Raw genomic sequence first — 136683 nt, forward strand, 5'->3', positions numbered from 1 at the left:
AAGCCTGGTCTGACTGGGGGAGTGTGAGGGGTGTGGGGAGTCCATGGGGTCGCTGGTGCCACTGCTGGGAAGGACCTCAGTCCCAGCCCCGGCAGTGCTAGTGGGACTGCCAGGCTGGAGACAAGGAATTGCCTAGTCAGACAAGGAATTTTCCTTTACATCTCACAGGAGGGATGGTGACCCCCCCTGCCCTTGGACAGGGACACTGTCCATCCTCGAGGACACACGTCCTTGTGGGCAGGGGGCACAATGCTGCTCCCATGGCTCAGTCCCCTGGCAGGCAAAGTTGCCTTCACATTACCTGTCATGTCCATTATAAGTGCAGTTCCCAAGGCTTGCACGTGTCAGGTAAGCAGTCCACTGTCACCTCCAGCTGGGATTTGTGGTGTTTCAGTGCAGTCTCTGGAGCCTCCAGAAAACCCAGGGTATCCTGCTCACCAAGGTCAATGTACATTCAGCAGTGTACAAGATATCCAGGCAACCAGGGCAATAATTATCCATTAGTTATCTGACCAAGCAGCAGGTCTCTGTCTTGAGAAGATGCAGATTTCTTTTCTCTCAGGCTCTTGGTATTGCCAGTGTTACTTCTTGGTCCTGTTCAGGCTGCAGATCTTCCCCCTGAATCCCAGAATAAATCCAGAGCTGTGCAAACCACTGATGGCCTTTGCTAAAATGTAGCTGTAGAAACAGGGTCATTAAACTCCAGCAACACGAACAGAAGAAAGAGCTTATTGCATTCCTATTTCCCATCCTGGCAAAAGGCAACATCCTCCCCTTCCTCATTTGACACTTCTGACATTCCTGCAAGCTTCTTCAGCTTTGTTTTCATATAAATCATAGAATCCCAGAATCCCAGCCTGGTTTGGGTTGGAAGGGACCTTAAAGGTCATCTCATTCCACCCCATCCCATGGGCAGGTACACTTTCCACTAGACCAGATTGCTCCAAGCCCCATTTAACCTGGCCTTGAATAACAGAGACACATTTAAATCCCAGGTGTGAACCATCATGTCAGTAATGATTAAGGACTTAATTTGGGTACAACTTCAAACATACAAAGTTTCCTCTTCACCTGCCAATGGTGTATTTTTCCTATGTTTCAGACTGTGGATTTATTTACAAACTGAGAGCCAATAGCCTGGGCAAGCCAATCTGTCCTTGTCCAGGGCACAAGTTTACAGAAACTGTATCCAGTGCATCTTCTGCTCCAATAGATGAAGGGCAGAGCTTATGAAGGGATGAGTGAGCAAGATGAAACAGATAAAAGTGAGAAGTAATAGGTTATAGCACAGAAATTGTAGGGCAAGTAGAGGAGGAAAACTTCCCAGCAGCACAGGGGTGGTATTTAATAAAGCCAGATTGTCCAGCTTTAAAAATAGAAAGGCTGCAACACTAAAAGAGAACTTTAACCTTTTATGGATGAGTGACAGCAACAGCAAGAGATGTTCAGGAGGTGGCACTGATGTGTTCAGGGGGGTCTCTCTCAAGCTGTGTGATGCCAGGATGACATTATCACCTCTTTTGGAAGCTCTCCTTTAAAGACTCAACACCCAAGGCTCTGAAGCCTCCTTGGTGCATCTCCCCACCTGGCATGGTGTTACACAGCCATGGCAGGTGCTCCAGGTGGGCCCAAGAGGCTGGGGAGACACTAGTGAGAACTGGCTGCTTGGTGGATCCTTCCAGTGCCCCTCAAGCAGTAGGCACAGTGCCCAGGGCTGGAAAGCCATGGAGAGGCATCTGTGACTTCCCAGCACAGGGGTAGGACCCACCACACACACCAGGACAAGCACTGCACATCTATCCACAGAAAATGCTCCTCTTGCAAGGCCTAAATGGGACTCCAGTCCTGAGCAGCAGCTAGAACACTTCTTCCATAAGAACAACAATCCCTCCCCAGGGGCTGCAGCTTTATTTCCCTTCCCATGGACCAAACTCCCTGAATAAAATCTTCAGCTCCCCCTCATGAACCAAACTTCTTCCTGTCCCATCCTTTAGTAAACCTTTCTTCCATCCTGTCCATTCTCTTCCAGACTGTGAGCCCATGCCTAGGCAGGAAAGTGGGACATGGCTTCTCTGGAGAACTAGAAGACAGAATGCAGGAGGATGGTTTCTCCATTTTCCATATTTCTTCCTGCTCTGGAATCAGTTCCCATCTTATCTGGAAATATGGGATGCAGCAGAAGCAGTTGTCAGGCCCTGGAAAGCCACTGGGAGAACACATGGCTTCAAACACTCCAGAGATTTATTTAAGCAAAGAGAGTGGAAGAAGCTTTAGATCCCACTGCAGTTTTCATCATACCCCACAGCTGGGAGATAGGGCACTCATTCACTGCCATGGACAATTTTTCCTGGACTGCAGCTTAAATTCTTAAGAGGCCAAATATGTGAATAGAAGAAAAAAGGATCACAGGCTTGATTCAATGCTTAACCCTGTGAGGGAATGTCTGTATGCACAGAGCTTGCAGGGGTTCCCTGGTATTCCAAGGCTCTTCTGGATCATCCTGTGCCCTCACATTGCAACCAGTGGCATGTTTATGGTGAGAGCAGTGTCTTTAACATTGCATCGAGTGATGGGAGGGAACAGTGAAGCAAGGAATCACAAAATAATTTAGGTTGGAAAAGCTCTTAAAGACCATTGAATCCAATCATTCCCCTAGCACTGCCAAGGCCACCACTAACCCATGTCCCCAAGTGCCACCTCTCCATGTTTTTGAGCAGTTCCAGGGATGGTGATTCCACTGCCCTGGGCAACTTGTTCTAGTGCCTGGCCACCCTTTCAGTGAAGGAGTTTTTCCCTAATACCCAACCTAACCCTTCCCTGGCACAGCTTGAGGCCATTCCCTCTCCTCAGGAATGGTGAGAGCTGTGTGCTGGGTCCAGCAAAGCAGTTGCTTGTGCAGGGCTGTCACTGTTTTCTGCAGCTTGGAAGGTTAAAGGGTGAAAATGAGAGTCTGAACATTTCCTTGATTTAGAAGCTCTGCCTCATGACACACCTTGTGGTTTTCTCTATTGCATAATACTGCAAAGTGCCATTTGTTACAGGAGAAGAGCTGTCAGCTCTCTGTTCAACTCAGACTTTTCTGTAAACACATCTTGTTCTTTTAACCAGGCAAGATTGTTTTGTCTGTAAATATGACAAGAAATGTAGATGAAAATAGTTATTGACTGCCAACGACGCAGGATTAGATAAGGAAAAATGTCAACAAGATGAAAGGTTCAGAGGACTATTGGGGCAACTGTGACCAGTGCAATGAAAGTGTGAGTCCAGCCAGGTTGCAAAAACAGTTGGGGGATGTGGTATCCTCCAGTCTCCTCCAGACACTTCTGTTGGAGCTCTCACACCTTTCAACATCCTTAACACCCTCAGACCTCTTTTTTTCAGGTCTAGTCCCCTCCAACCTCCTCTGTTAGGGTGCCACTGCTCTCCAGGTCCCTCTGCTCCCACTCTGGTTCTCTCCAGGTCCTTCCACTGTGGTCTGGACCCTCCCATCCATCTGATATCATGGTGGGCCACTCTAGACCCCATTTTGCTGATAAATCCAGACCCCTCTGATAAATGGGAGAGGCATGGAGTGCCAGTGATATAAGGAAGCTCTTGGACACAACTCCAGGAACTCAGGGAGAGCTTTGGATGTCTCAGGATGAGTCCCCAAAGCCAGCTCCCACCCAAATCAAGGGTAGTGCTTCTGGGACTGCCCTCCAAATTGGATTTATGCTCCAAAGGAGTGACCAAGTCACAACCAGACCTTGCTCAGCAAGGATTTCCTCTCGACAGCCACCTTTTCATTCTTTCCCCAAATCCCCTGCCACAAAAGCCCAAATGCAGGCAGCAGCCTGTGAGAACCACACAAGCCTAGAACATCTCCTCCCAGCTGCAGGACAGAACCTGCCAGGTCCATGGCTCAGGCTGCCCCCAAAAGCCATGTCTGGATGTGCTGTCACAGAGGCAAAAATAGGGATATTGTGGGAAGAGGGGGTGGAGAAGCCTGGGATATTTCCAGGCTAGAAAAGGAGATGGAGACAGTTGTGTTGGGACAAGTTTCCTGTTGGATACAAGGAGACAAGACAAACACAGACTCCCCACCATGTCCATCCCCCCATGTCCATCACCAGTGTTGTTGTGGCAGGTGCCCAGCTCCTGCTCCCAGCACTGCTGGGATGTTTTGTGCAGGGCAGGTGGCAGCTATCCCCAAGCTGGGTGTGAAGCAGGGATGGCAGAATCCATGTCCAGAATGGGACCAGGTCCTGCTGTGTCCCTGGGCAGGGTTAGAGTCAGGGGCTCCTGCAAACACAAACTGGACAGGCTGTTGTGGTGGCCAAGTGGTGAAGGTGTTGAACTTGAAATGGGGTTTCCCTACACGGGTTCAAGTCTTGTTCACAGATGAACTCCTACTGTCAGACCCTGTCCCCCTGGGAGGGAGGGACAGATAGACACAGGGCAGTCACACTGCTACATGGACCCTGTGATCCCATCCTGGCCCTGGCCCTGATCTCCAGGGACTCTTTAGGAGATGGTCAGGAGGATGTTCAGGGGAGCAGCCCAGCAACATTTCATATCACAGGAAGAAATCCTGCAGGAGCATGTCCCCACCATAAAGAGAGGTCACCCTGCTCCCTACAGCTCAGAGACACTGTTCCCTGCAGATGTGTCACCCTGCTTTCTACACCCTGTCACCCTGCCCACTACAGAGGTGTCACACTGCCCCAAGAACTGTCAGCTTTTTATAAATGTGTCCCCCTGCCTTCTGCAGCCCATCACCCTGTTCCTTACAGCCCATCACCCGGTTCCTTACAGCCCATCACCTGCTCCTTACAACCCTTCACCTGCTCCTTACAGCCCATCACCTGCTCCCTACAGCCCATCACCTGCTCCTTACAGCCCCTCACACTGCTCCTTACAGCCCATCACCTGCTCCTTACAGCCCCTCACCAGCTCCTTACAGCCCTTCACACAGCTCCTTACAGCCCATCACCAGCTCCTTACAGCCCATCACCTGCTCCTTACAGCCCCTCACCTGCTCCCTACAGCCCATCACCTGCTCCTTACAGCCCCTCACCTGCTCCTTACAGCCCATCACCTGCTCCTTACAGCCCATCACCTGCTCCCTACAGCCCATCACCTGCTCCTTACAGCCCATCACCTGCTCCTTACAGCCCTTCACCTGCTCCTTACAGCCCATCACCTGCTCCTTACAGCCCTTCACCTGCTCCTTACAGCCCCTCACCTGCTCCTTACAGCCCATCACCTGCTCCTTACAGCCCTTCACCTGCTCCTTACAACCCCTCACCTGCTCCTTACAACCCTTCACCTGCTCCTTACAGCCCATCACCTGCTCCTTACAGCCCCTCACCTGCTCCTTACAGCCCCTCTCCTGCTCCTTACAGCCCATCACACAGCTCCTTACAGCCCTTCACCTGCTCCTTACAGCTCCTCACCTACTCCTTACAGCCCATCACCAGCTCCTTACAGCCCATCACCTGCTCCTTACAGCCCTTCACCTGCTCCTTACAGCCCATCACCTGCTCCTTACAGCCCTTCACCAGCTCCTTACAGCCCTTCACACAGCTCCTTACAGCCCTTCACCTGCTCCTTACAGCCCATCACCTGCTCCTTACAGCCCTTCACCTGCTCCTTACAGCCCCTCACCTGCTCCTTACAGCCCCTCACCTGCTCCTTACAGCCCTTCACCTGCTCCTTACAGCCCCTCACCTGCTCCTTACAGCCCATCACCTGCTCCTTACAGCCCATCACCTGCTCCTTACAGCCCTTCACACAGCTCCTTACAACCCTTCACCTGCTCCTTACAGCCCCTCACCTGCTCCTTACAGCCCATCACCTGCTCCTTACAGCCCTTCACCTGCTCCTTACAGCCCCTCACCTGCTCCTTACAACCCTTCACCTGATCCTTACAGCCCTTCACCTGCTCCTTACAGCCCCTCACCTGCTCCTTACAGCCACTCACCTGCTCCTTACAGCCCTTCACCTGCTCCTTACAGCCATTCACCTGCTCCTTACAGCCCATCACCAGCTCCTTACAGCCCTTCACACAACTCCTTACAGCCCTTCACACAGCTCCTTACAGCCCCTCCCCTGCTCCTTACAGCCCATCACCTGCTCCTTACAGCCCTTCACCTGCTCCTTACAACCCCTCACCTGCTCCGTACAGCCCTTCACACAGCTCCTTACAGCCCTTCACCTGCTCCTTACAGCCCATCACCAGCTCCTTACAGCCCTTCACACAACTCCTTACAGCCCTTCACCTGCTCCTTACAGCCCTTCACACAGCTCCTTACAGCCCCTCACCTGCTCCTTACAGCCCTTCACCTGCTCCTTACAACCCCTCACCTGCTCCGTACAGCCCTTCACACAGCTCCTTACAGCCCTTCACCTGCTCCTTACAGCCCATCACCAGCTCCTTACAGCCCTTCACACAACTCCTTACAGCCCTTCACCTGCTCCTTACAGCCCTTCACACAGCTCCTTACAGCCCCTCCCCTGCTCCTTACAGCCCATCACCTGCTCCTTACAGCCATTCACCTGCTCCTTACAGCCCTTCACACAGCTCCTTACAGCCCTTCACCTGCTCCTTACAGCCCTTCACCTGCTCCTTACAGCCCCTCACCTGCTCCTTACAGCCCTTCACACAGCTCCTTGCAGCTATTGCTCTGCACTTATACACTTAACTTCGTTTAAACAAACTGGGAGACCTCTGTGATTTACTGTGTCCCTGATAGCCAGAGATCAATGCCTGAAATATTTTAAAGGAACAAGGGCAAAAGCTGATTAGAGGCAGATCCTGCGGGGGTGGGATAATTTTTTTTTATCATGCCAATTCCCTCCCTTCCAACGACTCCCAGCTGGCACAACAAAGCATTTGCATTTGGGGAAATGGAGCCAAACCTTGGTCATGGCATTAGAAGGGGACAGAAAATGTCACCACAGGCAGTGTTGCATCATGCAGTGTAAACCCCTCCCTGGGGGAGGTATCAGCCATTGGCATGTGAGCCCTTAGATCCCTGTCATACATTGCTCCCTACACCCACCACAGGGGCTTTACCCCACTGGCAGCTGCAGGCCTTTGGCAGGACAGAAGACATCCCCCAAATTCATTTTTTTACACCCCCCAAAATTCATCCCACCCTGACCCAGCCCGACCCAGCCCCACACACACTGGGAGCTTCTGAACCCTGAACTGCACCCCAAGAGCTGCTCCAGGACAGCACAGCCACCCAGGAAAAGACTGCAACATGTGGTGGCTGAAGGAACCTGGCTCAATTCCCTGGCTGGGAATTGAACCCAGGCCACGGTAGTGAGAGTGCCAAATCCTGACCACTAGAGCACCAGGGAGGAGTAGTGACCACCAGGGAGGAGTGGTGACCACCAGGGATGAGTAGTGACCACCAGGGAGGAGTGGTGACCACCAGTGGAGAGTGGCCACCACTGGAATGACCTGCTGCTGGTATCAACCAAACCCTGTAGGGAAAGGGATACTTGCTTCCCACAGTTCAAGGAGAGGCCCAGAGGGGATGGAGGCCTCAGCCTTTCTGGGGGAATGGGCAGGGGTGCCTGTGGCATTGGGAAGCCCCTCTGTGCAAGGGGAACCACCTGTGTAGGTCAGGGAAGCAGGACATGGTGATGCCATGACTCTGATCAGCACCAAAGGCAGGTTTGGGGAAGGCAGTGAAAGCAAATGGTTCAGGAAAAGGTGTATCATCTTCTGGGGGTTCACTAGGGAGCTTTTCCTGCTGCTGCTGGATCATGGTCCCTTTGGGGCTGCTGTGTGCTGCCAGGCTCATGTGACACACACCACACTGGGCACAGTGTCATGGACACCACAATACTGACCCCCAGTGCACAGCCAGAGCTTCCCCAGTCACCTGGCGACAAGAACAAAAGTGCAGGTGCAGCCTGAGTGTCAGCAGAGCCTTTCCTGGGCAAGGGAAACTGATCTGAGCCCTGGTGCTGGGCAGGGAGTGTGTCTGGAGTCCCCATTCCTGCTAGTTTTACAGTAACCTAGTCATCTTGTTAGTCTAGGAGAAAATGGCTGGTTGGGGACAGCTTTTGGAGCTGTGAAGAGCAGGTAACCAGTAGGTGATTCTCTTTTACAGAGAGTCCTTAAGGGGTGCAGAGAATTCTGTATTTCTTGGTTTACCCCACAGAAGAGGAACAAAAAAGTGGCTTCCTGATGAACATGGAGATGGAGAGAGGCTGGAAATGGTTCCCCCACTCCCCAGGGATTTGTTACCAGCATGGGCAGCAAGGAAGGGCATTGCAGAGCCCTGGACCCCCCGCGGGACAGGAAGCACAAGGTAGAGCCCAGGGCTCAAGGGGACAGAGTGAGAGTCACCTGTGCCTGCAGCTCCCAGCAGGGCTCAGGGCCAAGGGGAAGGAGCCCTGACACAGGGAACGGAGCTCTGGGCTGCGTGCAGGGGGAGACCCCAGGGAGGGCGCCCTCAGCAGAGGGATCAGCCCCGGCTGAGGTGGGTGAGTGGACGGGCTCCCGAGAACGCTTCCCGTGGAGAACAGCAGAGGGCCCAGTGCTCCCAGTGCTCGCCTGTGCTGGGAGGGGAAGTAAAAGGACAGAGAAAACCTCTCGGTTTTCAGGGATCGATGCACACAGATTGCTGAAACCTCCCTGTGCTTTGCCTTGTCCCTTGAAGCTTCCAGGAAAATGGTCTGTGTAGCTCCTGTCTCCATCTGAGGCCAAATCCCATCACGGTCCCGCCGCTGCCCTTCCATGACCTGACCGGGGTCTCAGTGGGACTTGGGGCATTCCCCAGCCCCGGCTCCCCACACTCCCTCCCCGTGCCTGTGGTGCCACCATCTCTTTTCAGATTTCTCTGCAGTGCCTGGTGGATCCCGATGGAGCCACAATGAATGACCTGGCATCCTTCCAAACTGCTGGCATCTCTGCTGTGAGGGCCAGGGCTGCAGAGGGCACCTTCAGAAAACCCTGCACAGGGCACAGCCCCTGGGTGAGGGGCAAGGCTGGGCTGTGTGATGATCCTACAGGATATGCCAGCCCTTGGCCATGTCTGGAGCAGGGAGGGGGATGTTTCCTCACTGAGGAGAACCCAGAGCACTGTCAGAGCAATAATTAGATGTCATGGTTTCGGATGCCTTTACCAGCTGTGACAGAGCATGAGCTCTGGCTGCCTTGCGGTTGGAGGAACATCAGTATCTTTCTGTGGTTTCTTAGATCTTGATCTGGCCCTGTCACATATTATGTCACAGGCAGTAACAGTTTCTTCATCTGCCAGCAGATCTGGGCACATTAAACAGGTTCATTTGTGTGTCCCAAGGCAGGACAGTCTCCATCTCTGATGGAAGCTGAGTGCCTGCCACTCACCAAGGCAGGTGGGAGGTGACACAGCACGGGAACTGCTTTTTGGAGCCCTTGGTAGGGCCTTGTCGCAAAGGCAGGTGGGGGGACATAAAAATAGACTTTTTCTACAGGCACTGCTCCTTGGAAAAAGAAATCCCAGCCCCAGGATCAGCCTTGGGGCAGTGGGGATGAGGCTTAGCACAAAATGCAGTTGTTGTGCTGAGAAGGTGAGGATGAGACCCACTGCCTTACTTTGCACCCTACATGGATCTGGGGCATAAGCAATGCATACATCAATTAGCCAGACCAACAAACTAATTGCAATTCTGGAATGCAGTATGGCAGTAGCAATAAATAATCCATCTCCCTATCTCTCACAGGGAGTTGGCAAATTCCAGCTGAGGTTTTGTCCCTTGCAAAGCCTGAATACCTTCAGCACATTGCTATGCTGCCCCAAAATGCCACCACCATGTGTCTGTGACAGCCTCATGATGTCAGGCACTTGGTTCAACTCCAGCTCCTGCTCATGAAGAGCCCTCAGGGTCCTCAGGACACCATCTGGATGCCTCTTGGGAGGATGATTTGGAAAAGCCATGGGCTCTGCCCACTCCAGCAGGGTCCCTGGCACAGCCTGGAGACCCTCCTGCAGCCCTGGCCCCCATCCATGGGGACATCATGGTGGAGGGGACACTGGGGAGGTTTTGAGTGCCCCCACAGACCCAGGAGGCCAGTGGGGGAGAAGGAGAGTGGCAGCAGAGCAGCCCTTCTCTGCAGCCCTGTCGCAGCACTGGGGCCAAGGGTTAGTGAGGAAATCTGGGAAACACGAGCTCGTGGTGCCTTGTGAGCACAGCTGGGCTGGAAAACACCCAGAGGAACCCCAGGCTTGGGCTGGCAAAATGGGGGCCTGTCACAAAGAAGAGAGAGGTGGAAAAAGGGGAAATGCTGCCTGGCACACCCTGGGGAACCCATCATTGCAAGGGCAGTGCCAGGGGCCCTGTGCAGAGCATACCATGACCCCTGTGATGGTAGGTGGGCACCAGGGACTGGGATCTCTTGATCCCTCTCAGCTCCCTGGGCTGGGGAGCTCCTGCTCTCCTTTCTGTGTCCCACCTTGTACCACTGGCACTTGGAGAAGATGCTCTCTGTAGAGTCAGCCCATCCAGGCTGGTTCCAAGTCAAGCCCTGTCCTTAGTGGTGGTGTTGGGAGGGGTTTGGAGGGCACAGCCCACACTGGAAACACAGCACTGAGAATTGGATCTCCAGCCAGTCTTCAGACTGAGTGTTCCTGCTGCCTGTGCTGCCCTCACTGACCCCCTCTATCCACCCTGGACATTTCCCAGACTCACCACTGCAGAAGGGACCCCTTGGCTGGACCTGCACCTTCCATTTGAGGGTCTGAGCACCCATGACCCCCAGACCTGGTTCCTTGAAGATGAGACTGAGCTGGGTCCTCCCGGTGCTTTGGTAGGGGTGGTGAGGTGACTTTGATAAGCGGAGTTGTTTTGGATGATGTAAATGTGAACCTGCTGCTCAAGGATGGTTTCATATCCTGTCTTGGTCAGTGAGGACTGATTTGCTCACGCTTACCTCCCTTCACACAAAGGCTATTCTGCTACTTCTTCAACCAACTGTTTCCTTTTTTCTTTTTTTTTCCTCTTTTTTTTTTTTTTTCAGTATTTCTCAGGCAAAGGTGCACTGACATTAGCTCTATTATGTTTTGGAAATTCTCTGTTTGCCTTCAAATCTGACTGAGTGGCCACTGTCCCTATAAAAAGCAAGGACTGAGCCAGCACCTCACAAAAGGCACAGGAGGAAACTGCTCTGGTCCTGCCTCTGCCCTTGCAGCTTATCTCTGTGCAGGAGGAACATCCCCACACTCTGCCTCTCCATCATCCTGGTTGCAGCCCCTTTTTTCAGGCTCTTCTTGCTCCATGTGAATACAGCATCCCTATGCTCTCCTGGGATGGAATTTTGCTCTGTCTGCCTGCAATTTGGAGCAGAACTGGCAAAAGTCAGCTGCAAATGTTGGAAACCTGTTTGAATAACTTCTCCAGATTTATTTGGGCTGATCTTCCTTTCTAGCATCCTTTTATCTATAGGGATGAATTTTACTGGTATCAAAGTTTTCAGATTTCCTGTCCCCTGATTTTCTTGCTGGCTTTTAGGAGTGGACCCAGGGTAATGACAGGGATTTTTACCCTGGGATGTGAGTGTAAAACATTTAACAAACAATTCTAGCAATGTTGTTTATCAAGCTTCTATGATCACAGCAATTTCTTGCTGATTTTCAGAGAAAAGCAGTAGGAGAAAGCAGTCCAGCTGATTAAGGAGGTGGTTGCCTGTGCTCTCAGCTGGGAATGTATAATTTATTGAGTGATGGTTTCAGGCTGGATTTCCTGATCTCTTCCAGTGGGATCTGACACAACTTTGTGCTGCTTCAGCTACCTCACAAAAGCTGCCTCAGAGTCATGTGCAAGAGTATTTCCACACCAGCAGCAGTTCTCCCAGCCAGCAGTTGTGTAAGTACCAGCTCTGGGCCCTGAGGGGAGGCTTTGCCAGCCTTTGGGCTCCTGGCTTCACATCCAACTAGGATAATGTGAGGCATCATCCCTGGGGGAAGGGAGCAGTCACCCAGGTTCCATGTGCAGTGTGTGAGCCCTCACCCTCCTCAGCTGAGACATGTGTGGTCCCTTGGTCTCCTTGGACTGTGCTGGTGCTGGGAATAAGGCATGGGAAGGAGGGAAGGAGCCAGCAGGACCTTCCAGATTGAGCCCAATCCACACATTTCACACTGTGTCCAGGTTCACTCCTGTATTGGACAAAGAGCTGAATATCTGAGCATGGCAGGTTCTCTCAAGGGACCCTGATGTGCTCTGGGTCTTTGCAACTCCTGGGTGCTTGAGGGCTTGTGAGAGATGACCCAACCACACAACCAAAGTCCCTTATGTCCTGTTTCCCTCTGGGACTGTAACCCCTGAACTCATGACTTGCCAGGTTTGTGATCAGGAAAAAGCAGGAGGTTTGTGCTAACCCTGATGCCAGGTGGTTGAAGGAATATGTGAACAGGCTGGAGCTGCAGTGAGCACTGGAAGCTGAGAAGTCCTGCCAGACCACACATCAGAGCTTGGCACAGACCTAGAAACACTCCTGCCAAGAACCAAGATTGCTGAACCACCCTGGGACCCCTGAAGTTTGTTTTGTTTTGCAAAGGTGTCATTTAACACAATAGTCCAGCTACACTTAGGACAGCTGTGATGGTGAAGACCTCCTGGCCTTGCAGACCCATCTTGGGGTGCCCTGCTGTGTGATGTGGCTAAACTGAGCCCCACCTTGTGCCTCCACTTCTAGAATGGGAGGAGGATTTCATCCCAGAGCTATTTGTGGGTGCCAAAGAATAAAGTTGTTTTCTCTCTGTGTCATCTCTGGTTGTTCCCCTCCTGTTTGGAAAATGGGGACCCCACTACAACTATTTTTGGAGATGTAGGGAAAGAACCCAAAGTTCTCAGCTGGAAGTGCCCCAGCCTCCTTAAGTCTAAAAGCCTTCACTTCTGCTTGGCCTCCCTGATATCAGCAGCACAGCAGCACAGCAGCAGCAGGCCAAGCACCTCCCAGCCCCTGCACTGATGTGGAGCCAGAACTTCTTCCCAGCCCTTTTCCCCTATCCTATCATAGCCAAGGCTGGGAGCTGGAGGGGCTTTGCTACTGAAGATTTGGCAAAGGAATGCCTGGAAATCTCAGGGTGGGTTTCAGGAGAGTCCCTATGGTGAGATGGAAGGGAGGTGGCCAGGACTGCATCCCTGGCACAGGCTCCTCTGGCATGCAGCCTGAGCCAGGCTTAGCTCCTGGGATGCTCTGTTAGTGTTCATTGCAAGATAAGCACCAATTCACTGTTGTGCTTAGCACTGATCCATCCAGTCCCCACTTTCCACAGGGTAGCACCAGTGGTGACATGTATAAATGGGTGGATTTAGGAGAAAGGATTCTTGGATTAAGTGGCCAGTGCAAGTTGAAAAGACAGAAATTAAAGAGACTGAGATGTGGGGCCAAGTTCAAACCATCAGTTCTCCAGGACTGACAGTAAGAAGCTATGATAGGATGTTCACTATGGGGTTAAGAGAAGGGACCAGCAGGGAGACAATGTGGACACTGGGACTGAGGGTCTCCATGGCTCCTCTCTCCTCCCAGGGCTTCTCCAAGTGAAGCTGGGAGAGATGGAATAGCCACAAGGTTCATGCTCTTAAAAAGGCCAGAGACAACCAGGCTATCCAGTGTTTTGCCCATGGAACCATGAAAGTCTTCTGATCTCCTGATGCCTTCTGCCACTGCAGGCAGTGAAGGAAACATTCCCTAAGTCCAGCAACTGGAAACCGAAACCAGAAAGGCTTGAGAGGGAAATTCCCAGAAGTGCCTGGGCACACAGCCAGGGACTGTCTGGAGGGGAGGCAGCTGCAGCAGTGCATGACCCAGCCTCTCCAGCCTGTTCCTGCATCCTGGGCATGGGATAAACACCAGCACTCCCCTCACCTTCCCTTTCTCCAAAACATCCATGCTCCACCCCCTCTCAGCTCAGAGTCCCAGAGCAGGGACAGTTTGGGTCTCCTGCAGTTCCTCTGCAGCACCAGGCTTGGGTTGGGATGTCCTCAGGGGTAGGGGAGACATCCAGCACCCCATTCCAGGATCCTCACCTGCTCCTGCCCATCCACCAACCACTCTGCTCTAGGGTTTCACTGCACAGTGAGGCAGCCCCACTCAGGACACACCCCCTGCAGATTTTCATCTCTCCATTTATTACCCCAGCACCATCTCCTGGGATATGGAATGGTGCTGGGTTGGGCTGCCCTTTGCTGGGATGCTGCTCTTTGGGTGTTCATGACCCTCTTGACAGCAGCCAGCTTTCCTGCCCAGAAAACACAAGACTAGAGAGAAATCATAAGACAATACAGTGGTGCTTTCCCAACCTCAGAGTTGCCAAATCTGACCTATAGCTGCAGGGGGAAAGTAAACACCAAGAGAAAGCTTTTTTTTTCTTTTTTTTTTTTTTTGGCTTTAGGAAGAATGTGATGTGGGCAATGCTAGGCCAGGTCTGGAATATGCTGTGGGGACAGTTGAAGGGAGTCTGTAAGAAAGATGGGGGCAAAACTTCTAGCGGGGCTTGTTGCTGTAGGACAAAAAGGGGATGGTACTACACTGAAGGAGGTCAGTTTAGAATGGATGTTGGGAAGAAATTGTTCCCTGTGAGGGTGGGCAGGGCTGGCACAGGGTGCCCAGAGCAGCTGTGACTGCCACTGAATCCCTGGCAGTGTTCAGGGCCAGGTTGGACAGGGCTTGGAGCACGCAGGTCCAGTAGAAGGTGTCCCTGCCCATGGCAGGGGTGAAATGAGATGAGCTTTAAGGTCCTTTACAACTCAAATCCTTTTGGGATTTCTTCCCAGAGTGCAGATGTCAAGGAGCCCTGAGCATGATCTCCATGGACAAGCTGTGCCCACCACTGTGGTTTTACCCTTGGGACCTGCTGCTTCCCATTCATGTTCCCATTGAAAGCTGCATCCTGAGAACAGCTGCAGCAGGTTTTCTGCTGGTTGTTTTACCCCTACAGCAACAGCTGGACCTTTCCCCTTGTTTTACAGGTGGGAAAGTGAAGAACCACCATTGGGGTGGTCAGAATAAGACAGGGTCCCTGTCCCTCTCCAGGCACCACTGCTGGTGTCAGCATGACATTGCATGCCCAGGGATCAGTTTGAGTTGGGGTGTGTGGGGCTGGGAGCAGCAAGTGTGCAGGATGTGCCTGGGGAGTGTGGAGAGCACATTCATCGATGTAAAAGTCCCACATGTGGGTACAGACACTTCTAATTCTGTAGAGGATGTGGGGAGTGGGGGTGTGTGCTGTGGGGGAATGAGGTTTTGGAGGATGTTCCTGAGTCTGCAGTATGGAAACTTTATGGGTTTGCCTCAAACCAATTTCCATCTTCATGTGTCCTATAGAGGCTCAGATGGGACATTCTGTATGTGCTGGTGAACACCACACAGAGGCACTTAAAAGGGAAAAAAGCAAAGGTTTTCTCCAAATTGTTTATTCTCCAGAATCATGAGTTGACATGTATAAACCAGGGTCCCCATCATCCAACAATGGGCCATCTTCCTTGAAATATCCTCCCTGTCACCCCCCTATAAATAATATCATTATCCACAGGAAAAAAAGGACTGTCCCATATGATGATTTCTTAAATAACTTCAAACAATACAACAGCCAAGGTGTGGTCCCATGGGCCTGGGTTTGGGCAGAGGGATGAGGCTGAAGCCTGGTCCGTGCAAGCCAAGGATAAGCAGCAGCCCTGAACACAAGGTGCCCTTCCAGCAGTCCCTTGGGACAGCTGCAGATGCAGATGTGGCTCCTGTTGTCCCAAGGTCCTGCTCCACAGCTGGAGCTGACTTGTCTATGACAGTAGCTACTCTTGCCACACTGCTTGGCTCAGTTCTGCTCCAAGATTTGCAGGTAGCTTTTTACCCAGGTGTGTTTGGGATTGGCACAGACCTGGCGGCCTTCCTTTGTGACAAACCTGTGGAACAGGGATGGGACATGTTAGATCTCTGCTCACACCTGCTTTGCAGGAGCCTGGATCCCTGCTCCAAGCACTGCAAGAGGTTTTCCCTGTGCTGATGCTGAAAACAGCAGCTGGCTGTGATGCTCCCCACTCCCATCCCTTCTCCCATTTTGCCTCCTCCATTCCTGCAGGAGCATCCCTGGGAATCCCCACACAAGCATCCCCAGCAATCCCTGTTCGAGCCCTTTCTCCTTGGTATTCCCATCTCCCTGCTCTGTTCCTACAGCCCCCCTGGCTGTGCAGATCTGGTCACTCCCCCACCCCTCAGGCTGTCCCTGCCCTGTCCCATGTGCTGGCACTCACACGATGGCTGGCTGGGGACAACTGCTGCTGGTGGTGTAATGACGCCGGATGAGCTTCCATGGGATTTTGTGCTGCCTGTATGTGAAACAGCATATTGGGATGTCGAGTCCAGCTAGAATAGGCAAAGGAAGACAAGGTGAGCACTAGGAGCTGTGCTGGCAGGGAAGGTAGTGAGGAATTAGAGAACAATTAAGGTTGAAATGGACATTGGGGATCATCTGGTCCAATGCCACAAGCAGTATCAAGGTACTGTGAGCGATTCTCATCCTGCCATTGCTCAGAACTTCACTTCCCCAACTACTCCAGCCCCAGGACAGAGGCAGAAATCTCTCAACTCTAATCAAGAATAAGTACTCTGAGCCCAGGATGGATGGATGGATGGATGGATGGATGGATGGATGGATGGATGGATGGATGATTTTCTAATTCCAGGCTTCCTACATGAAGCTGATCTCTGGGCAGAATGGAGAGTGGCACAAATGCTGATAAATTCCCAGTTATCTCCCATGGGAGTTCAATGGAGAAATAACACAGAAGCGCAGAACTGTTCTCCCTTCACAAATGGAAAAGCAGGACTCACCTGGGCCAGAGAAAGTTTGGGAGAAGGAGGCTGAAATGAGGAGAAGAGCCAATCCAGCTGCAGAGACCCTCATCTTTCCACAGGTGAGGGCTGTCGGAGCAGGAGCAGAAGCTCTGGAAGATGCAGCTCAGTGTGCAGCAGTTGGATTCAGCTCCCTTTTAAAAGGGAGTCCTAGAGGGAGCTGGGAGGAGCCAAAATGGAAATTCCGAGATGATGACAGGAAATTCCAAAGGATGACATGAAAGTGAAAAAGCTGAAGGGAATTGGAGGGAATAGAAAGAAGTGAGGCAGAATGGAATATGGTTCACAATGCCAAGTGACTCAGCACTCATTTTTGCCTTATTCAAATCAAAAGGAAATTAAATGTGCCAAGTGACCTGGCCACAAAAATGAGAATGGTCCCTCTGGACTTAGGTAGGGGGGTTTCCCTGTGAGGCTGTTTAGGGAAAGACAATGTTTGCGTAAGATTATGCAGCTCTGGAAAAAACCCCGACAGGCAGCACAGAAGTGCTCTCGTGCTGCTGTGTGCCAGCTGTTTGCCAGAGACTGCTGAGCTGCTCCCCAGAGCTCAGGGGTGGCTGCACTTAGGGTTCTGTGCCACCCAAAACACTCAGCCTGCCCTCCCCACACCCACAGGGCTGGTGAGGAGCTGAGGCTGAAATTCATCCAGCCCAGTTCCTGGGGAAGCTGCCCAGGACCATGTCCTGGTGGACTGTGAGACTCTCCACAGCTTCTCTGGACAGCCTGTTTCAGAGTGCAATAAAGTTTTATCTGGTGTTTAAGTAGAATTTCTTGTTGCCTCTTGTCCTGTTAGTGGCCACCACAGAGGAGAGTTGGACTGCATTTACTTTGCTCCACAAACATTGGTAAGAATACTCTGAGCCTTCTCCAGCCTGAACTGTACCAGCATCTCCTCCCTGAAGAAATACTCCTGTCTCTAAATCATCTCTATGATGAGCCCTTTGCTGGACTCTCTCCAGTATATCTATGCATCTCTAATCCTGGAGAGCCCTGAACTGGACCCAGCACTTGAGGAACAGCCTCACCAATGCTGAAGAGAGGGGAAGGGTCCCCTCCTTCAACCTGCTGTCAATGCTCCTCCTCATGCAGCCCAGGAGCCTCTTGGAATTTTGGTGGCAAGGGCACATTGCTGCTCGTGTCCAGTGTGGTGTCCACCAGGAATCCCAGGTCCTTTTGTGCCAAACTGCTTTCCAGCTGGTCAGCACTGCCAGGAACTACTGGTTCCTGGGGATGTTACTTCCCAGGGTCAGGACTTTGCACTTCTTTTTGAGCTTCATGAGGTTCTCCAGCCTGATGAGATCTCCATGGATTTCACACAGGCCAAAAGTGATAGGACAAGAGGGAACAGCTTTAAATTTAAAATAAAAAAAAAAAAAGAAAAAAATAAAAAATAGGAGATTCAAATTAAATATCAGCAGGAAATTCTTCTCTGAGAGGGTGATGAGGCCCTGGCACAGGGTGCCCAGAGCAGCTGTGGCTGCCCCAGCCCTGGCAGTGCCCAAGGCCAGGCTGGACAGGGCTTGGAGCAGCTGGGACAGTGGGAGGTGTCCCTGCCATGGCAGGGGAGGCAGACCTGGATGGGCTTTAAGGTCTCTTTGATCCAAATAATTCCATGATTCTATGATGGCAGCATGTCCCTCTAGTGTAAGAAGCCATCCTCCCAACTTTGTGTCACCTGTCAGCTCGCTAAGGGTGGCCTTTGTCCCATCAGCCAGGACATAAACATGTTAAGGACTGCCCAGTATCGATCCCTGAGATTCCCTGCTGCTGGCTGGCCTCCAGCTGGACTTTGTGCCATAGATCCCAGCCCTCCAGCACAGTGTCCAGTCCATTCTCAGCCTCTCTCACTGCTGTTTCACTAATTCATGCTTCATCAGTTTGCCCTTAGCAGTCACAGGCATCCCAAAGGGCAGGATCTCACTGGGAGCAGGGAGTTCACTAGCAGCAGGGGTTTGCCACACATGAGACATTTTGCCAGCCTCAGCCTCTCCCTCCAAGAGATGCCTTGGGTAGAAGATGGATTTTCTGGCTAAAGAGGTGAGACAAAAGTGGGGGACAACCTGCCTGACAGGGGAGAGACCTTCAAGTCTCAGCAGGTCAACAACTTGGGGCAGCTTCTTGGGGAGCAGGGAGAGGGATGACCTGTTCCTGAGCCGGGATTTTCTCTCCCAGAACTCTAAACCCCCTGTTTGGCTGCCTGGAGCTGAACATGAGAGCAATGGAGGCACTGTCCTTCACCACCTGGCTTGTCCCTGGCTGAAAGGAGAAGTTTGGAGGCTCCTTAGACTGATCTGCTCTTTCCTATGCTTATCCCATGGGAAGGATTTGTTTTGCATTTCCCCTTTCCCTCATGGTCTTGTCCTGCATTACATCCCTGGTGCTGCCAGCTGTGGCTCATCCTCATCTGGGCAGAGACCTCAGCAGAGTGGCCAAGAGTGTGCTTTTACAAGGACCAAGGTCTCTCTGAGTCCTGACGAGGATATCAGGGAAGGTGGTGGATTTTGCCAGAAGCAAACTCTGGCAGGATCAGCTCTTTGTTCCCTTGGTAAGTCTGATCAACTCGGTGCAGAATGAGAAGTGGCTTCAGATTGTGGCTGAATTGCTGCTGGAAAAAAAAAAAAAAAAAAACCCAAAGTATGGCTTTTTGCCACAGAAATAATTCATTCAGAAACCAACAGTGGGAGTTTTATGTTCCTCTGTTCTTGCAACTCACATGCAAGCGTGACAAAGGCCAGCACGGAGCAGTGACAGCGGCTGTGGCTGCAGGAAGTCACACTGTGGCTGCAGCAGCAGGTGACAGCTTTGCTCACGGGAACTTCACACCTTGTGCTCAGCAGCTGCTGCCTGCAAGGACAAGCCACGAGGCTGATGATGTGCACGGGGCACAGGGGATGTGGGAAGGTGTGGTGGCTGTGACCTGCAGCTCTGTCTTTCACCTGGAAGCTCTGAGATGGTCAGTGTGAGAAAAGAAAGCATAGCACTGTGAGGAGCTGAAGGAGGAGGAGGAGAAGGAGAAGGAGGAAGAGGAGGAGGAGGAGGAGATGCTGCAAAGAGCTGCTGCAGCTGCAGCCCCTTGCTTGTGTCACCAGTGGGTGCCCACAGAGCTCCTTTGTCAGCAGAGCTGTTGTTCCCCCAGAATGGCAGGAAAGGGGGGGCAGGTCCTGCTGCCACAGACACCCCCCCTCCCTGCAGGGCTCCAGCTCTGAGTCACCACCTGCCCCCCTGGAGCTCTGATCCCCAGCGAGTCGCCCTCGCCAGCCTCTGCACCCAGTTTCTGGTTTCAGTTTTCTGCTTCTGTCCACTGGTTTTCACTTCTCTGGCAAATCCCAGAGCCCTCTGCTATTGCAGTTCCTGCAGTTTAAATGTTTGCAGGCTGACCTCTCTCAAGCTTCCTTTATTATTCCTGGAAACAAGCCATTCTTGGCTGACTGGGGTATGAGGTTTGTTTTGGTGCCGGCACGGTAGAAATAGGAAGCTAAAATTATTCAAAGGAGAAGAGTGTAGGAAAGGATGTTATGGGACTGCTGAGTCTTCACCCCTGGAATATGACCAGTGACAAAGATTAGCCCAGAAGCTTCCAAACTCCTTCAAGCTTCCCTGAAATCCTGCCCTCACCTAGAGACATAGGTCACAAAGCCAAGGACCCAGGGCAGGGGAATGGGGGTACTTTGCCCTTGGGTGATAGTGGGGGCTGTCCCCAGGCTGGTGGGGGACTTTGTCAGCCTCCCCCTGGGGCACAGCTCACCTGTGGGGGCTGCACTATCTCAGCCCTGGCACTGAGACACCTTGGAGCACAGGAAGGAATATTATTCCATCCCTGTTACTTCCTGCAGCCTTTTCTCCTCTTTCCACAAGTGGATGCAAGCTCTGGGGAGTGGAATGATCCATTTGGAACATGCTGGTGGCTTCACCTGGGGCAGAGGTGAGGTGCTCTGGTGGTCATAGCACTGTCCCTCAGCTGATCCCTGACTGATGCCAGGTCCCTCTACTCCCACTCACAAACTGACCCCACCAAGTCCCAACATGTGGCTGTGCATCCCTGCTTGGTCCCCAAAGGATGCAGGAACGCTGGGGCTGTGGAGGGATGGGGATGCTGTGGCTGTGAGGTGGTGAGAGGATGCAGGAGAGGTGTGGGAGCTGTGGAAGGATACAGGAGCCCACAGGGGGAGGCTGCAGGGCCATGAAGGGATGCAGGAGACCGTGGAGCTGTGCCAAAGCTGCCCCTGCCCTCCCCTTTCTCCCCGGGAACGTGGGTGCCAGGCACAGCCCGTGCTAGCTGGGGCAGCCAGACAATGTCCCCTTTGAAGGCCACAAACCCATCTGAGGTGGCAAAACCCTTCACATTACAGGGGACAGGACCTGCACTTCAGAGAAACGCTGCTGAGCACCCCAACCTCCAAACAGCCCCTTACATGGGAAGTGGTTTTACAGCTTTGAATAAGCCACAAGGCCAGTAAACATCAGCTGTTTACTGGCAGCTGCAGAGCTCACACCTCGCTGTGGGACTGGGGTTCACACCTCCTGTGGGGCTCCAACTCTCCACAGAGACACAGCCCTGCCAGGACCCCCAAAAAGGGGCCAGCACTGGGCAAGGGAGTCCGGGGTCCATCAGCCCCCCATCGCTGGAGGGGTTTAACAGATGTGTGCATGTGGCACTTGGGGACCTGGGTTAGTGGTGGCCTTGGTAATGCTTGGAGGATTGTTGGACTCAGTGACCTCAGAGGGCTTTTCCAGCCTAAAAGATTCCATGATTCTGTAAATAGGGAAGTCCTCCAGCTGTGGCAATGGCCCTGACACAAGTTTAAGGGTTGTCTCTGCTCTCAGGGGAGGCTGTGGTTCTAACCTGTGGGGATCAGCCAGACATTCCATGCTCCCTGGGGCCACCTCTGCCTATCCCACCCAAAAAAGCCTAAAAAGCTGCACAGCAGGAGCACCAATGAAAATGAAAACTGTTTGTATCATACTTATTTTTATTTTTCCTTTATTATAATGAGCAGGCAAGGCCCACTGTGTTCATTAAAAGTGGGTTTGGTATTCACAGAATCAAAGAGTGGTTTGAGTTGGAAGGGACCTTAAAGACCACCTTGTTCCACCCCGCCCTGCCATGTGCAGGGACTCCTTCCACCATCCCAGGCTGCTCCAAGCCCTGTCCAAACTCTCCTTGGGCACTTCCAGGGATCCAGGGGCAGCCACAGCTTCTCTGGCACCCTGTGCCAGGGCTGCCCACCCTCACAGGGAACAATTCCTTTCTCATATCTGTTCTAACTCTACCCTCTTCTAGTTTTCATCCCAGCAGAGCTCTGAATTTTCAGCCTGGTCCTCCTTGTTCTCTCTGGGGGACTCAAAAATTATCTGAACGAGGTGGGCTGAGGATGCAGCCCCAGCAGAGACACTTTGTCTCATCCTCATGGACATTTGGGGTTTGAGGGATGCTGAAGGGGGTGGGTTGGGTATGTCTCAGCTCCTGAAGCCAGCAGTCAGGGTGAACCAGGGGCACAGCCCCACAGTCACCTCCCTAAGGCTTAAAAATTGCGAAAAATCAGGTTTTCCCTGTTTCTTTCTTTTCCTTTCATGCCACGAATGGAGAGGGGTGTGGGGCAAAGAAGCTTTTTTATTTCACTTTAATTTGCCTTGAAATACTGTAGACTTCATTCTCTTTGGTTTGCTGTGCTTCAAAAGAAAAGCCAGGAAAAATCTGCAGCTTCAGCCATTAGAAAGAAGGGCATTGCCTGTAATATTTTATTTTGTAAAATGCCTTTGCTGGAGAAGGATGGGACCTTTAGCAAGATACACATTTCTTATCAGCTATGACCAGCTTCCTGAGGTGACTGGCCATGCTCTCCCCTGGACCCCAGTCACTCTCACAGGCACAGCTTCTTACTGGAGTCAGTTCCAGGATGTGACATCATCTAAAAAATTCCAACATTTCTCCAGCGTCAAGAATGGTGGGGGTGAAATTTCTGGACACTTCTGGAATGTCACCAGTGCTGGAGGTGGAACAGGGCAGGATGGAGCTGCTGCAGGGACTGTGGATTTTGATGTAGGGGCAATTTCTGAACTCAGGGCATCTTTAATTACTTAATTTTCTGAGTGAATCCCAATTCCTCAGCATCAAACCCTGCTATAAATAGCAACATAGATCAGCCAGCCTCACCAGTTTTTTCCAGGTTCCCCTTTCATTCAAGACAGAGAATTTCCCTATTTCTGCTGTCACTGAACTTATTTTGGGCATTTGCTTTACACAGCACTTTCTCCTGGGATTTTTTGGGGGACTTGTAGAAAACCTCAATCATATCCCTCTATCTAAAACAGGGCAACATCAGTGAGACTCCTTCAATGACAAATCCCACTGATTCCAAGCACTGCCTGCTGGGTCAGGAATTCTGATGGGAAAACTTCCTTCCTACACCACCACTTTGCTGCATAATTATATTAATCACCCCAGAGATGCTCTAGCCCACTTTTCCCTCTCTTCCATGGTCATCTTCATGTCTCAAGGCTCCTCTCAGAGAAGATGGTTCCTTATCTGTGACACACTCAACCTCCCTTTCTGAAAGGGGCAAGAGCTGGAAGAGATTACATTCTTTTCGTCATCACTGGAATGTGGGGAGTGGGTAAGAAAACATTTTTAGGAGCATGTTACAACATCCCAGGGCATCACTGGCATGACTGTAACCTCCTGCCTCCAGCAGCTGGCCACGAGCTGGCAGAGTGGGATCTTTTGTCAGATTTCTGAGGAAGAATTAGATTCCAAGAAACCAAGCAACTTGGCTTTGGGGTTGGTTTTGGCTCTCAGCAGCAGAAAAGTTTCGGCCCTTACCAGTCCCCTGAAACACACATTACCTAAACTAAACTGATCCTAAACTGACTCAGAAAATTTTTGCTTTTATTAATTTCAAAATAGTGAGAATCCAAAATAATTTGGCATGTGCTTCCTGACAAAGGGATTAAGGCACAAAGGTGTCCAGCTGGCTGAAAGGAAAAGCTCTCATTGAAAACATTTGGATAATCAAAGCAGATCCTAGACAAATTCTTCTGTTTTCATGAAACTCGCCTTTTAGCAAAACACTTCTCCACATTTGGCACTGTGTGCCTCAGGAGCAGCACGGGAGCACTTGGCTGTAGATGCTGGCTCTCCAAGTGTAATCCAGAGATGCTTGAAGGCACAGTCAGAGGGGACAGCTCAGAGGCAAACCACACTCCTACATCCATGTCCAAGCTGTATTCCCTGAGCAGCCAGACAGGATCCAAGGGGGATGATGCTCACTCCCTCCCAGCCCAGCTGGCGTTCCCACCTCCTGCCTGGCTGGGTGCCCTGCATGTGGAGGCAGGCTCTCTCCTCATCTTCTCAGGATATTTGGAGACAAGCAAGAGAACAGTGAGGCAATGGGATCTGGACTGATGAGTGAGCCTGAAAGATGCCTCTCTGCAAGGGGCAAGATGGAAATGGGCCAGATCACCCATGGAAGGGGATGCTCAGCTTGGCAAGACCCCATTTGCTCCAGGGGTAGATCTGCCCTCCCCAGTCTGGGTGGGAGACCCACCACAGCTCCCACAGGACCGTCCGTGAGGGTGGGACAAGTCCGGGGCTCCTCCTGTGCCTTGTCCTCTGGAGCCCCCGCTGGCCACCTGGAGCATGGAGCAACGGGGCTGCTGGAGGGGGAGGGATTTTGGGAAAACACCAGGTTATTTACAGAAGGCTCCTGGGGCAGTAGCTGGAAACCTCTAATAGGAACAGGATGAGTCAGTAGCCTGTACTGCCAGGGGGAGTGCAGAGGTGCTGGGGTGAGGTTGGGTTGCTCCACTGTACATTATAAGCCTTCCTCTGGTATTCAGGAAGTCTCTATCACCATTCCATGATGTCTTGCAAATAACGAAATGGAGACATTCCCCCAGGAATGTCTGCGTTCCTGTAAAGAACAAATATCCTTCTAGGAACATCTCACTACAGCTGGACAGCCCTCAGCTCTTCCCAGAGCACTCCTCACCTCCCTGTCTGGCCTTTCCTCTCCTCCTCAGGGAGTCTGTCAGACCTCCATGGCTCTCTGTGTGGAGGTTGGTGGCTTCTTCCCAGTGACCCATCCCTGTCTCAGCCCTTGCCCAGCCTTCACAGAGCTCTTACTCTCTCCTATTCATTGTACTGCTTCCCCAGTCTGTGGTCATTTTCTCTCATCAGCTGAGACAGGATACTCTTTTCTTCCCAACATCCCAGTTTCTGTCCATGCTCTCACCCCACAATTAATCCGCTCATCATTTTCAGAATCACTGTTTCCTTCCTACCCTGCTCCTGGAACTCCTTCTGCCTCATCTTCAGGATTACAAGTCTCCACATGTCTTTCTCTGTATCCTCATGCCCAGACTGCCAGTAGCCCTTGAAATGTAATGTATAATCTGTATTTAAAAAGGTATAATTAAATTATAGGACCTTATAGGACCTGGAGTGCATCAGACAGTTCCAGGAGATAGCAAGTAGCCCAGTAGCAAGTAGCTCAGCTCTTCTTTCTCTTAAATTGAGGAGAAAACTTGAGTGTTTCAGTTTCTCAGACTCTTCTTTCATGCCCACCACTACCTATGCCAGTGCCTGCAGTGCTGTCACAGCAGGACATGCCCTGAGGTGCCTCCAGCCATGGGGAACACCTGCAGGACACTGGTGACAGCTCCCACCTCCTGCTCCTGGGGCAGAAAGGGCTTTGCAGATATGGGAGGGGAGAAGTCCATGGTAAAGGACACTTCAGTCTCTTTTTCCCTAACCAGCCTCTTTTCACTCATGCTCCTGGGCCCTTCCAGCACAGCTCTTGAATGGATACACTCTCCTCTCCAAGCTGCTGGGAAGGTTGGGTAATAGGGGACTTAACAAATGCAGGAACCCCCAGAGGAACTTCTTACTAAGGGACAGGCATGAGAGAAGCAGAAATAGCCACAGTGACTGTTTCATATCCTGTGTCACTGGGGAGGCACTGAATCAAGCAGGGAGCTTCACTCTTCCGGGGCTGGGGCTGCTCTGTTCCATCACGAGACTGCACCACAAGTGGACCCTGGTGGAAATTCCACCATGCCTACGCAAGCCACTGCATGGACCTCTCACCCCATAAATTGAGGGGCTGCTGATGGTCTCAGCATCAGACAGCGAAGAGGCTTCCAAGATACCTTTGCCTGCTCCAGCTCCAGCCAGCACTTCTCCCCCAACATGAAGGTGTCTGTGGTTGCTCTCGCCATTGTCATCACTGCCTTCTGCTACCAGACCTCTGCTGCTCCACGTAAGTCCAGGCTCTCCTCACCCTCCCTAAGGGGGACAGGAGAAATGTCTCTGCTGGGACAGCTCCTTCTGACAGCATTTCCAATCCAGGTCCCTCCCTCTATCCCACCATGTTTTGGCAGGTGCTCCAGGGCTGTGGGACAGGCACAGCACAAAGACCATTAGCATAAAAACTAAAGGTTTTTTAACCTTTTTAGGGTAAAAGTACAACCATGCCCCCTACTCCTGCTACAGGGGTCAAATGTGGGCACCCTGAGGCAGGCTAGGGCTGGCCATATTTGGGCTGGGAGATATTGCCTGGTGGCATGAGCTGTGTCAATGCCAGTTCAGGGTGAATCCAACAGGGGTGGAGGAAGAAGAAGGAACTGAAGGAAGAAGAAAAGACCCCATCTTTACCTCCTCCACCTCATCACTGCTCCCTAGACCCAGGGATGGGTGATCCCAGCTCCATGCCCAGTTCCCCATCCCTTGCCAGTGCTCATGACTGTCTTTGCCTTCACAGTTGGCTCTGACCCACCAACCTCCTGCTGCTTCTCCTACATCTCCCGGCAGCTGCCCCGCAGCTTTGTGAAGGATTACTATGAAACCAACAGCCAGTGCTCCCAGCCTGCTGTCGTGTAAGTCCCTCCTCCGGGGCAGGGGCGGTTTTGGGCTGGGGAGCTGGGGGGGAAAGGCCTTTTTCCAAAGACAGGGAAGGAAGGCTGGGGTAGACAAGAAGTACAAGGTGATGCTTGGAGCACAGAGGGCACACCCTGCTCCTACTCTACCCCTTTGCAGATAAAACTGGTGTCTGCTGGATTGGGTGGGCAAGGCATGAAGCTACTCATCCTTGGGAGAGGCTGGGCTTGGGCAAGGCCAGGCTGAATGGGGCTTGAAACAATCTGGTCTAGTGGAAGGTGTCCCTGCTCATGGCAGGGGGTGGAACAGGATAAGCTTTAAGGTGCCTTCCAACACAAACCATTCTGTAATTCCATGATCCTGTGATTCTCCATCCAGTGTTCTCCCACCAAAAACTGACTCCCTTGCACCCCACAGGTTCATCACCAGGAAGGGCCGGGAAGTCTGTGCCAACCCGATGGAGGACTGGGTCCAGCAGTACGTGAATGAGCTGGAGCTGGACTGAGGTCCTGGACAGATCCAGCTGCTCCATGTCCCCAACTGCTGGGATGGACGAGCGTGACCAACTGGGATCCACTGGAAGTGCTTCAATGTCATTTAGAGTTAGCTGAGAAACTGAAAACATTCCAAAATCCAACTAAATGTTCTGCTATTTAATTTTTATAGGAGAGGGATCAGGTGCAATAACTCTGAGATAAAAAATTTTATTTAATATATACATATATTTTATTTTTTTTAACAGTAGACTCAGGTTATATTTTATGTGTTTAAGTAATCCTATTTTTGACACAAAATTAAATTCCAATGTCAATAAATAAATATTTTTGTAAGAACCTGCTGTGTTTGCCTCTCTTACCATCCTTTGGGATGACAAGCTGAAATTATAGTAGTGACAAGAAGTTCTTTATTTCCTTTTCCACACTGTCAAAACTCTTACAAGCTTTCTGTGTCTGAACATCCTGTTTTGCAAAATAATAACAAGAAAGGCCATGAAGGAAGAGTTGTGAGAAGGGCAGGGATTACATTCAGGTAATTTGTCTCAAGCTTTTTGTAAGGTATTTAATTTCCATTCATTATGACAATTGGAAGCTCATTAAATTCTGTTGCTGGCCCTATTATAATCAATCAAAATATTACCTTTAGGGGCTGAAATTTAACATAATGGGTGTTTTAGGGAAAGCTTTCTGAGAGCTACAGCTAAAACGGATCAGCTATTTCTAGGGCTGGGAGTGGGAAAAGTATGTTTCACTGCAAGAATTTTAGAATTATTTCATTAAGCTCTCATTTAGCTGGGACATGAAGCTTGGCAGATATTCCTGCTCAGTAATACCTTGACTCCAAAACCCTGCTCATCTCTGGAGATGCCTGTCCAAAAATGACCATGCTCCCAGCCCTGGGCAGGACCTGCCCCTGCAAGAAAGCATCTCTCCTGGTTCCCCCTGGAGGTGAAGGAGATGGAGCCCACCTTAGTGGAGGCATTTCCCACATCCCTGATGGCATTTCCCACACCATTGATGGTATTCAGAATGTTCTGACCAGCTCTGGACAGGCTCTGTTGGATCAGTAAGGTGGATTTGGGTTCCTCCTGACTGGATCTCTGGTGCAGTCCATGGAAAAATGCTCGAAGTCACCCCAGAGCATTTCCATACTGGATTTGGGATTTCAAACATAAACACCAGTGGGGCACAGGGGAGCAGAGCAGGAGGCAGCCCTGGGGAGGGGTGACCTTGACCAGAGGGGGAATGGTGAGCAGGGACAGGAGGCTCAGGTGGGGCTGGGAGGGATTGGGGGACACAGGTATGTCTAGGGGAGAAAAGAACACATCACTTGGGGAACTGCAGCCCCCAGCTCCTCAGCCCATGGGGCCCTGTGGATCCCATCAGTCATCCTACCCAGTGCTGACTGCATCCACCTTAAAATAGCATCCTGGCAGGAGGGGAGTGAGGTAGAGAGCAGGACCAGAGCCCCCTTCCCTGAGACGCTGCTGGGAGGGGAGGGAGCCCATGGCTGGGAGTTTCAGATGGACATTGCCAGCTGCATGTGAAGGTGAAAGCCTGAACTCCACCAGACCCTGCACACTCCAGGGCCAGCTCCAGAAGGAGGGCTCATCAGGGCCAGGAAAACATCTTGGCCACTGTGTACCAGCCACCCTGGGTGCTCCCTGGGTGCGCCCTGGGCAGATTCACCCTGAGGACTGAGACTGGCACAAAGCCTAGTGCCCAGAGCTGACCTCTCTCCAGGGACAGCTGGAGCAGGAGACAGGAGGGGGAAGATCTGTGATGGGATTATCCCAAAATCACTTGAGCCTCCACAGTCCTTCTTGGATACAAGCCTGCCTGGCCCTGTGGCACTGGGAGCAGTCCCACAGCCCCAGGGTTTCTTCTGGAAGGGCACAGGCTCATCCCGGGAGCACCATCCATCCCGGCACTGCTGAGCCTGCAGACAGAGCCCCTGATGGTGTCCAAAGCAGCTGGGCTGCACTGCAGCCTCCCCGAGGTGCTTCAGCTGCCTCCTGCCGCTATGCCGGGAGCTGCTGGAGCCGCAGTCACTCACGGCTGTCCTGATCCTGCACCACCTACGTGTGACGTGCACCTCCTACACGGCTCAGAGGAGCCAGCGAGGAGCTGTGACTGCACACCCTGCAGAGAGGCGAGAACTGAGCACGTCCTGCAGAGGATGAGGAGGGCCCCACGGCAGGCAGGGGCTGCAGTACCCATGGCACCATCAGCTCAAACCCTCATCCAGGGATCACCCTGCCTCAAGCACTGGATATATTTGTGTTTGGTGTTGCTGGTTGAGGCTGATTTTGCTGCTAGAGCTGAGAGGAGACCCTCACCACTGTGCAATCCTTGGGTCACAGAATTATGGAATCATAAAATCATGGAATAGTTTTGGTTCAAAGGGATCTTAAAGCTCATCTCATTCCACCCCCTGCCATGGGCAAGGACACCTTCCACTGTCCCAGGCTGCTCCAAGCCCTGTCCAGCCTGGCCTTGGGCACTTCCAGGGATCCAGGGGCAGCCACAGCTGCTCTGGGCACCCTGTGCCAGGGCCTCACCACCCTCATAGTGAAGAGATTTTTCTCCTTAGGAAGCTCATGCCTGGGGCTCAGGGCTAACTGTGATATTCATCCCTCCCCTAAGTAACCTCATGGAGTGCTCAAGCAGATGGACACCAGAATGACAGAATATGTTGAACTGGAATGGATCCTTAAGCTCAAGGCAACAGATAAAGAGAAAAGTGGGGCTAGGACCAGGAGAGTGGTTTTCTGGGGAATTTTCTCTGGATTCAGATCAAAACAAGAACAGTGCTGTCAAGGTTTTGGAATTTATAAACTACTCATCCTGAAACCAGAGCGTGGTATTTACTGACTGTTATGCATAATGCATATAAAAACAATACTTTTTTTTTTGTTTTTGGGGATTGGTTTGTTTGGTTTTGTTCATTTTGTTTTAATTTTGACAAAAGTTCTGGCCAAGCCTAGTTGTGAACAAAAATTCAATCATTATTATGATAAGAATAGAATTATTATTATAATTATTATTATAAATATATGTGCACATGTCTCCATATTTACTGTTTACATCACTGCAGTGTGTCTGTAGGCATTTTGAGGCCAGAGGAGTTGGAGGCTGGAGTCCACCATCTCACAGAAGGAGCTGGGTTGTGTTGACAGGGAGATGGATTGAAGCCAGTCAAGTTTCCTAAGCTGAGCTTTTACATCTCCACTTTTCAGGGAGGAATTAGACACACTGAAGGCAAAATGTTTGTGCACCCAAAATGCCAATTCCATGTCTTCCTCCCCATCCCAGGGCCCTGGTTTGCCACAGGGAGGGGAGGCTCAGTCCTGCATTCAGAGCAGTTCTTCCCAGAGACACCATGAGCAGGGGTTGTGTCACTTCTGAGGGGCCAGAATCCAAAATTACAATGTAAAAGGGGATAGGTTTGTATGCTGCACACAAAAGTAGTGTTTTCCTAAAGTGAAAAGATGTCCCAGACTTCCAGGGCTAGGGAAGACACAGAAGTACTACAAAAGAAATTGTGCCTGGCTATCACCTTCCCTGTGACAGCCATCAAAAAGCATGAGTGGCCATGAGGACTCAAAAGAACATTTCTGCTGAGTTCTTAGAAAGACACAGACAATGACTCACATCCCCCTGAGATGATGAAGCATTTTCTTCTAGAAGAGAAAGATGCCACATTTCTGAGAAAGCACATTTCTAAAGCTGCAGGTCTGTTTAATGTGCTGAATCTTAACAGAGGACACTTGTACCAATGGCTCAGAAAAACAGTAACACCCAATCCATGGTCCCTCTGCCAGATGTGGCATCTCAAGGGATTCCTGCCTGCAGCCAAACCACACCCCTTGAGCAGAACCTTGGCTGGGGTAATAGCTGGATTCAATGACCTTAGAGGTGTTTTCCAACCTGAAAAATTCCATGATTCTACAATTCTCTGCTGTGCTGTGCAGCCATTCCCTCTGGATGAGGCTAAGCAGGATCTGGTCCTTGCAGGACAGGCAGGCTGTAACCAGACATCAATGCATTGCCACTGAGGACAGGGCCAAACTCAACTTGCCATGGCTTAGAGAGAAATCCTGCTTGCAAATCACCCCAGGATGAGTTCAGGGCAGCAGGGAGCTCCCAAAGCCAGATCTCAGTGCTCCCAGCTGCTCTCCAGCTGCCCATTGCCAACCAGTCTGGAATCAGAGGGCAGACTGGTATCTGCCTCAAGCAGTTCCTTAGTAGCAGATGATGCAAAGTCCACCAGACAGAAAATCTGGGAGCCGACTCAGAGATATATCATACCTTTGACCTCCACTGTCCTTGCCAGGGGAGGCAGATTCACGATTTCTAGAAACACTTTGGATGCTGCATTGGAGTGAGTTCACATCCTTTCTGCTCATTCATTTTTTCCCCTACTTGCAAGATCTCTGAATTGTTGCACTTCCTTCTGCTTCTTCTGGAAACACTTCACCCCCTCAGCACTGCAACAAGTGCCACTCGTCTGTCACTTGCCAGGATCAGATTGCTCTGGACAGTTTCTATTCCATCACCTCCTCCCACCCTGTTTCAGTGACATTTAACCTGGATCCTTCCCTGCACAACAGGTTTCCGTGGCTGTCCTCACCACTCCCTTAACCAACTGCCTCTGCTTTCAGCAGAGGCCTCAAAGTTCATGTCCTTTCTTATCTCCTCAGGCTCCATAAACTCCCTCTCTACTGAGTGGATGTAAGATCACAATCTCCATTTAGTATCTCCAGGGTGTCAGTGCACTGCAGGGTCCACTGAGATCTATCCCCCTTCTCCTTCCTGTGATGTGGCAAAGCTGTGATTGTGTTTGTATCACTAGTCTGTTGTCTCTCTTGTGCAGCCTCTAAAAGAAAGATCCTGAAGGACTGTGGGACTCTCCAAAACACAGCAAAACTCAGCCAAAAAAACCTGCTCTCCAAGTCCAGCTGATTTTTCACTAGAAGACTCCTAAAGCATTATCCAGGATATCCCCAGAGAATTGGAGAGAGACAATTTTCAAGGGATGGAGGGACAGGACTCAGGGAATGGCTTCCTACTGCCAGAGGGCTGGGTTAGATGGGATATTGGGAAGAAATCCTTCCCTGTGAGGGTAAGCAGGCCCTGGCACAGGGTGCCCAGAGAAGCTGGGGCTGCCCCTGGATCCCTGGAAGTGTCCAAGGCCAGGCTGGACAGGGCTTAGAGTAGCCTGGGACAGTAGAAGGTGTCCCTGCCCATGTCAGGAATGAGATGAGCTTTAAGGTCCCTTCCAACTCAAACCAGTCTGGTACTCTATAATAAATTGTGCTGATCACTTCAGACTGTATTACCCAATCTCAATTTATTTGCATTGAATCAGCCTTCCCATTGAGCAGCTTCTTGATTTCTGTCTGAAGGACAGGATGCACAGCTACCCCAGATGGTAGTCCAGGGCTGGTGGCACTGCTTGCAGCCCATGTACCATAGGGCTGTGTTTTGTGCACCCAGGGCAGTGTCTCCTGCCTCCTGGCCCTGTGCAAAGAGACCATGGCCCCATTCAGGTTCAGATGAGCTTTTCCTCTGGTCACATGCTGGCAGCCCATTCAAGGCAGCAAGACAGTCTGGAGGAGAAGGGATGTCCCAGGGGATGGACAGACCAAAGGTGAACATTGGAAACAAAGTTTGGGCTATTTTTCTTTCTCTGAGTCTTGCAGCCCTGAAGTATCCCTGTCCTGAGGTGGACAGCTTCCCACACTTGGAGGTTTCCCACCCATGGGGTTTTGAGGAGGGTTGGAGGGGCTGGAGCTGATAGACCTGGAGGGGATCATCTGACCAGGGGACCAGAGACAGCAACCCAGGGACCACCCACACAGATGTCCTCTCTCTTCACTCAATGCCCCCACACCACAAGGCTGGAGAGAAGCCACCACAGAGGCAGCTGCCACTTGCAAATCTCTGCCTGGAGAGTGCTGCTGTGTCCCACAGATGCCTCAGTGGGATCTCTCAAGGACCCTCTCTGGGCTGAAGAGGACTAGGTTCAGCAGCACCTTTTGCCTTCTGAGATATTTTGGAGTAGCAGCACTACAAACCCACACTATTAGCCACACAAGGCTCCCCAAATCAAGCCTTTATTGCCTTATTCCAGTACAATTCACACTAAAGTCGGCACTACATGGCAGGCTGGGCACATAACCTGTTCAGCAGCCTGTGAGGTGAGAATCAGGGCATCAGTGACCAGGGTACTCCCCTGTCCCCACCAGTGGCACATCCCTGCTTCAAAGTGCCTTCCCAACACATGGCACACAGGGGGTGTCACACACAGCAGGTCACCCCACCAGCCAGAACCATGTGAGAATCCTGCCAGGACACTCACCAGAGCACTGAGGTTTTTCCCTAGTGCTGCCCCACTCACAGGGAGAAGCTGGTTGGGCTCCCAGGTCTCTGCCCACCAGTGACAAACCAGGGCAGCCACTCTCACAGGATGATGCATCCAGTCCCCTGTGGGTCCCTGACCCAGGAGATCACCAAGGGTTCTGCATTTCTGCCCCCCAAAAAGGCGCCCAGGAAAAAGAGAGGCCGGAGGTTGCCTGAGAACTTGTCAGTGAAGGTGTAGATGTGGGAGCGGTCGCTGACGTTGTAGAAGGAGATCTCTCCCGCCTCGTAGTCCAGGAAGATCCCGACGCGCCGGGGCCTCACGCTCAGGGTCAGGGGCGAGCTGGGTACGCTCAGGGCCTCGTAGGTGCCCCCGTTCCGCAGCCGCAGCACCCAGTAACCATTGTTGGGGGAGAAGAGGACAGAGCCTTTCCTGCCAGCAGCCTCCCGGCACAGCCCCAGGCCCCATTCGGGCTTGTCTCCCACCTGCACCTCCCAGTAGTGGCGGCCCGAGAAGAAGGCTGGAGTGCCCAGCACCACCGGGGCGCTGCTGAACCTCTTAGAGTTGTCAAAGAGGGACAAAAGCAGCTTCTTGCTCCCACGTCGGACGCTCTTGCGGTCCTCGGACACAGTGAGGTCTGGGTGTGCCGTCTCTGGGTCCAGAATCACATCCACTGGAGAGAGAGAGGGATGGATGGATGCACAAGGCTTCAGGCATCTGCAGGCACAGACACAAGCAGGTGCCTGTGGCCTGGATGCTGAGCTCTCCCAAACTGTCCCACATCCCACTATTATTTGCTCATGGTTTTGCACAGCTCCCAGCACTGCCTGCCAGTGGGGAAGTGCAATATAGAAAATCAGCCACATAAAAATATTTGGTGTCAGGCTGCAGAGCCAGGGAAGAATGAGGGGAGTTCCACAGCTTCAGAAAGAGCAAGAAAGCAAGAGGTCATGGGCAACATGGCCCTTGAAACCTCCAAGGGACGTTTTGGGCTTCAGGGTCGCCTCACAATCCATCCAAGACAGCAACAAAGGTCTTCCCACCATGAAACCAACCTGAACTCATCAGTGCACACACTGGGAGCAGCTAGACAAAGCTTGTTGGAAAAACCTCCCTATGCCCCAACCAGAGCCCAATTGTGCCAGGAGCTGCCCCTTCACCTTTGAACTTCTTCAGCATGTCCCTCATGCCCAGGCAGCGCTCAGGAATGCTGTAGTTTTCCTTCAGGGTCACAGACACAGCCTTGAGGGATTGGAACTTTACCCCTTCACACCTGAAGAAGAGAGGGATACCCAAGGGCTGTATCCAGAGCCAGTGCCATGGCCACTCTGGCCAGGAGGGGTGTTAATGCCCTTTTGTAGGCACCATAAAACCACTGCCTCCCTGGAGCTCTATCTGAGAAGAACACCAGGGATTATTACTTGCATATTGGCAATCCAAATAAGATCAGAGTTAAATACAGGGAGCAGCAGTGCCAGGCCTGGGGAGGGAAGGAACAAAGCCACTGGGCAGCACATCCCTTAGGAGGGGACACAACTCACATGTCACAAGCCAGGCAAGACCTTGGCTCTGAGCCTCTGGAGAGATTGTCTTAGTCCCTCCTGTGTCTACCCCAGGAGGACCAAAGCAGATGCTGGGCAGGAGGATGGGGTGGCTGTTGTGGAACAGATACAAACATCTGCCTCAAAGCCTGGAGGAGCCAGGACAGTAAGAGGAACAAGGAATAACCATGGGTACCTGCCAGGAATCATCATAGGTACCTACCAGGAATAATCATGGCACCTACCAGGATTAATCATGGCACCTACCAGGAAAAATCACCCACCTGCTCAGGATGCTTTTCATGTCCTAGAAGAAGACAAAAACGACTCTGAGTTTGACTGGGCCAAGTCACCCACTCAGGTGACAAAGGCACCAGGGCTGAGTTAGTGGTGCGGGTGGCAAAGCCTGACCTTGAGCAGCCCATCAGCTGGCTGCTGGCTCTTCTCCTTTATCTCCAGGATCAGCTCCTCCAACAAGCACTTCTCCTCCACCAGCCTGGCCAGGTTTTCATTGATCAGCAGCAGAATCTGCTTCTCTTCCTCCTCCAGTTTCTGGAGCAGTAGCTTCTCCTCATCAGCCAGCAGCCGATGCAGCTTCCCAAACTCACTCACAATCCTCTCCCGTGTTTTCTTTACTGTCTCCTTGGGATAAGAAGATTCATGGGGTGAACGTTATCCAGGCAGCCGGGACAGAGCCAGATGCTCCGGCATCCATGCCTGGCATCAGGCCCTGGGAAAACACCACATTTTTGTGGTAAGTGCATGAATTTAAAAACCAGATGGAAGCAAACTTGTGCTTCCACCTCACTGGAGTTCCAACTCCACATCTTTAGTTTACCAGCAGAAGGACTTTGCCTGGGGCACTTCTGCTCAGCTGGATGTTGGGCTGCAAGGAGGTGCCCTCAGGTGTTGGGGTAAGTTTTTATTACAACTCATACCTCCAGCCAAATCCAGTCTAATAAACTGCTTATGCAGGTGGACAATGCTGGGAAAATTCCCAGTAAAGGGCAAGAGGTAGAAAAATCATAGAATCATGGAATGGTTTCAGTTGAAGGGATCTTAAAGATCATTTGCTTCCACCCCCTGCCATGGGCAGGGACACCGTCCGCTAGACCAGGTTGCTCCAAGCCCAATCCTGGAGCAAGGATGGTGGCCTTGGAACATCCATCCAGGGATGAGGCAGCCAAGCATCTTTGGGCAGCCTGTGCCAGGGCCTCAGCACCCTCACAGGGAGAAATTTCTTCCTTGTATCTAATCTAAATCTCCCCTCTTTTAGTTGAAGATAGTTCCCTCATGTCCTGTCGCTATCTGCCATGTAAAGAAGCCCTGGGGCTGTGGAGGGATGGAAAAGCAGAGACCAGGAGGCTCCCCAGGTGAGGAGGTGAAGAGCCAGTGACTGGCAGGGTCTGCCAGTGCTTTAGGGTTTTTCATCTCATCCCTAAAAACTGGCTGGAAACCTGAAGCTGTGGAAAGACACTCTGCAGTGAGCCTGGGCCAGGAAACCTCAGACTGAAGAAGATAAAGGAAAGGAAACTGAACTCCATTTTTTTTCCCATCCAAGTACAGCATTCCTTGTACCTGAGTCATAAGCCAGGACAGCCTCTTCCCCTCACCATTCACATAGGACTTTTTGCTCTTTTTGCTATAAAAGCACAACCAGAGGAAGCTGGAGGCAGCTGAGCCACAGCCCTGAGCCTTGACTCAGGAAGATGGGAGGACAGTGACACAGCTCTCTCAATCTCTGTCCCTCTGCCCCAACGGGTACAGAGGGCTCACAGGGACATCCTCAAAATCCACCACCACTTGTCTGGACTGCCACAGGCAAGGAAGCTGAGCAACAAACTAGGGGAGTTCAGAGAAAAACCTGTTTTTCCTGCCAGAGCTGATTAACCATCGACTCAAATTCAGGGCTGGATAACTCATCCAGCAGTTTCATTTCCTTTTCTGTAGTTACTTTTACTTTCCAGCTTTCACCCCAAGGGACTTGAAATGCAGCTGTTTGCTGGTGTCTGCTCTTCCCAGAACTGTCTGGAGTCAGGCAGAGGTGCAGTAATTCAGCTTTTTTTTTCTTACGAAAACATTTCTGGCCCCTGTTGCTGTAGAGTAGAGCTCACTTAGCTTGGGACTCAGGCATATGTTGTAAAACAAAAGGCAATAAAAAATAGCACATGTCTATTTATTTAACCAGCATAAAGTCCTCATGATTCCAGGGATGTGGCATTCTGCTCCTTGCAAACCTTTTTATGGAGCCACACACACACTGAGCCTGGCTTCCAGCATTGTTCCTACATGTGACAGTGGGACATAGGAACACAACCTGGAGACAATGATAAATCTGTGTCCCCAGACAAGACCATTCAGGGTGGCTTTTTTTAAAAATCCTGATATCTCTGAAGCTCATTCTTTAAGAATTAAGACAGGCACCTGCCTTGCACTCTTGGGTTTTCATCCTTTCTGCTGACTCACGCTTCTTCACCTCCTCCACTTCCTTCAAAAGATTCTCCAGGGATTTCTGAAGTTTGACCTGGAAAGAGGAAAAATGGGCTCAGCTCACCCCAAGAAGCACCCGCTGAGCACTGCAGGTTGGCTGGGTCCCCTCTGCCTGGGGGAGGACACTGACCCGGTGCCAGGCAGTGCCAGCACTGGCACCCGAACCAAGCAGCTGTGCTCTTCACTCCGCTCGCAGTGTTAACCCTCCCCATGCTCCTCAGGCTTCCCCTACGTTTTTCCTTACTATTAAGGTTCTGGAGACCAAAGTGACAGCCCTTTTTCAATGCTAGGGTGAAGGCTGAATGGTGGCACTGCCAGGATCATAGCTGGGATGTGGAGTTTGGGTGCCAGCTTTCCTCCACCGAGGCAAAATGTCCTCAGGGACCCATGGGCTCAGCGTCTGCAGGGGGTGTGAATGGGCAGGGAGCCAGGCTGCCTCCCTGAGCTGGATGGACGGGGTGAGCCTGGGCTCCAAACCAACGATTTGGAAGATAGGTGGGTCCAGCCTTATCCCTGCAGCGAGGGCGGCTGGAGGGCAGCTGAGGGGCGGCTGTGGGGGGAGGGAGGGGAGGGGATCGTCACCGTCTGCGCCACCCCTTCTTTTCCTGTCCCAACGGTGCCACTGGGCGTGCTGGGGTCCCGGCGGCCGCACACCCCGTGCCAGAGCGCCTCGGGGCAGGACGGGCCCGGTGCCTCAGCCGGCCCTACCTTGTAGACGTGCGCCGCCTCCTCGATGGGGTAGACGGTGTGCGGGCGGTGGAGCAGGGACTCCCGGCACACCACGCAGATGAGCTCCTCGTCCTCCTCGCAGAACAGCTTCAGGCGCTCGTCGTGCTGGGGGCACAGAGGGGTGCCCAGCTCCAGCTCGGGCCCCGGGGCGCCCCGCAGCCCCAGCTGGCGGATGCTCTCCACGATGTTGGCCAGCTGCCGGTTGGGTCGGAAGCCGCTGCGGTGGCAGGAGGCCCGGCACTGCGGGCAGGAGAAGGGCCCGTCGGCCCACAGCCCCTTGTCCTGGCAGTGCTTGGCGATGCAGCCCCGGCAGAAGTTGTGGCCGCAGTCGATGCTGACCGGCTCGCTCATGTACTCCAGGCAGATGGGGCAGATGGCCTCCTCCTGCAGCCGCTCCAGGGCACCTGCCAGCGCCATGGGGCCCGCTGGTCGCGACGGGCCCTGCGCTCGCCCCTCGGCAGCCGGCACAGGCGGGCCCGCGGGAAGGCACGGCCCACGGCGAGCAAGGACCGCCAGTGCCAGGAAAGTCTGCAGGGCGAGCCGGCCTTGCTGCCGGCTAGCGCGGGCCACTGAGCCTCCGGGCTGCCGGGGGAGGAGCTGGCAGCGGCCGGGACAGCTGCGGCCGGCCCCAAGGCTGGCACTGCCTCGGCCCGGCGGGCACGGCCCGGAAAGCCCCCGCGGGGACAGCGGCACACGGCAGGACGCGCCAGAAATAACCCGGGCCAGCGACAGCCCCGGGCCGGCACGGTGCCGGAGATGGGGTCGGGCCTGCTGTTGGCTGAACTCAGCAGCCCGTGGATCCCCTGTGGCACCTGCCCGCTGCCCAAAGATGTTTGCCGAGCTCAGGGACCCCTCTCCACGCCAACAGTTGTGCCAGAACATCCCCCGTGACACACACCCAATGCAGAGAGCCGAGAGTTTGGGAATGTGCTGGGGCAGGAGGGACAGGGAGGGTGAGAAGTGCTCTCCCATGCATGCACAGAGGGGCTGGGGGACAACCAGGCGTCACCCCATCACCCACAGACCTTCGAGTGTCAGCCCTGGCTCCTTTCCAGCCACTGCTATGCACCCCAATCTCTGTGGAGCATCCCAAGAACCACTGGGAGAAGTTGCAAGTTTTGCTCCTTTTTATTATACAAAAATAACTTCAACACATTCAGTACAAATGAGAATGAAAAGTTTCACTGAAAATGCCAAATAAATTAAGACTGCCTTTGCACAACCTTAAATAAAAGAGCTAAACACTGAGTTAAATACACTGCCAAATTCCCAGGCAATGAGAAAATGGAATATGTCTCGGAGGTGTCCATGAGAGCAGGTCCTTGAAGAAGTGATGCTTGGAGAGAGCAGGTATTACTCATCCACTGTGCTCCTTGTCCTTTAATTGTTTCATTATGTCCTGGACCCATTTGTCATTAGGGTTGGCACAGACGAGCTTGTCCTTGATGGTGGTAAATCTGGAAAAGGAAATCCAGGAGGAGAGGAGAGGGAAAGGAAAACAGAGAGGGAAGTGGGACCACCTGCTCCACAGCACCAGTGAAGCCCACCAGACACCTCTACAGGCTGCAAAATGGCCTTAGAGAAATGAGGTGGGGGTGGCTCCATGTCCTTACAGGTGTCCTGCTCTCTGCCACTTAAGCCAATTGTCCCCAGCATCTCTACATCTGAGACACCATCCTGGCTGAGTCCCGCTATCTGGGGTGAGAGGGGTGACCAGCAAAAGCTCTTTTGGCTCAAGTCTAATAGGGAAGTCAACAAACTAGCTGCCTGGGATGTGGGATTGCCCTCTGATGTGTTCCCAGGCTAGATGTTCCTCAGATATGTTCTCCTCATATGGGAGAGCCCTGCCCAGTGCTTTCCATGTCAGGATGAGCTATGATGTGGGGTTCCCTGACAATCTCAGGACAAACAGAGTCCCCAGAAGCAGGGAAGGGGATCTACTCACATCACAGCTGGCAGGGAGCAGTGGCTGCCTGTCTGCTCATACTTCACCACAAGGCTCAAAGGCAACGGTCTGGTGATGTACTCAACACAGCAGGGACCATAAAAGTTGAGAGAAACTGGAAGAGAAGTTTTCTGATTACACCAGATCAAGAAGAGTGCCAGTGGGGAGAAGTAAGGGTAAGAAGTAAGGGTCAGAAGATGAGAAGATCCCCACTGGAGGAAGTGCTGCTCCCATAGTGGGCTCCCACCATAGCCATCTTCCCCTCAGGGAGCCAAGGTAAGACAGGCCTCTCCTTTCCCACAGCAGATGCTGGTAAGAGAGAGCTGCCAAGCATTACTAGACCTTATACAACAGGCAGAAAGAGAAGAGAGCTCCTTGGAGAGGAGAGACTGGACTCACGTGGAGAAGAGGAGGCCTGGTAGCAGAAGACAACCACAAAAAGTACAGAAAGGGCTGCTGTGAAAGTCTTCATGGTACTGTTGGGTGGAGATGAATTGGAGGAGTGAGGCTAGACTGTTGCAGTGTCCCTCGCTGTGCCTGGTGTGGGATCCCTGGGTTCAGCCCTCTTTATATAGGGAGACAGCAACCAAGGACGGAAACATGATGGAAACATTGCTAAAAGGCATGACACAATGGAAAAAGTGCAGTGTCAAGGATACCACAGAGCCCTGCAGACGAAACCGTCCGAGCCCCGATGAGATCAGTGTCCTGACATGGCACAGGGTATGATACCATGGGTGATAAGATACCACAAGAGGACAGAGAACAGGATATGACCTGTCATTTCATTTCTCCTGACCTAAGGACTCTGTAGAAAACCCAGAATGAGTGATTCTGAAGATCAGTAGGTGGACCTCTTGCCTAGAAGTCACGGCACTGGATGGAGGATGACCATGATTGTCACACACTTGTGTTTTCCACAACATCTGGATCATGGACAAAGAGGAGATCTCACCTCTGCCCCAGCAACTGGAGCAGGGAAAGTCTGAGAGTCAGGCTGACCCCCCCATGTGCCCACTCACCCACCCACCCCACTTGAAATGGGGGCTTCCTCCGTGGGAGCCTGAAGGCCATTGGTCCATAAATGTGCAGAGCAGAGGGTCAAGCATGGTGCCATTCCAGGCCTGGGCTTCTCTTCTGTCCTTGAACATCCCTTGAAATGAGTTTTTAGGGAAGTAGTTCTGCTACATCATAACTTCCCAAATACCAGTGACAGCTAAAATAGTACTCAGTTCTTCATGGACATCGGAATCAGCCATTGATGCCTACAGAGAACTTTAGGAGCTCATGACCATGTTAGCAGAGCAAAGCTGACAGAGGTGGTTATTTGGTTCCAGCAGGGTAGCACTAGCACCCTCCTGACATTGCTCTGTCATTGTCCCAGCTGCCAAACACACACAGAGAAAAGATTGTGTGATTTAGTGCATATTGCTTGGGATGGGAATGGTGTCTCTTCACTGTCAGAAAAACTGTTCAAAATGTTACATCCCTCCAGAAGGGCTCTGCTGTTTTCCAGGCAAAGGTTTGTGGACAAAGCATCAGGAGATTGAATGAAGAGCGAGGTCTCCATGTTGCTAGGAAATGTGTCTGGGTGCTGGACAACCACAGCCACAGTGGGAAAGCCACAGGAAAAGGCTCCTCTATGAAGGAGGATGATCACAAAACCCCACCCAAAGTGGGGTTTCTTGTAGGGACCCAGAAGAAGAAATCAAAGGCAAATGAAGATATTCCCCGGAAGGGCAGATTGCAAGCCTGGGGCTCCCAAGTGCTCTAGGGCATGTGATAGATCATCAGCACATCTCAGGAGACTGAATTCTATGGAGAAGTGAGCCAGATTCATTAGAGTGTGCAGACTGCTGCCATGTTGGGGTTTTGTTTTGCACAAAGCTTTTTCTCTCATTACAACACTCTGTTACTAAGCATGAGCAAAACTGAGCCTGGATGAGACTACACATGGGCCTTGGTACCAGGGAGGTACAGCTGCAGGGCTGGGGAGTGGGCAGCTGAGGAGGGTCTGCTCACAGAGCCGTCAGAGCACAGGGCACATTGCTGGGCTTCTGGAAAGACATTTCCTTAGCAGGGACATGCCTGCCCCTTCCCACAGCAGGTGGGCAGGCTCCATACAGCCCATGGATTCTCTGCTGCCATCACAGCCCAGGCCCAGTTTGGCACATCCATCCCCTTCTCTGAAGCTCTTTCCCCATGGATTGGCTCGCTTTCATCAAAGATCCTGCTAAAGGATTAAACTCCCAGAGTGAGAGCCAGTTGAGACAGCCTGAATCAAGGCTGAGGTTTTACTTGTAAAGAAGACTCAGAATACCCTGCTCTGAACAGCTGAGGAGCAGGATCTTTCCTGCTCCATGACTTGCCTTGTCCTATGTTCCAGAGCCCATTCAGACATTAGGATGAAATCTGGTACCTCCAAAGGCATGAGGTTCTACCACCGTCATGGATCCACTCCCCCCACACTTCACATAGCGGGACAAGGAAGATGTGAGGAAACGAAAACCCAAAGCCCAGCAAGAAGGAGTGCAAGGACAGGGACAAACTGCCTGCACACCTTAGGAGCAGGAATGGAGCTTGGAGTGCTACTCCAAAGGAGACATTGAACAAAGGATGGCGCAGCATGGAGGCACTGCAGTAATTCTCTGTTGAAATCAAACCAAATATAAAACAAAAAGTGGTGCAGCACAACAGTGGACAGGCTCCATGGAAAACAGTGCAGCTAATGGGAACTAAGCCAAAGGAATCATCTAGATGGAAATCGAAAGCTGAACTTTGCTTAACTCAGAAATACACACTACTTTTCTCACCTCTACATATGCTAATAATTAAAGTCAATCAAACTCCACGTAAACTGCAAATGACATCAATTATAATTTTACCTATTCCCAAGAAAATAATATAAATATAGCTGAAGTGGGGAGGGAGATCAGGAGATTCCAACATTTTTGCAGTCAGTTATTATCAGTGGCAACCTCTAAACCTGTCACAGCATTCTGTGAGTAGTGCTAATAAACTCCTCAGTGTGAGTCACAGGATCACAGAATAATTAATGTTGGAAAAGTCCTCTAAGATCAGGTGTCACCAACATCTACTCCTTCCATCCCCTGCTCCTTCCATTTCTACCAGCACATTTAGAAACAAATTTGCACGAATTCCCATTCAGAGCAACCCCACACTGCTCTGACACATCTCCACACAGGGACCAGAATAAAACTGAGAGGAGGAGAACAGACTGGGGAAGGAGCTGGAGCCTCCACGCTAACATTCAACTACAGGTTTGATCAAAATGTCAAGATTTGTTTTGAAAAATCAGTATTTTATGGCAGGAATATAAGTGTGCCTCAATTCATTGTCAATTAATTCTCTCTCCTTTCAGATACACTGTGCTGTATTTCCTGCTTCCATTCAACCAAAAGTAATTCTTGGAGGTTTTGACGCCTCTGTTATGTCCTCTATTAACTGCTTTCCTCAACTTTGTTCCTTCCTTAAATATTCTGTATTTCAGTCTTGGCTGCTCCTTCCTGCCAAGACAAATAATGCAAACCTCTAAATATTTTGATTTCTTAAACCTCCTCCATATTACACATCCTAAATAGTGGCTATTTATGGAGTCTGTAAAACCTCTGCCTTATGGTGTGCTTCAGCTATAGACAGAAACCACACACGGTATCTTTGGATCCATCACCAGGACAGTTTTGGGGTGTGGGAGGAAACCTCTGCTCAGCTCTGAGGGTAGCCTGCTCCACCACACCACCACCTGGGCTGGAGTCATATCTGGGGGATCACTTTATCACAGTTCTCCTGGGAGCTGCAGGATCACTAATGTGGGAAACTGGGTTTAACTGTTTAACTGAGCAAATCAGTTGGAAGCAGAAGGAAAATGACTGGGACCAGAAATCCTAGGGTGGTGCAGCTCCAATCCAGATCTCAGATGAGAAGCATGTTCAAGAAGAATTGAGACTTTCCACAAGGAAATTGAAGTCTGCAAGATGATAAGCGGTCTAGAAAGAGGGACAAAGCAAATAGTCACTGTCTGTCCCAGAGCAGGAACTACAGATTATTCAATGAAGCAGGTAAGAGTCAGGTTCAAAAGGAACAGAAGGAGGCAGCTCTTCACATGAAAAGCTCCTTGCCAAGGGACATGGTGAGCACAAGGAAGTTTCCTTGACTCTGAGCTTGGATTTCAGAGCGATAAACTTGAGAAGATTTGGAAAATGAGAGTGGGTTGTGGGGCTGGGAGCGCACTCCAGGGTGTAGTACAAATATTGATCTGTCTCTTTAAGGGGCCTGTGTGGACACATCTGGAGGTATCAAGGCTGATGTAGACGGATCCCTAGTCTACATCATCTGGGACTGTTCATCTTTGATTCCCCAGGACAACTGGTCCAACAGGACCATCAGGGCTTATAAAGTAGCTTGTGAAATTGCATAGAAATCCCTGGTCTGAAATCTATACACCAGGATGTGCCTCCAGATAAATATTTTTAGTAAATGTCAGCAGAAAGACTCCAACAGTTTCTAAGCACACAGCAAGGCAGAAATACATTGCTGCAGTCCATGCAATCTTCCAAGACAAATTTGGGACACCTATAAAAGCTTTACTTAGGGACCAAGAGTCTAAAGAGCAGGAGGTAGCTGGATGCCATGTTAGGATGTGGCCCTCACAGAAATGTGGTGGTACTTGCCAGGAGAGCCAAATGATGCCTCTGCCACAACACCTTTGTGTTGTGTTGTGTGTGTGTTGTGCCACAGCACCTTTCCCCAACAATGCACTCAGTGAGCAGCCACTGGCCTGAAGCTGAGCAGGGCTTGTCCAGCAGCTGCAGCACAGCATGACAGACTTAGCCACAGTTCAGAGAAAGGGAAAAAAAAAACATTTGGTGTTGGGTTTAAGAGAGGCAGGACCTGAGGCTACCGAGCACCAGAGTGATGACTGCATTGTCCTTGCACACTCTGCCGCCTGTTGTCATCAGCTGGAGGTACAGGGGACATCTGTAAGTCATGCCATGGAGTTGCAGGAATCCTGAAAACAACATTTGACAAGAGCATTAGTGGATGTTGAATCACAGAAGTCATAGAAATCATGGAGTCATTCAGGTTGGAAAAGACTTCTACCATCATTAAGTACAGCACTGCCAAGGTCACCACTAACTGTGGCCCTAAGCATCACATCTCTATTTCTGTTAAATCCCTCCAGGGATGGTAACTCCATCACTGCCTTGGGCACCCCATTCCAACATTTGACCACTTTTTCAGTAAAGAAATTTTCCATAATATCCAACCTGAATCTCCCTTGGTTCAACTTGAGGTCGTTTCCTCTTTTCCTGTCTCTTGTCCCCTAGGAACAGAATCCCCAACTGGCTTCACCCTCCATCTAGGGAGTTGTAGAGGGCCAGAATGTTTCCTGTATCATAAAGGGAAGACAGGGATATAATGGGTCTTGAGATCCATGCCCATACCCTGCTGCAGTACCTGCCTTGTGCTCTCCCAACACTGCTCCACAGTGAGCACAGGATTCCCACACCCAACACCGCACACCCCAAGTCTTACACAGAAAGCCTTTCCTCAGTGATCCCACTCTGGCAGCCAAAGCTCCCAACACAGAAATAAAGGAAGAATTAGGAAGAATTTCTTCACAGAAAGGGTGATAAGACATTGGAATGGGCTGCCCTGAGAAGTGGTGGAGTCACCATCCCTGGAGGTGTTTAAGGAAAGACTGGATCTGACCCTTAGTGCCATGGTCAATTGACATGGTAGTGATCAGTCATAGGCTGGACTTGATGATCTCAGAGGTCTTTTCCAATCAATTGATTCTGTGAAACCAGGTTTGCCATGTCCTGCCTTGAAGAGACCTGGGCTCAGAGGGGTGCTCCAGCTGGACCTGCTGGCCATGCCAAGGGGAAGCTCTGTAGCAAGTGGCAAAAACACTTCCAGGTCCTGCTCATGAGCCGGTTTCTCACCTAGGCAGCTGTTCCTGCAGCCCAGAGTCCCTGTGGAGTTCAGGTCTTCTCCTGCAAATCCATCTGGAAACCTCTTCAGCTTTGCTTTTGAATTCTTGGGCAAGCAGAGGCTTCCATGCAGAAAAGACAGCAGATTATGTTTTGGGGTTACAGCCCTCCTTGTAACACTTAGGCAAGTAGGAGACCTAGACAGGACAGAGGTGAGGGCCCCATGGACCTTAGCCAAGCAGTCCTCTCCAAGACCCTCTCTCAATCCCAGGCTGCTCTGCCTCTAATGCTCTCCCAGGTCCTGCACCAGGACTGCCCCACATAGCAGCCCAAAGCATGGGACCAAAAGATGAAAAATCCTCCCCATGCTCCCATGCCTGCTCGTCCTGCTCCTCAAAGGATCTTCCTGCTGGGTGTGGACCACTACCCTGCCCTCTGCAGGTGGGCACTTTGGCTCAGACATTGTTTTTATCCCATAGTCTGAGTAAATTACCCCATCACCAGGGCAGGGCTGCATCTGGGGCTGCAGTATTGGGTTTATGGAAAGCCTGACATGGCCACTGCCCTTTTGAGATATAGTCCTGGGAATAGCTTGTCTGCTTGGGTGGGATCAGGATGGTGTGCCTTGAAATGTGTAAAGGGACTATTGAAGGGGATCCATTTGGGATCCATTTTTCCCATCTCCAAGGGGGAAAGAGCAGGATTTTAGCACAGAGCCCTATGCCAGCCCACTCTGGCACAGCCAGCAGGATAACAGAGGAAGGACTGTGGAGCTCTGTGATTCTATTTTCCTGCTGAAACAAGGGGGATTTGTGCTCTTCCCAAGCCCAGGCCAGGCCACAGGAGGTGATGTGTGTTGCAGCAGCACCCTGGGACTCTCCAGCTCTGACTGGGGAAGGAATTGGGAAAACAGACTCTAGCTGCCAGCCCCTGCAAAAAGGGCATCCCATAGCCCTTGCAGTCCTTTCTGGCCCCTCTCCTGCCATTTATCCTTCCTCTTTGGGTTAAGGGTGTCCTGACAGAATGGGAGCAGACCCCCCCTTAGGGTCCTGTGGACAAGAGCCTCTGGACATGGAGCAGGAAGAAGGAACCCTACGGAGCCCTGCAGAAGGAGAAGGATGAGCTCCAGTCCCACCTGCCTGGCCTGAGCAGCATTTGATGCGTGCCACATACTGCTGAGTAGGAAAAAAGTGAGAGCATACATTATCCTCTCCATGTCCAGACAATGTCTGTCCTCCCACAGGCTAGACACCCCCATGAGGGGCTCTGCCATCACCCTTCAGTGCAGCCTCTTGGACAGGAGTGAGAACAGAGCACTGTGAGAACAGGTGAACCCCAGCCATGGCTTCCAAAAAGGTCCTGCTGGGGAAGAAGAGCAATGCCCTGCTCTACCTCCAACCTGCTCACTTCCAGCCCTTCCCCATCATCTCCCCATGGAACCTGAGACAGAGGAATAGATGCTCCACAGGAACAGCTCTGTGCCTTCCCCTCTCAACTACCTGACAACAAGGCACTCTCTCCCACTGGACAGGAGCTCCTCAAATCCCTGCAGAGCCCCACAGCACATCCCAGCCCAGGGTGGTCTGCCCAGCAGCCCATGGGCTGGATCCCAGTTCCATTCTGTTACAGCCCTTTCCTGGGGGAGGCAGGAGCAGCCAGTCGAAACAGCCTGTTCTGTCTCACATCCAAGCACCTTCCTCTACTCCTGCCCAGGTGCCAAAGTGGGCACTGAGCCCTGGCTAGGGAAGAAGAGCATGTGACTCTGCTCTTCAGTAGGAGAGACCAGCTACACCAGGCCTCAGCCTAGTGGTCCCTTGCCGTGGGCTCCAAGAGCAGGATGTTCCCCGCAAGGTGGAGGGTGGGAGTGGTCCAGATCACAAGGTCCTTTGTCCAGTGCCCTCCTTTGCTCTTTCTTTCCTCCATCTCTATTCAGCAGTGATGTAATTTCTTCAATTATTAATCACCTCACTGCAATAGTGGATGAATCAAATCCATTAAACCTCCCCTGGGAGCAGCCCCAAGGAAGGAGGCAGGTTTCCAGAAAGTACATTAAGGAGAATGCAGACAGACAGTTGAGACAAGCCACAGTGGGAGGAATGGCCTTGCTGCTCTGTGCAGGCCATTTTCCATCAACTGGAATTTGATATCCAAAGCATAGGGACTGGGAAGACCTGTGATACAAACAGCCTTTCACACATCCTGCTGGGCAGCTCCAGGAGGGTCCTGGTGTGGCAATTGTTTCAGCTGAAAAGCCACAAAATAGAGTGGGAGAATTGCTTATTACAAGAGTTCCTGACAGCCCACATCCTAAACAGCTGTTCCCAGATTGCCCCATTACCCCAGCTGTGTTTTGCACAGTTCCTCCCCACCTGGAACCAAGTCACTGATTTGTTATGATCTGCTTTTAAGGATGCAGGAACCCATTAAGCACAGCCCATTTGCCGTATCTGAGGCAGTCCCTTCACAAAAAAAAAAAAAAAAAAAAAAAAAAAAAGTAATTTCTCCCAATATTGCAGAAATGTTCCAACTGAGTGAAAAATTTGCCTCTAGAGTAGGATGGTAGCCCTGGTCAAAATTACAGGAATCAGCAATTCACCAGGTTGAGAGAATCCCAGAAAGGTTTGAGTTGAAAGAAACCTTAAAACTCATCCTGTCACTGAAACAGCAGGAAAAACAAAACCTTTCCAACAATTTTTAGTGTTAGAGAACTCAAGCATTACTTTATTCTGGCCAGGATGTGCAACAGAAATTATTTCATCTGCACATCGCCTGGGTTGTGCAAAGACAATCATTGCATCACACATGTCTCCTTTGTAGATTTTTCACATACTCATACAGTCAAAACCCAGAGAAATTCATTGGTTCAATGTTTATTGGTCCCAAGTTACACAGTTCTTAGTATTTGGTTTCCTATTGGTTAGTGATCCCTTAACTTTCGATGCTAATCAGGTCCTCATCCTTCTCTTATGATCTTTTCCCAGACCAGGTGTCTCCAACACACCAGGAAGGATGTTCAGGCATTCATGTTCGTTAATGCTTATCTCTTGTGCATCCTCTGGCGGCTCCAACACTCAGATGTTAAGCTCATCATGCCTTGCCCAGGGAACCTTCTCTTGAAAAGCAGCTTCCATTCCCTTCCCCCAGGGCAAAGATGAACAAAACCCCTGACTAAAGTTAAGTTTAAAATTTTAGAAGTTGTATAATTTCCAACACTCCTCTTCCACCCCCTGCCATGGGAAGGGATACCTTCCACTGTCCCAAGCTGCTCCAAACCCTGTCCAGCCTGGCTTGGGTAACTTCCAGGAATGGGGCAGCCACAGCTACTCTGGGCAACCTCTGCCCATGCATGCCAAGAATTCCTTCCCGATATCCAGTCCAACACTACACAAATCTCTGATCAGAGTGACGGGACCAGAGACACAGGCTCGGATCAGTTTATGCTAAAGCACAGTCCAGCTGTTCAGGGGGAGCAAAATCCTTCTCTCACTTCTCCTCTCTTTTTTTCAGACACCTGTAACTACATTTTGCGCCTCTGTCAATGCTACGCGCTTCTGCTGGGCTCTGCCAGCTGTGCCTGCAGCACTCCCCTCCAAACCTCCCACCCACAGCCTGGATCCCACAAAGGAAAAGCCCCACACAGCCCCTCCGCAGGCTGCCGGGGCCCTGCCCGCGCTGACGAACGGTGGATCGGAGCCACCCGCTGCGCCAAGCACAGCCGGACAAGGGGCTCAGAGCCACTAGGGGCTGCGCCGGACACGGACAGGGAGCAGGGAGGGGGCAGTGGTGCCGTGTCACCCCCGAGGTCACACCCTGGGCTCGGCTGAGGGGCCGCAGCATCGCAGGCCGCACGGACGAACTACAATGACCCCCGCGGCTCAGCCGCGGCTCGGAACGGTTCGATAGCGGCCCCTGGGCCTAGCGGACCCCGCGGCGGCGCTCTGGACACGGCCGAGCCCTTCCCGGCGAGGCCCGAACGCGCCCCGATTCCTCCGCGGGACCGCCATCAGCGGCATCCCCACCGCCGCCAGAGGGCGCCGCACCCCGCACCGGTGAGGGGCTGGGCGGGACCGAAGGGAGAGCGGCAGCGCCGCGGGCCAGTTCCAGCAGGGAACGGCGCGAAGGCGTGACACAGCGCGTGGGTGGGCGGGGCTAGGACGCGGTCCCTGAGGGAGGGGCAGAGGGCAGGGGACTCTTGGGGGGGCGGGAGCCAGCGTTGACTGATGCCCATCCGAGCCAACGAGCTCGGCGGTTGCCACGCAGGGGCGAGGCTGGGAACCAATGAGAGCGAGGAGCCGGGCCGGCGGGCGGAGCTGCGGGTGGAAGGGCGGTGCCCGCGGGGCGTGCCCTACCGTGAGTAGCAGGTGGGCGGACCAATGGCGCTGGGCCCGCGCGGCGGCGGCGCTGCGCGGGACGGCGGGGCCGGGGCGGTGGCGGGCTCGGGCGGCCATGGACCGCGTGAGCAGCACTATGAAGCAGGTGTCCAACCCGCTGCCCAAGGTGCTGAGCCGGCGGGGGGGCGGCGGCGGCCTGGAGGCGGAGCGGGAGAGCTTCGAGCGCGCCCAGGTGCGGGCGGGACAGGGCGGGTGTGGGGGATGCGAACGGCGGTGAAGGGAAGGTGCCGGCTTGAGGGGGCCGTCCGATGGGAACGGCCCGAGAGGGACCTGGTGCGGGTACAGTGGGGCGCGGCTGTGCCGAGCGGGCGGGGCCATCCCGAGTGGGCGAGGGTTATGTGAGTGGACGGGGTCAGCCCAGGTATGCGGGGGCGGGGCCAGCTCCAGTTGCCCAGGTTGGTTTTGGCACAAGGGGCGGGGCTTGGAAGGGTGGGCGCGGCCGGCCCAGGCGAGCGGGGTCGGCGCCAATGGGCGGGGCTGTGGCAGGTAGGTGGAGATTGACGGGGCGGGGCTGGCCCCACGCCCCCAGGAGGGCAGGGGGTTGCCATCGGGGCACAGGGATGGGGCTGACCCTGCCCTGGAGGAATGCCCGGGGACCCGGGGTACCCCAGCCCACCAATGGCTGCTCAGCGTGGCCTCCCCACCAGTGGGGCTAGGGAGCATTCACCCGCTGGCCTGATGCCACAGCTGGGCATCATGCCCAGGACAGTGCCACCCTGTCCTTGGAACCATCCTGGGGACATTTAGCGTGTGTCTCCACTGGCTGGAGGGGACATGGAGTGGCTCTTTGGCCCATGGAGTCAGTCACCCCACTGGATTCTGCTTCCATGTCGCTCAGGGACACCAGATGTGGACAGGGCAGGGGACAGGGTCTGTCCCTGTGGGTGGCTCCTGGGAAGAGGCACTGATACCTTGAAAAGCAGACAGAATTTGCTCCTCTGCAGCATCCAGAGTGTCTGGATAGGGCCCTTCACTCAGGTTTTAGGTGACAGATTGATGTCCTGCACAGGAAAGGTGGCAGCCAAGCTGGAGGGGAAGCAGGGGTGCTTTGGTGGAAAAAGCTAGTGATTTGGGGAAAGGATGTACTTGGAGCAGCTGGGGATATGCCTGGATGAGGCATGGGGAGGGTGAAGAGGGAGGGATGGCAGCAGAGGAAGCTGGGGGCAGTTTGGCCCTTCTCCATGTCCAGGGATAGCAAGTGAAGCAGAGCTGTCCAGACCTACTGCAGGAGAGGAAGAGAAACTGAATTTGAAGCAAGGGTAGTAGTGGGACCAGTGGGAGCAGACTTGGATGAGCCCAGAGTGGGAACAACACGTGGGAGATGGCTTAGAGATGGAAATAAACATGAAGGGTCAGGTCTGAAGGGATTTTGCAGAAAGAAAACCCACCAGGATTCGTGAAGTTGGATGCAGGATCATGTACAGGGCTCTACTCAGCTTCCCGCTCAGGTTACCTCAGACATCAATTATTTACTGATACTGCTAAAGGCAGGAGTGGAACTGGTTTGCTGCTGGAATCTTCTGGCTCCTTGTGTCAGCAGCAGCCCCATGGGCCTGGAGCTCTCACAGGCTCCTCCTGAGACTCACGGTTTCCTGGGAAGGGCCGAGTGGAGAAAGCAGTGGAGCAGCACCTGCTCCCCACATCACTACGAGCTGGATTTCATCTTCCTCATCTGATTTCCAGACGAACAGCATGGCCCTGACTGGCTTCTCCTTCTGTGCTACAGCTCCATGCAATTCCTTTTCTCACTCATTTTTTCCTTGTTTTTTTTTTTTTTTTTTTTTTAATTCTCTCTTTCCAGTTTAGAGAAGTTGTCAGGCACTCCTTAGGTCTTGGTCAGGTTTTGTTCAACTTCTTCTTTCTGAGGTTTTTTTTAGAGAAACTTTGTGGGTTTGTGGTTTTTTCTTTTTGAAAGTGACTTCTTTTAAGAAAAGTTTCATCAGTTAAATGGCTTTAAAATGAAAATTTTCCCTGTGTTTTGGCACGTACAGACTCTTTCCCTCCCCTCCAATCCTGTCTGTTTCAGGGCAGCAGCACATGCATCACAAACCCTATTTTGGGCTAAAAGAGACCAAACAGGCAGAAAGTGTATCCAAATTGGCCTTTGGGGACACCTGCTCAGTTGGGCAGCACCCAATTTCTGTGGTCTGAGCTCAGTTTGGGAGAACAAGAGCATCCTGCAAAGCTGTAGTAGTGGTGTGACACCCTGATAGTGGGGAGGTTTGGTGGTGGGATGCTCCTGTGGTGGTGGGATGTTTCTGTGGTGGTAAACTGGTGATGGAATGGTTCCATGGTGGTGGGATGCTATGGTGGTGGAAAGCTTCCATGGTGGTGGGATACTTCCATTGTGGTCATTACATTGCACAACAACTCTGCACTGAAAACATCCATCTGTTGGCTTGGAGAAAAACAGGAATAAATTCCCTGGTGGCATCTCTTCTGCTCCTACAGTTGTTCAGGTGTCTCAGTTTTCCTGGGAATGCAAATGTGGGAAACCTGAGGACATGCCCAGGCACGATGTTCCTTTCATGCTGTCCTTGCTCCTGCTGGGCAAGAGCAGCTCAGGGAGAACAAGACACAGCTAAGGGCTCCTCTTTTCCTTTTCTGTAAATGCTGATAGTTTTCATGGGAAGTTGAGCAACAGAGACACCAAATCCTGCAGTTCTGCTGCTGTCAGGATGAGCTGGGTACAGCCCTGCTGTGGGAGTATGAGTGTTGCAATGGCTGTTCCCCCTTTGCTGGTGTTTCATGTGGTGATTCACCACTCATCACCTCAACCTCAGCACAAATCTTTGGGCACAGCAAAGGATACCAACAAAGGAGAAAAAACACCAAAAGTGAAAATTCTGCCATATTTTAGGATAACTGTTTGTATCTCACATGGTGTCTGATGTTTACAACCCCTCCATGTTTTTCTGGTTGGATTAAGGGGTATGTCCTGGTGCTGGAGTTCTTCAGGAAGGTATTCTTTGTTTAGGTTGGTGCTTGGGATCTTCCCTCCCTGGGACCTTCCTGCCTTCTCTCCTTCCTTTTTCCACACTGTAATTGTCCACAGCAGACATCCTTATGCGATGATGAACCAAGGAGTGAAATTCCTTCTGTGCTTGGCTGGTTGGTAAAGTCTGGATGTTTCAACAATTAGATGAAGCCAAAGTGTTGAGGGTGAAAATGGAATTGGAATGACACAGGACTTCACTGGGGCAGGGATGGTGCTCCAGGGCTGATGTCCTAGGCTCTCCTGCTCCTTCACTCATGTTTTGGACTGTCATGGGATATTTCCCTTCATTCCCAGCAGGGATATGGCCAGCAGGGCATCAGTGCAGGTGCAACTGCAGACTCTCAGAAGGAGTGCATGACATTCCCAAAGCAGCAGCTGACTCCTGGAAGGCTGGAGGTGTGGAAAGATCTCCTTTCTGACACAGCTCAGCCCTGTGGGTTTTGGGTGGAAGGGAGGAAGCATGTTGTGATGCTGTGTTGTCATCTCCTGGGCTGCAAAGTCATGAAATAACTCTCTTGTGTCTCCCATCCTGTGCGCTGCTACAGTGTCCAGCTGTGCTCCATCATGAGCCATCATGTCCCACACCACTGCAGGCTGCCCTATCCTGAGTCCATCCTGTGTCCCAGAGATGAGGACATGAGGTGGAGACAGTGCCTGGGACTGTGGAGGAGCTACAGAAATTCCATTTTGTTTCCCAGAGCTCATGGCTGCTGGAGCTTTATGCCAGCAGATATGTCTGCATGACAAGCATGGCCATAGGGCCAATTCCAAGGGTAATCCATCCTGACAAGGGTGAGGGTTGGGAGGAGACACTTCTTTAAAATTCCTGCAGAAAATCTAAAAGCTTGCATTTTAGGTTCTTTGGCTGCAGTTTTTTTCTGGGAAACTCAGGGAGTGGCAAAGGGAAACAGGGACCACTTGGGCTGCCCATGGCCACCATTACCTCTGGTGCATTTACACACTGGGTCCTGTGTGCAGCATTAAAGCAATTTATGACTCAGAAATTACTCTGCAAAGACATATTGGCAGCAGAAGGTGATTGCTGACCTGGCTACATCTCCACTCTTGCCATCAGAGTCTCCAGGGTGGTACTGGGGATGTCAGACCCTCCTGCTAAGGGTTTCCCAGTGGGAAGGTGTGGCATTTTCATGATAGGGAGATGCAGAAGTCTGAATACAGTTGATGCCACGTCTCCTCAGGAAGGTTTTAATGTCCTTAATACCCATGAGCCATCCCTCAGGAGCTGCAAAGCTGTTATGCTTCCTACCTTGCTGCTGGAGGAGCCTTCTTCAAAACCAGTTGCAGAGAGATGGTGCTAAAGAAAGAGAAAAAGTATCAGATAAAAATGAAATTGATTTTTTTTTCTCCCTCAGTGTCAGTTAATAAATCCTTTTGATATGTGAACCCAACTTTTTCATAGCCAAATGCAGGTTAAAAGCAGCTTTGTGCCCATCCTGTCCCTGTAATGGGCTGTGCCACCTCTGGGCCACCATCACAGCCCCATTAATGCAAATAATCCTTTTCTCCCATTATTTTTATAATCAGGAATATGGTTCTGTATCTTTCAGACACAGCAACCAGCTGGTTTCAGACCAGACCCAGGTCAGTCCAACTCACAGTTGCAAAGGAAATACCATTTACTGCTGAAAAAAAAAACAATTTTTGTGGTTCGGATGCTGCAGCCACCAGCAGCTTTGCCAAAGTTTTTTCAGTTCTTACACAGGAAATGAGGCTCCTTTCAAAGCACCAGAGTGGGGCTATATATATACAGCCTCTCTGAAAAGATATTTAAAGAAACATATTGACACTAGCAAGAACAGGAAAAAATAGCTCTTGCTTGTGGGGAGCGAGGGCTGATGGCAGCTAAGCCCATCCTGGGGGAGTAGGTGATACAGGGGATTAATTCGTGGCCCTTTCATCTCCAGGAAAAGGAGCTCCTGGGTTTTCTGCTGTGTGAACCCCTGTGCTTTCAGTCTCCTGCCTTTTACTGGGAACTAGAGGTGCTGGGGATTGAATGCAGCTTCAGCAGTGAAGTTATGAGTCATCTCATCTCTTTTCAGAGAGTCCCTCTTAGAAACTTATTTCCATCCCCAGGGAAAGAAAATAGTTTGTCTTGTACCAGATATGGGGCTGCTTTTCTCGTTAGTGCACACAGGGATGTGGAGGGGTTTAGGAGTTTTTTTAGATACAGAAATATCTATTTTAGATGCAGAAATATCTGAGTTTTTTAATGTGGGGATGGACTTCAGAAGCAGCTAAGCCTCAGGAGGATGAATAGATTTGGTGCTGAAAGTACTGCCACCAAGTCCAGGAGCTTCTGTAGCTGGGAAAATGTGATGGTTTTGGACTACCATGTGACAAGGGGAAACCTTGCCCTGAATTACACCAGAGGCTGAGTGGGAAGACAGGGATGCTGGGGGATGTTGCTGCCCCAAAAACCTCTTTCCCTCTTACTCAGCATGTGCTTCCCCACCAAGGATGTCCTGTGCTGAGGGGTGCAGGGGGTTCTTGCCCTCTGAAATTTATCCAGTTTAACTCCATCCATCTGCAGAGCTGAGGAGAAACAGCCAGGAAGGCGGGGTTTTTACTAAATTCCCCATCAGAGGACTCTGGACTGAGTGTTGTCCCCTCCCCATGCCCTCTGTGGTCATGACACAAGTCCAGTGAAAACAGTGGGGAAGGGCACATAGGATGTGGGCACCTGTCATGAGGAGGAGGTGACTCATCCCAGCTTTGCTCTCCCAGAAGAAAAAAACTCTGGACAGGGGGCTGGAGCTACAGAAGGGACAATTTTGGCTGAAAGAGTGAGAATCCAAGGATGGGGAGAAGGTACCAATTGCAGCCTGTTGCATCATGCCATGTACATGACATGCGACCAGGAGGAGCATCGCCTGCTCCAGCACTGTCTGGCACACGACACTGCAGCACAAGCCCCTGGGTTCTGTGCCATCCTCATCCCATCACCCGCTGCTGGCTCTGTGCCCTCTGAACCTGGAACAGAGGGTCAGCAGCTGGGGGTCATACAGCAGCATGAGGGCTGGAGGAAGGGCTGGATCCTTGCCCTCATCCCTGCCACCAGCTTGGCTGATTTATTTTGCACAGTCACCAAATAAGAAAACTTCCTGGGGACAGTCTGTTCCCCGGGTGACGGCAGGAACGGCAGCACAGCCAGTGTTTTAGCCCGGATATGCGAGTCCAGCCCACGGCTGGACTAATTATACATTGTGTGCTGTTCCAGGCTAATCGCAGGGCAGGGTAAATGATCCCTGTCCACAGCAGAAAGGTGGAGTATTTTCTCAAAGGCCTACACAGACACTGAATAGTTTATTATGGGCTCACTGGGAGGGCTGGGTTGGAAGGCACCTTTAAAACTTAGCTTGTTCCATTTCCTGCCATGGGCAGGGACACCTTCCACTAGACCAGGTTGCTCCAAACCCTGTCCAGCCTGGCTTTGGACAATTCCAGGAATTAAAGTGCAGCTGTTGGAGCGAGTCCAGAAGAGGCCACGAAGATGTGCTGGGGCCTGGAGCCCCTCTGCTCTGGAGACAGGCTGGGATACCTTGGGTTGGTCACCTGGATAAGAGAAGGCTCTGGGGAGACCCTTCCAGGGCCTAAAGGGTCTCCAGGAGAGCTGGGGAGGGATTTCTTTGGAGAAGAGGCTGGAGTGACAGGACAAAGGGGAATGGCTTCACATTAACAGAGTGGATAGATATGGGATGCTGGGAAGAATTCCTGGCTGTGAGGGTGGTAAGGCTTTGGCACAGGTTGCCCAGAGAAACTGTGTGTGCCCCATTTCTGGAAGTGTCTGAGGCCAGGTCAGATGGGGCTTTGAGCACCCTGGTCTTCCTTCCAGTGGAAGGTGTCCCTGCCCATGGCAGGGGCTAGAACTGGGTGATCTTTAGGGTCATTTCCAACCCAAAAACAGTCCAGTATTCTGTGTTATGTAAGTTCAAGCTTTTCTTGCGCTCTTTAGGTGTCCCAGTGGGCCATGACTGTTGAAGTCTCCCCACTGATGTCATCTGCTGTTTTCTGGGCTCTTAGGAGGAGAAGGGACAATTCTGGGTTTCCCTGAGGTTTTGACACAAGCACCTTGCAACACAATTTGCATTTACAAAACCCTGTATTCTTGTTCACTTTCATGTGAACATAATGACTGGAACAAACTACTTTCCAACCATCATCTGCTAATTCAAACAAAGCACGAAGCTCTCTCAAGAGTGCTGAGCTGTTCACATCCGTCTTTTATTCCAATAAAAGAGACAAATGGTAACAATAAGCAGCAAGTCTCCAACCTGGCCCTGGTGAGAGAAGCCACTTCTCCCAGAGGATCCCTTTCTCTGATGGAAATTTCCTCTTTCTGGCATGGCAAGAACTTGGCACAACAGGACTAAACACCCACCCAGGAAGGGCACAGGCTGATGGTGTTAAACTGGGATTTATTGTCATCACATAAAGCTGGCTACCAGTCAGACTAGATAAAAATAGCATCTAAAATTATGGAAGTCTTGGAATAAAGTAGCCACAGCTCAGCAGGGTTTTATTAGTTTACTCTACTGCCAAGCAGCGAAGGGTCTTCTTCACCTCAAGTCTTGAATATGGCACATTTGGGCAACCTGAGGTCCCCCTTGAATCTAAGTTTCACGGCCAAACCATCAAACCAGCCTGGCAACCTCCCTATGAGCTGAGTACGGCTCGAGCAACTCTGGAGCTGCCTGATTCCTCAATCCACGATGTTCCCAGCCATTGGACTGGGACTTCCTGCATTGGAGGGAACAAAGGCACCTTTTTGTTGGAGCACCCAAGTGGTACAACCAAGGGGCAGGAGAGTATTGGTGAGTGCGTGCCGAGCACTGTGGAGGGCACAGGCTCCAGGACAAAGCTGATGGACATGCCCAGCCCAGCCCATGGTGGGGACTGACACTCTGTGTTGGCCTGAAGATGTTGTTCGAAGCCGTGGGCAGGGTCCACTTCTGCAGCAGATAAAGAGCTAAGCCCATCCCCATTGCACAGCACCAACCACAGCCAACCCTTAGGACATGCTCTCCATTGGTGTGAGGCTTGGCAAGCTGGAGAAGTGTCCCACCAAAGAAGGGACTGAGATTCTACAGTTACGAAAGGCAGCTCCATGTGCTAAGAGACTGTTTTAAAACATTGGGGTTAGGCTGGAGGACCTTTAGAGATCATCTAGTCACAATCCCCTGCCATGGGCAGGGGCATCTTTCTCTGGGATCAGGCACCTGGGCACAGGAGGGCTCCACTGAACTGCTGCAAAGAGCAATTGGCATCTTCTGCACAGGCCAGATATGACCCTCAGATCCCCAGCCTGATCCTGGTGAAGTCATAATTCATCCACAACCTCTGCATCCCATCTCTAAATGAACTAAATGCAACCTCTGCATCCCACTGAATAAAGCATGGATCAGCACTCTGGCATCTCTGTGGGCTTGGCAGCAGGTCACAGCAGTGCTGGCCTTCACCTTGCTGATCCTTGCTCATGTGGGCATCACAGAATCCTTTGGATTGGGAAACATCTCCAAGGTCATCGAGTCCAGCACATGACTGATTCCCACCTTGTCACCCAGCCCCAGAGCTCTGCGTGCCATGTCCAATAATTCCTTAGATACCTTCAGGGATGGGGACTCCACCGCCTCTCTGGGAAGCCCTTTCCAATGCTGGACAACACTTTCCATGAAGAAATTCCTTTTGATATCCAACATGAACCTTGCCTGGTTCAGCTTGAGGCGATGCCCTCTCATCCCATCTGTTATCTCTCCTCCTGAACCGTGGTTACGTGTGCCAACTTCAGGTTGCTTCATATGGACCACCCAGTCCAGCTCTACAACCCTTGGAACTGCTCAGGAGGGAAGTCCCACAGCACTAGTTAGTGATGTGAGGAGATTTTCTGAGGTCTTAAGAGAATGCTGAAGTAGTGGCAGAGGAATGGCTGTGCCAGAAGAGATGCTGCTTCTGCACTAAGTCAGTGAAGCCAATGAAGGACTCATCTCTCCTGGTGGTGCGTGGTGGTGTTTTTCCAGCCAGGAATGTTTTGTGCACTTCACAAATGGGAATTAAATGTTCCAACAGTCTGCAAGGTTTGGCTGCTTCTGCAGAGGTAAATACCTGTTTGGAGATGGTGAAGGTGGGTATTTCTGAGTTTGCTGAATTCTGTGGTCACCTGGAACTCGCATAGTCCATCCTGTCCTTCTGGAACTCATGGAGCAGGTGTCAGGTAAGGCTGTTAACCCTTTCAGCAGCCTGAGGGAAGGGGAGCTGTGTTTTGGTGAAGCTTCTTCCACCCTGTTGTCCCAGGGGACACTCCATGCTCTGTCCCTGATCACCATGGTACCTTTGATCCTTCTCAAGCACAGAGAACCCAGAATTGTGTTGGGTGATGGATAGGGCCAGTCTAAGACCTTTTTCTCACACAGGAGGGGTGGGAGATGGTGGGGTGCCTTAGGACACAGCACAGACAACATTTTGGTGAGTGGGATCCAGCCTGGAATTTCTGCCGTGCCCCACAACTCTCCTTCATTGGTGGCACTTCAAAAGGTGGGTTGAGCAAGAACCTCTCCTGCCTTTACCCATGTCCTCAACAGGAGGACAAATTACTCCCTTGTTTGTCTTCCTGGCTCTTGCAGTCCCACTCCAGCTCTTTTTATAGCTCAGGAAGAAGTGCCTTGAGTTTCTGAGTCGTCTTGGAGGCCAGGCACATAGGGAGGAGTCACAGCTAGAAATAGGGCTGCTCTCTGCTCCTGCATTCCAGATTTTTTATTTTTTTTAACTGAAATGTCTGAATTTGAAGAGTCCCATTGCCGCAGGCACGGAACTGGGAACCATCCACGTTTTTTCCATTCACATTGGGTCTTCTTTCTCCATTGCTTTATTTGCAGTGCCTTCACACCAGCCACTGAGCCTCAGGGATGATTTTCCTGGCAAATGGGGTCTGTCAGCCGTGCCTGTGTTTTCTGTAACCCCCAGATTTCACCCCTCAACACAGCTGGTTTGGCAGGAGAACTCTCTGAGGAATTAGTAATGTCTGAGGGGTGGAGAAGCAGTCAGGTACCAGCCAAAGCTTCTGAGTGGTGAGCAAAGAAATCAGACTAAATATCCAGTAATTTCTGCCTGCAGGGAGGGAAGCTAAGCTTTGGCAGCAGCACAGATGCAAATAAACCAGAGTAAAGGAAAGAGGAGAAATTGTTGGGCAAAACCTGTGGTTTCCAGCCCATTATTATCTGGGATTTTGGCTATGGTGCTATGCTGTGGCAGGGGCATGGGGATAGAGCTGCCCTGGGACAGCATCCACAGCATCCTGAGGTTGGCTCCTCTCTCCCACAGGAGCAGGGTATAATTAACTGTGTCATGTCTAGACTTTTCCATTAATCCCTTAATACTTGGATATGTCTGTGGGGCATACCCTAGCAGCCATCTCCCTTCTGAGAGTTTATTTAGCACAGAACCATTTTGGTTCTGCTGCTGCTTGTCTGTCAGCTTCCAGAGTGCCATGTTGTACACCAGCATCTCTGTGAGTTGGGAATGGGACATGCCAGGGAAAAAGAAATCTGGGATCAAATCTGAACCAATCTTTCTTCTAATCAGCCATCACATGGAATTGACAATTAGCCAGTATCCCTGTTAGATCTTTTATGATTTTAATCTTTTTCCCTCCTTTTCTGCATCATTCACTAACTATGGGAGCAGTTACAATCCAACTTCTCTTCCCATCAGCAGGGAAAAGAGATTTTTCACATTGTGGGAATGCTAAGAACTATGGATTACTATCAGAGGAGTGAAGTCTGTCAGGCCCTTTCATTGGACAGTAAGTAAATGTTGGGTACCCAGTCCCAGCACCTCCAAGGTGCTGCAGCAGGAAGTGCTGTGATTTCTGCTTGAGGAAATAGCAAGCATCTCATGAATAGGTATGTAGTCATGGTGAAGTCTTCTGCTTCTCCTTCCCATGGGTATTTCCATCTTTGGAAGGTAAAGATGGTACTCAGCTCCTTCCACAGCAATCCCCGGCTGGTCCCACAGCCTGGGTGTTTCAGGACCTGGATGTTTGCTTCTCCCCTGAAGATGTTCCTGGTCCTGTGTTTAGGTTTAATATGCTCTTCCAGAAGGAAGCAGCATTTGGAAATTCCCACCTACTGTCCCCACATGGATTTGTTTTTCTGCCTCACCCCAGTACAGCAGAGGTATGGTGGTTGAGCTGTGCTCAGGCCTTTCTGGGTTGTTTTTAATAATATAATACAGCAGATTTCTTGCACATTTTTCTTTATTTATCAAAAAAAGTACAAAAAGTCCTGATTCCCTGAACATCATCAGAACATGAAGGATTTTCTCCACAGAAGTACGGGGTGCAGCTCCCAAAGTCCTCAGGCTGGTGCCTGGCTAAGCCATCCATCACATTCACTGAGGCCACTCTGATTCTCGTGGTTTTTGTATCCCAGGAGCCTTGTCCCTGTGTCACTCCACCCAGCCCTGTCACCTCTCAGCTCAATATGTCCCCAGCAGGAGGATGTTCTGGGGGCCAGGCAGGGGAGTGGGGTGGGGGGTGAGGACCAGGGTGCCCTGGGCTGGGCTAGGCTGGTCTGGCAGTTGCTGATGGCTGCTGAATTGCTGGAAAAGAAGGAAATTGGGTGGTTTTGGTGTCTCTCAGAGCCAATTCCTCGTGTTTGGGTGTCCCATATGCCCCTCTGCCGTCGATGGTATTATGTGTGCTCCTGTGATTTGCATTTGAAAGCAGAGATTTCACTCCCACATTAAACCCCCTGTTATCCTAGAACAACATGTAAATCCTGGGGCTGCCCTTCCCTCTGCCCTGATGAAGTCTAGCAGGGGCATCCCTGGGGCCAGAGGAGGCAGGGGGCAGTGGCAGGCACAGCCCTCCACGCCCAGCCTATTCCAGTGTGGAATTACACACGGGGGATGCCCCCCATGCCGTGGGGAACCAGTGGCTCCCAGCACAGCGGGCATCCCCTGCTGCTGGAAGAGCTCTCGATGGAGCTGTTTCTTGTCATCTCTGCTTATTCCAAGTGCCTCCCATCCGTTTTCCCAATGCTTTCAGTAGGCACAGGCATGTTTTCCACACTCAGAGCATGGTTTCATGCTCTTGGTGCCCCTCCAGCCTCAGTGCTGGGCTGGCCAGAGCAGGACAGTGCAAGCCTTCTCCTTGCCCTCGGTGAGCTGGCAGTGCTCCAGACACTGGTGTTTATTTCCATGCTAGGAAAATGAGGAAAACCAAACATTTATATCTCAGGAAGGGATTTTGCAGCCTTTTGTATGGAATCGTGCCTGCTATTCCCTCCTCGATCATCTCAGACAGGCAGCAATAACACATGAAACAGAGTTTCCTTTGTGTGCTGGGTTTTTTTTCACCTCGGGCTCCACCCTGGTCGCCTAGGCCTGCTGGCTCCTCATGCCCTTCTCACACCCAGGGAGCAGGCAGCTAGCCAGGTGCTTCTAGCCAGACCAAGTTATGGGGCTGTTGTGGGAGCATCACCTGTGGCAGGAGCAGGGACTGTTAAAAGAGCACAAGGAAAGCTTGAACTCACATAGCAGAGAATCCTGGAAGGGTTTGGGTTGAAAGGAGCCTCAGAGACCATCTCGCTCCACCCCTTGCAGGGCAGGGACACCCTCCACTAGACCAGGTTGTTTCAAGTTCTACTCAGCCTGGCCTTCAACACTTCCAGGTATGGGGCAGACACAGCTTCCGTGGGCAACCTGTGCCAGGGCGTCATCGCGCTCACAGGAACAATTCCTTCCCAATATCCCATCTAACCCTGCCCTCTGGCAGTGTGAAGCCATTCCCCCTTGTCCTGTCACTCCAGGCCTTTTCCAAAGTCCTTCTCCAGCTCTCTTGGAGCCTCTTCAGGCAGAGGAAGGGGCTCTAAGGTCTCCCTGGAGCCTTCTCTTCTCCAGATGGACACTGCAAGGTATCCCAGCCTGTCTCCAGAGCAGAGGGGCTCCAGCCCTCAAGGTTCACCCAATGGGTTTTATCCTGGCACTGGTGCCTATGAGGGGATGTCAGGCAGGGAATTTACTGTGTCATTTTTAGCTGTCATTTGGACTCCTGTTTACTTCAGCATTTTCCCCTCGGACTGAACTGGGCACTCCGATCCCGCTGGGTCTGCTGGGAGGGAAACCAGCAAGCCCTTGGCCCCTCTGCAAACCCACAGCTCTCTGGAGCTCCACAGCCCTTCTGGCAAGCAGCTCTTTGGGACATGGGGAGTTGAGCGGGGTCTCGGTAGCCAGGTGGGGGAGAGAGCTGGGAAGTGGTCTCTGGGGCCAAGGCAAGCAGCCAAACCTGTGGGAGCCCTGGGAGGAGGCAGCATGTCTGTGAGCCAGCATTGCCTGCTCTGCTCCAGCCTCCCCCTGCAACCACGCGGCACTTAAATATGAACAAGCTCAGGGCTGGAAACTGTCCCCAAACTGGAAGTATGTTGCATATTTCCTATAAATACCTCAGCTGCTGTGTATTAGCCAGAGGCAGGCGCAGCACCCTCATGCCCCCCACAGCCCTAGCACTGCTGAGGGGGCTGCAGGCAGGGGCTGGCCTCATAGGACATAGTCTGGTGCAGGGAAGACCCGTGCTGTGGCATTTCCCAGCCTATTGCATCCAGTGATTTCACTTCAGGTGAGTTTGTTTCCACTTTGCTACGTATCTGCAAGAAAACTGTTCACATTTAGGACTTGTAGGAGGTGCTGAGGTGTGTGTGCATGTACTGGAGCATCCAGACAGCCTCCTGCTCCCCTGTCCAGGTTCACATGGATGTAAAGCTCAGGAGAAGGTTTGGGAAGCTCCTGGGAGGTGGTTATGGGCTGGGCACTGAGCTGAGCATTGCACTTGGCATTGCCAGGCTCTGCTGTCTCAATTCAAGGGGCAAGCAAAAGCAGATAAATGAAGTGATCCTTCTGATGGGGCAATTGAAGGATCACCTGAGGCAAATGTTTGGAGATTCACAAGGGCCTTGCTATGCTTTGGGGGAGGGAGGAAGGCACCCGAGGGCAGACACCGAATGTGTTTTGGCACTGTGCTTCGTGTGAAGCCTCAGCTCCCCATTTATGAAGTCTCCAGGGTAGAACTTGGCAACTTTAAAAGGAAATGAGTGGGAGATGTGTTTTATGGCTTTAAACTGAAAAAGAGTAAGTTTGGATTGGGTATTAGGGAGGAATTCTTCCCTGTAAGGGTGGTTGACCAGAGTAGCTGTGGCTGCCCCATCCCTGGAAGTGTCCAAGGCCAGGTTGGACGGGGCCTGGAGCAGCCTGCACATGGCAGGTGTGGAATGAGATGGGCTTTAAGTCCTTTCCATCCCAAATCCTTCTGGGTTTCTATGATTTATCAACCATCTTCTGAGTCACTGGTGACACTGATCCAGGTATGGAAGGGCTTCAAGCAGAGAAAGGAGGACAAAGTTGGGGGTTGTTGATTGAGGGGTCAGTGGACTCATGGCTGAGGATGAACATCTCCATGGATGGGGAGAGCTGCTGGGGGCATTGACCCCTGTAAACTTTGGGGCTTGCAAGGTGGTGAGTGACAACAGAGCTCTGGTCCCTGTGAGCCCAGGGAGCAGCAATGGTCAGACATGGCAGGATGAGACACTTCCCACTGCAGCTGTCTTCTTTGCTGATCCTGTTTCTTTCTTCTGGGCGTTTGGTCATCGCAGTGGTGTCAGCATGAGGCAAGAAGGAAGTGACACCACAGCAAAGCAGTTTGCTTGTGCAAAGGAAGAGCCGGCCTGGGGGTCCTAGGAGGGTACCCAGATAACCTGCGTGCAAGGATGGGGCTGCAGGGGACCAGGACACATCTGCAGTGATGAGCAAGTTATCCCATTAAGTGTGAGCTTAAGTGGGCAGGTTTACATCCCACTGCCATGATTCACCTGTGCCAGTCCCTTACCTCCCTCATGGTCCTACATTTCCTCCCCATGTCTAACCTGACCCAACCCTTGTTCAGTTTAATATCATTGTCCTGTGTGGGGACCCCAGAGGTGCAGGCAACTCCCAGGGGATCTCAGAAGATGCTTGACTTTTTGGGCTGTCAGCACACATGGCTGGATCATGTCCCATTTGTCATCCGCCAGAATCCCCCAGTCATCTCCATCCATCCATCCATCCATCCATCCATCCATCCATCATCTATTAAATCAGTAAAGGTAGAATACACTGAATCACTATAGAATCAGTGGATCTAGGATATGGAATAGAAGCAGTGGATCTAGGATATGGAGGGCCTGCAAGTGGAGATGAGAGGACAACATTGGGGGTCATTGGTGGGGGTAAATGGCCCCATGGATGGAGAGAGATGCTGAGGGTGTTTATCCTCACAGATCTCTGGGGTTCCCCCAGACCTCCCGAGTCTGTGCTGGCACTAGGGATTGCCCTGGCCCAGGTCCATGATCTTGCCCTTGACCTGACTGAACCTCATGAAGCTCCCATGGACCCATTGCTCCAGCCTGTCTAGCTCCCTCTGGATGCCCTCCCTTCCCTCCAGCCTGTCAAAGGCACCACTCAGCTCACTCAACCCTTTCTATGGGTTCCCAGCCCTCCACACCAGGTTGGAGACAGGAGTTTCATCTGCCTCTGGTTTGGATGGGAGGATCTATCAGCCTGTCTCCTTGCAGCATTGGCAGGAGCTGGAAGCAGCAATGGGGAGAATGCTGCTTACCCCACCTCTCTCTTTCCACTTTCCCTCTTGCATTTTTAATCCCATTGGCATTGTATTGCTGCTGTCTGAGCTCCTGCTCACCTTGGAGCTGCCCCACTGAGCCATGTTCCACAGGGATGTGTGATTGCTGTAACACCAACAGGGATGGATTGAACAAGAAGCTAAAAATACCAAATGATCAATAATGGCACCATGAACCCAGCTTTTTTTTTTTTTTAAGAAAAATCTCTATATTGACAGCTCTACCAAGTGGCTTCCTGTAAAGGCAGGAGGTGTAGTGGAGCTCAGCTCCCTGCTCACACACCAGACTAGCAGCAGCTTCACCTGCACCCACATCCCTCTGTCCATGGGGATCACCCTGGTCTGCCCTGGGAGCCCTTTTGGATCTCCTGCCTGGGATGATGTGGAAGGGCTTCTCTCCTCGCTGCTCGCCATGCTTACCAGTCGTGGTGCTGAAATAACCCCAGGGCTGCCCACTCCTGTCTGCTCCATGGCGGCACAGCCCTGGCTGCAGCCACCAGCCCTGGCCACGTGCCTGCTTCAGCCTGATCTGCTTTTTCCTCTCGCTTTCATATATCCAGGAAACTGCAGCATTACAAGGATTTGAAAATGGCCTTGAGCTTTTTAAGCACCGCTCCCAAGCGGATATTTTTCCTAAATCAAGATTTGCAAAGGTATCTGGGCATTAGCCAGCCAGGGGGATTTCCAGAAGTCTTGGAGCAGCCAAACATCCTTTAAATCTACCTCCATGCAGTGCAGGGTTGGGGCTGGAAATACCTGGTTCACCAGGACTACGACCATTTGGGGCTGTTTTTTACATCAGCATGAGGATTTTCCAAAGATTGTTCATCGATGGATCTCTTTGGAAAATCACAGTGGGCTGAGCCCTGAGGGATTTGGCTCTACTGCAGTATCTGGGTCCAGAGAAACTCATCACACCTCCAGCTCCTGCCAGTGCTGTTCCATCCCTGTATCCTGACTAATCCATGATGTGGTGCTGGCAATGGGGAGGGTGCCGGGTGCAGGTTGTGGCTCTGCTTTGGAGATACATGGAGCAGTGCAGTAAAGCCAATGCCTGTTACAGTGTTCTAACATTCCATTCAGTGGGGCAAAAAGCCATTACCACCAATGTGGTGACAGCAAGGTGGGCTTTTCCTCTAAGTCCTACTATCCCAAACATCCCCAATGCCCATCATTCACCCCCTGCTCCTAAAATGCAAGCTCCTCACACAGCCAGTGCTGCTTATCCAGCTCCAAGGACCAGGCACATAACCCAGCCTCCTCAGCACATCCCACAGGGGATTGCTCCAGGGCTGGAAAGCTGCTGGAAAAAACTGAAACCTGAAGAAACAGACAATAAATAGTTTTCTAAATGCTTGGTGGTTTTCCCAGTGAGCCTGATATTCTCCCTAGAGCTCTGAAAATGCCAGGATCCTGGAGCTCCCATATCAGAACAATGCTTCAGCAGCATTAGGTAGGTGTAAGCCATGGAGCAGGATTACTTTATTGTGAGCTGGGGAGGTGGGTTTAAACTGCTGCTGCACTGGAGGACCTGGGAAAAAATACCATTCTCTGAGGAAAATTAATTTAGTAGTCTGAATCCAAGGAGCTGGCTGAGAGCACAGCCCTGGTTTGGTTCCTTCCCTTGAGGAAGACTTGGGAAATACAGAGAGATCAAGAAGGAGCAACAGATATTATTAGTCATCCAGGAGGGAGGCGGCTGCAGGGGAAGAGGGGTTTTAGCAGAGTATTTTTAGACGTGGTAAAATGAACAGAAGGAGAGGAAAAAAGAGGGAAGGAGACCTTTGAGAGGCACATAAATGCTCCCTGGAGCAGCTTGGCCTGGGCTTCCCACTCCTATCCTGAACATCAGCTCAAGCAGAGATTTGCCCCAACAGAAATCAGAGATGTAAAAGCAATAGAAGCCAAAGCCTTAGAAAGCGTTTCTGAGGAGCCTCTCTGGGCTGCAATGACAAAAGGCCACTTGCTGAGACATTTCACCTTAATTCCCATCATTTTAATGGGAGGTGACTGCTGAAATAGAGTTTAAAAGCTGCTTGCAGAGCCTCCAGCAGGTGGGGGAAGATGGTGAATGTCTCTTCTTTTTTCATCTGTCGTGATCCAAACCACACATATCATTCTGGAAGCTGGCAGGAGAGTCATGGAGCTGCAGGAGGGAGGAGGATGCTTCCAGGGTGGAGAAAAGGGACTTGGAATGAAGCACCCAAGAAAATTCAGTACAGCCAGGGGGAGAGGAGGGATTTGCACCTCTCGAGATCAGACCAGAGGATGATGAATGAAGGCCCTCCAAGGACAGGGTGAAGCAAGGAGCTGCCTCCCCCTGGTTCTCCAGGAAAGCAGCCCTCACTTTGCCTTCCCTTATTCCCTGTGGGGAAGGCTGGAATATCCTGTGTATCCCCTGCTCTTCACTGGAGCACCCGGGAATAAGTCAAGGGCACTCTGGGGCCAGGAATGCCTCTTCGCACAGTGATGCAGTGAACTCTCCTGGGAAGAGCATGAAATTCCTTCCACCTCAGTGGATCCCTGAAGTGGTGGGATTTGTCCCCTTAGGCTGCACCAGTCTGTGGAGCACTGGATTGGTTGGATGCTGTCATATCTGCTTGGTGCTTACAACTTTCCTGGCCTATCTGGAACGGAGGTTTCCCTTTGATCTGAGGACCCTCCCAAAATTGCTTTTGGGTTAATTTCCAGATTTTCTCCTTAAGCTGTCTTGGTCTGATTTTTGCCCCCGGCTGAATCTCCCCCCATGCTGTGAACCCAGGTGGATTTGGAGCTCTCTGCCTTTGCCCCAAGTGCTTCCTGGTGGTGTCCAAACTCTGGGCTTTGCCAGCTGGAGCAGCTCAGCCATGAGGAACCACACTGCAGCCATGGCCTCAAATACTTGGATGTCCTGGCTCTGCAGGAGACCCTGGATACCTTCCCCCTGAACTGAGCACTTTATTCAGGGGGGAGCTGGTCTGAAAGCTTGATTTGGAAAATTAAGTTTAATAATGATGAGCTGATTTTAATTTGGGGGATTGAATAGGGATGCTGGGAGCACAAAGCCTGTGAGTGGGGGGTGGGCAGTCTGGTATGGCTGCAAGCGCGTTCCAGTGGCATTACACCATGTCACCAGTAACTATGAAAAAATGGATGTATCCTGCTTATTATTTTAGAGGTTATTTTCCATGCAAGTGACATGGTAGAGAAAGTCCCATCCATCCTGTCGGTGTGGGAGCGACTGGGTTTAGTTCAGATCCTCTTTGGGTTTTGCTGTGCTCTTTGCATACCTGCCATAAAGTCTCTTCATGCAATTGAGCCATTAATACTTGAGGACCAAGTACTGATGTCAGCACTGTGGACTCTGAATGCTTGGCTTCTTGGTAACTCTGGAGATGGTGCCCTGGAAATTCTGGACTGCACCTCCAGGGCATTCTGGGGCAGCAGGCGACAGTGGTTGTGCCACCAAGTTCAGAGTGATGCTGAACTCAGCTAAGGGGGAATTAATTAATTCTAGGATCCTTTTAAGCTGGGGGGAATGCTAGGCTGGAGGGGGGCTCCACAGCAAGGTTCCAGGCTCTCACTATTCATGTTGAGAACACAGTTGGGAGTCGCTCACTGAGGGGCCTCACTGCCGGGAGGGCACAAAACCTGGCCCAATGATGGCACCTGTGACAGGAGCAGGTGCCTGCCCTGATTCAGAGCATTGATCCATGCTCATTTCCAGGCTCAGAGCAGCTCCTGAAGGAATTTGGCTGCTACTTGAAACCATCTGGTCTAGCAAAACACATTTAGTCCAGCAAAAAAACCTGTGAGCTGTGTGCTCTGAGACAAGCAGCGCTGCTGAGCGGTGCTCCATCCATCTGGCTGTCCATCCCAGGGATCTCACAGGGGCTTTAACAACCACCTGAGGAAAACAAAACCTGGACTTGGCCCTAAAAGTTCCCCCAAGGCTGGGATGAACTGGGTGGTTGTGGAGCTGGGTGTTCGTGGAGTGCAGGGGTGGCAGCGCTCTATCCCCACAGGGATGTGGGATCCTGTTATCTCATTAAGAGAGGCCAAGTCACCATCCCAGAGTAAGTGGCTGAGGCGTGACTAGACTGCAGTAATCCTGAGGGATTAGTGTGTTGGATTATTGTGTTGGCTGGGTTGGCCCTGCAGCAGCACTTTGTTCTTTGTGCTCTGAAGCATCTCCTCCGCTGGCAAGCCAAGGGCCTGGGCAGTGCTTTAGAGTTGCTTTTAGGAGATTCACTGAGTGATAGAAGTATTGTTTGGGTTTCTTTTGTGCCTCCCGTCAGAAAATGTTCCTTGAGCACAAGGAGGAGCTGGGAAAAACCAAAATCTTCCTGCCTGGATGCTTTTCTGTCTATCAGCAGGGTGGTCATGGTGGTCAGCAAGCTGTGCCTGCCTGGCCATGGGACGGGCTTTGACCAGGGGCTTGTTACCACGCTGGTTTAATTGCTTTTGTTGTTGGAACCAAGGTGCTAGCAGCCGAGTGGGCTCTGGAACAAGCGAACCCTGGGCAGGTCCCAGACAGACCTACTGGTGTAGCTTCACCCCCAGGCACGGAGATGGGGCAGAGGATGGAGCAGGGGGATCGACAGGGAATGGACCAGGGGCCAGACACAGGGATAGAGAGTCTGACAGGAAGTAAAAGCGGGGCCTGGCAGTGGAGTAGAGGGTCAGGCAGTGGGGGAATTAATTAATTAGGGGATGGAGCAGGAGGGTGCAGGTGGTACAAGGGATGAGGCAGAGAATGGGGCAGGAGGCCAGGGATGGGGGAGCATATCTGGCCGTGGGGCAGGGGTTGAAGCGGGCATCTAGCAGTGAGGCAGGAGATGCAGCAGAGCTGCGGAGCTCCCCCCCCGCCCACCGTGTGGCCATCGTCCAGCACCACCCTCTGCCGCTGCCCGAAGCGGGGCGGGGGCGTGCCGGGGGTGGGCGGGCGCGGAGGGCGGCCCGCCCGGGGGGCGTCCCGCAGAACCGCCCGCCCCCCGAGGGCTCCTTTGTTATTTCGGCCGAGCGCCGCAGCCGCGCCCCTCGCCCCGGCCGTGCCGCCCCTCGCGGGAGCGCGCCCGGCGCCCCCCTCGCCCTCGCCTCGCCCCGCTCCGCTCCGCCGCTGTCCGGCGGAACCTTCCAGCGCCGCCGCCCCGCGGGGCCGCCGCCATGGGCACCGCGGCGCGCTGAGCCCGAGCCCCGCGCTGAGCCCGAGCCCCCGCCATGGAGCTGGGCAAGGTGGTAAGTGCTCCTCGGGGACCCTCGCGCCCCTCCCGGGATCGCATCCGGGGAAACTCCTTCCCGGGGAAGTTCGTTACCCTCGATAGCGGCTGTTCCCGGAGGAACATCGCGGGGATGATTCGTGTGGCGGCGGGACCCGGCAGCGGGTACGGGGGGCTCGTTCCGTGGTGTTGCGGAGCTCCCCGTGCCGCTGCGGCCGAGGCGGCTTCGCTCCCACACGCCCGTGTGAGTCGTGTTCCACCAGTCCCCGGCTCAGGGTTCAGGCCGTGCCACGGGCGTCGGTGTCTCCGTGCATCCGTGTCCCCACGAGCACTCGTGTCCCCATGCATCCATGTTGCCGTGTCCCCACACACCTGTATGGCCATGCGCCTGTGTCCCCTGCCCAGTGCTGTTGTCACAGCTCCTCCGGCCTGTGGGGACTGCCTCGAGCCCCGTTAGAAGGAATGGCAACAAGTTTGGGGCAAGAAGTGGGTTTTTGTAGGGACTGTTCCTTCGGGGAGCATGTTCACCCCTGCGCTGCTCACCTGGGAAGAGGGATTTGGCTTTTCCCAGTGCTCCAGCAGGTCCCTCAGATGCAGCATTGAGCCCACGTGGCCGCGGCTGCTCTTGGCACCATTGCGGGATCCAGACATCCTGGGGGGATAACGGGGGAGGGATGCCCCATCCTGCTCCCGCCAGTTGCTGCTCACCCAGAGGCATTGCAAGGAACAATTTCCGCCAACGCCAGATCCGAGCTTAATTTTGGAATATCTGCTAGGGCAATAAGCACTGCCGCGTTCCTGCTGGGGTGACACTTACCAAGAAAGGTGGGTCCTGGATGACAGATGATCATAGAAATGCACATCTGGATGAGCTCCTTGCATCTGCTCCCCAAATCCTCCATCCTCACTCCTTTATCTCTTCCTGTTCCAATAAATGCCCAAATATTTGCGTCTGCTGGGAAGCAGAAGACTGGTCAGCATGACTGGGAATGTTTCAGGAACGTTTGAAGGTGGTGGAAGACCTTCCTGGACTGCTGACCCTGTCAGACACAGCCACACTCCCTCCCCAGACAGAAGTCACCACTGCTGGAAGGGATTATCCTGGCGTAAAATCCCCATTTAAAATTAAAAGCCTGGTTATCAGGGCAGCTCATGGGAAAGCTCCGGCCGCAGCCGAGCCAGCTGGGCATGTGGGGCGGGATTGACAGAGTGCCCTGAGCAGTAATTAAGTGAGAAGAGTAACAAGTGGATGTGCATGTTTGAATGGAGGGATGGAGATCCTCAAGTTCTCCCTGAATTTTTGCCTCTCCTCAGATCCAGCGCCCTGTGATGGGCTCTGGTTGTGTTCTGGGGTCAGAAGTGCTGGGCAGTGGCAGCTTGGGCTCTGAACTTTACAGTGTCAGTTTCCCCCAGTTGGTCCCTGTGAGGTCTGGATTTTGTAGCCTTGCTTTTTGCCAGCTGTTCTCCCCAAAATTGCTTCTTATGATTCTTCTTTTCCCCTAAGGTTTATCTGTGTATTGGAAAAGTCCACATTCCTTAAACCAGTTTTAAAAATTCCATGTCCAAATAAATAAACTGCATTAAGTTATTTATGGCTGGAGGAATCCAGTTGTCCAGCACTATAGGTGCTGGTTCCTTGTGGTGGGCAGTGATGTGTTCACTATGGTGAACTCTCATTTCTGGGAGCCAAACTCTCCCTGGGATCATTCCAGCTCTCTCCTGATGGTATTGAGTGTCTCACTGGAGCCCTTGGGACCCACCACAGATTGGCTGGCTGGTTGTCTTCCTTCTTTCCTTTGCCTCGAAGGTGGAGGAGCAATTGGATCACACTGTCTCATCCTACCCCATCTCCCCTGATGTTGTGGAACTTGGGATTTTCACTGGAGGCTCTGGAAGAGCCAACAGTGAGTCGAGTTCTTGTATACACAGCTTATGGATGCATCCTCCTGTTGATCTCAGCCTCTGCTACCCTCAGGAGGAGCTGGGAGCTTGTGGAGTGGGCTGTACAGGTTCACTCCAAATGGACATAATGGACATCCTACAGCTTTATTTTGGTTTTCCTACTGGGATAACAACACTACAGCTCTCAAGGCAAAGGCATGCTAGGAGTTGGCTTCCAGCCTTGCATGTCTCCTTGTGGTCAGAGACCTCTGAACCTTATACCACCACTCCATTTCCTGGCCCAGGTGTTTCTTTCCCTGGAAATGCCACCTGTCCTGGAAGAGCTCTATAACACTCCTGTATCGGGCATCGCTGGGTGCCGGAGGGGCTGGTGGTGTCATGGCTCTGAAGTCATCTTACTCCTGAGCTCAGGAGAGCACACTGGGAGGCAGCAGTGCAGAGCAAGGTCTCTGCCAAGAAGAGCATCGTGGTCATGCCGTTGGATTCCAGCATGGCTCACAGAGTCTGTTGCCATCTTCCTGGTGACTCTGTTTTGGGGGACAAGGTGACCTCAAACACCTACACTGGACTGTCTCTTGGTCCTCCCCCTGCTGGCATCTGGGCTGGTGGCATCAGTATCTTCTTGTGGAGAGGGACATCTGAAGCCACCACCACTGGGAGTGACCCTGATGGATGCAGTGAGGTTTTGGTGTCTGTCACTGGAAGAAGTCATTGGTTTGGGGAAAATGGTTGTTTTTATGGCCCAAACAATGGGAAATCTGAGGCTTGTGTCATTTTGGGAACTGTTTTCATCTGGAGGAAGCAGGAGGTGAGAAGAGTGGCAGCATCTTCCAGGATATGCTCACACAGCCTGGACAAGGAACTTCATCCCCAGAGCATCTCCAGGATATAGCCAGCCAGGAGAGGAGCACTTGTCTTCCAAATTCATGGATTCAGCAGCAGATGCAGCCAAATAGCCTGGATTAAGTGGTAGGAAGGTATTTTTCACATATCCTGACTCCCTGCTCCCAAGAAGCCTGTGGGACTGAACAGAAAGACAGGTTGAGCATCTTCCTGTCCAATATGTAGAAATATATCCCTGGATTTTACATCCCATGTGACTGCCTTCCTGCCTCCCTTTCCCTCCAGCTGCTGGCAGGCACAAAGCCAGGCTTGTTTCCTGTTCCTGCTGCTGCCGTCAGGCCACAGGTGCCAAGCATGGGGGGATCACAGCCACCCCAACTGTTCCCAGTTTGACCATCCCAGGTGTTATCCAGCTGGCTTTGTTCCAGGATTTTGCTTAACAAAACCATTCCTTGAGTCCCATCAAGGCTGGGATTTGACATTAGCTGCTGGAGTTGGGTGGTGTTTAAAGAGAGATGTACCCTTGGGAGTGTTTGCCTGCTTCCCATGTCCTGCACACCTCCAGGACCTGAGCCAAGCTTTGCTTTACCGGAATTTTCATTTTGATTAAGCCAGTGGATTTTTTTGAAGGCTTGTTGTAGTCCAGTCTTCCTGCTCACTCCCTTCTCTGAAGCTCCTGCGTCTGCGGGCTTGTGAGCGGTTTTCTGGAGGTACATGCCATCCCGGCTCTCCATTTATAGAAAGGAATTACGGAGAAATGAAGGAGCATTACTAAGAGGATTTGCACTGCGACTTACTCAGTTTCTCCAAATAATTTGCAGTAGCTCTGGATTCTTTAATCAACACTCGTTTCCTTTTGGAAATGAAAGAAGTGGGAAGGCGTTGTGCTGCTCCTGAGCCAAGCTTGGCTCTTTGCCTCAAATGGGAAATTTTGCCTTCAGAGAGTGAGAGCATAATGTGGGGAGAACTGATGGGGGGTGTGTTCGGCAGAGGGAAGTGTGTGTCAGGGCTCAGAAAGCCTCTGTCATCCTGACCCTCTTTCTCCATGCAATTTTGGGCTCCTCTGTCTGGAGCCTGCAGACACATTGGCAGAGAGGTGATATGAGGCCTGTCCGTGGGTCACCCCAGTGTGGAGCTGTTGATGTCTCTGCCCTGCTGTGGGATCTCCTTATGAGAAGGGCTGGGCACTTAAGAGGTTGGGAATTCCTGTGGGGCATAGCTATGGTGACCTGTGAAGCCATGGGCAGTAGACCTTCCATAGCTTTTTGGAAATCCCCTTGGTGTTGCAGAGGGAGGAGAAGACTATTGGAAAGATCCCGTTGCTCAGGGATAGATAGTCCCAGACTGCTCCTCTCCCAAATGGCCTGTGCCTTTCCATGCACATGTCAGTGGAGTTTCCTCAGCCTGTTCAAGTGGCACTTGGAAAGTTAACAGTGCATTCCTTGCAGCTTTCCCAGCCCTTGCAGCACCCGTGGAGCCACTCCCCAGCCCGGCAAGAGTCCGATGCCCAGCCCTGCCCTAGGTCCTGCTCCACTGAGCTCAGTCTCACATCCTGGCCCTGTGGCTCTGTCAGGGTAGCCGGATGGCAGTGTCACCCTCACACATCTCCTTATGCAATGGACCCCTCTGGACTGTCCTCCCACTTCCTGCCTGGCCTGTTGCACAAGAGGAAACTCTGGGGTTTCCTGTCCTAGCGGCAGGGTAAGGGTGTGGGACTGCCCCATGCCCCTGATGTCGTCAGCCCTGTTCACAAAACTGGAGCGGGGCTGGCAGTGCTGCCCAGATGTGTCCTGGTGGGTCAGAAGTCACCCTCGTGGGTTGGAAGCTCATAATTAAATAAAAATTCAATCAGCTGCAGATGTGGGATGGTAGTGGGGAGTGGTATGTTTGAGTCAGGGTGAAAGACCCTCTGTGGGGAAGGGGTCTGGACTTGCTGTCCAGGCAGCCCCAAATTTCCCTCTGTTCTGACCCAATTTTGCAGCCAAATCAACCTCCCTGACCCTGCCTGTCCCCCGGAGGTGACCGTTCCAGCCTTGGCCTCCTGCTGCTGCCCTGTGCTTTCCCAGTTTGCTGATGTGGGCGCTCCCAGAGACACTGTTATAGCAATTTGGGCATGTCCCAAGTGGCTCCTGGGATGGGACCCCTGCCCTGCACTCCTGGGGATATAATGTGAAAGTGGAGTGTCCACAAGTACACCCAGAAAGTGAGAATCAAGCTTTTCCTCCGAAACCTTTCTGCTTTCCAGACAGGTGTGTGTGCTTCAAATGGAGTTGAGAAACTAGGGGATGGATGCTCCAGCTGGTCCCTGCCTGGATCCAGGGTCTGCCAGCTCCCATCACCCTTCCACTGTGTCTCCCTGCTCTGGGAGGTCACTGGGGCTTCCTTGTTTGGAAAAAGCTGTCCTTGCTTTTCTGGGAAAAGCTGGCACAAAAGAGCAGTTAAACTGGGAGCTCTGTTTCTGGCTTTCTCAGGGACACAGCATGGCTTCACTCCGGAGACCCCCCTGTTCCGGTCACTTAAGGATGGCAGGAGCGGCTTTGGGATAGTGGTGCCTGCATCCTGCCTCTGGCTAGGAGCTTCTGCTCCCCAGCTCTGGCTTTGCATTTGGCTTTTTCCTTGTGGTCCTTGAGGTGGAATGTGCATTCCAATGCTGATCCTGGCATTTCTCACTGTGTGGCCTGTTTCATCACAACTGTCCTGACAGTCTTGGGGGCTTTGGTGCTGCAGATTCAGATTTTGGATGAGGACAAGCTGCCCCTGGAGCTGGATCCGTGGCACGTGTCACAGATGACTGTTGGGATGCAGGCATCCTGCTCCAAGCCTCTAGGACATAGGCATCCCTCTCCAGACTGGCAGAGGCCCCTTCCCGAGCATTTTTTAAATGCTGAATTTAATTTCATGGTTTTCCTGACAGGGGACTCTCGCTACTGGGACAGGCAGAGCTGCAGAGGTGACTTCCCACTCTTGTCCTTGTGTGCTGGGAACCTGTAGCCTCCATCCAGCCCCTCAGGAAGGAATGAATGGGTCTCTCCACTGCTAATACTTCTTTCAGCTCTCCTTAAAAAACCAACCTGAGATCCAGGTTCTGCTCTGGGTGCCTGGGATGGGTGTCCTGCAGCTGCCAATTCGGGTCCCCTGACACCTCAATATGAGCCTCCTGCATCTTGTTGATGACCTCCCATATCACGTCCATGGTCCTTACTGGTCACCACCCAGAGCCAATAGGGATGGTGCTGCAAACACCACAGTGTTTGGCAGTGGCACCCCTGCAGCAGAACTGGCTCATAGTGGGACATCTGGACAGAGTTTCAACTAGGGGGATGTTTGGCTCTTGTCTGTCTCAGGCCATTATCATTCCTCTGCCAGCTGGCACATGTTTTGGTGGCAGAGGGACTTCCTGGGGGATTTGCACTCTACTCCACCACATTTGGGGCTCCTGTGGGCCCCTCCAGCCCCGCTCAGCACAGACTCGCCAGGGTCTGTAGAGATGAAGGCATGTGGGGCCACATCAGAGAGGGCCAGGAAGCAGGGTTGCAACAAGGACTGTAGTGAGAAAGGCATTGAAATTAATCTCACAGCTTTAATTGCTTTATATCAGTAATGAGCTACTTCTGGCAGTGCTGAGGCAGATGGTTCCTTCCCTTGGCAGTGGAATGTTCATAGAAGCAGGTGTCAAGGAAGCACTTGGTGATGTGTGAGCTTGGGGAGAGGATGACCCTCAGATGGCATCTTTGTGTCCCCATGAAGGATCAGAAATGGGGTAGAGTTAAAAATCCTGCCTGGAAAATGCTTCCAGTGGCTGCCACTGCCTTCCATAGGATAAATGATGGCTGGCTGTGCTCAGGCTGCTCAGCATGGACTCCCCAGGGTCCTCAATGGCAATGAGTGGCAAGTCCTGCCTGTTGGTTCCACTCCTGTCCTCTGAATCCATGGAGCAGTGGTCTTGCCATTTTGGTGCCCCCCAAATTATCCTTCCCATTCAGCACCGCCAAAAGTGGAGTAGGAGCTGCTGCCCACGATCCAAAGGCAGGGGAGGGATTTGCCTTCCCTCTGCCTGTCCCACCACTCTGAGGGCAGCAGAGGGTTCTTTGTGGGCACTGCTTTAATTGCTTCATTATTATCCAGAGTAAATGAGCCCTGGCAGCAGCTGAACCTGGTGGATGCCAACTGCATCCCAGAAAGGCATCCGGGAGAGGTCAGCATCCAGCTGGCACAAGCAGGGACTGGGGACCTGGATGGGACCCAGCCATTGCAGAGCCAGAGGGTCTCAGTGAGCAAGGGGGGAACTGTGAGGGAGCCTCAACCCTTCCCATCTCACCCCCCTCCCATTACTTCTCTCTTGCAGACTGTCAGCATCAATAAGGCCATTAATGCGCAGGAAGTGGCTGTCAAGGAGAAACACGCCAGGAATATCCTTCTCAAAGCTGGCCATGGGACAAGGAGTGGGGGAGCAGGGCTGGGGCTGCCTGGAAAAGGGGCAGCATCAAGAGGGTGTGTGAGGAGAGATGCCCAGGATGCTGGGAAGGCTGGGACTATTGGATATTTTTCCAGCATGGCACAGGGTCCCTGCTGCTGCTGTCACAGCCTTTGAATGCTGGTAGGTGCCCAGACCGGTGCTCCCAGCATAGCCATCCCAGAAGAAGGCAGGAGGAGAAGGTGCCCACAGCAGATTGGGATGCTGCCACCAAAAGTGCATCCCCAACATCGCAGCAAGGCATCTGGGAAGGCTCAGCAGAGGCACAGCCCCAGCCTTGCATGTGCCATGGTATTCCCAGAGCAGGACTGGGGGGTGGGGGGAAGAGGGTGGCTTGTGCCACTTTGGGGACAGCATATGCCTAGGCTGGTCATCATTAGCTCCCTGTGGTGGCCTGGCCCCCTGAGCTCTGTGGGTGCACTGTCTTTGAGTGGCCATTGTCCATCACCAAAGGGCAGAGCAGTGCTTCCTTGACCACCAGCACCATGCATCCTGGGCACGCACCATGAGAAGGGAGCACAGACCTTCTGGTCAGTGGTGAACCGGCTGCCGCTGTCCGGCAATGCCGTGCTCTGCTGGAAGTTCTGCCACGTCTTCCACAAGCTGCTCCGGGATGGACATTCCAATGTGAGTGCCCAAAGCTCAGCTAGGAGCCAAATCCTTTCCCCTGCAGGGCAGCACTGGGTGGTGGGAGATGCTGGACGGTCAGTGTCCTTCTGATTCTGGGGGATCAGTTCTGGACTGGGTACTGGAGTACTCCCAGAGGAGGGTTGGTCTCCTAGGGGATAATCCTGAGTAGGGCCTGGAGCTGGAGCCCTCCTGGAGGGTTCGTGCCCTCCTGGGGTCAGTCCTATATGGACACCAGTGCTGAAGCTCTCCCTCCCAAAGGGTTAGTGCCCTCCTGCAGGTGAATTCTGGGTGCTAGAGCCCTCCTGGTGCTGGCCTGCCCAAAACCCTGTGTGCCTCAAACCCCAGTGCCATCAGCAATGCCAGTGCCAGAGGAAATGCTCAGCGCTTGGCAATGCCTTGGTGCAGAAACCATCAGCAAGTATCCTCCTTGGGGAATCGGAGACATTCAGGGCTGGTGGTGACAATAAAGGCTTGGGAGTGCATCAAGACCTCCCGTTTGTCACCCAGTTTGTGGCTTCAAATATGGAGCACCATGTCCTGGTGCTCTGCCTACAGATTGTCACCATCATTCCTCCAGGTCCTGAAAGACTCCGTGCGATACAAGAATGAGCTGAGCGACATGAGCAGGATGTGGGTAAGTGACCAACTCTGCCAGCCATGGCGGGGAGATTCCAGGGGGTGCCTTTGCCAGGCTGGGGGATTGTAGGCTTGGGGGTGTTCCCTCTCCCAGGAAGCAGAGCACAGCCATGGCTGACCTATGGCTGTCATCACCTACCTGGGCTGGGTTTCAGTTGGATTCTGTGTTCCCTTCCACCAAAATCAAATGCCACCTTTCTATTTTATGGCAAAACCCAGTAAAAACTTAGCTCTGGCAGTCAAATGAAGCATTGAAACCTGCAGAGAAGGCAGTGAGAAGGTGTGACCAAATCTCCAGTACAGCCAGCCTGCATGCAGGTGCCAGCGAGGAGGGTTTGGCAGTGGTTTTGGGGGGTTAAGGAAGGAGTCAATCATTCTGCAGCAGAAAAAGGCTTTTCCACAGCCTGCCATGGTTCTTAACAGCTTTTCGGGGTCCCCACAGGGCCACCTGAATGAGGGCTACGGTCAGCTCTGCAGCATCTACCTCAAACTGCTGAGAACCAAGATGGAATTTCACACCAAGGTAAGCCGCACCCTGTTCCTCTTCCCAAGGCTATAGCAAGGAGTGGTCACTGGGGTGACAGCAAGGGACCAGCATGGCCATCCTGCTGCCTCCATGAAATAACCCCAAAGCTGCCAGTGGCCATCAAAAATGGCCCGAGGACCAATGCTTTGGAGGTGGCAGGATTCCTGGTGACCCAGGACTCCTTGGGCTGGGCTGGGAGTCTGTGGGCTGCAAGTAGTAGGGGGGACACACACTCCATTCTCCCCCAGCTATCCTAGATGGGAAAAGGGAGGGAAGACAGCTGGAAAGAGGTGTTTTCTGTGTCCATCACTCTGTTTTGGAAGTGTTGCGTGACTTTTCCCAAAATGCCAGGGTAGGTACCCCCTGAGGCAGGTATCACTCCATCCCATCTAGTTCTCTGCTGGCAGCTCTATCTCCTCCCTGCTTGGCAGGTTTCTCAGCCCAGGGAGAATCAGATTTTCTTGCTGGGAAGAGAGCAGATGCTGTGGATTACAGATACTGTGATCGCTCTGGGTTCAGAGACCCTGTGCCATGTCCCTTTCCCCCCCACATCACTACCCTGGCTCATCCAAGAGCTAACTTTGAGCCTGCAGGATCACAGCCCTGGTGCTCCCAGAGCTGTGGCCAGACCAGGAGATCTTCTGGAACCCTTTCCTGACTCCTGTTTTCCCCACAGAATCCTCGATTCCCTGGAAATCTGCAGATGTCTGACCGGCAGCTTGATGAGGCTGGGGAGAACGACGTCAATAATTTGTGAGTGTGGGGCAGGGGAAAGTCAGGGAGAGGTGGGTGCAGGTGGGTGGCACGGTCTGCCCAATCCCATCGTCAGCATGACCAAACTGGGACAGACCCTTCCTCATGGGTGGCCTTGAGGGCAGTCCCCAACCATCCTCAACCCTGTTTCCTAGTTTTCAGCTGACGGTGGAGATGTTTGACTACCTGGAGTGTGAGCTGAACCTCTTCCAGACAGGTAAAGCCCTGCACTACTGTGAGACACAGCGGAGTGAGAGATATGCTGAAGTGCAGCCCCTTTGTGGGGCTGATAAGAGTTGGATGAGGCTCTGACAGGGGATGTTGGCTGAGGGCACCACAGTTCCGCTCTTCTATGGGCACTTCACCTGAACTACAGTTCAACAAGGCAAAGTGGAAGGTGCTGCACCTGGGTCAGGGCAACCCCTGGTATTAATCCAGGCTGGAGGATGAAGGGATGGAGAGAAGCCTGGGAAGGACTTGGGGATGCTGGAGGATGAAGAGTTCAACATGCCCCAGCCATGTGTGCTCCAAAACCCCCCATGCCCTGGGCTGATCACCCAGCGTGGGCAGTAGGTGAGGGAGCAGTTCTGCCCTACTTTGGTGAGAGCCCACCTGCAGAGCTGCCTCCCACCCTAGTGTCCCAGGAAGGACATGGGGCTACTATAGCAAGTCCAGAGGAGGCCACAGAAATGCTCTGAGGGTTTCTCTTCTCTCGAGAAAGGCTGGGAGACCTGGGGGTGTTCAGCTGGGGAAGATGTTAGAGCCCATTCCAGTGCCTAAAGGGGCTCCAAGAACACCAGAAAGAGACTTTGGACAAGGAATGGAGTAACAGGACAAGGGGGAATGGCTTCCCACTGCCACAGGGTGGGGTTAGGTGGGAAATTGGGAAGAAATTCTTGGCTGTAAGGGTGGTGAGGCCTTGGCACAGGTTGTGCAGGGAAGCTGTGGCTGCCATCCCTGGAAGAGTTCAAGGCCAAGTTGGATAGAGCTTGGAGCACCCTGGTCTAGTGGTCAGTGTTGGAATGAAATGATGTTCAGCTGCACCAAGCTGGTTTTGGAGCATCTTCCCTCTGGCACACCCAGCACACTCCGATGGCCAGTGGGACAGCAGTGACAGGCAGAGCATAGGGGTTTGCATGTCAGCTCTGGCTCAGTCCCAGCTGGAGACCTATGGTGCCAGGCTGGAGTGCTTCCAGGCCTAGATGGGAGACCTGGGTGGGAATTTCCTCTCCCACTGAGCTTGCACACAACTGCAGGGCAGCAGGCTGTGTCCTCAGGGGCCAGTGGGTGTCTTGGTCTGGATGACATCTGTGGATTTGGCAGACACAATGCGGCACCTTCTGATGCTGCCAGACCTGATGCTGCGCTCCTTCCCTGCAGTGTTCAGCTCCCTGGACATGTCACGCTCAGTGTCAGTGACAGCAGCAGGGCAGTGCCGTCTGGCCCCACTCATCCAGGTGATCCTGGACTGCAGCCACCTCTACGACTACACAGTCAAGCTGCTCTTCAAGCTCCACTCCTGTGAGTGTCCCTCGCATCACTGGCTTTGGCAGGGGGGGACACACAGGGAGGCACTGGGGCCACCACTCTGCTCAGCCTGGGCTGTTCACCACCATCTCTTCTCCAGCCTCTTATGGGGGATGAAGGGAGTCACCATGGCAAGGAGGTGCAAAACCTATATCCTTCAGGATCTGGAATTGTGGCAGCCACTAGCCCATGCTTCTCTCTGCCCTGGGGGTGTGGGTCCCCTCCTGCAGCAGGACACTGCCTGGAGTATTCGGACTCCCAGAGGAGGATGGCCACCTCTGGGAAAGAGCCATCTCCACATGGCTGCGTTGGTGGGTTGTTCCTTGATGACACCTGCTGACATTTCTACTTGCTGCTTCTTCCAGGTCTGCCAGCAGATACGCTGCAGGGCCACCGGGATCGCTTCCTGGAGCAGTTCCGAAAGTAAGTGCCCAGACCCAGAGCATTGGTGCTCTGGGAGCACACCAAGGCAGTGAGATTAAAAATGAATGAGCAGGGACGTGCTATGGTCTCTGGCACATGATTATTTAGAGTAACCAAAACAAAAACTGGCCACTGAGAGCAGGGAGGGGATGTCAGGTGCCAGGGTAGGATGCCGTGGTGCTGAGGGACAGCTTGATTCAAGATCACAAACTGCAAAGAGCAGATAGCAGTGCTGGCTGTGTTCTGCCTACACAGGGACTAACTTTAGGACAGGGTTCAACAGCACCAAGATCCTGACTGGGATGCTCAGGTGACTGGGAGAGGTGGGCGCTAGGAGTAGTGTGGCTGGGCACTGTCCCTCTTCCCCAAAACTAGGTCCTGGAGGGAGGTACCCTGCTTCTGGGGAAGATGCTTCTGCAGGAACTGAAGGTGAGGGTGTTGGCTCCAGGCAGGAAGCCCCCCTGCTCCTGAAAACTTTGGCAGGAAGTGGTTTAGGTTGGAAGGGACCTTTGAATGAAGGTCATTAGGTACAACCCCCTGCTATGGGCAAGGGCACCTTCCAGTAGACCAGGTCGCTCAAGCTCCAGGTCCTTCTCCCTGCCCATCAGGCCTGGGATTTATGGGATAAACCCTCCGGCAGTGGGAGGACTTCCTGAGTTTGGTGGCAGCACAAAACACCTTATCCTTCAGAGCCATACAACGGCTGGGTGACACCCCCTGGCACTCTTGTCCAGGTTGGACAAGAGCCATTCCTAACCATTCCCTGCCCCTTGCAGGCTCAAGGACCTTTTCTACCGCTCCAGCAACCTACAGTACTTCAAGCGGCTGATTCAGATCCCACAGCTGCCAGAGGTGAGAGCCTGCAGTCCTCAAGTTCCCTGTCCTTATGCCCAGGGGCAGCAGTGGTAGCACTAACAAAAGGCCCAAAAAACCTCTTGCTGCCTTGCCCAGCTTCTTAGTGGCAGTGTGGGGCTCCTGCACCTTGAGGATCGTTCTTTCATCCCTCACTGGGTGGCATCCATCTGGATGGAGCTGCCCTCTGACTGGAAGCTGGGATCCCCTCTCACTGATCCATAGCCCTTACTGAGATCCACCCCTGCGGGTCCTGGTTCCATCCTTGTAGGTTCTGATTCTATTCCTCTGCATCCTGACTCCGTCCCTATGGGTCCTGGCTCCATTCTCATGGGTCAAGGCATGGCCAGCTCAGCTCCAGGGCAGGATTTCAACCAACTGTGGCTTCAGCCCTGCAGCAGTGCCAGTCCTTCCCCCTCAGCCCTGTTCCCCTCTCTCCCCAGAACCCTCCCAATTTCCTGCGTGCCTCTGCGCTGTCAGAGCACATTAGCCCTGTGGTGGTGATCCCTGCTGAGGCGTCCTCACCTGACAGCGAGCCCATCACAGACCTGGTGGAGATGGACGCAGCCTCACAGGTGAGGATGGTGGGGGCTCTCTGACTCTAAGCCCGGGGTTGTTTCTCCAAATCCATGCTGCAGTGAGGCCTAAGACAGTGGGGATGGCCTTGGGAACCTGGTGAGTGTCACTAGAGAGAGATGGCTCCTTCCTGGGTGCCTGATGTCCCATCTGGGTGCTGGGTGTCCTGTCTTGGGTGCTGCTAGGGCTGAACTAGCCTGAATTTTCCCAGTGCTGCTCAGTGGTGTGGTGCCCTCCAGTGATGGGCCAAGGAGAGGTTTGGCTTCAAGCATTGCCATGGAGACCTTTAGATCTTCACCCTCCTCTCCACCAAGGGTTGTCCTCAGGAATTGAGTGGGGAGGGGAAGGAGAGTGCAATGATATGACTTTGGGGATCTTCTCCCTCCAGGAGTTAGGTGGGGATAGACCAGAGATGCTTCATGTTCATAAAGTTCATCAAATTTGGTGTGCTGGAAGAGGGGTTGGGGAACCAGCCTCAGTGTCCAGGCAGCTCATAGGCTGGCTTGGCAGTGACACTGGGGGTATGGAGGGACAAGGGCTCCCAAGTGGTGGTGGGGTCACTCCAGGTTTGTCCTGCTCTTACCACAGAGCCTGTTTGACAACAAGTTTGATGACATCTTTGGCAGCTCCTTCAGCTGCGACCCCTTCAACTTCAACAGCCAGAACGGGATGAGCAAGGATGACAAGTAAGCAATCCTGGCGATACTGCAGAATGGCCAGGATTGTACTGGGAGCTCCCTGCCTGGAACAGCATCGCAGCCATGGTGACATAGGGGACAACTGCCCTCCCAGGCTGTGTCCCCATGGCACTGAGGTGTACCCCATGTCTCTCCTGCCCAGGGACCGGCTAATTGAGCGGCTTTATGGGGAGATCACAGCCCTCAAGGAGGGGCTGGAGAACTTCAAGGCTGAGGTGGGTGACAACCAGGTGGGCAGGATGAGACCCACTGGGAATGCTGGGTAGGCTGGTGGCTGTGTCTCTGGGTGGACAGTGACCGCATCTCTGTCCTGCCCTCTTCCCAGTGGCTTCTCCCGTACAGGGGGTCCCCAGGTGTGCCAGGGAGCTGCATCCCTGTTGAGGGATGGGCTCAGCCCCACTGCCCAGCATCCTTATGCTTTGCCCAGATGCACCTGGGGGCCTGCGGAGTGGTACCCATGTGGGGGCTGCTGGAAAATATTGTTGGTCCTGGTGGGCACTGAACAGTGCCATCAGACCCCACCCATCCCTGCAGAGTGCACGGGGTGCAGTGCAGCTACGTGGCCGTGCCAGTGAGCTGGAAGCTGAGCTGGCCGAGCAACAGCACCTGAAGCAGCAGGCACAGGACGAGAGTGAGTTCCTGCGTGCAGAGCTGGAGGAGCTGAAGAAGCAGCGGGAGGACACGGAGAAGGCTCAGCGGAGCCTGACGGAAATTGAGAGTGAGCAGGGAGTGCCAGCACAAATGTGGGATGGGGGTGGGCTCCAGGCAGGGGAGCCCAAGTGCTCAGCTCTGTGTCCCTGCATGTGTGGCAGGACGGGCACAGGCCAACGAGCAGCGGTACAGCAAACTGAAGGAGAAGTACAGCGAGCTGGTACAGAACCACGCTGACCTGCTGCGCAAGGTGGGTTCCCCTGACCCCCCAGCATTCCCTTCTCCAGCCATGCTCCATGGTACCAGGGGCTGCTCAGCTCATTCTCTAATATTGCCAGAACGCAGAGGTGACCAAGCAGATTACAGTGGCCAGGCAGGCCCAGGGGGATGTGGAGCGGGAGAAGAAGGAGCTGGAGGACTCCTTCCAGCGGGTGAGCGAGCAGGCACAGAGGAAGGTGAGTAGGAATAGGAGGGACATACCAGGGATGAACAGGGGCTCCCCATGGGGCATCAGTGCTGCCAACCTCTCCCCTTGCTGCAGTCTCAGGAGCAGGCAGAGGTGCTGGAGGCACTGAAGCGAGAGCTGGCAACCAGCAGACAGGAGCTGCAGGTTCTTCAGGGCACGCTGGAGTCCAGCACACAGGTGAGAGCACAGGGGTGGCTCCAAGCACCCCTCTGGGCTGAGTAGCCAGGCCTTAACCATTCAAGAGCTGATACCCACCACTGGCCCCAAAACCAGCTCCCTGTCATCTTCTTTGCCACATCTGAGTGGGTTTGATGTCACACAGGGGCTTCACGCTCCTGAGTGTGGTAGTCTGTGGAGCAATGGATTCCAGTAGCAGGGATCATGGAATAAAATGCCTGGAAGAACAGGGTCAGTCAGCTGCTCTGCCTACTGTAAGCTCAGGTAGCAATGTTGAATCACACTGCAAGATACGCCAGAGAGTATCCTGTGCTTACAGAGCTGTGGAAGATAGCAGAGGTGCCTGGGCTTGTTGAAGGAGGCAGAAGCTGGCAGCAAAATGCAGTCACCCATCTATGGGGTGGGCAGACTCAGCAGCAGGATGGGGATGGGGCAGAGGCAGCATCCTGCAACCTCTCCTCCACCAGGATGGTGACAGTCATTAATAAAAATGCATTTTCACTGGTGAAAGTGAAAAGGCTCCCCAGAAGCCTTGGCTGTCACCAGATGAGATCATCAGGGCTGCTCCATGTGGGGAACTGTGCTTGTGCAGGCCATGGTATACCCAACAGGGCAGTCAGGGTGGCCCAAGCTTGGATTAAGAATGAGTACACAAACTGGAGAGTTCACCCTCAGCACAGCCCTGTGTTGTGATCCCCCCAGGCAGGAGTGGAGCAGAGCACTCAGATTGCCAGCCTGGAGCAGGAAAGGGACAGGCTGAGCCGAGCAGCAGAGCAGCACAGGGAAGAGATGGCAGCTCTGCAGGCTGAGCTGCAGCAGCTGCAGGACACGCTCAGCCATGAGCAGGAGAGTAGCAGGACAGAGCTGGAGATGCTGCAGACCCAGCTGAGAGACAAGGTACCACAAGGATCCTGCCATCCCCATTCTGGCCAGACCAGAGGGGTTCGGGCAGGCCAGGTGCTGGGAGTGCCCAGTGGCCCAGCAGGGGCTCTGAGCCCAGCTCTGGCCCAGCAGGAGAGCACAGAGCAAGCACTGCAGCAGCTCCTGGCCAAGGAGCAGCTATCCCTGCTGCAGGGCACCACGCAGGAGGCCAAGCGCATGGTGCAGGATGCCCTGGCTCGCATGGAGGATCCTGCTCACATCAGCTGCACCGGCTCAGCAGGTGACGCCCTTGCTACTCCCAAACCTGCTGTTATCCCAGCCTGCCTGGGCTCCCCGTGGTCCCGGCTGAGTCCTGCCTGCTGTCTGCCTGCAGATTGCCTCCTGTCCCAGACGCTGGCAGCCTCCGAGTGCGCAAAGCGGCTGCAGGATGCACACAGCAAGTACCTTTTGGATGGTGCAGGTGAGAGGTGGCAGCGCCGGGCATGGGGCACAGGAGCAGCCCTGGCATGCAGGGTGGGTGAGCAGCACAGTGGGGGCTGAGGCCTGTGCCTGCTGTCTTGCTGCAGCCATGGGCTCCTTGCTGCCCTGCCTGGCCCTCTTCGCCCACCTGGTCAGCAACACCCTCCTGCAGGGCAGTGCGACGTCCCATGTGGCCCCTGTGGAGCCTGCTGACCGTGAGTGCTGCCCCAGGCCAAGGGCTGAGTGGGTGAGGGCCAATGTGGGCAGGGGATCAGGGTGAGCAGGGGCTGGGGTGAGCAGATGTCGGGGTGGGAGGGTGCCAGGGTAGGCCAGGGCAAAGGATGCTGGGGTGGGGAGAGGCCAGGTGCACAGGGGTCATGGCAGGATGCTGGGATAAGGTGGGCAGGATGCTGTGGCAAGTACGGTGCTGAAGTGGGCAGAAACCGGGGCAGTCAGAGGACAGGCAGGATGCTGCGGTGGGTAGGAACTGACATCTCCTCCCCATGTGTGGCTCCCCTCAGCTCCTCATGCTGCCCACGCAGGTCTGCTGGAGCTGTGCAAGCAGTGTGGCAGTGAGGCTGTGAGCTACCTCAGCGCCCTGCAAGACCCAGGGACAGTGGCAAGTGCTGACTGCAGCCTGGTGACAGCCTGCCTGGGCCAGATCAGCGCCATCGGGGAGGTGGGTTGCCCAGGAGGGCTAGTAGGATGGGATCAGGCCACGGCAGGCACCACCAGAGGGACTGTAGTGCTCCTGGACAGTCCCTTCCATCCTATCCTGTCCCCAGGAGCTGCGTCCCAGAGGTCTGGACATCAAACAGGAGGAGCTGGGTGACCTAGTGGACAAGGAGATGGCAGCAACAGCCGCGGCCATCGAAACTGCATCTGCCCGTATTGAGGTGAGGGTCACCATGAGCAGAGAGGTGCCCACAGGCCACCATGCTGGGGACTGCTGGGACCACTGTGGAGGCCAGAGAGGCGCATTGGGTTCAGTACAGCCCCTCTCCCTTCAACCAGGAGATGCTGAGCAAGGCACGGGCTGGTGACACTGGGGTCAAACTGGAAGTTAACGAGAGGTGAGTGGTGATCGGAGCACTGGACAGAGCCAGGCAGGCAAGATGGGGACAGGTGCTGCAGGCAGGGCAGCTGCTCTACAGGGGGACTCAGTGGTGTTTGTCTTGCAGGATCCTGGGCTCTTGCACAGGCCTCATGCAGGCCATCCATGTCCTGGTCCTAGCCTCCAAGGACCTCCAGAGAGAGATTGTGGAGAGTGGACGGGTGAGCTGGGACAGGGGTGGGGGCAGACAGGGATGGAGGAAGGGCTGAGGGCAGGGGTGAAGACAGGGGTGCTTGTCCAGCTAGGGGTCTTATCACGCTTGCTGGGACATGCTGCTCCAACCCTTGTCCCACTAGGACTTCCCCACCAGCTGCCAGGAACTCCTTTCCAATCCCAGGGGCTCATCCTGGTTATGGTTCCTGGGGTGTCATGGAGATCCCTGATCTCCCTTCCCACACAGGAGATCCCACAGCCCCCAAGTTCAGTGTGTCCCTACCTCTGACACACATCTTGAATGACACCCTGACCTCCTCCTTTCACCCCAGAGCAGGGTCTGGGGGTGCCTGGTAACTAACTGCGCCTTTACCAACGGCAGGGTGCAGCATCCCCCAAGGAGTTCTATGCCAAGAATTCACGCTGGACCGAGGGTCTCATCTCTGCCTCCAAGGCAGTGGGCTGGGGTGCCACTGTCATGGTGTAAGTGCCACTGTCACCAGAGTGGGGAGAGGATGGCAGAGTCCTGCCATCACCAGAGAGAGGGGACACAGATGGCAGGATGATGCTCCCGTTCCTCTCTGCTCTCCTGCAGTGATGCTGCTGACCTGGTAGTGCAAGGCAAGGGGACATTCGAGGAGCTGATGGTCTGTTCCCGGGAGATCGCAGCCAGCACCGCGCAGCTAGTGGCAGCCTCCAAGGTAGAAGCAAGGCTGCTACCCTGCCCGTGGTTCAGGATGAGGCTGGGGCACCATGTGGTCATCTCTAATCGTGGGACTAGTCTTCTGCTTACCTGGTGGGGTGTGACTCCCTCCACTGTCCTGGCAGGTGAAGGCAGACAAAGACAGTGCCAACCTCTGCAAGCTCCAGCAAGCCTCCCGGGGCGTCAGCCAGGCCACAGCCAGTGTGGTGGCCTCCACCAAGGCTGGAAAGTCTCAGGTGGAGGAGAAAGGTAACTGTTGGGCTGCAGGGATCTTAGAACCATGTAATCACTATGGTTGGAGAAGCTTTCTAAAACAATTGAGTTTAACTGTTCCTGCAGTTCCTGCAGCACTAACTATATCTCCAAGTGCCACATCCACATGGCTTTTAAATCCCTCCAGGAACTATGACACTACCATACCCTGGGCATCCTCTGCCAGTGCTGAACAGCCCTTTTCATGGAGAAATTTATCTTTTTATCCAACCTAAACCTCCTCTGCCACAACTTGAAGATGTTTCCTCTGGTCCTAATGATGGGAGCACAAACCTGCCCCGAAAGCTCTGCTCGTGGCACTCAGCACCCTTGGCTGGCTGTGCCCCTGTAGTCTCTGCCCATGGCTGCCCCTCAGTCCCTCCCTGCATATCCCATGATGCCAGATCCTGCCAGCAGCATGGGAGCTGCCGGGAGGTCTGACTGGAGGAGCAGAGCTTGAAGGGGGCTGGTGGTGTCTTTCTCCACAGATAGCATGGACTTCTCCAGCATGACGCTCACCCAGATCAAGCGTCAGGAGATGGACTCACAGGTAGGATTGGATGCCCACATGTTTTGGGAAACGCACCTGATCATATCTCTCTTGGGGTGCTTGGGGTGGGGCATCAAATTTAGGGTCACCATGCCCAGCTGCCCCCAGGTAGCACAAGCAAAGGCGAAGCCCAAGGTGTGATGGCAACAGATGGGTTTGCCCAGGAGTCACATGCACGTGGTCCTTGATACCTCCCTGATTCTGTTCCCATCATGACACAGCAGCCTGTGGCCACCCCTGCCCCCCGTGTGCTACCTACAGCACCTACCTCAGCCTGGCATGGGGCACCTCTGGAGAATTCCCCTACCTGGCATGCCCACACAGATCATTGTGCCTTCACCTGCCTGCACAAGCAGTGCCCACCTGAGCTCCATCCCCTCCCCATGTCCACTCGTCATTGGAGCACTCGTGGGATGCACTTCTGTGGTCTTTGGGCTCAGTAGTGGGGGCATAATGGGTGTGAAAGGAGAGTGCTTGGCCCAGCTCCGTGCCAGGGTGGGCATGTCCTGGGCCATGTCCTCAGGTGCGGGTGCTGGAGCTGGAGAACCAGCTGCAGAAGGAGCGGCAGAAGCTGGGGGAGCTGCGCAAGAAGCACTACGAGCTGGCTGGTGTGGCGGAGGGCTGGGAGGAGGACGGTGAGTGGAGCCCTGCTGCAGCTGGGCAGCTGCTTCCAGAAAGGGTGGAGCAGGGTGGAGAAGCCCTCCCTGCCATCATGGCAGTGAGGAGGTTTTGCTGCAGCAGGCACAAGCCTGGGGATAGTTGGTACATGTGGGCAAATCCTGTGGGGTCTCTCCACAGGAAAGACCCCAACGTGTGGGATCTGCATCATCCCCAGGCAGGGGGCTCAGGTGCTGCTAGAGCAGCCCTGTGGTCCCAGAGGAATGCTGGTGGACGGTGCACCCCCTGACCATATCTTCCCACCTATAGCTGCAGATTAGCACCAGTAGTAGAAGCAGCCCGCAGGGGCACCTGGGACCCTGCGGTGGACACCTCTGGGACCTCACTTGGTGCAGTCTGTTGAGAAGATCCCCAAGGAAGTGGTGCAGAGGCCTCCCTGAAGCACACCTCCCCTGTGACCCCCGAGGAGCAGCCTCCAGCACCAGAACCGAGCAGCCAGCAAGACCCTGGGGCGGGGGCGAGGGTGCAAACCACACCTGTATTTATTAGACCTGCTGGGGGTGGGGGGAGGTGTCTACGTGGAGGTCTTTAACCCTTTAGTTTTGTTTTTGCACAGACTCTGGGAACTCCTAGAGCCATCTCTGGCTGAGCAAGAGTAGTCAGGCTTCTCTTGCCTCTCACTGCTTTTCCAGCCTTAATCCATCCCCTGTGCTCAACATGAATGTCGCCCCACCCCAGGAATGAGCATGCTGAAGGCCCCGGGGGTGCCACTGTGTGGAGGACAGCTTTTGGGGTGCTGCTAGGCTTGGTGCTAAGTGTGCTCCCCCTGGCGGGGACACTGAGTGCCTTTGGCCACTGCAGGCTAAGAAGAGGTGGTGCTCTCATGGACACTTTGGCCGGTGACACAGGGTATCAGGAATAGCTAGGAAAGGGACAGGAACAGAAGGGATGTTGCAATGAGCTCCTGCCTCTCATTCCAGGTCCCCAAAACGTCTCCCAGGCTCCCCCTGAGCTGGGCTGCTCTGCCCTGACAGTTCACTGTGTTCATGCCAGCAATAAACCCTCTGCAAGGTGCTGGGTGCGGGCTTGTGCCACCATGGTGCCACCGCACAATCCACCAGCTCCTGGGGACAGGGGTTGACTCTAGGGCAGCAGCACAGAGGGTTTGGGAGGATGCCAGGGTGCCCCAAAGCCAGAGTAAGCAGCTCCCTGTCCTTGCTCACTTTGGTGGTACCCTGGTGATCACCACCCTCTTGGGTGCAGGGGGACTAGGGCCAGTGTGGCTGTGGGCATGGGGCTGGCACCAGCCTGGGAACCTTTGTGCCTTGAGCAGGGGGCTCAGAGAGCAGGGGGCATCAGCCACCTCCAGGCCCCCCAGCTCATCTCGCTGCAGTGGAGACAGTGATGTCAGACCACGCAGTGATATCCCCATCCCCTATGGTCCTGCTGGTGCCCCTGCTGGGACCAGTGTCCCTCCACTTGGGGTGCTGAGGACAGGATTTGGCCTTTCTCCCTTGGGGAAGGGTCAGGGCTGTCAACTGTGCTTTCCCAACAATGCCTACCTGTCAGCACCCAGCTGGCACTTGGAGCAGTGGGACCTGCCACCACCGTGGCCTCAGAGCTGCCACCCCTCCATGCAGCTATCCAGCATGCAGGGGCCTCCTGTTCCCATGTCCCCTGCCAGTCCTGCTGCCGGACCATCTGCCTGCCAGAGACCTGGACCTCCCCCTGGGGGTCCTGCTGCTTCCCTATCCTCAACCCCTACTGGCTCCCCTCAGATGCAATACCAACCATCCTGTTCCTGCAGGACATAGGGAGCCCCAAAACTCTCCACTTCATTTGGGGGGAGTCTTGCCTGCACGCCCAACTACCTCAGGCCTTGGGGCTGGGGAGTGGCCTGGGGGTCACAGTGGCAGTGGGGGCTTGGGGACAGCAGCATCGCTCTGGGCCAGATCCACTTGTCCCTTTTGTATCTCAGCCAGGCATGGGCAGAGAGTCCCTGCAGTGTCCTCAGTGATGGCAGCTGGTGATGGGGATGGTGGGGGCCCCCCCACTGCAGGGCTAGGTGATTCGGGTTTTCATTGTATGATAATAATGACCACGTTGTTTGTTTTGGATTTTTCAATAAAGCCTTCAGCCCAGCCCTGCAGCTTAGAGGGATGGGGGAGGGGGAGACACAGGGGACCTGTGTCACAAGGGGGTCATGGGCTCTGCCCTCATCAGTGTGCTCAGTGGCCCCCAAAATCATTTGGTGTCTAGGTGACTCAGGTGTTGTCCTGGTAATGACCTCCAGCCTTTGACCCTACTGTCCCACACCTGCATGTCCCAATGGCTACTCTGCATGTCACCTCTTTTTGCTGGGAAGGCACCAGGACATGGTCGCTGCCCACCCCCGAGGAGCACTGGTGGCTTTGTCCTCCCTTCCTGGGGTGCTGCTGCTGCAGTGAGGAGGCCATGCAGAACATCCTGGCATGTAGGGTCAGCCTGGCAGAGCCAGGGCAAGAGGGTGGCCCGTGGAGTCCACAGACAGGGGTCTCAGGAGAATGTCCCCTCCTAAGCATGGTTAACCCGCCCTAGGCAGCACGTAGTATCCTCCAGCCCTGTCAGGGCCACCAGGACCCCTGGGATGTAGAATGCCCTGTGACAGTAGCTACTGACACGGTTCCTGTCATTTTCCCTGCTGTTGTCCCTTGTCTGTAGGACACAGCTGACTGGAAGTGGGGTGGGATATCCCCAGGGATAGCCATGTCTTCTGGAGACCCCAAGGGCACAGCCAGACAGAGAGAATTTCCCACAGTTCCCTGCCCTGTCTTTAGAGCAGGATGGTGGCAGTGGTACCCTTCAGCTGGGGCAAGGGGACACGCTGGACTGTGACCCTGCGTTCCTGCACGTGGGTCAGATATGGGGACATGGGAGGGCACAGGGACTGGGACAGCAGGACACAGAGGGTGGAATGATGTAGGGGGGTTGTTAAGAGACAGGACAGGAACACCGGGAGAGGAAGGACATGGGGATTGCGGTGGTGAACAGGACTCCGGATTGGAGATGGGAAAATTGGAATCAGAGTGGGGAAGGGATGGGAATGGGGGTGGGGCAGGCCTGAAGGTCCGGGTGGGAACAGGGGCACGTAGCCTGGGGCAGGGTAGATGGATGACGAGACGGGAGGACAGGGGTGTCGTGAGGGGTCACGGGGACGCGGTGCCGGGGCCCCGCCCCGCAGAGAGTATGCCGGGAGCCGCGGAGACAGCGGGGCCGCGCTCCCGAGGCCGCCCACCCGATAGTGCGCTGGCAGCGCTGCTCACCCCAGAAGCCCCGCCCCATGCGGCCACGCCCCCGCGCTGGGGGACCGGCCCCTCTCTCCCGGTTAAGCCCCGCCCACCCACGGGTCCCCGCCCCCTCCGTGTATGGTGGCAGGATTGGTGGCGCTGAGACCGAGGCCCCGCCCACCGGGCGTGTCCCACCCCTAAGCCTCGGCCCCGCGATACGTGCGGAGAGGGCCGTGCGCGCTCACCCTAAGCTCCGCCCACCCAGGCAGCTTCCGCCTTCCGTCAGGTCCCGCCTCCGCCCCGCCCGCCCTGCCCCGCCCCGCAGAGGACGCCGGGAGCGGCGGGCGCGCGGCGATGGCGGGCGCGGGGCTGGGCGGGCGGCGGGATGGGATTGTGAGGGCCGCGCTCGCCGTGGTCGCCGCGCTGGCGTTCGCCCTGGCCTGGCTGCTGCTGCGGGGCGTGCTGCTGGGCGCGGCGGCGCTGGGCGCAGCGGGCGCCTGGTGCGCCATGCGGCCCGGCCCCCCCCCGCCTCGCCCGCCCTGCAAAGCCGCCGCAAACGGCGGCCCGGCCGCGAGGGCTGCGCTGCGTCGCCCCCAGCCTGGGTAAGTAAGGGGAAGATGGGGTTAGAACGGGTGGGGAAGCCCCAGACCGCGTCGGAGGCGCTGACCGCGCTCTGTCCCCGCAGGGTCCCGCGTTGCCGGCTCCAGGCCCCGCGCCGCCGGTACCCGCTGCCTGATGCCCGGCCGGCCGTGCCGCTCTGCTTGCCCGCCGCCCGCTGGGAGGGCGGCTCCCCCCGCAGCGCACCTTGGGCCCGCCGTGCCGGCCCGCTCCGCAGCCCCGTCACCGTGAGAATCGCCCCGCCGGCCGTCGGCATCGCCCGCTCACCGGCGTGAGTACGGGGGAGACTGAGACATACTTGGAGGAGCTCGGATGAGGACCCACCGCGGGGAGCCCTCAGCCAGCAGTGCTGTGCCCGGGAGCAGCATCCCATCCCGAGTGCTGCCATGTGGCTGCGAGGATGGGGCTGTCAGAACCTCCGGGAAGAACTGCATGGGAGACCTGTGTCCTGCCTTCTGTGGGAGGATCAGACTGGGGACCCCAGCCTGCCTCATTCCTCACTCTGTTCTGTTTCACAGTCTAGAGCAGCTGGTCTCGCCTCTGGCCTTCCCGGCCACCAGCAGCCCTGACCCATGCGCGAAGGAGACTGTGCTGAATGCCATCAGGGAGAGCAGGAAAAGGGCTGTGGAGGAAGATGAGGAAGAGGACCAGACTTTTGGGAACGATCAAGAGAGCAAAAGAAGGTAAAATGGGAGCAGTTCAAGTTGCAGCCAGTGTGTTGGGAAAGTCACAAATGGGGTTCTTGCACCAGAGGTGACAAATGGGATGTGTCCCAGAGTGTGCCAGGCCCCATGAGACGTGGAGTCAGGGCTGGAAGAGAACTGTGAGAAGTGAACTGCAGGGAGGAGGCACACCCTATCCATTACCCAGCTCTTGGTGCTGCGTCTAAAAATCCTCCTTTGGGGTCGAAGGAATATGGTTTAGGTGTGGGTCGAGTGTGTTCCCCTGGCTAGCTGGGATGTGTTTTGGGAAGCCTGGGTGGAAAGTGGCTTGTCTCCTCACAGGGGTTTGCAGACTGGAAAAGTGTGGTGGGAAATGTTGGTATCTGCTATGGGCTATGTCTTTCCAACAGCCCCAGGCTCCCAGGAGAGCTGGGATTACCAGGTGGAAGCGTTGCACTTGGGGAGCTCCAAGCACTTTCCTTGTGAGCTAATCTAGCAGAGGGAGATGAAACAAGAGAAAGTGAGACTCTGCTGCTTTTGTTACTCAAGGTCAGCAGCTTCCATCCTTGCATTAGAAGGAGGGAGAGTGCTGTGTTTTTGCCAGTGTCCTAGGAAGGACAAGGAATAAATCCTGAGAGCTGTGGTTTGCCAGAGCCTTTCCAACTACCCAGCCACAGCACTGCCTTGCTACCCCACCCTCCTGCTTTTTCTAGGATCACAGGATGATTTGGGTTGAAAGGGATCTTAAAGCATGTTCAGTGTCACCCCCTGCCATGGGCAGGGACATTCTCTCGACCAGGTTGTTCCAAGCTCTGTCCAGCCTGGCCTTGAACACTTCTAAGGATAAGGCAGCCACAATTTCTTTGGGCAGCCTGTGCCAGGGCCTCACCATTCTCAGAGGGAAGAATTTTTTCTGTATATCCAACCTACATTATCCTGCTTTCAATTTGAAGCCTTTTCCCTTGTCCTATCTCTGCACTTCTTAATGCAGTCCTTCTCCAGTTTCATTGCAGGCCCCTTCAGATCCTCAAGGGCCGCTGAAATTTTCACACAGCCGTCTCTGCTTCAGGCTGAACAGCCCCTGATGTCTCAGCCTGTTTCCCTAGGGAATGTGCTCCAGTCCCCTTACCAAATTTGTAGCTTTTTACTGGACTTGCTCCAACAGTTGCTTTGTCTTTCCTAGTTGTGTCCATGGAGGTTCTTCTGTCTGGGTTGGGATGGGGAGCTGAGACACCACTTGGATGGTGCCTGGGGCATTATCCTGCAGCAAGGCTGCTGCAGGAGGTGGCCCAGGGAACAGAGCAGGGTAAAGCAGGACAACAGAATGGGTACACAGACAGGATCAGCTCAGGATATCTTTCTTTAAACTGGTATTTAATACGCCAATACACAGTTCTAGTATAAAAGCAAATTTTGAAGGCATTAATGTCTGGCAAGCATGACGAGTGCTTTTAGATAGAAGACTCCATGTTCTTGGTGGACAGAAAGGAGCTGTGTCAGCTGGAGAGTATGGGATCACCTGTGCCTTGGGATCAGCATGCTCTGGGCTTGAGTGGAGCACCTGGCCAAGTGACTGGGCTGTCCTACACCTCCAGTTCCACTTTACAGCAGGGTGCCTTTTGTAATTTTGGCACTTCAGATCCTCATGAAATCATAATGGGAATGGAAGTTCAGTTTTTGACTTGAACCATCCAAAGCTCAGGTCTGTTCAGGAAGGCTCAGCAGCTCATTTCTGAAAGTATTTTGGCTTAGAGCAATGAATTTAAGCAAAGATTTTTTTTATTTTTTTTTTTTTAAACACCGAATTACTGTGCCCAGCAGGCAGCTGGAGGAACTCCTGGTGTTTGGGGTGAGAGTCAGGGAGGAAAGGCCCACAGGGAAAGATCTGCGGTGGGCTGTGGATGGGGGAAAGCTCTGTCCTGGGTATTGGGTACCAGGAAAAAAGCAAGGTTTGATCTCTCTCTGGGTGCTCAGCCTGCCTTTCTCCATGCTGGAAGAGGCTTTCACACTCTCTCCTTCAGGCGCCACGACAGCAGTGGAAGTGGGCAGTCAGCATTTGAGCCACTGGTAGCCAATGGTGCCCCTGCTTCTCTCATACCCAAGTAAGTGCCCAGTGGACCGGAAGCGACTCTTGGGATTGGAGGGAGCAAATGTCTGTGGGATCTGGAAAAGGGTGCTTGGGTTTTACTTGCAGAGCCTGGCTTCAGGGCAGAGCAAGAGGGGCTGTGGTTGTGCCTTCAGTCTGTCACCCTGTGACAGTAGAGCTGTGCTGCTGCTGAGGGTTGTTTCTAAGCAGGATTGCTTTCCTCCACCTGCCCTGCATGGAAAGGACTGGTGGGCAGGAGTGATGAGGAGCTCATCAAACCTTTATTCCCCTCTAGGCCAGGCTCTCTGAAGAGGGGCTTCATCTCACAGTGCCCAGATGACTGCTCCAACAAGAGATCTCGCACCTCCTCCGTGAGCTCCCTCAACAACACCTACACTGGTGGGATCCCCAGCTCCATCCGCAATGCCATTGCCAGTTCCTATAGCTCCAGCCGGGGCCTCACACAGGTAAGGACACTGCAGCTTGACATCCTTTTGGGATCACCCATGTAATCCCAGCTCTGGGCTTGTGAGGAGACGCTAGCGTTGCTGGATACCTGGACCCAGCCGTGGCTCAGCGTGGCAGTCTCACCACCCTGGGGATCAGGTGGGCTGTGGGCCATGGGTCAAGCAGCAATTATCTGCTTTTTGGAGGAGTCTCAGGCTGAGCTATACTGCTGCTTTTACACTAAACCAAGAATGAGACTGTTTTCCCCTCTCTCCTACTTGGCCTGTCTGATAGACTGGAGAGATCCAGGTGAAGGAAAATAAAATGGTTTTGCTGTGCTGACGTCTTTTCAGCTGGCATCAGCAGTGTGGGAGCTGTGTGTTTCACTCTGACCCAGGTACCACCTGCTGACTGCAATGGAGCACTGCTTGTGGCCTGGCTAGGCTTGCAAATGGGACACGTAGCCATGGCTGCTGGAGCACTGTCTGTGTGGGGAAAGGTTTGCTCCAAGCAGTGGGAGGAAGAGGTTTGCTGGGGCTGCAGAGAGTCTGACCTTTGCATTGGGATCCATTTGCTTTGAACTCCTGGCAAGGAGGTGCTGGCTCCTGTCAGAGCAGCCCTTCATATGAGGGTGTCCAGAGAAGTTGGTAGCCTCTGCCTGTGTCACACAAAGGCAAGAGCAGGCCCAGCAGTGTTCTCCCTCCTTGTGCTCTGTCAGGGCAGTATAGGCACTGGAGGCTACTTGTTCCTCAGATGGATTCAGCTTGGGGTGACCAGACTTTGTGCTGCCTAAAAGGTGGAGGGGAGTTTAGGTGGTGGTGAAGCAGGAGAAGCTCATTGGGCTCAACGGCATAGCCCTGGGCAATGGGGCTTAGTGTGGGTGAGCAGGGAGGAAGGGGGCTGTACTCTCTGTCAGACCCATGCCAAGTTACTGCTGGTATCTCTCTGCATTCCAGCTGTGGAAGAGAAGTGGTGTGAGCATGTCCCCTCTGTCCAGCCCAGCGTCCTCCCGCCCCCAGACACCAGAGTGGCCTGTCAAGAAAGCCAGGTAATCAGCCAGTCACCTAGCAAGTGCCTGCTTGCTGAAGAGGGTAGTCCTTCCCAACTATCCTTGCATGCAAGTCCCACTTTCCACTGGAGCTGGGATAGTCCAGGCCCCTCTCCTATACATAATGGTGTAGAGACCCACTTGTGTCAGTTGGCCTCCCTGTTGGCTTGTCATGCTGTGGTGTGTCCAAGCTGTGTCATCCCTGGCCTGCTCCCAAGCCAGATCAGAGATTTGAGAGCACAGGTTGCAGCAGTAGTTATGGTGCCTGGTGGCATTGGCATGGCCTGGATTGCTGTATCGCTGGGAAGAGACAGGCTCTGATTTTTGCTATCTCATAGTCAAATCCCAGGATCTGTATTTTCTTGCCTGCCTTGGAGCACAGCCTGTGTTCTCCTCTTTCCCAAGTCAAGAGGGGCCTGAGCTTACATCAGAATTAAAACTGATGCAACCACCTGGGTGGGCCTAGCCTGTGAGGGGCAGTGACTCCCATCTGAGACCCCCAGCTATCCTCCTGAGACTGGATCATCTTGTGGAGAGTGCAGAGGCTCAGCCAAGCTGGAGCAGGAAGCAACTCCACTTTGGAGCTGGGCAAAGCTTTTGTCTTGAGATCTGTTTGCAGGAGGCAAATAAACACACCAGGGATACTCATGCAAGTCTTCAGCTTGTTCAGTCTCATCTGTCTCCCTGGAGACAGGGCTGAGCCCAGGGTTGACCCTAACTGTCCCTCTTGCTTACACAGGGAAGAGGAGTCACATCATTCCAGTGCTTCCACCCCAGTGAAATCAGACAAGGAGCTGCAGACAGAGAAAGGTAAGTGTAGGTGTGCCCTGGCACTGCACCCAGGCACTGGTGCAAGCAAGAGAGCAGGACAGGAGGCAGCTGAGGGTTGCAGTGGGATTGTCTTGAGAAGTCATCTGGAAAGTTGGCATGTGCTGCTCCCAAGGCAGTGGCACGTATGCTGGCCTCAGTGACTGCCCTAGTGGGATTTCCAAGTGGTAAGGGGATGCTGACAGTGTTGGGGTGATAGCAGGTGGCTGGGAGTTGGCTTGCAGGGGGGAACTCCAGCTTCCAACCCAGCATGAGTCAGGTGTCAGCCTTGATCCACAATCTGCTGTGGCATGAGTAGCACTCTGACCAAATTCCAGTCTGAGCTAATTCCAGTGCTTCCTCAGCTAAAACAGAGAGGAAATCCTCTGTGCCCATGGCAGATGGGCACCATGATACAGTGCCAGCTGTGACATATGGTTTTGGTAGGCAGTGGGTTGGCACCATCCTTGGAGCTAGGAAGGGGCCAGTGCCCCACAGAGCCCTGCCAGCCTCATGTCACACACCTCCTGTGTCTGAAGCTACTCTTCTAGGGCATCAAAGTCCTCAGCTTCAAACTGTGCCCCTGGCCCTGGCCTCTGAGTGGGGTCACCCAGAGCGAGGTCAGAGGGACAGCCCCATCAATACAACCAAACACCTCTCTGCCCAGAGCTTGGCCTGACTTGTTTCATTTTGTAGTGGTGGAGTCACCGGTGTGGAAGAAGCAGAATTCCTTGAGCCCGCCATCCGCATCAGGGAGCAGTGGGAAGCGCAAACGGAAGATCCCCTTGCTGTCGTCTCTCCGTGGGGACCAGCTGGTGCTGGTACGTCACTGTCTCACAGCCCCTTTGGCCCCACTCTGGCAATAGAATGTGCTCACTGCAATTTCTGCAGGGCTGGGGGCGCACTGACCTGCCTGCCCTCAGGAAGGAGGCCCCGTCCTTGGCCGAGTGGGAAGTGACGCTCTCCCCAGCCCCAATGTCTGGTGGGCTGTGCGTGGTTGTGCTGTCTGCTGCCGGACCAGGTAATGGCCTGGGGAAGGCCTGCCATGCCCTCAGTGCCACGCCGGGGGCCCACCAGAGTTGGGGACTGGAGCTCCGTGGTAGCTGCGGCAGGATCACCACCTGCTTCATAGGGCTCACCGCAGCCAGTCGCCAGCACACCTTCAAAGAGGCTCTGCCCGCTTCCCTGGGAAGGAGCTAAGCTGCTGCTGCTCTCTCTTGGCAGCCCCCGCCACCTCAGCTGGGCTACTCCATCACCTCAGAGGACCTGGACGCAGAGAAGAAGGCAATGCTGCAGTGGTTCAACAGTGTCTTGGAGGATAAGGCTGGTAAGGATGGGCTGGGAATGTGGAGGGGTAGGAGCAAGCTTGGTTCTTGGGGTGCTCCTGATGCCTTCCAGGTGAGGAGATCTTATGCCTTGTGGTGCTGGGTGAGGTTGCCCAGGACTGTAGGGTGGTAGGTGCAGTTTCCCTGTCTGCTGGGAAGCTCTGCTAAGGGTTTGTTGCTTACAGCCAGGTGTGGGTTCTGAGATCTTGCTATTTCCCTGTAGATGCAGTCCCCAACACCACTGCAGCGACGATGCCTGTGTCCAAACCGCTGGTGTTTGCTGTGACCTCCCCTGGGCCTATGCCTGCCTCCACAGCTCCTGCTCCGGCCAGCTCCTCACTCCTGGACAGCCTGAAGAAGATGCAGAGCAGCCAGGCTGTATCCACAGCACCAGGTGAGGAGTAGGAGGAAAATTGGCACAGTGGAATGGCAGCAGAGTTGGGCAGGTGCAGCAGGAACTTCTCATTGCCCCTTTGTGAGGCAGCTGACAAAATCCTGTGTTCAAATGCTCTGCTGGTAGCAGAGCTAGCAGGCAGGGCTTGAGAGGACACCTTTGGGGACACTGAGCACCTGATCCTGCTGGAGCTTATGGTAGGCTATGGTGGAGGGTGTGATGGGAGCTCCGGGAGCCTTTGCAGCAATGGGTGGGTACCTGGCAGAAGGGTGGGCTTCTGAAGGTGCCCCCTTGTCCGTAAATAAGCTCTCTCCTCTTTCCAGACTCCACTGGAATTGCAGCTGCATCCCAGCCACCTCCATCAGCTGCACAGCCACCTGCTCCTGCTGTGTCATTGGAGTCGAGCTCTCTGCCTGCCATCTCTGCTGACATCAAGCCTGGGCCTGTATTGAGCACACCTGGCCCCAGTGCTCCCCCTGCCCTGGCGGTGCAACCCCCCAGCAGCCTGGCACCTCCTGTGTTCACTGAGCTGGGCCAGACCCCCAGCAAGCCTCCCTCCTTCCCAAAGCCAAGCATCCTGTTTGGGATGCCGAACACTGCTCCAGCCAGCCAGCCAGCGCTGACTGTGGCCTCTGCCCTGCCCACCATGGCCACTGCTGCACCCACTGCATCCACTGCTGTGCCCACCACAGTCACTGCCATGCCCACCACAACTCCCATCTTCAAACCCATCTTTGGTGCTGTGCCGAAGAGTGAGAATGCAGCAGGCTGCACGGCTGTCACTTCCACCACAGCCACTGTGTCTGTGGGCCCTGCCTCAACGTCTCCCACATCCTCCGTATTCAAGCCCATCTTTGGCAGCATCACTGCAGCTTCATCTCCAGCAAAAGCTTCATCTCCTTTCGCCTTCAAACCTGCTGCACAGCCAGCCTCAGAGCCACCAACTGCCTCCACAGCTACTCTGGCAGGATTCACGGGTCTTCCCAGTGTCATCTTCACCACTGCAGTGACAACTGCCACTACCCAGAGTTCCTCCACAGATGCCACCATTAAACCTGTCTTCAGCTTTGGACTGAACCCGCCTGCTTCCACCGGTCCTGCCCCCAGTGTGACTGTCACTGCTGCCACCGCCACCAGCACAACACAGCCCTTTCTGTTCGGGGGCCTCACCAGCTCTGCTCCCAGCACAGAAGCCAGCTTTGCCACCTCAGGGCCCGTGTTCCAGTTTGGGAAACCACCTCCAGCTACAGTCACTGCCACCACCAGTGTCCCAGGAGGCCCTGCCTTTGGCCAGGTACCTACAAGCTCAACAGCTGCTGCCACCACTGTGGGCTTTAGCATATTTGGGAACACTACACTGACCTCCTCTGCCCCAGCCACCACAGCTCAAGCACCGCTGACATTCGGCTCCTCTGTTTCAGCTTTTGGCAGTTTTTCAGCCACCACAAAGCCACCACCACCATACCCGGGCACCGGGAGCCAGCTCACCTTCAGCACTGGGGCTGCTGAGAGCCAGGTGCCTGCCAGCAAACCTGCTGCTGGGCCCATCAGCTTCACCACCCAGTTCAGCTTTGGAGCCCCTCCAGCACAGTCAGTGGCTCAGCCAGCATTTGGCAGTGGTGCCCAGCCAGCCTTCGGCACAACCAGTGCCCAGGGCTCCTTTGGCACCAGCAGCACCCAGGCAGCATTTGGGACCACCACCTCGGTGTTCTCTTTTGGAACAGCCACCTCCACCACATCCAGCTTTGGTGCCAGCACCCAGACTACAAGCAGCAGCACCGGTGCCACTGTCTTTGGCACCGCCCCATCTCCATTCACCTTCGGGGCCACCACCCAGCCGGGCCCCTCCACCAGCGCCTTTGGGATGGGCACACCAGGCCTCAGCAGTGGATCTCCAGCTGTGGCCTTCAGCTTTGGGGCTGGGCAGAGCGGGGCAGCCCCGGCAGCAACACCCTTTGGCTCATCTCTGCCACAGAGTGCTCTGGGAGCACAGGGCCAGAGCACGCCCTTCGCCTTCACCATGACCAGCACTCCCAACAGCAAGCCTGCATTTGGAGGTGAGTCATCATGGAATAATCATGGAATGGGTCATGTGGGAAAGTGACCTTAAAGATTATGTTGATCCATCCACCCCCTGCCTAGGGCAGAGAGACCTTCTAGACCAGATTGCTCAGGGCCCTGTCCAACATGGCCTTGAACATTTTCAGGATGAGGTGGGGGCAGACAGGCCATCTCGAGGGTCTAGAGTTGGGCAGTATTATTCCTGATGGACCTTGCCAAGATTCCGGGGTCCACAGCCCTCATGAGGCCACTCGTTCTGCTATTCAGAACCTTGCCATGCAAGGAGAAGGCACTCCCATCACTCCTTGTAAGAATCCTGGCCCCTCTGGGGAGGGAAATCCCTAAACTCTGCACATTGGCCCCTCTGCAGGCGTCAGCTCCCCAACTCTGCCTATCCCAAGTGTGCAGGAGCCAAGATCATCCAAGTCCTTAACAGCCACCTGGAAAACCTTGGCAAGCTGGCATGCTGCCAGTCAGCAACTGCCTTCACTTCATGCTTGCTCTCAGGGTTTCCCTAACACTTCAGATCCTCGCTGGATATTTCCAGCTCACATGGAACTGAAACCCACACAGTGAGCAACTCCTTGATCTAGAAAAGTCAAGGTCTTTGTTCCTCCCTGTCAAATCCTTCTAAGTAGCCCTGCTGTTCCAAGAGCACAGGGATTATCCAGAGAGAATAACTTTTGGATTAAAAGGGGTTTTCAGGAGCAGAGGCTGGTTCTGGGGGAGGGACTGTGGTGCTTCAGCCCCCAGAGAGCATTCTGTGCCTTCTCTGGGTGCCACTGGCTCTCAAAAGCTCTTTCTCCTTTGCCAACCCTGGCTGACAGTGACCTGTTGCTTTCCAGGACCTCCAGTGCCCACGTTTGGGCAGGGCACACCTGTCCCTGGAGCTGTGGGCAGTGGAAGCAGTACCCTTTCGTTCAGGACACCCAGCAATCCTGCCTCGAGCTTTGGAGGGGTCGGCACTTCCTTTGGTAAGGAGGGCGTAGGTGCTCCAGCACTGGGGAGCTCATGGGTCATGATGTCCGCTAGAGGGCAGTGGTAGGGCCAGGTATGCTCTGGGAGATGGCTCACGTGGTACCTGCTGGTCTTTGGGGGATGCCAAGCCTTCTGTTCCTCGCAGGGTGAGGATCACACTGATGCCAAAGCTACAGAGACCTGAGCAACCTTTCTGCTTCCAGGTTCATCCACTCCCATCTTCTCCATCGGGTCAGGATCCAAGATGGGCACTCGACAACGGCTGCAGGCACGGAGACAGCACACCCGCAAAAAGTAACCCTAGTGCTGCTGGGCTCCACTGGCCCACGTGGGGGGGGCTCTGGCCTGAAGCTGTCCCGTTGCTGGGACCAGGCCCTGTCCCTGACACCCACCAGAGACCATGCTGGGATGGTATAAACCAAACTCTTGTTACTTGAACAGTTCCAGAGCCAAGACTGGACAAATCTCTGTACATATCCACAATGTTCTTTTCTTCAATTTATTTTGCCTTGTTTAATAATGTGTACACTTCTCCCCATTTGCTTCTAGCTGTTTCTGTGCCCCTCTCCAGCCCTCTGCCAGCCCTAAGGCCGTGTCCTGCTCAGAGCCTGGCTGGCCACATGCTATGGTTCCGAGCTGCTCTCAGACACTGTCTTCACCAGGTCCCAAAATCTTTCCCATTGTTCATCCCATGGCTGGTGAACATGGTCCCATGCCTGCAGGCAGGGCAAGTTCCAGCCTGGCTGTTTCATGCCACAGGTGACTGGCATGGGTGCAGCTGGTGACACCCCTTGCTGGGACCTAATGTCCTGCTACCTCCAGCTGAGGACATGCCATAGCCCGGGACCTTGGCTGGAGGTACAGGGTGAGGATGAGGGTCCCCCCACCCCTCTTCCATCTCCGCTACTCCGTGGGGCTGTGGGCTGCCCCCCCGCTACTCCCCAGTTTTGCTTTATTCATGCTCCTGTTCCTGTGCTCACTGAATCGAGTTTGGAGGAAGAACTGAACCGTGTGTGTGGCGGCATGTTGGTTATGCCGGATTTGCTGTTTGGAGTTCCTTTTTTGGGGGGCATCAGTCTTTGGGGGAAGACATGCCCTGGCTAATTGGGTGTTGACAGTAGCATCACTGCGTGGCTGCTCATGCTAGGGAGTTGTCCCTTCCATGTCTGTGACTGAAAGGCAGCTAGGACAGGGGGTTCCAACTGTGGCAGTCTCTCCCCTCCCTTTCCCTTTCTTCTAGTACCTCTTCTGCACTTGTGGGGGCTCCGGAATTTCTGTGAGCAATTGCTCACAGAAAGAGTCCAGAGCAGATGCATTCTCCCTCCCATCCCAAAGCCAAGTTGATTTTCATTTTTCAGCTCATCTCCATCCCAGTGGATTTTACTAGCTCCTAGGAACTGTGATGCTGCCTCCCCTGCCCCCATGTAGCCAGGACTGGGAATCCCACCCTTCCCTGCCTTGGAGCTTCTGTGGGAAGAGACTGTCAGAGCTGGGGGTCATCAAAGAACCACCCCCTGCTCTGTCCCTGGTGAGGGATGGCACTCCACTCCCAGGAATGCTTTGCTGCCAGGTTTTTACTCTCTGAGCCGTGTGAGTGTGTGTGTTTGCTGAGGTCTAAATTTAAAAAAAAAAAAAAAAAAAAAAAAAGAAAAAAATCACAAATATTTAAACATTTTTTAACAAAATAAAAATTTATTTTTATATTTAAGATAAATTGCCTTCAAATTCCTTCAAGCTTGGTTCAGTGAAGTTGCCCGCTGTTAGTGTTTAGCTGTTCCCACCCTGGCTGTGCCTGCAGGAATGCATTGTGCTGGGAAAGGCAGCTGCATCCTGCAGGCTCTGCCACGCTCCCCCTGCTATACATCATCCCCTTCCTTTTCAATGTGATGTGTATGTGGATGTGACTAAACCGTTTTTTGATTTTTAAAGTTTTTTAATTATTTCTCTGAGGGTGAGGAGCAGGAGCTCTCTCATTATGGTGCTGAGTGCCAGGGTCAAGGCATCTCTCCCAGCAGAAAGGGCAGGTGATGAGCTCTGTGTGGTACAGAGACACAGTCCCATAGTAAGGGGACATAGAGGACCTATAGGTGCTGGTGGGAATATTCTGGCCATCACACACCACCATGGCTGAGTATGCAGTAGGCCAAGAGCAGCCAGGCTGGGAAAATGTGTCCTTGAGGTTGGAGGAAGCAGATGGCAAGGGGCTAGTGCCTGCCAAGACTGACTCTATGAGTCCTTTCCTCTGCCCCAGTTAGGGTCCTGGGCCAGGAGAGCACCCACTCCCCATCCTCGAGGTGCCAGGGTTTGGCCAGGTTAGCTCTGACAAGATAGGGATGAGCTGGGACAATGTTGAGGGCACCCTGGCTCTGGGTCCTGCTCCCCAAGTAGCTGCCCTACATAGTCCTACACACCTGTGAGGAGCCAGGCTGTCCTTTCCCTGCCACACAGACCCTGCTGGGAGAGCCCCTTGTGCCTGGGGGGAGGCTAGGTTTTAACTGACTGAAGACTTGGATCATTCCTGGTGTGGCTGATGAGGATTTTAGTGTGAATGTGCAATTTTTGTTTCCTTGCTTCTTACGTCCCTGGTTTAAAATAAAATGACTGTGTTCATTTGGCTGTGCCAGTGTGTGATTCCTGGGGCTGGGATTCCCAGGGCAGGGTGGTGCTGCTGGGGTTCAGGTGCAGCACTCTCTGACTCATGTATCTTTGTTCCCCTAGTTCAGAGAGAGGTGCAGAGACAGGATTATTATTTTAGCTTTTTACCCCACTTTGCCTCTACTGTGAGCAGTGGCAATTTCAGGGCAGGACTGCACAAACACTCTGGAAAAGACAGTGAAGAAAGAGAAACTTTTAATCTGCTTCATCCCTACAGTGAAATGCTTTTTCAAAGGTCCACATCGGGCTGGGGGTTGGAATTTTTCTGGGGGGAATATGATAAACCACCCTCAATCCAGCTGGAGGACCTCAGCCCTTCAGGGTGCAGAGTGGGGACACTCAGTCCCCAGTGTTACAGAATTCTCACTATGACTGCCGCTTGACTCGTGTTTGGACCAGTATGTGTTCCCCACGAGGCCCAGCTGTGCAGGGGTTTGTCCAAAGAATGTTTCACTCTTTCACCCGCTGCTTCTTCTTCTTCCTCTTTTTGGGAGCAGCACCTGGCTCCATTCCCTCTCCTGGCTGTGGGTTCTCCTTGGCTGCTGCAGGCAGGGAGCTGTGGACAAGAGCAAACAGGCTGAGCCACACTTGCGAGTGCCACAGTTCCTGCCCTCTGCTTCCACAGCCACATGCCCTCACACGCTCCCCAGGATGCCCAGAGTGCTGACCTTGGCCATGGTGCCCCCCAGAGCCCCTCTCACCTGGGGGCAGCAGCCCCTTCCTTGCAGCGCTCCAGCACAGCCACGAAGAAGCCGTGGGTGAGGGTCTCTGCAGGGGAAGCACGCAGGCAGCTCTCTGCTCCAGAGAAGGCAGCAAGTCCTCGGCAGGGCCAGGATGGGAAGGCAGGCACCAGCCTGCAGCATGGAAAAGGGGTCAGCACATAACCCTGCCCTACAGCCCTCCAGGTTCCCTGAACCAGACCCACCTGAAGGCTGAGCCCCACTTCTGCAGCACAGCCTGCACCACATCCTCGTTTTCCTCCTGGTGTAGGGAGCAGGTGGAGTAGACCAGGCGCTGGAGAGCTGGAAAGCTCAGGGCGTGGTTGAGGACCCGACGCTGGAAGCCAGCCAGGGCCTGCAAGCGTTCAGCACTCGAGGCTGCCTCCTCCCCTGGCCCCCGGGTCACCATCCCTGTGGGACAGGAGCTGTCACCTGGAGTTTACACACCCACAGCCTGACTCCAGGTGAGCAGCTGGAGCCTCATACATTACCTGAGCCGCTGCAGGATGGGTCGAGAAGGATGTGGGTCACCCTGCTGTATTTGGGGTCTCTGGGGTCCACGGTCAGGAAGTCCTGCTGGGCCAACTGGCAGCCAGTGACCCCTGCCCGTGTCAGCAGCGTGTTCATGGTGGCCACGCGCTTGGGGTCCACATCAAAGGCAAAGATCTGTCTGAAGGCAGAGCCCAGTACCCAAGAAAAGCCATGAACAGACCACCTGGCACTAGGCAGACAGACCTTGAGAGCTGCCTCCCCTCTGGCAGGGTTCTGGAACAGGGCCAGGGGCTGGGAGTGAACCCTGTGTGACTTCATGTGCCCTCAGGTCCCTCCAGTGGCCAGAAGTGTCAGAGCCACCAGCTCACCTGAGTTGGTGGCGGTTGCAGCTTCTCCTGCCACCTTCTTGTGCTCTCTGTGGGCTCGGGGGAACCAGGGCCACCTTCCCCCTTCCCTCCACCCCTGCACACAACCCTGCCCTCACCCCTTGTTCTTCAGGATGGCAGCCAGGTGGCTTGTCTTGTTTCCAGGGGCAGCACAGGCATCGATGACGTAGGAGCCGGCAACAGGACTGAGGAGGAAGGCAGGGAGGCAGCTGGCCTGCAAGAGGGCAAAGACTGACAGAGAAGTGGGCAGAAATGCCTGGCCCCTCCTTAGGCATGGCTGATGCTGTGGGGTCACATGGGCCACAATGACACAGGGCCAAGGCCACCAACACTCTCCAACACTCTCCAGCGTTGGCCTTGCCCAACCCATAGACCCCTGCTCCTCCCCAGCTCCCACAGGGGTTCTATACCCCATTATTTCATCCTGAACCTTCAAACAATGGAAGCAAAGGCCCAGGGGAGTCCCACAGTTTTTGCTTAGACTTAAATGCTGCAGCAAGCTGAACCATTGTAGAAGAAGTTCACCCTTCATCCCTGTCAGTAGTTTTCCTGCCCTGCAACCTCCTGCTCCCCAGTTCCCCCACCTTGTCCTGCAGAATTATGTGTCCTGAAGTATACAGCAGGTTGTCATGGAGATCTGTCTGCGAAGGAAAAACCAGCAGCTCCGGGAGATGCAGATCCAGCAAGAATTTTTTTCCAGAAAGGGCCTTCAGCTCCTCCATGCTGTCCATGAGACACAGGGAGCATGTATTCATTCAAAGTCCTAATCCCAGTGCTCACAGCAGAGCCCAGGCTGAGAAACCCCATCATCCCACAGCTCCTCTCCAGCTCCATTCAGCACCCAGAGAGGCAGCATCTAAGTGTGAGGAGTGATGGAGACCCCAACCCAACCACTCTGAGCACCAAGTTCAGCAACTCTTCAGACCTCATCCCATGCCACTTGCTGACATTCTGAAAAATGCGGGATAGCAGAAAGAAATACTCACCTGGCTGCCTTGCCCAGGTAGGCATATCCCTGGCGCTTGAAGAAGTCGATCACATCGTCCACACAAGTCTTCAGGGTGTTGACCCGGACGTAACGTGGGACCTGGGAGGCTGCAGGGGCCGGCCAGGTCAGACACAGCCCATCACTGCTCCCAACACAGGGTGCCCACCCAGCCCGAGCCCACTCACCTGCGGCGCTTACCACCTTCTCCGGGGCCAGCAGGTCCTCGTTGCGGCTCACCTTGTGCCGCACTTTCATGCGGGCCAGCTCGGCCTCCAGCCGCGCCCGGTGCCGCCGGGCCAGCGCCTTCCACCGGCCCCCGCACTTCAGCCCCTTGCCGAAGAGCAGGTCATACACCAGGACCTGCGGGGAGGGGACGAGGTGAGCCCGGCCCCGCTGCCCAAACCACGGCGGTTCCAAGGACACCGCGGCTCCGGGACACCGCGGCTCCACGACATCGTCCCGGGACACCGCGGCTCCGGGACACCGCGGCTCCAGGACACGGTCCCGCAACACCACGGCCCAGGGATTCCGCGGATGCCCGTACCTTCGCCAGCTGCGGCTCCAGCTTCTTCTCGGCCTGCAGCAGAGCGGCTCCATCCAGCAGCTTCTCCAGCACCGAGGCGTAGCGGAGGGTCTCGGACACGAGCGCGTACAGCTGCCGGACGTGCTGCGGAGCAGCCAGCGATGAGCGCCATCGGGCCTGGCCGCGCTCCGGGGCTCCTCCCGCCCTCCCGGAGCGGTTCCCCCCGGCCGCCCCGCACCCCCGTTCCCTCCGGGCGCACCGGGAAGCCGCTGTTGTACACGAGGCTCTTGAGGCCGCCCTCGCCGCGCTCCAGCCCCGCCAGCACCGCGGCCGCCGCGCTGTACAGCGCCATGTGCGCCCCGCGCCGCTTCCGCCGGGGCCTCCGGGGCCGCAGGGGGCGAGCGCGGCCCCGCCCCGGGCTCGGCGGAGGGCTCGGAGCGGAGCGGGCACCGCGCGGGCCGAACCAGGGTCACCCGCCTACACCATTATCGCAATGACCCGGCCAGCCCAGTCACCCCGGTCACCCCCATCACCCTGGTTACCCAGCCACCTCTATCACCGCGGTGACCCTGGTCACCAGCCCCGGACGCCCCATGCGGTCCCTAAAGGTGGAAGCACACTGACATTACTACTGATTGTTGGACTCTGTGATACCTGCGGGTGATGGGTTGGCAAGGATTTGCTGCAGACTTTGGTGGTGTTCATGCTGCACTCAAACAGAGCAAAGCAGGCCCAGCCCTGGAAAGAGGGGTCTGCTCCAGGAAAGGGATGTGCTCTGTGAAAGAGGGATGTGCTCTGTGAAAGAGGGATCTGCTCTGGGAAGCTCAGAGCTGTATATGGAGGGTAAAGGATACCCCAGGACAGCCATCCTAAGGCAGTATCCCAGCAACCTGGATATGGCTTTGAAACTGTCCCAGAACCATCTGGTTCAATGGATCAGTCACTCCAGCATGACCAGGGACCCCTGGATCCAGAGACAGGTGAGAGCTGCTTTGCAGGGTCTGAAGAGTTAGCAGCGGGTGCTGGGGATCAGTCATCTTCCATCTGAACAATCAAAGGGTGTAAGAATCCTAGAGATAGGATCTGAGGGAATGGCTGGAGCTCTGTCACTGTCAGGGAAGGTTTAGTTTGGTATCAAGGGAAGGCTCTTCCCCCAGAGGTGCTGGGCACTGCCCAGGCTCCCCAGGGAATGCTCACAGCCCCAAGGCTGCCAGAGCTCCAGCAGCATTTATACAACGTTCTCAGGCACAAGGTGGGATTATTGGGGTGTCTGTGCAGGGCCAGAATTTGGACTCGATGATCCCTGTAGGTCCCTTCCAACTCAGGATATTCCATGATTCTACAATACTTGAACCTGTGGAAAGGCACATTCAGGCACTCCAGTCTGGTGGGGATGCAGGAACAAACATTTACCTTGGTGGTGGTATATTTTATTCTCTGGCCTCTGGTTGGCACAGGCTGGTTGTGCATTTTGGTGACAGACCCAAGGAGTGGCTTCCTGGTGACCCTTTGCAGTTTGCAGGAGCTACTGCTGGGCTGTGTGCAGGGTGGCTGAGTCTCTCGGGTGCCCTGCTCCCCTCAGCCCATGGCCCTGGGCAGTGCCCCTCCTTAGCAGACTGGGCACACAGTCCCCCATGCCAGCTCACAGCCCTGGGCAGCTGGAAAGACCAGGACTGACCTGCTGCCTGCACACAGCTCTTCAGCTGCTTTGTGTGCTCCCACTTCCCTCTTCAGCAGCCTCTCACTATGGCTGCCCACTCAGCTCCGGCTGTGCTCGTTCTCTCAGGAGGGGTCCCTGTGTCAGCCAGCAAACCAGCCCATCCACCTCAGTCTCTGGAAGGATGTGCCACAAAGACCCTGAACACTCATGGCTCAGACATACAGACCTTTCCATGGGGATATCCTGGCAGGTAAGCTGTGTTTCAGTATGGTAGACTGGGGATGAGGATGCTGAGGTCGAGCCTGACATTTTATGCCCTTAGAGAAGAGGGAAAGGATTCTCCTGTACTGATGGAGCTTGTTGTGCAGCACCATGGTTTTCATAGGAGGACAATTCTGCCACAGCCTTAATTGAGATAAGCTAGGAGAGCTGGGCTGTTCAGTCTGGAGAAGAGAAAGTTCCAGTATCTGAACAGGGCTACAAGGAAGCTGGAGAAGGACTTCTCATCGGGAACTGGATAGATCAAGGAGAAATGCGTTCAAGCTGAAAAAAGGGAAATTTAAGTTAGATATATGGAAGAGACTTTTCCCTGCAGGAACCAACTGCCCCAGGGGTGGAAACACAGCCCCACCATCTGCCATGGACTGATCCAGGCTGCACTGGAAAAGGGTGAGGCTCCAGAACATTTGCAGTACATTGATGACATCATTGTGTGGGGGAACATGGCAGTGGAGGTATTTGAGAAGGGAGAGAAGATCATCCAGATTCTGTTGGGAGCCAGTCCCCATCAAGAGACCAAAGTCAAAGGACCTGCCCAGGAGATCCAGTTCCTGGGAGTGCAGTGGCAAGATGGATGGCATCAGATTCCTGGTGGGAGATCAGTCCTGTTCCAATAACAAGATCAGCAGCACAGACAGTTGCAAACCCATACTTAAAACTCCAAAGTCTGAGATTATGATTTTAGCCTGTAATGGGCTTGTGGCTACACTTGGCCCACACCTGGCCATGTGTCCTGAGTCTGCCCCAGGTGTCAGCAGTCAACCCCAAGCTGTTCCCACCTGGGCCAAGGCAGGGATGTCAAGCTGCAGTGAAGTCATGCCTGTGTGCCAGGGCTCAGACATAGCCAGGAGGGATTTTCCACTGAAGAATCTCAGTCTTAACCCATAGATCTCTTTGGGGTCATCTCAGCCCATGGACATCATCAGAAAGACTGGCATCATTCGAGTGATAAATCTAAGCAAGAAGCAGAAGGAAAACATGAAAAGCGCATCTATCTTGGAGACAAGGGAGATGGATTTGGGAAGCTGAGGCACTGCTCACACCCTTGAAATTTGTTTCCATGTTCCATGCTCAGCCCCAAAATCCCAGCCTCTCTCATCAGCCCCAGGGAGCACTGGGCAGTGTGTTTCCTGGCTGTAAAGCTCAGGCAGCACTGCCTTCCCTGCTGTTCACAGTTGGGACAGAACTGCCAGACTTCTGGGCAAGTCAAACACACGGCCTTGAAGTTGAAGAAAACAAACCTGAAGTCAGGGACTTGATAACTTCCCAAGGAAAAAGGGAGGCTGAGCTGGGCTGGTGTCACACATTGCTATGGGGTGAACCAAGGGAAGCTCAAGTGTCCCAGGAGCAGGGGGACCAGCCTCAGGTGCTCCCTGTGCTCACAGAGAAACACCTCCCAGAGACCCAAATAATACTCAGCCACTGAGGTGACCTGCACAGATTTCTCTGGCTCCAGTGCATGGACCCGACTTTCCTCGGCTTCTCCAGCCAAGCTGATGGGAGTCAGTCAGGCAGGGTCGCTCCCCTCAGGATGGGGTTCCCAGTAGCTCCCCTCCTCTGCCCCTCTGGGACGTTCTGCTCCCAGGGAGAGCCAGGCAGGCTCCTGTCCCTGCACGGCCCGGGAAGGGCTGCCTGCAGCCGTGTGTGAGCACACACAGCACATGGCTGGGCACGGCCAGGAGAAGGGCTGCCCGTGTCTGCCTCCCACAGCAGCCAGGGTCCCAGACCCCCCTGGGGCTCCCTTATCCCACTGCAACAGAGAGAATGTTCTCACCAAAGCACTTTGCTATCAGCTAAATTTAAGATGACTTTAAGATATTGTTATCAACTAGGTTAACTTTGCTATTAACTACAATTTTTTTGTTTTGTTTTTTGGTGGGTTTTTTTTGTTTTTTTTGGTTTTGTTTTGTTTTGTTTTGTTTTTTGTTTGTTTGTTTTTGTTGTTTTTGTTTGTGTTTTTGTTTTTGTTTAACTGGTGTTTTTATGTTGTCTGGTGAAAACCTGTTATGCTTTTGGTAAAAAACAGAAGGAAACCAAACACTGCTCTTACTGTCTGGGACAAGGCACAAGGAATTATTTTGTCTATTTTAGAAAAAATATCGTTGTTTCTCATATAATAACTACTGGAGGTGTGTGGCTTATGAGCATCTTTCATGTGAATCCCATTATGATCCCATACCCTGGCATCCTTCTCAGTATCTCCCAGGGAGCTAGGGACGGTCCTGGCTTCTCCCTGAGGAGTGTGCAACTTTGGGAATGTGGTGATGGAAGGATCAGTCTGGGGCTGTCACCGAGCCTCACACTGAAGCTCTTTGGGACACAGCAAAGCAGCAAATGCAGCACCTTCTCTCCTAAAGGGGGGCTGGGGACAGGCTGTGGGGAACCATCCTTCCTTCCTTCCTTCCTTCCTTCCTTCCTTCCTTCCTTCCTTCCTTCCTTCCTTCCTTCCTTCCTTCCTTCCTTCCTTCCTTCCTCCCGAATAAAAAGCTTATGTTCTTTTGTGGTAATCTCAAGAGTGTGGGTTTTTCTCTGCTTTTATTTTTCATTCTCATTAGTTTTGCATTTATACAGTTTCAGGTACCTGTGTTTTGGTTAGGTTTTTTTTGTTGGCAGTGGTAGGGGTTTTTTTTGTTGTTTTTTGGATTTTTTTTTTTTTTTTGTAGTTGTGTGGTTTTTGTTGTAGTTTGGTCGGGTTTTTTAATGTTTTTTTTGTGAGGTTTGGTTTTGGTGTTTTAGTTTTGGGTTGTTTTGGGCTGGGTTTTTGGTTCTAAGGAGGGGCAGAAGGCAGTGTAGGCTGCGGACTACATCCCCCAGCGTGCACCGCGCCAGGTGACGTTCCACGTTCCGCCTTCCGTTGGTCCGGAGCGCGCAGGGCGTGTCCCCTTCCGCGTGGCTCTAAAGCTGCGGTGGGACGGGCTTGGTCTCGGAGCGTGATTGGCTGTGCTGTGCGGAGCGCGTGAGGCGCGGCGCGGCCATGATGGCGGGCGGCGCCGGCGAGGACGGGCTCGGGGCCGGGTGTCAGGACCCGGGTCCGGCTTCGACTCCAGCGTGGGCTCTGGCACTGGCTCCGATCCCAGCACCGACCCCGGCCTCGACACCCTCGTTGTCTCTGGCCTCGGAGTCTCTCCAGGCCCTGCAGGACCTGACCGGCGATGGAGGGGTGCGCAAGGAGCAGCTGCGCCCCGGCATCGGGCAGCCTGTGCCCCCATCCGCCTCTGTGGCAGGTAGAGCCGTGTCTGGGGCCTCTGGTGCCTCCTGTGGGCCGTGGGAGATCCCGGAGCCAGGGCCGGGCACCTCTGTTAAGGATGTCCTAGTTCTCTGGCACAGGTTGCCCAAGGAAGATGTGGTTGCCCCATTCCTGGAAATGTTCAAGCCCAGGCTGGAGCAGCCTGCTCTAGTGAAAGGTGTCTCTGCTCATAGGCAGGGGGTTGGACTGAATGATTTTCAAGGCCCCTTCCAACCCAAACCATTCCACGATTGTCAGTCTTGTCAGGGCTGGAGTGAGGCTGCCTGAGCTCGGCCTGGCCGCCTGGGGGGAGGGGGCGCTCAGGGTGCTCTGCAGTAATGTTGTGCCTGTATTCACAGGTAGTTCAGGCGCCAGTAACCATCTCCTGAGCAGCTTTTAAATAGGAATTATTTAGTTTAGACTGTGTTCAGCAGGGCTAAGAAAGTGGAGGTCCTTGGAAGTGAGAGTTTGGTGCTTGTCTCTGTAACCTGTGCCTCAGTGTGAGGTTTGGTCTGAAGCAGGTGCTGAGGGAAACAGGGCAGAACCTGTTGGGAAAGATCCCCCAAGGCTAATGTTGAGGTGCTGGTGGCTGGCAAAGACCACAGCAAGGTCTTAAAAGTGCTGATTTTATACCATGGTGTGTCTCTGTTTCAGGACTCAGTATCAATATTTTAACACTTGGGATGCCCTGTTTAACTTATTGTGATTGACACATTAAAAGAAAAGGCATCTTGACCTTGAGGAAAGAAGGATTTCTAGGGCCCACCTGTGCTCACAGAGAAGATTGGAGCTGGAAGTGGTTCCTGAAGTGCAGGGCCTGGGTGCTATGTCGAGGGAGGCCCATTACAATGTATTTTCTGAGGCACTACTGGAGTTACAGATGCAGAGCTTGGGGTGGGGTACATTTTACCCCTTGTTCCTCTTTCCAGAGCTACAGCTTTGGTTAGGGAATTCTTTTTAAGTATTTCTGCATATAACTGGGGCATGTTAATTTGCTGAGCTGAAGTTTCCAATTCTTAAAAGTGCAAAATCACATCTCTTAAATAGCTCAGAACTTTGAAGTAGCTGCTTTGTCTGGGGATGATGCTAAAACACACAGCACCTGGCTGCTTGGATGTGACCAGATTTTTGGTGTAAAACAGAAGGGTTTGTGCCTCTGCTGTTCTTTAGCAGAACAGAAAAAGAGAATCCAGATAATTAGTTGGTTACAACTCCTGGTGTGCTCCTGATTTGAAATCAAACTCTTGCTTTTCCGTTCTCCCCACTCGTCGCTTTGGGCTTACAGTGAAGTACTCTGGGTACCTGGGCAATTGGAATAAGCTCTTCTGTTCAAACGGGAGCAGCAAGTATCCAAGGCTGATGAAACTAGGAAAAGGTAGGTTTGAGCCACAAACTTTGTCCTGGGGCTTGGGATTGTATTAAGGCATTTTGGGACCTGGGGTTCTATTAAGGCTTTTCAGTTTAAGTTCTGTTTGGTGTCTTTAGGTTGTTTGAAACCTCTAGTATTTATTAATGGAGTAAAAAATCCTCCTTGTTCACATAAGAGATGGAATCTGGACCTGCTCACCCTCTGCCTGGGAGTGATAGGGAGGTGTTTCCCACCTGCCCTTGGGTAGCTTTAAATCTCTTGAGAGGAGATGATGTTTTCCAGGCTGGACAGGCCTTGGAGCATGCTGGTCTAGTGGGAGCTGTCCCTGCCTATGACAGGGCATGGACTGGGTGATCTCTAAAGCCCCTTCCAACTCATCCCACTCTGGATTTGCAATACCATGTTCTGAGTCCCACAGCAGGCTGCCCTGATAATCCTTTCTGGAGGAACTGGCTGTTGTAGTTGCTGAGACAGGAGCTCATAGGGATATTTTCCTTCAGGCTTAAGGAAAAAGCATTGTTTGTTGTGTGAGGGTGTTGGTGTTTGTGAACCTCACCTGTCCCACCCCTCGTTGTGACAGACATCACGCTGTGGGGGCTGGAGATCGGGCTGCTGTCTATGACCAAAGGAGAGGCTGCTCTGTTCGTCCTCGCTCCAGAATACGCCTATGGGCAGCGGGGCTGTCCTCCCTCCATCCCCCCAAACACGACAGTCCTCTTCAAGGTGGAGGTGCTGGACTTCATCGACTCCGAGGAGTGCGACGCGTTCTTTGAGTTGACTTATGTGAGTTCCCTTAATATAGCTTGAGACCGAAGTCTGGAGGGTGAACCATCATTGTCCTGTCTCACAGTTGCTGTGGTTTGTGTGTTACATGTGTTCAGGTGAATGCTGGTGCAAGTGTCCAGTCCCTGGGCACCCAGCTCTGCTCTGATCCACGTGCCTGCCCTTTGTGTCCCTCCCTGTCTCGCTCTGTTTGCCCTACCATGCAGAGGGAGAAGGCGGGATCTGCCTTTGTTTGCTCCTCTGTGCTGGATGGAGTCAGTGGAATAGCTTCCGTTTATTTTTAGTTTTACCAGAAACCTCGTGGTTGCACTAGAGGGCACTAACTGCCAGGAATTTCCTTAAGGAATAGCAAGAAGCTGTCTGTAATAATCCTCTCCAGTGTCCTGGTGCCCCACCAGCCCCCACCCTTTGTCTCTGCCTCTTGGCTCCTCTCCCACGTGTTCTTCCCTGTTTTTTCCTCCCTGGTGAGTTGTGGTGCTATTGTTAATCCACCCTTTCATGTTGAGGGCTTTGGGCTGTGGTTGTGGGTTAGTGAATGGAGGCAGAAGATGAGAGAGGCCCTCCAGCCTCTGCACAGGCAAATTTTTCCCCAGAGCCCTGTGAGCAAACCACACTTGTTGTGCTCCCTCCTTGCCCACCCATTTTGGCTGACTGACCTCTCTCTATGAGCTGGTTCCAACTTGCAGACCCAGAAGAAAACCTGTCCCTCTATTTTTGTCTTTTTTTTTTTTTTCTTTTAATGATTGCTGAGGTTTGTGTTTTGCTGATTGGTGCCTTTGGTAGTGTCAGGCTGTCCCAGAGCTGGCCTGAGAGCAGTCAGAGCAATGGAACCTTTCAAGCAGCTTTGTGCCAGTGATTGCATTTGTGTTAACTCAGCTGTGTGCTGAAAGAGTTGGACAGGTTTTAAGGACACATTCCTGCTTTTTCCAGTCCCCCTTTGGGCTTCCTGACCTCTTCACTAGAATAATCAGCACAAGAACACTGTCATGTTCAGCCTGACTGGGAAGGTACCACATGGCCTTGATAAGGACCTAACTTCTGCTCTGTGAATAGGAGGGGGCTGTGTAGGACTGTCCTGTCTGAGTTCTCTGCCTGTTTTCTTTAGTTTGAGCTGAAACTCAGATATTTCTTCACACAGGAACAGCGGGCTGGACTTCCCCTAGAGAAGGTATTGAAAGTTGCTGCCACAGAGAGAGAGTTTGGCAACTACTTCTTCTATAAGCAGTGCTTCAAGATTGCAAAGGACAGATACAAGAGGGTACGGCACCAGGAAAATGTGGGGTGTACTTTGGGAAAGCTGTGAAAGAAGGGATTATTTTTAGCTCATCACAACAGGTACAGGTTAGAGATCAAATAATTTTGTGGTATTTTCCAGGCATAGTTTGTTACTTCAGAACAGGGCTTGCACAGCTGGTTTTGTGTGAGCAGCAGTGGTAAATGAAGGAATAGTCAGAGAATAATTTTGTTTGGAAAGGTCTCTGAGACCACCAAGTTGAACTGTTCCTCAGCACTGCCAAGGCCACCACTACCCCATATCCCCAAGTGCTACATCCACAGGGCTGTTAAACCTCTCCAGGGATGGGGACTCCACCACTGCCCTGAACATCCTGTGCCAGGGCTGGACAACACTTTCAATGAGAATTTTTCCCCAGTATCTAGCCTGAACCTAAATGTTTGTCTTGTCCAGCTACCTGGGAGTAGAGCCTGACCCCCATCTGGCTGTACCTTCCTGTCCAGGAATTGTAGAGAGCGAGAAGGTACCCCCTTCTCTTTTTTCCTGGGCTGAGCCTCTTCAGCTCCCTCTCCAGGCAGGGTAAAGGCTCAGTTAATCTCAAACTGGAAGGCATTTGCCACTTTCTCAGAGGCAGAGATGTTTCAAAGTTGCTTTTGCTTGGTATTTTTGTAACAAAAGTGATTTGACTTGTCTTATTCCCTGTAAGATTTCCATATTCATCCTTAAAATTGGAGTCCTGGATTTTTTTTTTTTTTTTTATTCTGCTGCTTTCCATAATAAATTCCTAAACCTGTGGTCATATGGTCAGCATGACTAGTCATTCTGAGAATGCCATGCCCTGTATTTAGAGTTTTGATTGTTATTACTTTTAAGTGACCTAGGTGAACAGAAACATGGGTGTAGCTGTTGGATGAGATGCATTTCTCACTTGCCATGATGTCTGTGTTGTGCACTGGCTGGTTTTTCCTCTCTGCTCAGGCACTCTCCATCCTGGGTCACAGCTCTTCCAGTAAGGCAGAGCAGAGCCAGATCAACGCTTCCAAACTGCTGCTGTTCCTGAATCTCTCACTCACTTACTTGAAACTGGAACGTGCTGACCGAGCTTTGAAATACGGGGAGTTAGCCTTGGAGATGGACCAAGGAAGTGCCAAAGCGCTGTTCAGGTGTGGCCAGGTGGGCAAATAAATCATCATGGAACATCCCAGCCTGGCTGTGGAGGGAGCCCCGAATGAACTGAGGAGAATCTCTGAATTCTGGGCTGCTGCAGCAGTCAAGGTGGTTTGTCTGCATGTGCCCTTTTGGAAAATCTGTGTTACTTTTCTCTGTCTCTGGAATGTTTGTTTTTGCACGAGGCCTGAGGAAGGGCAGTGGGTCTGTATTTATCTTTTGATGCATCTATCATCTTTCCATGGCAGGCTTGTCTCTACATGAGGGAGTACAGCAAATCCCGGGATTTCCTGGTCAGAGCTCAGTGCATCCAGCCCTTCAACCGTGATATCAACAATGAGCTGAAGAAGCTGGCAAGGTGGGAGCCCTCCTTTCTGTACCTGGGGAAGAGAGGGTGCTTGAACAGGCTGTAATACATTCTGAAATATTTAAAATGTTTAAAAAACCCCAAACTATCGGGTTAATAAGTGACTTGGGAAACGCATGTGGAGAAAACAGCTTGAAACATTTTTCAGGCCCAGAAGCGGGAAGTGAGGAGCTGGGAACACCCACCCTTTCCATATATTTCTTTGGTGGGATGTGTGTTACCTGACTTGTGAGCAGATCAGGGTGAGGAGGGGGATGTGGGAGCTACTAAAATGCTTCAAATCCAGTGAAATACAGTTGGCTGGATGCTCCAGCTGTAAATGTTCTCAATAAGTATGATTTTCATTCCCTTTAAGATGTGGTTAATTTCAGCAGCTTTTTTGCACTTCAGGTGCTTCAATGCACAATACTAATATTCATTAAAAATGAATTTCTTGCTGTCTTGGAGATAATAAATGGACAGCCCTGAAGACAAGCTCTCCTTTTGCCCACAGGCTGAGTATAGGGCTATCCTGCCAGCTTTAGTCATGCCCCAGCCCCACCAAAACATGACTAATGCCTATCTCATTATGCTCATGATGCTCTTCCTTTGAAACTGCCAAAAGCATTAGCTTTTTCCCAGAAGCATGTGCTGTCTTCCTGGCACTGTTTACTGAAGCAGGAGTGATGCTGTCCTCAACTCTGGAGCTCACATAGTAGCCCTTGAGTATGAACCCTCTTTTGTATGTCACTGCCAGGCACTTGCAGAAAGGCAGCAGTAACACCTATAAAGAGTGGTTGGTGCTGCTGGAAAAGCTGGTCTGATGGGCTGAGTGCCTTCTGCCAGGGCATATGTTGGTGGAGGGCTTTTCTGTCCTGTGTATTCATGTTGTCTTCAATAGTCTTCAAAAAGTATTCAAATTTGTTCTGTAATTTCTGAAGTACAAAGAGCTTGAAGGCAGTATTAGCTGCTGGTCTGGAAATTTTAGATGAATCTCTTGTATTCATCCTGATCTCCCACTGGGTATGGAGCTACCAGATTGTCCACTGAGGGTGGGGAATTCTAAACTAGATCTATTTGGCTGCTCTTGGAGGCTGGTACATGTACAGTGCTAGAAGGCCAGATTCAAGAAGCCTCATGTATTCACTTAGATTTGAAGTATGTTGGTAGATAAAAGAGAAATGTTTTTAATGATGTTGAGGTGGTGTGGCCAGGAAGCAACAAAGTATTTCTGCCATTGTTGGCCCCAGCTCTATAGAGAGCAGCACGTTCAGTGAGTGTGCGTGTGTCAGAATTGAATGCACATTAAACCACTGTTGTCTTGGAGTTCCTCATTTGCTGCCTGTTAAAACGGGTGTATTTTTTGCTTTTAAGCATGGAATGGTTTGGGTTGGAACGGACCTTAAAGCTCACTGCACTGCCATGAGCAAAGACTCTTTTCACCACACCAGGTTGCTCCAAGCCCTGTCCAACCTGGCCTTTAACACTTCAGGGATGGGGCAGCCACAGCTTCTTTGGGCAACCTGTACCAGGGCCTTACCACTCTCACAGGGAAGAATTTATTCCCAATATCTCATCTAGCCCTGGCCTCTGGCAGCAGGAAGCCATTCCCTCTTGTCGTTGTCAAAGCCCATCTCCAGCTCTCCTGGAACCCCTTTAGGCAGAGGAAGGGGATCTGAGGTCTTCCTGGAGCTCTCTCCAGATGAGCATCCCCAGCTCTCCCAGCCTGACTCCAGAGCAGAGGAGCTCCAGCCTTTGGAGCATCTCCATGGCCTACTCTGGACTCGCTCCAGCAGCTTTATGTCTTTCTGATGTTGGATCACAGAGCTGGAAGCAGCACTGCAGGAGAGGTCTTTTGCTTGTGACAAAGAGTGGAATTAGTGTGAAACAGATGAAACAAGTGCTAGTGGGTGTTTGTAATGAGACCTTACCTCTGGGTAGATATGTAATATTGCCAGCCTGCCCTTGCCTCAGAACTCATAGTGTGATCTGAAAAATGCTTCAGAAATGGAATATGAATCAAAATATTCTTCTTAGAGGCTTTTCACTTCCTTACTGAGTGAGTATTTTTACTTTGTTAAAAGCAGTATTGTGTGGTAATCAGCAACTCCCTTTTGCTGTCTAAAACAAAGCTTTGGAATGCATCTGTTTACTGGCTGAAACAGGTTCTTGGCAAAATCTCCTAGAGAACAACAGACAGAATCCAGGGTGAGAGGTATGTAGAATGTGTCTGGTACCAGCTGTGTTAGATTTGGTGGAAATTCTGCTGCTGGATCTTGGAATGCTATTAGAAGGCTTCAACTGCATCAAAACCAGAATGAATTGGGGTTCTTCCAATATCTGGCATTAATCTGTACCTCCATACAAGGGACTCTTGGATTTCCTGCTGTCCTGGGTGTGGGAATGGGTGGGCATCCTTGGTCAGCAACTTATGTGTGAGACTTACCAGGAGAGATTTTCTGGGCCAGGATTTCATACCTTCTGAGGTTCTGAGCCCCAAGGGTGCTGAGGGCTGGGGCTGAGAGAGCCCGAGTCAGCCTCTCACTGGGGCTGGTTCTAGTGTGTTGCACAAAACCCTTTGCTTTTGGCCTTATATGGCAGCAGATGCAGGAAAGCTGAACTCATGGGCAGCCACTGATCCCTGGGACAGTGTTCCCAAGCTGAGTCACCTTTCAACTTGGGATTCCTTACCACTGGAGTGAGAGTACAGAGAGATGAGGATGCTGTGCTTGGAGAAGTTAAAATGGAGCAGACTGCAAAGCTTTTGCCATCCTATGACGCTGGCAAGGAAGAGAGAATAGGGGAGGAAACATCTGCCTTGTCATCCATTTGGTCCAGGCACAAATTCCTGCTGCCTCCTGCCCATCCTTTGCCCATCCAGATCCTATATCTATGATAGATTTTCTGCTGCATCGCACTTGAACAATGCAAAAAGAACTTGCATAAGGACACACAGAAGTATCCCACAGCACACAAGTGGTGTTCCTCTGCACTGTCCCAAGCTTCCAAAACTAGTGTAGAAAGCACCTGTCTCACAGAAGGCAAATGATCTAATTAGTCCTGAGCAGATGAGGCATGACATTTCCAGCTCTCTTTCCCTGACATTGCAGAAAGAAGGTCTTGGAGGAGCTGTGTTGCTACTGCCAGCACACTCTTCCATTATGTTAATTTTTTTATATCCCAAAAATATTATTATTTTCAGGTTGTGACACTGAGGGTGGCACAGACAGTCTCCAGTCCCTGATGTCATCCTGTGTTCTACTTTGCAGATACTACAAGGAGTACATGGAAATGGAGAAAGAAATGTGCTGCCAGATGTTTGACCCTCTCAATTCTTATGGCTGAGAAGAAATCAAGGTAACCAAGTTTTGAAAAAGGCTGAGCTCTCCCAAAACCTGTCATTCCTGTGGTGTTCTCAGGTGGGAAACCTGCTTCTCGTCTGCGGGGGAGGCTTTTGGAGGCAAAATGGCAAGTGGTAGGGAGTGTATGGAGAGGAAGGGCAGGATGGTGGGGTGGAATACTGCTACGTTGTCACCTTGGAGAATCCTTCCTGTGAGGCATAGCATGTGTAGGACAGGGACCTGGAACTGCCAGCACTTGAGTAAATTTGGTTTGTTGTTTCCTGTGCTGCTCATCTCAGCTATTCCTGGTCAGAGCCAGGGGCTGAAATAGCTCTGTAGTCTTGTTTCTCTGCCAATTAAAAGAAAGGGGGGGAAAAAAAAAAAGTTCCTGTCAAACTTAAGAGCTGGATTTCCTCCTGCCCTCCAGCACTTCTGTCTGGAGCTGTTGGAATGCCTCACTTCAGAAAAAATCTAAATATTTTATTTCTGGAGTTTTTTTTTAAGTGTTAAAAGAAGTCTGTTTGGATAGAAAATTTCAAGTAGATGTTTTGGACTCTTTAAAGCTTTAAATCTTCTAGCAAAATTGACAGGTTTATAAATGCACAAAGGCTCTTTGATCATTCTTTTCTCAAAATCTTCCGGGGGATGCAAGCAGGAGTGGAAATCTTTTCTTGTCTCTTGCTTTGGGGAAACCCTAGGGAAAGAGTTCTGGAAAATGACAACATCCTTCTGTCATGAACCATCCCCAGCTCAGGGCCATCAGTTTGCTGCTGTTGTCTCTCTTGCAATACAGGCAGTACCTTGCTAGCAGAAAATGAATATTGGCAGCTTTTCTATCAGCTCTGGTGTTTTAAGGTTGTCTCTTTATGCTTGCAAGGAAGCTAAGGCAGTCTTTGAGGAAGAAGTTGGATATAATGCTGCTTCCTAAAGGAACACAACCTTCTCCTAGCTGGACATGCCTCCTTGTGGAGCCTTTACCCTTGCTGCCGCTCTTGTACTCTGGTCCAGGCTGGGCATGTGGCCTCAGAGCACAAGTCATCATGCCCTGGGTTTGGGATGGAACTTACTAGACGTGTTAGCAGGTGCCTGCCCCCAGAAAAGGAGCTCTGAAAGGGGATGTAAGACTGATGAGGTCTTGTGCAGAAAGTCTGTGGCTCTAGACTTGGCAGGAGGGTCTGATTTTTCATTTGCTGCGTTTCAGGAAGTTGCAGTTTGGAAGCCTGTAAGAGCCTTGGGTCTCATCCCTGTTGGTGTCTGACCTGAGAAGCTCTTTGCAGCTCTGGGATCAGCCAGGCCTGGTTTGTGGTGGGAGTCAGGGTGGTTGTGGTGATATGCTGGGGCACCAGACAGGCTCCCCCCTGGGAAGGCTTCTTGTTTCCCAAGCAGTGACTTATCTGATGTTGATTTCCACACATCTCGTATAAGTAAACCAGTGATTTTTGGTTAGAGGAGACTGACAAGTACAGAGGGAAAGGGGAAAATCTCTCCTGTAGGCAAGCTTAAGGGCTGGGCTGAACTGCTTATCAGCCAATTTATCCACTGACTCCTGTGTGTGGAGTTCTCCCACCTTACACAGATGACAGCTGTCAGTCAAAAATATTTCCAGACTTCCTTGAAGTTGATTTTTGTTGCAGTATTAAAAGGAAACTAAGTCTCCCAGATGAACATAAATCACTGAGACCCAAACAAAAATCTACTGTTCATTCATGGCAAAATAAGTCCTTTGCTGGAGGAGGTTCCTGCAGGGCCCTGTGCGAGGTGGAGGTTGGGCTGCTGCTTTAGAACTTCATTATATATTCAGAGAGGAACAAGCAGTTCCAGCAGGAGCTCCTGTTCCCTGTCAAAGACACTGGATTTGGTCAGAATTGAGGCAGAACATTCTTTAGTGTTTTCCAACAGCTTTGTACCAGTTAAGTCTAGGGCACAGGCTGTACTGGGGCAGCTTGGCGGGCCAGCTTCATCCGTTCTCTGTTAGACACTGATTGAGGAGATGGGCTGGGAATGCTGTCTGCAGTCCATGGTTAATGGACCAGTAGAATCATGAAAGTTATAGAAAGCCTCCCTATATACCAGTTGACAGGTGCTTGTGGAGCACTGACCTGACCTGTGGTCCAGCTCCTTAATGGCTCAGAGCTGTAGCTGTGGCATCTCTTCCCTCCTGAACATTGCTGCATCCATCCCGTGCTTCAGAGGTGTTTCCCAAGTGCACCTACTGTGCCTTTGGTGAGCTCTGCTGTGTTCCAAGAACAAAGTTCATTTCTCTGTACTAAATAATCCAGGGCTGTTTTGTAAAATTACACTCAAACCTGGGTACACCTGAGCATCTTCCTTTTGCCTGGTATTTTTGCAAGGGATTTTGCAGTGATAGGAAGGTGAATGGCTTTAAGCTAAAAGATGAAAGATTCAGATTAGATATAGCAAAGAAATTCTTTCCTGTGTGGGTGGTGATGGCATGGCATATGTTGCCCAGAGAGACTGGGGCTGCTCCATTTCTGGAGGTGTTAAAGGCCAGGCTGGATATGGCTCTGAGCACCCTGATCTAGTAGAAGGCACCCCTGTTTATGGGCAGGGAGTGAAACTGATGGATTTTGAGGTCCTTTCTAACCCAAGCCATTACATGATTTCTGTATCCCCTGCTAGCTGTAGAGCCTAGTTCTTCTAATTGCCACAAAATCTTGCTCAGAACACGTTTCCTACCTTTTCAATGGAATTTCGGGTCAGAATAGATCTTCCCTTTGGTGAAATGCAAGACTGCTTGTGGTGCTTCTTGGGGGCAATTCAGAAGTACTCAGAGGGAGACATAGAAGCACAGATTCCTTTTTAAATCCACCCTGATGCAGTTCCTTGTAAGTCCCTTGGGTCTTAATCTGGCCCCTCTCAGGGTTTGGTTTGTTTACCTGTGTCTGTTCACTTTGTGTGGTGCAGGTATGTGGAGCCTAGTTTCCTGGGATGTGCAGAGCTGGAAGTCCTCCTTGGTGTCCCCTAAACTGCAGGGCAGTGGGCTGAGGCCCTTGGTGTTTTGGAGCTTTTTGTTCTCTTTTGATTGAAAGAACCATCAGAAAAAAAAAAATCACATTGTTGTGTTGCTGTCATTCTTCATAAAACAGCTAAATCATGACAAGTGGGGACAACTTCCCTTGGAATGTCTGGATTCCAGTAGAGGGTCCTTGATGATACTTCTGTCCCAGGAGGATGTCTCTGAGCTTGTCACTGCCTGAGGTGTCTCCTTAGACCTGAGATCACCTCAGGAGGACATGCAGGTGGTTTGGAACCCAGCTCTTTGCAATGCCCTCCAATGAGAGACTGCAGGAGGCTGATCTTAGAGGTTTCCATGGCTGTTTATTGTTGCTTTTCTCAGGAATGCTTTGTCCAGCTGACAGTGGTCTGCTCGTCAGACGTCCAGGGCAGAATCTGCCTGAGAAAGGCAGGACTTATCTTATACTCTAAATTACGTATTTGATATTTACAATTGTTTTCCAATACACCACAACCTTATTGTAATGTCTAGTTTTGTCCCCATCCAATCGAAGGATGCCACTCCAACATGGACGGCATGGAGAAGAAGGAGGAAGAAACCTACCACGCCCCAAATCCTCCATTTTAACCTCAAACCCCCTAATATAAACATTTCTAAAAATTCACTTTTCTGTCTTTTAACAGTCTAATTTATACTCTACTTATTTTTTGTGACTTGTAATTCTTCCTGCAGTGTTGGCAAATTTCTCCAGGTACCCAAGTCCAGCCCCCAGGACCCCTGGGCACCATTGCAGGGTCTCTGGTTCCATTGCCAGGGGGGTCTAGAAGCAACCAAGGAAGCCAGGGGAACATCCTGGACTCCAACATCTAAGCTCTTGTTTTTGATTATAAGTGAGCCAGAGTTGAAAGCTTGTCTCTAATATGTATCTCAGCTCAGTACACAGAAGTGGTCCCAGGAGTTGGGAACACAAAGGGAGATGTTCCAGTGAAAACAAACAAGGGTGAAATTATGACAGGAAACAGTAACTTTGAGGTCAAACTGGCCATGAATAGCAAGTTCTACCAATTCTGGAGGAATTAATGGGTGAGATTTGGCTGCAGAACTGAGGCTGTGTCACCAGGTAGAAGTGACTATTGGGCTAAAAATCAGCAGCAGTTGCCAGTTGAACTGACCTAGTAAGCTGCAAGAGACTTGCAAATAAGCTGAGAAGTCTGTGCATAACACAATCATACTCCTGCCTTGGGAAAGCTCCACACTTGGAATAAACAGCAACTTGGTCCTTCCCCTCCTGCTCTCTCTTATTCCTGAGCAGATCTGAAGTGTACCTCCTGCTGATTTTGTCCCTCCCCACTGCAGCTGAGCAACAGAGAATCAGTGATTCACTGCTCCTTTAGAATATGCAAATCGCTGTCCCAGTGAGGTGTCCTGTGCTGCAGAGGAAATTGTTAAATCTCTGCTTTCTGCTGAGCCTTGCTGGGTGAGGGGGAAGGCTTGAAGGAGGACTTAATTAAGCATTCTCCTTGTTAAGCAGAGGAAGGAGAAAAGCTTTAATGAGGTTGTTGAGTTGGGGGTTTTGTTTTCCCTCCAGCTCTCTTCTAGCATCTTGCACTTTTTTTCTGAGGATTTCTGCACTTGCTGCCTGCAGTAGTACCTGTAATACCTCTTTGGAAGGATCCTGGTCTCTGATCTCTTCTGGACACTTAAAAAATTACTGCAGCACCTGGTTTTAGGAATCCCTGATATGTTTTCCCAGTGGATGTACTAGACATGGGTCTGGATGCACTAGGGCTGGCTTTGCCCAGACTGGGAGGTCTGGCCAGGACTTAGAAGCCACAAGATGATGTGAAATGGAAGGGACAGAGACCTGTGCAGTATCCCAGTGTCTCCAAGGCTTTGGTGAAGTATTGATCCTCCAGCTGCATCCAAGGATGGGCCCTCGGCTGTTCTCTCTGATTTAAGAAGTGCCTAAAGCCTGTAAAGCCTTTGTGCACAATCAGAAAACCCCCAGGTGAGGTAGGAGCAGATTTCTGACTGCAGTGCTGAAAGGAAACTTTGCTAACAGGAGGTTGGAGCCAGGTGGGGTGGGCTCTGCTCTCAGGTGGCAAGTGACAGGACAAGGGGGAAACAGCCTCAAGTTGTGCCAGGTTTAGATTGGATATTTGGGAAATTTTTGTGGAAAGGGTTGTAAAGCATTGGAATAGACTGCCCAGAGCAGTAGTGGAGTCACCCTTCCTGTAAGTGTTCAAAAAATGCATGGATGTGGGATTTCAGGACGTAGTTTAGTGGTGAACGTGGTGGTGCTGGATTGATGGTTGGACTTGAATGTAGAGAGTTTATCCAACCTGCTGTGATTCTGTTGTCCTCCAGCTCCTGCTAAAGGTCACCTAGCATGGTTCTAGGAAGGCACCAGGCTGAGACCTCAAGGGATATCCCTGTGTGAGGTTTTGCTTTTCAGAGCCTTTGCCAGAAGCTCTAATATCAAATATTCTGGTATTACAAATTAGTAGAACATGAAGAAGGTGCTGGGCTCTTTTCATTCCCATGATAACAGCTGGTTATCATGCAGGTGGAGTTTAAAGAGATTTCTTTATGAAGTTTTAGCTTAGCTGAGCAGTCAGAGTCACTATCCCTCACTTCCAGCAGCAAGGAGGCACATGATTATCCTAAGTTTTTCTCTGGGTTATTATTTTTGAGGCCTGCTTTCTCTGCCCCTTGAGTTGTGCCCTGTCTGGGCATCAGTCCTGCTGCTTTGACTTTCCCTTCAAAATAACAAAAGAGATGTTTTCGTTATATCTGTTTTTCTTAATCATTAATCCAGGGATCTTAAATGATCATGGTTGCTTATTACTGTCCTGATACCCTTCAGGGGAAGTGCTCTCCTTGTTATGAGAGGGTGTTGGTGCTAGTCCTGAGACCTCTTTGCTCTAGTGAGCAGTGAAACACTGACAAACTTGAGCAGTTTTAAATGCTCTAATTAGGCCTTGCAGTAGCTGTGATGATACAGGGACAGTTGAGGTTAATGAAATGAGTGTTGAGGGCCCTTGAAAGTGTTCATTGTGGTTTTGAGAAACACTCATCTGCTTGTGAGCTCCCAAGCCTTGTTCACCCTTGTTCACTTATGTATGGAATCACCGAATCACAGAGTTGTTAAAGTTGGAAAAGCCCTGCAAGATCAGAGTCCACCTGTCCCCCAAGCACTGCCAAGGCCACCACTAACCCATGTCCCCAAGTGTCATATCCACACATCTCTTAACCCCTCCAGGGTTGGAGACTCAGCAATTGCCCTAGGTAGCCTGTGTCAGGGTCTGACTAACCATCCTGTGAAAAAAACTACCAGAATATCTGAGCTAAACCTTCACTGGCACAGCTTGAGGCTCTTCCCTCTTGTCCTGTCCCTTGTTTCCTAGGGGCAGAGCCCAACCCCCACCTGGCTGCCCCCTCCTGTTAGGCAGTTGTGGAGAGAAGGTCCCTCCTGAGCCTCCTTTTCTCCAGGCTGAGCCCCTTTCCCGGCTCCCTCAGCTGCTCCATATTGGAGTGTCTTTTCCATCATCAGCATGGAGTGCCTGATGGAACAGGGGGCTGCATCCCTGCTGGAACAGCACCTGGGCACTAGTGGCTGTGTCTGACACAGTGGCAGCAGCACTTTGCAAATAGATGATGTTTTTGGCTGTCTGCACCAGGAAATCCCTACAAGGGCTCCATATTTAGGGAATAAGCTTTCAGAAAGGCTTTTTGCTTCAGATGCAGGGAGTGTCTTGGCACTGTTGAGAGTTGGTTTGCAGAGCTCAGGAGTTATTTCCAGTAAGGACAGACATGACCTTAATGTGCCTCTTGTGCAGCCCACCCTGCTTTATCAGGGCTGTTGATTCCATAGAATGCTGAACATTATTGTCATAGAGGTTATCTGAGCACTTGAAGGACTGGGAGCTGCTCCAAGGAGCAGTTTCAGCCCTGGCTTGCTGGGTGAAGTCCTTCCTGAATCAGAAGTGTGTGTTAAAGAGTTCATCACTTCTTTCACCTTCCTATGATTGTTCCTCTTATGAGACCTTGCTTCTCTGAAAGAGGTTTTGTTGCTTTGGCTAGGTGCTATTTTAAGGGTTTGGGGTTTTTTTAAAAGGTGTGCTTGGGAAAGAGCTCTGCTTTATGTTCTTCCTTTTTGCTTTATGTATCCTTGTCTTATCCCAGATCTAAGCAGACATCGCAGCTCTTCCTTCCATCACTTTAGGTTCCGGATGGTACTGCATGTCATCAGCATCCAGGATCTTTGGAGTCAAGACTTGTTACAGATCTCTGGAGAGTTTTTCCTGCCACAGAGTTGTCTGTCTGGCATACAGGCAGCCCTTGGAACTCACTGGTATCTTTTGCAGAGCTGAGGATCTTTACTTGGGAAAAGTCTAACTTGGAAAAAACACTCCTGAGGAAAAGATTGTGTAAATGCAGATCTTCAGATGGCATTTGAAGTTCATGTAGATTGGCTCTAGAAAAGAGGAGCAGCATATCTGTTCCTTCCACTTTCCTCTGTGTATTTGGGCATCTGTGATGGGGCTCTGTCTTTGAATGTGGGAAGGGTGAGTGTCTGTGTTTGTATGCTGCCATGCTCTGAGAATATATCCACAGCCACCTCAACCATTGGAGCGGCCACTTGAAACCCTCACAGCTGGACATCCCTAAAGAGCACTACAGAGAAAAGAGGAGGGCATGGCTGACTGCAGAGCCACTTACACAGAGAGCATATAAATGGTCCCTAATTAGGGAATTTTCCCCCTAAGGCATGTCACGTGCTCAGGGGAAGCTCCCTGGGATGGCAATGCCTCTTGCCCAGATAAATCAGGACAGGCTTGTGTTGTAAATAGCTCTTTCTATCCTGGTGTCAGGGTGGATTGCCTAGCACATAATGTTATCAGCTGCTGAGGTCACTCTGGTGCTGCTGGAATTTCATCTCGGCACTCTAGAGCACTGCAGCCTGTCAGGAACCTCTCGTGGAGTCCACAAGATTGTTCTCTCCTGCTTGCAGTGGTGATTCTCCAGAGTGGCAGTGCCTGTAGGGGCTGGTCAGGCTTTGAGTGAAGAGCACTTCTCAGGCAGTTCCTGTTCATGGTTTTGGCTCTTTGCTGATGTGTGCATATAACATCTGCTTTTCCAGGCTCATGAGCTGTGGTGTAAGATGGGCTTTCTCCTTCTGGCTGCTGAGTGACAACTTCCTTTCTTCTCCATGCTCATTTGTGAATCCCATTTTGATCTGGACAGAAGCACTGAAGAGGAGGTGTTCTGTTTCCCCTAAGAGAGGAGGCTGCATTTCTCTAATTATCCTTTGAGGTCACTTTTCTGACACGTGAAAGCTTTCCAGACTGTCACCACCAACCTGGTTTCTTGGGTACTTGCCTCGAGGAGCATTCTTTTCACTGAGGGATATCCCAGTGCAGCACTCTGGGAGCTGCTGTCTTAAGGCATGGGGGGAGTAAGGGCTGAACTGGCAGGAGCAATGTTTAAGTGCATAATTCTGAGTTTTTCAGTTTCCTCGTGTTTTGACAGGAACTTAATCTGCTGTTTGGTGCTTCCCTACAGCCCTTCTGGAGATGGAGGCAGGAAAGGAGGAGCTGGGGAAGATGCACCTGCAGTTTTTTATGCAGAAAAGCAGCTTAAACAATTTGTGAAGCCATAGTTAAGCATTAACTGTTAATTGTGGCTTTAATGCAGAGTAAAGATGACTGGGGCTATAAATGACAGGTGACCTGGTATGTTACTCCCTGTGAATTGATGATCAGTTTTGTAGTTCCAAAGGATGAGTTAAAATATCTGAGACCAACAGACTTGTGAGTGACCTTCGAATTCTGAATGTGCCTTGCTGACTTTTGGGGCTGAGTTGCTGCCAACCTGCTGTAGTGAAGAAACAGATCTTGAAGCAGGTTTCTGGTTGGAGTGGGCCATTCTCCTCCTGCTTTAAGCAGGTTTCTGGTTGGAGTGGGCCATCCTCCTCCATGCAGGAGGAGAAGGCATCCAGCTCCTGTGTCTGCAGGGCCCTGTGGTTCCCCTCCACTTCTCTTCTGATTGTGGAGCCATTAGGTGGAAATGAAAGAGAGAAACTGATCAAGCACTCCCTAAAATGGCTTTAGGATTTCAGTTTGAATATTTTTTTAATTAGCTGCATATACAGACTTTATTAATTCAAGTAGCAGCCATGAAACAAGAAACCTCTTGGTCTGATCCTTTATTTTCCTGGTACACAAGAACCCTCAGTAGCTGTGGGCTTGTTCCAGATTGGACACCTTAAACCACAGGTAACAGCTGGTGGGAACACCCAGTGATCAGTTTGAAGTGTTCTGGTTGGGAACAAGTGAAGGAGCTGCTGTGTAGGGATGGGATTAGACTGACAAGGAGCAGAGTGGAAGTCAGTTGCATTTTAGGAGGAAGAAAGATGCTTTAGTCTAACAATGCACAGAACACTGTAGCACACAAAGGAAAAGGATTTCTTTTTCCCACTTGAAGCCCTTCTTTCCTTCTCCTTGTTGATAGAACTTTTCTGAACTGGAGAAATGATTTAAGTGTTTCTCTCGTTGATTCATTCTCAAAGAGGAGATCAGCTGAAGTGTCCTTCAGTTGTTTTTCTTCTGTATGGACTACCTTTCCTCCTTTTTCTGGAAAGTGTTGCCAGCCTGGACTGACAATGGATATCTTGTGTGTCAGGAACCTCATGTACTCCCAGTTTTGGAATGTTTGGCAGTATGAGGGGGCCTATTAAATGGAGCTGTGGTATGGGTTTTGGTGAGTGTGGATGATCCAGGAGAGTGACTGCACTAAATCCCAGTTTGTGGTAGGCTGGAAGTCTCACTCCTGTGTTTCTGGCAGTCTTGAAAGTTCCTCAACTCTTTTGTGCTTTTATTATCCCGAACTTTAAATGGGGGCAGCCCTCGTAACAGGCACATTGTGCTGAATCAGACCCATTTTTTTGGCAGGGTGGACCTTTATCATAGGTTCTGTGTGGCTCTGAGCCCATGGAGTGATGATCCCACTGTTCCAGGGTCAGCAGAGGGAGATGAGTCATTGGGGGTGGGCTGGAGAGTCCTGATGTTCCATGAAGCCCCAGTTATCTTTATAATGAATGAGGTGTGGATTTTGAGTATCAATGCTTCATCTTCTCTTTTAGTCTGTTAAGAGGCTATTTCCCTCACAGTTCCTGGATTTTTTTTTTTTTTCCTTCTGGTTAGCAGCCTGTAACTCAATATCCTCTAAGGAACAGGCTTCCCTATTTTGCTACCACTAATTTGATTTACATGTTTTGGAATGGTAACTGCAGCTGAACTGGCTGGACATGCGGATGCTGGAAGAGTATAAAAATGTGTTTGGGTTTCTGGTGTTCCTGAGCTGTGAGCAGGTCATGCACCTTTTGGATGGGATCCTTCGATCCTCAGAGCTCCTGTAGGAGACAGATACTGGGTTGTTTTGGAGAAAGGTTTCAAAGGCTTTACTTGGTTTTGACTTTATTCTGTTTTTCCTTCTGCTGGTAATCCTATGGATGAGAGCAGGACAAGGTTTACATTCTAGCAGCATTTTGAAGCCTTCTGTGCTCTCAAATTGGAGAAATACTTCCAGTATGAGTTTTTCTGTGTTGGTATCTGAGAGGAGCCACTTGCAGCTACATTAAGAACATCAGGATGTGACGTGTGGCACCAGAAGGGAAGGTGCTGATTCTGTCTGAGGACCAGGGAGGGGAAGGTGCTGCTTCTGCAGTGGTAGAGGAAAAGCCCACTTGGGAGAGGCACTGGAGGAGCTGGTGAGCTTTTGGCAACAAGGTCAGTGAAGCCATTAGAAGATGAGATAGGTGAGCCAAGTCCTGATCAGTGACCAAAGAGGTTCCCCTTTGAAATTTAGAGCTGAGGATGGAGAAATCACCACTTAAAAACAGTCCTAGTTCTTATCCAGACCAAGCTGATGCTGCACCAAGATTCTGATTTCCTTCTGGTTAACCTGAAGAAGGGGAGTTATGGGTGGAGGCTAAGATGAAAGAAGGAGGTTTTGCTGGATGTGGAAATTTTTATTCCCCTTGCCAGGGCTCTAGGGCTGTCAGGGACCCAACTGCAGGTGGGAGTGATGGGGTGAGGTAACAACTGCCCAAAGGGCTGGAGATGCTCTGTGATCCATTGCTGGGATGCAGCCAGATGGCCAGGCCTTCCAGTGTTCCTGTCCTGTAACAGAAAGCAGCTGTGAGCAGGGAAGTATGGGGAGAAACAGTAGAAATCTGGGTTGAGGAGAAATTCCTGTGTCATATACAAGATTCACCTTTTTCCCAAAGGCGGAGTCAGTATCTAGGCATCAGTTTCCCAAAACCGGGGTGGAAAAGTGTAACTGATGGGAAGTATGGATGACCCTGTGTAGGAAGGGAGGTGGCCCAAGGAGTGCTCTGGGAGTTTCCCTGAGGGGGCCTGGCTCATTTTAACTCTTGTCACTTGTTACTCTCTGTTCTCCAAGTCTTTAATGAGGAGTTGAATGGATTTTAAGGGGATTTCACTGTATTTGTTCCACTTGTGTTAATCTGTGGAATTCTAGATATTTCTTTCAGGGCTACTGGAGGTGTGTGCTGGTAACTGTGGGTCATTGAGAGCTGAAATTAAATAAACTGTGCAGGTGATGCTGGGGAAACACTGACTGTGATACTTTGTTTTCCTAGGACTGTTCCAGCTGTCCAGCTCTTGGTACATGGAGATCTCAGCATCACGTACAAATTTTGGGAAAAGGGGCAGGCTCACTGTCTTACTTTGAGAGATAGAAGTGAAAGTTCAGTGTTTATACACAACCTGATTTTCTTGAAGTTTGGTTTGTTTGCCATGTTTTGAGGCAATTTCCAGAATAATGAAGACCGTGCTGTTGGAGAGAGGAAGGAGTCTGTGTAAACTCCTTTTCTTCACCCATGCACACAGTTTGAAGAAAACTCTTTCCTGATGTCCTGCCTCTTGCAGATAGATTCCAGGCTGCTTTCAGGGAATTTGTAAGTGGGAGGAGGATGCCATGAGGTTTTCTGTTTTCACAGATTGTTCTTAAAAAAATTAAGTTTGATATTTTTGTTCTGAGGAAATAAACCAACCTGAGCACTAAAGCTAGCAGGACTTGTGCCAGTTTATTGTGCAAGAGTGATTAATGCCTGAAAGGAGCAGGAATTTGGAATGGGGTCTGTAGATCTGGCTCCCTTCACGGGCAACAGGTTGTTGTACTCTTTGTTTTGGCTGAATGTTGCTGTGAATATTGATGCTAGATTTAAAATTGCTGAATAATACCAGCTTTGGAGCAAACTCCAGAACTCCATGTGCTCAGAGCATGGGGCTGTGGCTGGGATTGAATAAATGCAGAGTCAAAGATGCTCTAAGAGCGGGAGCCCCTCTGCTTGGAGCTGGGCTGGGAGAACTGGGGGTGTTCACCTGGAGAAGGTTCCAGGAAGACCTCAGAGCCCCTTCCTCTGTGTAAAGAGGCTCCAAGAGAGCTGGAGATGGACTTT

The 136683-nt window shown here is 52.6% G+C and overlaps 8 protein-coding genes and 1 non-coding gene across 11 annotated transcripts; 4 read left to right on the plus strand and 5 right to left on the minus strand.

Moving 5' to 3' along the window:
- Window positions 1-7275: 7275 nt before the first annotated feature.
- On the minus strand, window positions 7276-7347 carry TRNAE-CUC (transfer RNA glutamic acid (anticodon CUC)). The gene has a single exon. It is a non-coding gene; the product is annotated as a tRNA-Glu (tRNA).
- An 8046-nt stretch (window positions 7348-15393) lies between these two features.
- On the minus strand, window positions 15394-17042 carry LOC130260833 (C-C motif chemokine 4 homolog). Its single transcript, XM_056506578.1, has 3 exons — window positions 16811-17042; window positions 16231-16342; window positions 15394-15882 (listed from the first exon to the last, which is right to left on the minus strand). Exons 1-3 carry the CDS (start codon window positions 16881-16883, stop codon window positions 15795-15797), a joined length of 273 nt encoding a protein of 90 aa, XP_056362553.1. The 5' UTR covers window positions 16884-17042; the 3' UTR covers window positions 15394-15794.
- An 8770-nt stretch (window positions 17043-25812) lies between these two features.
- Window positions 25813-27538, plus strand: LOC130260832 (C-C motif chemokine 4 homolog). The gene is made up of 3 exons (XM_056506577.1): window positions 25813-26088; window positions 26590-26704; window positions 27123-27538. Exons 1-3 carry the CDS (start codon window positions 26019-26021, stop codon window positions 27208-27210), a joined length of 273 nt encoding a protein of 90 aa, XP_056362552.1. The 5' UTR covers window positions 25813-26018; the 3' UTR covers window positions 27211-27538.
- Window positions 27539-33305: 5767 nt separating this feature from the next.
- Window positions 33306-38901, minus strand: LOC130260830 (E3 ubiquitin-protein ligase TRIM39-like). The gene is made up of 6 exons (XM_056506574.1): window positions 38306-38901; window positions 37536-37631; window positions 35519-35749; window positions 35392-35414; window positions 34727-34839; window positions 33306-34239 (listed from the first exon to the last, which is right to left on the minus strand). Exons 1-6 carry the CDS (start codon window positions 38741-38743, stop codon window positions 33668-33670), a joined length of 1473 nt encoding a protein of 490 aa, XP_056362549.1. The 5' UTR covers window positions 38744-38901; the 3' UTR covers window positions 33306-33667.
- Window positions 38902-39456: 555 nt separating this feature from the next.
- LOC130260831 (C-C motif chemokine 5-like) lies at window positions 39457-40880 on the minus strand. The gene is made up of 3 exons (XM_056506575.1): window positions 40671-40880; window positions 40272-40386; window positions 39457-39783 (listed from the first exon to the last, which is right to left on the minus strand). The coding sequence occupies exons 1-3, from the start codon at window positions 40741-40743 to the stop codon at window positions 39684-39686; spliced, it is 288 nt and encodes a 95-aa protein (XP_056362550.1). The 5' UTR covers window positions 40744-40880; the 3' UTR covers window positions 39457-39683.
- A 9745-nt stretch (window positions 40881-50625) lies between these two features.
- On the plus strand, window positions 50626-93502 carry HIP1 (huntingtin interacting protein 1). 2 transcript variants are annotated; one of them, XM_056506579.1, is made up of 31 exons: window positions 50626-50788; window positions 78585-78648; window positions 79198-79340; window positions 79921-79977; window positions 80422-80502; window positions 81182-81258; window positions 81414-81475; window positions 82639-82779; window positions 83151-83208; window positions 83985-84060; window positions 84504-84635; window positions 85225-85322; window positions 85477-85549; window positions 85869-86052; window positions 86147-86235; window positions 86324-86440; window positions 86527-86628; window positions 87331-87525; window positions 87643-87790; window positions 87884-87970; window positions 88077-88184; window positions 88512-88648; window positions 88755-88865; window positions 88984-89042; window positions 89151-89244; window positions 89619-89719; window positions 89832-89937; window positions 90065-90188; window positions 90680-90741; window positions 91265-91376; window positions 91669-93502. In XM_056506579.1, exons 1-31 carry the CDS (start codon window positions 50672-50674, stop codon window positions 91677-91679), a joined length of 3126 nt encoding a protein of 1041 aa, XP_056362554.1. In that variant the 5' UTR covers window positions 50626-50671; the 3' UTR covers window positions 91680-93502. The 2 variants fall into 2 exon arrangements, with proteins under 2 accessions (XP_056362554.1, XP_056362555.1); XM_056506580.1 differs by lacking the exon at window positions 50626-50788 and adding an exon at window positions 71088-71513.
- Window positions 93503-94953: 1451 nt separating this feature from the next.
- LOC130260835 (nuclear envelope pore membrane protein POM 121C-like) lies at window positions 94954-107661 on the plus strand. Its single transcript, XM_056506581.1, has 13 exons — window positions 94954-95227; window positions 95311-95514; window positions 95762-95926; window positions 97927-98007; window positions 98287-98458; window positions 99395-99486; window positions 100226-100296; window positions 100990-101114; window positions 101518-101620; window positions 101842-102012; window positions 102336-104069; window positions 104919-105047; window positions 105255-107661. The coding sequence occupies exons 1-13, from the start codon at window positions 94980-94982 to the stop codon at window positions 105347-105349; spliced, it is 3390 nt and encodes a 1129-aa protein (XP_056362556.1). The 5' UTR covers window positions 94954-94979; the 3' UTR covers window positions 105350-107661.
- A 218-nt stretch (window positions 107662-107879) lies between these two features.
- NSUN5 (NOP2/Sun RNA methyltransferase 5) lies at window positions 107880-111204 on the minus strand. Of its 2 annotated transcripts, XM_056506583.1 has the most exons (10): window positions 111074-111201; window positions 110836-110958; window positions 110477-110651; window positions 110290-110398; window positions 109888-110026; window positions 109402-109517; window positions 108917-109095; window positions 108632-108836; window positions 108408-108560; window positions 107880-108262 (listed from the first exon to the last, which is right to left on the minus strand). In XM_056506583.1, exons 1-10 carry the CDS (start codon window positions 111164-111166, stop codon window positions 108157-108159), a joined length of 1398 nt encoding a protein of 465 aa, XP_056362558.1. In that variant the 5' UTR covers window positions 111167-111201; the 3' UTR covers window positions 107880-108156. The 2 variants fall into 2 exon arrangements, with proteins under 2 accessions (XP_056362558.1, XP_056362557.1); XM_056506582.1 differs by having other exon boundaries at window positions 110290-110651; window positions 111074-111204.
- Window positions 111205-115630: 4426 nt separating this feature from the next.
- FKBP6 (FKBP prolyl isomerase family member 6 (inactive)) lies at window positions 115631-136296 on the plus strand. The gene is made up of 8 exons (XM_056506585.1): window positions 115631-115977; window positions 117265-117354; window positions 117929-118131; window positions 119270-119389; window positions 120344-120538; window positions 120781-120890; window positions 124148-124235; window positions 135862-136296. The coding sequence occupies exons 1-7, from the start codon at window positions 115728-115730 to the stop codon at window positions 124221-124223; spliced, it is 1044 nt and encodes a 347-aa protein (XP_056362560.1). The 5' UTR covers window positions 115631-115727; the 3' UTR covers window positions 124224-124235; window positions 135862-136296.
- Window positions 136297-136683: the final 387 nt, after the last annotated feature.

The sequence above is a fragment of the Oenanthe melanoleuca genome, chromosome 19, assembly GCF_029582105.1.
Source record: "Oenanthe melanoleuca isolate GR-GAL-2019-014 chromosome 19, OMel1.0, whole genome shotgun sequence".
Taxonomy (NCBI): domain Eukaryota; kingdom Metazoa; phylum Chordata; class Aves; order Passeriformes; family Muscicapidae; genus Oenanthe; species Oenanthe melanoleuca.

Bases quoted from the DNA above. Each gene is read 5' to 3' on its own strand.
- LOC130260835 (XM_056506581.1), top strand. From the start codon at position 94,980: ATGGCGGGCGCGGGGCTGGGCGGGCGGCGGGATGGGATTGTGAGGGCC. The intron at 98,008-98,286 runs GTAAGTGCCCAG...ATTCCCCTCTAG, and splicing joins CCTGCTTCTCTCATACCCAA to GCCAGGCTCTCTGAAGAGGG. The intron at 102,013-102,335 runs GTGAGGAGTAGG...TCCTCTTTCCAG, and splicing joins GGCTGTATCCACAGCACCAG to ACTCCACTGGAATTGCAGCT.
- LOC130260832 (XM_056506577.1), top strand. From the start codon at position 26,019: ATGAAGGTGTCTGTGGTTGCTCTCGCCATTGTCATCACTGCCTTCTGC. The intron at 26,089-26,589 runs GTAAGTCCAGGC...TTGCCTTCACAG, and splicing joins CCAGACCTCTGCTGCTCCAC to TTGGCTCTGACCCACCAACC. The intron at 26,705-27,122 runs GTAAGTCCCTCC...TGCACCCCACAG, and splicing joins TGCTCCCAGCCTGCTGTCGT to GTTCATCACCAGGAAGGGCC.
- LOC130260830 (XM_056506574.1), bottom strand. From the start codon at position 38,743: ATGGCGCTGGCAGGTGCCCTGGAGCGGCTGCAGGAGGAGGCCATCTGC. The intron at 37,632-38,305 runs GTAGGGCCGGCT...TCCTCTTTCCAG, and splicing joins AGGCGGCGCACGTCTACAAG to GTCAAACTTCAGAAATCCCT. The intron at 34,240-34,726 runs GTGAAGGGGCAG...CTCTCTCTCCAG, and splicing joins CATGCTGAAGAAGTTCAAAG to TGGATGTGATTCTGGACCCA.
- LOC130260831 (XM_056506575.1), bottom strand. From the start codon at position 40,743: ATGAAGACTTTCACAGCAGCCCTTTCTGTACTTTTTGTGGTTGTCTTC. The intron at 40,387-40,670 runs GTGAGTCCAGTC...CTTCTCTTCCAG, and splicing joins CCAGGCCTCCTCTTCTCCAC to TTTCTCTCAACTTTTATGGT. The intron at 39,784-40,271 runs GTGAGTAGATCC...TTCCTTTTCCAG, and splicing joins TGCTCCCTGCCAGCTGTGAT to ATTTACCACCATCAAGGACA.
- LOC130260833 (XM_056506578.1), bottom strand. From the start codon at position 16,883: ATGAGGGTCTCTGCAGCTGGATTGGCTCTTCTCCTCATTTCAGCCTCC. The intron at 16,343-16,810 runs GTGAGTCCTGCT...TGCCTATTCTAG, and splicing joins CCAAACTTTCTCTGGCCCAG to CTGGACTCGACATCCCAATA. The intron at 15,883-16,230 runs GTGAGTGCCAGC...CCTGTTCCACAG, and splicing joins TGTCCCCAGCCAGCCATCGT to GTTTGTCACAAAGGAAGGCC.
- HIP1 (XM_056506579.1), top strand. From the start codon at position 50,672: ATGGACCGCGTGAGCAGCACTATGAAGCAGGTGTCCAACCCGCTGCCC. The intron at 81,259-81,413 runs GTGAGTGTGGGG...CCTGTTTCCTAG, and splicing joins GAGAACGACGTCAATAATTT to TTTTCAGCTGACGGTGGAGA. The intron at 89,938-90,064 runs GTAGAAGCAAGG...CTGTCCTGGCAG, and splicing joins AGCTAGTGGCAGCCTCCAAG to GTGAAGGCAGACAAAGACAG.
- NSUN5 (XM_056506582.1), bottom strand. From the start codon at position 111,166: ATGGCGCTGTACAGCGCGGCGGCCGCGGTGCTGGCGGGGCTGGAGCGC. The intron at 110,027-110,289 runs GTGAGTATTTCT...TCTCATGGACAG, and splicing joins TACCTGGGCAAGGCAGCCAG to CATGGAGGAGCTGAAGGCCC. The intron at 109,518-109,887 runs GTGGGGGAACTG...GCCCTCTTGCAG, and splicing joins ACATAATTCTGCAGGACAAG to GCCAGCTGCCTCCCTGCCTT.
- FKBP6 (XM_056506585.1), top strand. From the start codon at position 115,728: ATGATGGCGGGCGGCGCCGGCGAGGACGGGCTCGGGGCCGGGTGTCAG. The intron at 115,978-117,264 runs GTAGAGCCGTGT...TTGGGCTTACAG, and splicing joins CCCATCCGCCTCTGTGGCAG to TGAAGTACTCTGGGTACCTG. The intron at 120,891-124,147 runs GTGGGAGCCCTC...TCTACTTTGCAG, and splicing joins GAGCTGAAGAAGCTGGCAAG to ATACTACAAGGAGTACATGG.